This window comes from Somniosus microcephalus, chromosome 13 (genome assembly GCF_052327205.1).
Source record: "Somniosus microcephalus isolate GS21.2 chromosome 13, FLI_Smic_1.0, whole genome shotgun sequence".
Classification (NCBI taxonomy): Eukaryota; Metazoa; Chordata; class Chondrichthyes; order Squaliformes; family Somniosidae; genus Somniosus; species Somniosus microcephalus.
The window spans coordinates 37,060,380-37,188,241 of NC_140999.1; the positions used below are offsets into that span (position 1 = coordinate 37,060,380).

The following is a 127,862-nucleotide window of genomic DNA, read 5'->3' on the forward strand; positions in this document are numbered from 1 at the left end:
TGTTGATTGAGGGGGGATGTTGGCCTGTACTCTGGGAGAACTCCATGCCTCCTTCAAATTGTGTTATGGGATCTTTTATATCCACCCAAACAGGCAGACAAGGCCAGAGTTTATCAACAAAGCAGCACCCTCTCCATTCTGCACTGAGGTGTCGTCTAGATTATGTGCACTTGTGATATTATCATTGTGCACACCTGAACTGTTGTCTTGCTACTTGTAAGATTATGGAATGGTATATTTATAAAATATGTAAGGAATATCAGTCGAAGGATATCAGATGAGTCATTTCCCCTTTTCAGCATTTTCACACCAGAGCTTGCCTTTGAATTATCTTACACTATCCAATTCATATTCTATTAAGAGGCACACAAGCCCAAACCCATAACAACCAGAACACTGCACAAATTTCCCTACTTGCAAGACATCACACATAAAACAAAACACAGACATGGATCAAATAACACCACTTTAATTAATTAAACAATACATATTATAATACAACTAATGCCACTGTAAGGTTAAGCATGGAGAATTACAATAAGTACTTGATTCTTAAATGTATCTCAGCCTTAGCTGGGTTTTTACTTACTGACAGTATTACAGAGCTATCTTCAATATCCAGGATTGCAATACAGTTAGCAAGATTAAGCTTACAGTTCACATTCAACATGACACTGTCAAATCCAGGCTATTCCCAAAATGAAAGGATAAACATATGATGACCTCTTCCTTTAGTAGGCTGGCTCACGTAGCTTTGCCTTCCTCCTGACTGGTCCTGGCGAGCTGCTGTCCATGGTCATTGTCATCATCCGTGGTTGTTGTCAGCTGTGGGTCAGTGGGTAGCATCCTCACCTCTGAATCAGAAGGTTGTGGGTTTAAGTCCCACTCCAGAGACTTGAGCACAGAAATCTAGGCTGACACTCCAGTGCAGTGCTGAGGGAGTGCTGCACTGTCGGAGGTGCGGTCTTTCGGATGAGACGTTAAACCAAGGCCCCGTCTGCCCTCTCAGGTGGAAGTAAAAGATCCCATGGCACTATTTCAAAGAAGAGCAGGGGAGTTATCCCCGGTGTCCTGGCCAATATTTATCCCTCAATCAACATCACCAATAAACAGATTATCTGGTCATTAATACACTGCTGTTTGTGGGAGCTTGCTGTGCGCAAATTGGCTGCTGCATTTCCTACATTATAACAGTGACTACACTTCAAAGGTACTTAATTGGCAGTAAATCACTTTGGGACATCCTGAGGTCATGAAAGGCATTATATAAATGCGAGTCTTTCTTTGGTCATTGTGTTCATGATCCCACTTAAGTAACTTGGCATGTACTTTATACAAACATACGAATTAGGAGCAGGAGTAGGCCACTCGGCCCCTCGAGCCTGCTCCGCCATTCAATAAGATCACAGCTGATCTGATTACTCCACATTCCCACCTACCCCCGTTAACCTTTCACCCCCTTGCTTACCAAGAATCTATCTATCTCTGCCTTAAAAATATTCAAAGACTCTGCTTCCACTGCCCTCTGAGGAAGAGCGTTCCAAATACTCATGACCCTCTGTGAGAAGAAATTTCTCCTCATCTCTGTCTTAAACGGGCGACCCCTTAGATTTAAACAGTGACCCCTAGTTCTAGATTCTCCCAGAAGAGGAAACATCCTCTCAACATCAGGATCTTATATGTTTCAATCAAGTCACCTCTTACTCTTCTAAACTCCAGCAGATACAAGCCTAGTCTGTCCAGCCTTTCCTCATAAGACAACCTGCCCATTCCAGGTATTAGTCTAGTAAACCTTCTCTGAACTGCTTCCAATGCATTTACATCCTTCCTTAAATAAGGAGACCAATAATGTACACAGTACTCCAGATGTGGCCTCACCAATGCCCTGTACAACCGAAGCATAACCTCTCCATACTGAATACTATTGCTTTACTTTCTCTAGGTTTGGGGATGTAAGCCATTAACCATTAGCAATGATACATTTTAGAGTTTACTTCTGTTCAATTAAACTTATAACATTCTCTGCGTTTTTCAGAAATGCTTCAAAAATTCCTGAAATATCTCTTTCTCTACTCTCTAGTTCTACTCTAGACTCTTATGGGCTGAATCTTGACAGGCGGGCTGTGGAGGTGGTGTAGGGGTTTGGAGAAGAGTTTCTGTCGGGAAATCCAGAAGTTCGGTTTTCCCCGCATGTTGTGGAGTTTTGAGGGCATAGAGGACCCAGCATTGTGGGAAACAAGTAACTTGGAGTGAGCACAGCTACCTGGAAATGACTACAAATAGAATCTGATAAGGCTCAGGGTGAACAAAGAAGTTGTGCTGTGTGATGTAAAATGTTCTGCAATCAGCGAGAGTAGGACTGAGGTAGCTGAAGGTTCTCCCTCCTATGGTGGGGTCTAAAGGGCAGTTGGGGAATGAACAGAAATCCAAAGTCAAGTGATAATAATTGTCGGTCCTGTTGCAATTAGTTCAGAAGCCACATTGTGCCTTTGGAACTGATTTTCAAGCAGCAATTGAGAAGCACTCTTGAATATTTTCCTCGCTATCAAAATCAGCAAAGCTCCACAATAATTGCTGCAGTTGCTAATCTCTCCCTTCTGTTTATAGATAGCAAGAATTGCCATATCTGTTAAATCTTGAGAAACATAGAAACATAGAAGATAGGAGCAGGAGTAGGCCATTCGGCCCTTCGAGCCTGCTCCGCCATTCAATGAGATCATGGCTGATCATCCAAATTCAGTACCCTGTCCCTGCCTTCTCCCCATATCCCTTGATCCCTTTAGCCTTAAGAAGCAATGTCATTTCTCCAAATAGTTTTGAAGACTGCATGGCTGGTCAATGAGAGCCCTGCCACTCTGCAGACATCTAATTTGGAGCAGCCTTCAACCTTGCTGGTTTTGCTAACCTCTGTAATTATGTGGATCTTATCTTGTGTTGTAATGTTGTGGCTGTGGTGCGACTCTGTTGGAGGCTTTGTCCTTAATGAAAGGCTGTCTATTCAGTAGTTTGTTAAAAACTCATGCCTTGCCTATGATGAGGATAGAACCATCCACACCTTTCAGAGCTGCAGTATTGGTATACTTAGGGCTGTACACCTCATTTAATGCATCATAGTGATGCTTTGTGTAACCCTGGTCTACATAGGATTGGATTTCATCAGCTTTTTTATCCCTTCAATGATATTTAATTTGCCACAACTTAGCTTGAACCAGAGCCCTAATATTTTTATGATGTGCTTTCTTTGCAGTCGAGTTCATTATCTGCAGGTGCTACATTTCAGGCACGTTCTGCAGTGATAGTACTGGACAGCTCCTGTTTGGTGTTTGGGCCCATCAGTATCATCGCATCTAAGTGCCCAATGGACTTTGAGACAGTTCTGCGACAATATGGTTGGCAGTAGTTTGAAGCGTATCATGTGGTGGTCAGTCCAGCATTCTGCTCTATGGCTTTGGTCATTCTTACATGCTGCAAATTACATTGCCAGATGATGATGTAATCAATAAGAAGCCATTTCTCTGATAGAGGATGCATCCAGGATGTTTCGTGTCTGTCTGTCTGCAAGAAGATTACACTAAGGAAAGAAAGAACTTGCATTTATTAGTGATGACCAGTGCATGCTTAATACCCCAGCTATTCACAATATATATTAATGATCTAGGCAAGGGAACTAGATGTAATATCTCCAAATTTGCAGACGACACAAAGCTGGGTCGGCGTGTGTGCTGTGAGGAGGATGCCGAGAAACTACAGGATGATTTGGACAGGTTGGGTGATTGGGCAGAAGCATGGCAGATGCAATATAACGTGGATAAATGTGAGGTTATCCACTTTGCTGTCAAAATCAGGAAGGCAGATTATTATCTGAATGGCAATAGATTGGGAGAAGGGGAAGTGCAACGAGACCTGAGTGTCCTTGTGCACCAGTCGCTGAAGGTAAGCATGCAGGTGCAGCAGGCGGTTAAGAAGGCAAATGGTATGTTGGCCTTCATAGCGAGAGGGTTTGAGTACAAGAACAAGGATGTCTTGCTGCAGTTGTACAGGGCCTTGCTGAGACCACATCTTGAGTATTGTGTGCAGTTTTGGGCGCCTTATCTGAGGAAGGATATTCTTGCCATGGAAGGAGTTCAACGAAGATTCACCAGGCTGATACCTGGGATGGCAGTAATGACGTATGAGGAGAGATTGGGACGATTGGGCTTGTACTCGCTGGAGTTTAGAAGAATGAGAGGGGATCTCATTGAAACTTATAAAATTCTGGCAGGACTGGACAGACTAGATGCAGGGAGGATGTTCCCAATGGTCGGGGAATCCAGAACCAGGGGTCACAGTCTAAGGATAAGGGGTAGGCCTTTTAGGACAGAAATGAGGAGGAATTTCTTCACCCAGAGAGTGGTGAACCTGTGGAATTCTCTACCACAGAAGGCAGTAGAGGCCAATTCATTAAATATATTCAAGAAGGAGTTGGATATATTTCTTAAGGCTAAAGGGATCAAGGGGTATGGGGAGAAATCAGGGACCGGGTACTGAACTTGGATGATCAGCCATGATCGCATTGAATGGCGGAGCAGGCTAGAGGGGCCGAATGGCCTACTCCTGCTCCTATCTTCTATGTTTCTATGTCTTGTCATAAGAAATAGATTATTACTGTTGGCCCTCCTGATATCATTGGCCTTTTAGCAGATTATCTAACTTTGCAATGATATTGCAAATCCTGCACTGGCAAGTATGTGGCACCTCATCTCCCTGGTCATTTCAGAGAAGGTTGACCAGTACCATCTTCCACCAAATATCTCACTCCAGCCAGCCTGGTCCCGTCCAGTGCAACAATAGTGATGACCTAACAAGCCAGTTTTCAAGCTACCAAAGCAGTTCTCTGTTCTATTCTTTCAATGTCAAGAAAAGTTCTGATGTTGCACGAAGCCAATATAAAGTTCTGTTTTTTATTGTTAGTTTTATGACCGCAACGAAAAGGGTAGCCTACTAGCCATGGTGAACTGACCTGGCTGTTAAGAAGCTGGCAATATTTGGGGCACCTTTTCTACTCCTTTCCCCCATGTATATGAGCAGTATAAATCCTAAAAAGGGCTTCTCAGTTACCTAGGATGCTGCTAAATGTTGCTGCAGCCTTAAATATCCAACCCAAAGCAAGAAGAATCTCTACATGCAAGTCCACAGTTGAAGCTCCCTGCATCACCATGCTTTGCTGCTTTACTAGTCACCCATCGCAACTGGGATTCTATTTCCCCGTCTGCCCTACAAAAAAGGCTGAAACTTGTACAGGAATGAATAAATGAAAGTACTTTGTACCAAGCCATTCTCACCTTCTTGTCCCGTAGTTTGTGATCTAATGGCAAGCAAAAAAATGAAGTAGTTTGCAAGCCTTGGTCATTAACATCAACAGACAATCTTTGAGTACTTTCTACTTCCCTTTAAGGCACCGGACACTGCTGTAGCTACAGTCTGAGGATCCACTAATCTCATGGGAGTCATTTTTTTTATTCATTCCTGGGATGTGGGCGTCGCTGGCAAGGCCAGCATTTATTGTCCATCTCTAATTGCCCTTGAGAAGGTGGTGGTGAGCCGTCTTCTTGATTCGCTGTAGTCTGTGTGGTGAAGGTACTCCCACAGTGCTGTTAGGGAGGGAGTTCCAGGATTTTGACCCAGCGCGATGAAGGAACAGCAATATATTTCCAAATCAGGATGGTGTGTGACTTGGAGGGGAACTTGGAGGTAATGGTACTCCCATGCGCCTGCTGCCCTTGTTCTTCTAGGTGGTAGAGGTCGCGGGTTTGGGAGGTGCTGTTGAAGAAGCCTTGGCGAGTTGCTACAGTGCATCTTGTGGATGGTACACACTGCAGCCACTGTGCGCCGGTGGTGGAGGGAGTGAATGTTTAAGGTGGTGGATGGGGTGCCAATCAAGCGGGCTGCTTTGTCCTGGATGGTGTCGAGCTTCTTGAGTGTTATTGGAGCTGCACTCATCCAGGCAAGTGGTGAGTATTCCATCATACTCCTGACGTGTGCCTTGTAGATGGTGGAAAGGCTTTGGGGAGTCAGGAGGTGAGAGACTCATTGCAGAATACCCAGCCTCTGACCTGCTCTTGTAGCCACAGTATTTATGTGGCTGGTCCAGTTTAGTTTCTGGTCAATGGTGACCCCCTAGGATGTTGATGGTGTGGGATTCAGCGATGGTAATGCCATTGAATGTCAAGGAGCGGTGGTTAGACTCTCTCTTGTTAGAGATGGTCATTGCCTGGCACTTGTGTGGCGCGAATGTTACTTGCCATTTATCAGCCCAAGCCTGAATGTTATCCAGGTCTAGCTGCATGTTAGCACGGACTGCTTCATTATCTGAGGAGTTGCAAATGGTACTGAACACTGTGCAATCATCAACAAACATCCCTACTTCTGACCTTATGATGGGGGGAAGGTCATTGATGAAGCAACAGAAGATGGTTGGGCCTAGTACACTGCCCTGAGGAACTCCTGCAGCAATGTCCTGGGGTTGAGATGATTAGAGCCATCAGTAATGAAATGAACAGATTGTACTTGGGCAGTGACTAGGCTCTTAACAGCGTAACTGCTATTTTTCCAGTCTCTACACTTTAACCTTGTCAGCTTGAGTGGCCCTATCAATAGCAGAGTTACAGCTGGGGTATAGGTCTTCAGGTCATGAAGCCCCTTCACCGCCAATAGATAGAGTTGTATGATGGGTAGAAGAAAGAGAGGGCAGAGCAGAGGAGGAAAAGGGTGCTGAAGAGGCACCAGTAGATTAGGCAATGTAGACTGGAAGTCAGGAGTGAAAGGAAGCCTTGCCCACTTCTTTTTAGAATGCCTACAAATAATTCCCCACTTCATTCTCACATCTTTTGCTAAAATTCACAGAGGAAAATACAGCCTGACAGTACTTAAGCAAATGAAAACATGGGTTTTCACAATTGTCAACTTTCATAAAACTGTTATGCTAAGCAACCTTTTGGATTTAAATAACTGTGGCATTTGAATTCTATATATGTTCTAATATGCAGTACAAATGTATTCTCTAGTGTAGTACTGAGGGAGTCCTGCATTGTTGTAGGTGCTGCCTATCAATGAGATGTTACATCAAAGTCCCATCTGTCTACTCGGCTAGTTCAGGTGGGCGTTAACGACCCTGTAGCATTACCTAAAGAAGAGCAGGGAGTTCTCCTGGTGTCCTAATCAAGCATTCTTCCCTCAACCAAAGTTACTAAAGCTGGTCATTCATCTCATTCCACTTCAATGCACAATATTTGAAAGGCTTTAGGGTGTTTCTAAGAGATGTGTTAAGGTTTCAGATGAAAACTAGTCTTTCTTTAGGTGCTTTTGCACGGGTGTTTGTTTAATTTAGATTGTGGCAGACACTGCTTATGCACGACCATTTAAATCTGGCTCTCTTATCCCAGTGGTAGAATCATACACCAACTTTTTCTATTGCGTTATCTGTGAAGAGTAAAAAGTTTATTTACCTTTAAGAAAAATCTTAGTGTAAAAATGAGGATCCCCTTTCTTAATCATCTAGTTAATTTTAAATTGAGTTTATTTATCTAGAATGTAACCACCTGGTCATTTCTTGATATATCTACTGGAATTCTTCTGGCATCCGAGGCCTTGTGAGAAAAATCAACATTTCTTTAATTTTCATAGACCCATTATGCACAGCGCCTGCACAGGCCACAGCTGGAATGCCAAACTTTTTATGGCTGCTTACTGTGTGAGACGGGGAGAAGTATCTTCATACTCAGTGCCTCATTAGCTATCTCCATCTTTGGCAGTGGCAATTTCTAGCAGCAATTTTTCCTACCTTGCTGCAATGTCATTGGTGTGTGTGTTGAGTTTACAGAATCAGACACATCCTTGAATGCTGTCCATGTGCTCTGAAGCTCCTTCTCCTGCTGTCATTCAGCCTGGTCCTTGCAGAGCAGTTGCTCACCATTGCAAGACCTTCTGAATAGCGTCTCTTTTGGCTCTGGTGGAGCATAATGCGGTAAGTCCCAGTAATGGGACTGTGGGAGTCCCAACTATGGTTATTGCGGATGTGTTCATCTGTGATTCCCAGGCCCCTCAATGCTTTCTTCACCTCCCTTTCCTCTTCATTTAGAGGTACAGAGCTGGCTAGGTGGGCTGGATCCAAATGGAATGGTTGGTATGGCTCTGGACATTCCATTCCCCTCAGCCATGGACTGTCCAGGATGTTTGCCAGGGTGTAGCGGTTTGTCGGGATGGGTTGAAGAATTCCGTGGATCAGTTTCTGGCAGGGATCCGATATATAGGCTGGAATTGTGTATGATCCTACTAAAATGTACTTTTTCAGCATCCTCACAGTGTCTGCACGGAAAGGCAAGGTTGCTGTCACCATGAAGTACAGTAGGATGCCCAGAGCCCAAATGTCCACGTGGATTCCAAAGTAGCTCTTCACGCTAAATAACTCTGGGGCTGCATATGGAGGGGAGCCACAAGAAGTGTTTAAGGGTTCATTCACAGGACACAAAGCACTGAAGCCAAAGTCACCCACCTTCACGCAGTTAATAGTTGAGTAGAACACATTTTCTGCCTTGAGATCCCGATGGATCACATTGTTCTCATGCTGAAAAGGAAAATGGAAAGTTAAGCAGGCAAAATATGAAGCAACCGAGGAGGAAGAGATGGAAAAAATGAGGAATTAATAACCTGTCAGTTGTAATAAATGGACTAGGAGCACCAGGACCACCAAATATCGGGGCTACCACCAGCACCAGCACCATCACTCCATCCCAGTAATGGCTTCTCCCCAGAGCATAGCCAGGATTAACATTTGTAATATTATCCTCCCTTTCTTTTACTTCTCCGACACTATGTTCCCAGTCCTCTATCAATGCTGCACCTAAATCTCTACCAGTACTGCTCCCTGACCTCTGTCGCTACTGGTCCTTTGCTTCTATCAATGCTGCTCCAAGACCTCTGTCAACACTGTTCCCACTACCAGTTGGCTATTCAGAGATGGCAAGTAATAATCTGAAATAACATGTAATAATAATGACTTGTCTTTTTAGAGGCATTGGAGACTGCAAGAAATATTTACAAGGATGATACCAGAACTGAGAGGTTAAACCTATGAGGAAAGATTGAACAGGCTGGGGCCCTTTTCTCTAGAAAAGAGGAGGCTGAGTGGTGACCTGATAGAGGTCTTTAAGATTTTAAAAGGTTTTGATAGGATAGACGTAGAGAAGACTTTCCACTCATTGGGCGGGGGGTGGGGGAAACAAAATTAGGGGCTATAAATATAAGGTAGTCACTAATAAATCCAATAGGGAATTCAGGAGAAACTTCTTTACCCAGGGAGTGGTTAGAATGTGGAACTCGCTACCACAGGGAATGGTTGAGGGGAATAGCATAGATGCATTTAAGGAGAAACAAGATAAACACATGAGGGAGCAAGGAATAGAAGGTTATTCTCATAGGGTTAGATGAAGATGGATGGGAGGAGGCTTGTGTGGAGCATAAACTCCAACATAGACCAGTTGGGCCGAATGGCTTGTTTCTGTGCTGTACATTCTATGTCATTATTTTCCCTCATTCTGCAAATATCTGAATGTGATTGGAATATCATCAGGATTGGAGAATGATCCCATCCTCCACACTCAACCTCAATCTCTGGATTACAAATCCCTAGCTGTGGGTTAGGGGGTCTGAGAAAGTGGTCAGGTACAACAATGGGACTTTGACCAGGAGCAGATCAAGTTCCTCAACATGCAATCCACCACTGAAAACCACCCTGACAATAATGTATACAACAGCAACTTGCGTGGAATAGCACATTTAATGTAGTAGCATGTCCTAAGACCCTGAGTAATAGTGGAAGAGTGAAAGGAGGGGAACAATTGTGAAGAGTGGAGGGGCAGTGCCTGAGGAAACAAAACTACTAATGATATCAACAAACATTGGGCCAAGAAGAGATAGTTGTATCCTGGGGTTGGGTTGGCATCAAAGAAACAGGAAGTTCCTCACATGGGGGAAACAGGCCAGAGATGGTGGAGGTAGGGAAATGCAGGGAATCCTATAGTGATTGGTGTAGCCAAAGTGCGATGGGGTGGAGAGGATGGATGTTGAGACCAAAGACAATAACCCTAATAGAATAATCTGTGGTTCTACATTGGTTTTAAATTTGTTCTGGGAGTCTGCTCCTACCTCAAGGGTTTCCCTTTCAGAGTATGAAAGGGGATCTTGCTTAATTATGGAACCCTGCCCCCTCCCACTCACTCTGTGAAACTCCCAGGCAATGTTTGGCTCTGTAGGGCTTCCTTATCTGAATAAGGTACAGGTACCTCTTGTATACCTTCCTGAGAGCCAGAAACAAATAAGTCTAATTCAACAGCACACCAGCAGTTTGGCCATCTTCTCCCCAATTCCTGTTGCATATACCCAGCCCTTTCTGTTGGACCTGCGATGTAAGTTCCTTTACCTCAGGAGGACAGCTGGAAGTTATATTCTAACCATTAAGAAGAGGAGGAGGAAAACAAGCAACAGTGATACACTCCTCCCAATCAAGTTTTTGTAACATTTTAGGTTTTTTAAAGTACAGGATGGCCATGGTTTAAATATGATTATCCTGCTTTGAATCTCAAAAAGTCTGCCTTCATTTGCCTTTGGTTGTTCTTTCTTCCTTTCTCTGGTTCAGTGCTAAGGAAGTTTGAGGGAAGACCCGTAGAAGCAAGTCCTGGTCCCAGAGTAGACAAATCCTATGAGGTTACTTGGCCACGGTGTGATGAAATAACTGTGTTCTGATATTTGTACTTGTACTTGTAATGTCTGGAATGTTCCACCGGGGGGAACCACTAATGCTCCTCCCTGGCCCCGCCCCTCTTCTGGTATGTTTTACCAAGGGCTCGGTTCGATGATGAACTCTGTTAACTCTGCCATGATTCTTATTTAATAAAAGGCTTCAGTCTTAAGCTTTAACTTCGGATTCGGGCAGTTATTTGGCACATCAATTTTATTAAATAACAACTTTTGGAAGATGGATCGATTTTTGAAACCAGAGCGTCTGGATATCGATCCCCATTCGGCAGATGCGTCGAAGAAATTTACGCATTGGCTCCGATGTTTTGAACACTTCATCGCATCATCGACAGATCCGACGGTTAACAAGTTGGGTCTTCTAACCAACTTGGTAAGTCATCAAACTTACTCTATAATTGAAGATATTACTACATATGAAGAGGCCCTCGCAGCTCTTAAAGCCCAGTACCTTAAGTCGGTTAACGAAGTATACGCCAGGTATCTCCTGTCTACTCACAGGCAATTACCCGAGGAATCTCTGGACGATTTCCTGCAGGACCTTAAGGCTTTGGCTAAGGGTTGCAACTACAAGGCTGTCTCTGCCATAGTGTATCAGGAAGAAGCCATCCGCGATTCTTTCATATCTGGCCTCCGATCTAATTATATTAGACAGAGACTCCTCGAGAACGACTCGTTAGTTTTAAAAACGGTTGTCGCTGCTGCTCGATCATTAGATGTAGCCCAGAAGAATTCAGAAGTGTATGCATCAGCCCATGCATCTCTCTCAGCCTAGTGTGTTCCGAGTATGGAGGCATCCATAACACCAATGGAGCCCCCACTTAATCCTATTGTTGCGGCCGTGCCCCATGGGTCTAAGTTTTATTTTTGTGGCCAACCTAAACACCCCAGGCAAAGTTGCCCAGCCAGAGAGGCTACCTGTTTTAAATGTAAGAAACAGGGACATTTTAGTAAAGTGTGTAAGGGTAATCCTGTACCCGATGTCTTCTCTGCTGCCGCCTATCGTTTTACTCTAGCCTCGGCTACGGTTGACCAGACCATACCGTGTTCCTTGTCAAAATCTATGATGGACATTAAGATTAATGGTCATCCTACTGGGTGTTTGATAGACTGTGGCAGTACTGAAAGTTTTATACACCCCAACCTTGTTAACTCCTGTTCATTGAAGGTGTATCCTACTCGAAGTGAAATTGTGATGGCGTCCAAATCCCTTACTTCGGAGGTAACTGGATATTATAAAGTCACATTGACCGTTAAGGATACGGAGTATAAGGACTTTAAACTCCTCATATTACCTCAGTTGTGTGTGAACTTAATATTAGGCTTGGACTTCCAGTGTCAGCATGAGAGCGTTACCCTTAAGTATGGTGGATCTCAGCCTCTGCTCACAGTCTGCGGCCTTTCTACTTTAAACGTAAGTCCGCCTTCTTTGTTTGCGAAACTTGCTCCTAATTGTAGACCTATAGCAACTAAGAGTCGACGGTATAGTTCAGAAGATAAAACATTTATAAAAGAGGAAGTGGAAAGGCTTCAACGGGAGGGAATCATCGAACACAGTGGTAGCCCGTGGCGTGCCCAGGTGGTGGTGGTTAAAACTAATGAGAAGAAAAGACTTGTGGTCGATTATAGCCAGACTATAAACTTGTATACCCAATTAGACGCCTATCCTTTGCCTCATATTTCTGAGATGGTGAACCAGATAGCTCAGTACCGCGTGTTCTCCACCATTGATTTAAAGTCTGCCTACCATCAACTCCCCATCAAAATAGAAGACCGACCTTATACGGCCTTCGAAGCTAATGGGCGCCTGTTCCAATTCCTTCGGGTGCCCTTTGGAGTGACGAATGGGGTATCCGTCTTCCAACGGGAGATGGATCGTATGGTGGATGAATACGTGTTGGAAGTAACATTCCCGTACCTGGACAATGTTACCATCTGTGGGCGTGACCAACGGGAGCATGATCAAAATCTCGCGAAGTTCCTAGAGACTGCAAAGAGGTTAAACCTGACCTACAACGAAAACAAGTTTACCTTCAATACTACACGTTTGTGTATTCTTGGTTGTGTTGTGGAGAATGGGGTAATCGGGCCAGACCCTGAAAGATTACGCCCACTTAAGGAATTACCTTTACCTCACACTGTAAAAGCTTTAAGAAAGTGTCTGGGATTCTTCTCGTACTATGCCCAGTGGGTGGCTAGCTACTCAGATAAAGTCCGACCTCTTATTAAGTCGACGTCTTTTCCGCTATCGGCGGAAGCTCAGGAGGCTTTCCTTAATATCAAACGGGACATTGAGAAGGCAGTGGTATGTGCCGTGGATGAGAAGATCCCATTTCAAGTGGAAAGTGATGCATCTGATTTTGCGTTGGCAGCAACTCTTAACCAAGCTGGTAGACCAGTAGCCTTCTTCTCTCGTACATTGCAAGGACCAGGAGTTCGACATTCTTCAGTGGAAAAGGAGGCACAGGCAATTATTGAAGCAGTCAGGTATTGGAGACATTATCTCGCTGGCCAACGTTTTATGCTCATTACTGACCAGCGATCTGTGGCCTTTATGTTCAACACTAAGCAGAGAGGCAAGATCAAAAATGATAAGATTTTAAGATGGCGAATAGAACTGTCAACATATGACTATGATATTCAGTACAGGCCTGGAGTATTTAATGAGCCATCGGATGCTTTGTCACGAGGAGTATGTGCTAGTCTAGGTACAGATAAGCTTCAAAGTCTCCACGACGCACTCTGCCACCCTGGGGTTACCAGAATGAACCACTTCATTAAGTCCCACAATCTACCCTACTCTATTGAGGAGGTCCGGACAATGACCAGAACCTGTCATGTTTGTGCTGAATACAAACCCCGCTTCTATAAGCCATCCGAGCCAGCTCATCTTATTAAAGCAACTCGACCATTTGAGCGTTTGAGTCTCGATTTTAAAGGTCCCCTTCCATCAAGCGACCGTAATGTCTATTTTTCTTAATATTATAGACGAGTACTCTCGGTTCCCTTTTGTTATCCCCTGTCCGGATGTGACTAGTGCTGTTGTAATTAAATGCCTCTGCCAACTGTTTTCCTTGTTCGGCATGCCTAACTATATACATAGTGATAGGGGTTCTTCCTTTATGAGCGAAGAATTACGACAGTTTTTGCTATCGAAGGGGATTGCAACGAGTAGAACTACCAGCTATAACCCTCGTGGTAATGGGCAGGTCGAGAAAGAAAATGCGACAGTGTGGAAGGCTATCGTACTGTCTCTGAAGTCACGAGGCCTGCCGACCTCTCGCTGGCAGGATGTCCTGCCAGACGTGCTGCATTCCATAAGATCTCTTTTGTGTACAGCGACGAATGCCACCCCTCATGAAAGGATGTTTAGTTTTCCAAGAAAAGCTACTAATGGAGTATCGTTACCCACATGGTTGACGACCACGGGCCCTGTGTTGTTGCGCAGACATGTGAGAGGCCACAAGACTGATCCACTGGTGGAGGAAGTACAACTCCTCCATGCTAATCCCCAGTATGCGTATATTCAATATTCGGATGGGCGAGTGGATACGGTCTCTATTAAAGATCTTGCACCTGCTGGAGCTCGAAAAGAGTTCGACTCTGAGAGTAGAGTTTTCAATCGTGGTATTGGACCTTCAGAGACACAAACCCTCAGTGTGGAAAATACTGATGATTCTGGGAATTCGAATGAACCGGAGTTAGTACTCCGGGAGGAGCCTCAGCAAGAGTTATGTCGTTCCCAGAGGATTATCAGACCTCCTGACAGACTGAATCTATAGCAGGGGGTGAATGTGATGAAATAACTGTGTTCTGATATTTGTACTTGTACTTGTAATGTCTGGAATGTTCCACCGGGGGAACCACTAATGCTCCTCCCTGGCCCCGCCCCTCTTCTGGTATGTTCTACCAAGGGCTCAGTTCGATGATGAATTCTGTTAACTCTGCCATGATTCTTATTTAATAAAAGGCTTCAGTCTTAAGCTTTAACTTCGGATTCGGGCAGTTATTTGGCACATCACACGGCAGACCTCCTCTACATAGCTCCAGCTGTTGATTTTCCAGGTAGTCAACCATCACTGGAAGATCCCTGGTCCATTGTGAGTCCAAACAGCTACATCTTGGGCTGACAGTGTTTTGCAGGGTAGCTCAGATACAGGTCCTCTATCATCATTGAGCAGGTGTCTTACATTACATGCAGTGGCAATAGCCTTTCAGGACTTCCTTCAGACTAGCTCACTGCAGAGCAGGCTGCTTTGAATACCCTACAAGCAGGATCATGGCCCATTGCCCAGAGGACCTGCTTTGTCAATTAGCTTGGCTGCAAATTTCAGGATACCCCACAGGGATTGCAGCATAGACATGTTTGATGGGGAAAAAATAACTTAATAGGCGAGAAGGTGGAAGAACTGTTTGATGGCCATTCCAGTAATGGTACCAAAGAGTAGAGCTAACCACCGTGAATCGGGCTGATCAATTAACAAGCTGATGTAGGGACAACAACACCAGTCTTCTTGTTGCTCAGGCCAGGATAACAGAGCCCATGGCTGCTCTTGACCGCTACACTATGCTGCTACCTGGCCATTCCGTAAGGTCTTTGCAGTATATAAAATGGATACTGCTTTCTTCCTCTCACAATATCCTCTGGAAGTCAAAACAAAATGCATTCTTGTGGATCTGTCAGGATTTATTAATGTTGCAGGAATGGAACGATTATATGGGCAACCTAACCTTAAAGCATCTTGTCCTTAAAAGGAGATTGTCCTTCAGGTGAATGTATGAGATCAGTCCAATTCAGTGGTGTGTAGAGAAGGCCATGTCAGTTTAAAGATGACCCTACAAGGCAGACAATCTTTTTTTTAGCTAAGACTACATTTCTCACTTACCATATGTTTGACAGCCGATACAATCTGAACAAATATAAATTTACTCTCATATTCCAAGAGCCGTCCCTGCGTGCAGAGTTTGGTGAACAGATCCCCTCCCTTAGCATACTCCAAGACCAGGTGCAGCCGAGTTTGTGTCTCTAGCACCTCATACAGCCGGATGATGTTCGGATGATGAAGTTGTTCCATAATCAAAACTTCACTTGCGAACAGTTGCTGTGCCTTGTGGGTCAGACACTTTTTATCCATGATCTTAATCGCTACCTTTTCTACAAATTAAAAAAGAGAAAGACGCTGGTGAATTTTTATTATTAATGACAATGTACTGGGTGTAGTCTCTGCACTTCTATAATACAGTCAATGGAAGCAGTAGATTAGTTTATATCTGAGTGTATGTGTATGTGCTTCACCATTCAGGTGACTGTATGTGTGGTGTGCTTCGGAGCACTGTATGTATCAGGCAGGTGTGTATTGGGATACTATCAAAGTTCTATATTTACTGGATATACTGTGTGCCGACTGGTACCAGAGTAATCCCAGCATCTTATAGTCTTTGCATGTTTTTAAGCTGCTTTAATGTGGCTCCTCTCAGATTGATCACAGTTGATATCTTATGTCACTTCTGTGGATCTAATGTAATCTTGGGAAAATGAGCATTGACAGACCAACGTTTCTGATGATATGAATTCACAGCTAATGTTGCCATGTGGCCGAGAGAACAATTCAGAGTACAACGTATTCATAGGATTGACCTAATTGTACCTATTGTCAATTTCCATGGTAAAATGGTTACTCATGGATCCCATACTTTTCCTCATATTGGTATTACTCATTTGAACTCACTACCAGATACACTAGCAACTGAGTGTCCCACCCTTCACAGAGTGTATGTGGTCTTGGGATTAATAGGATGTGTACACCTATCCTGGATGTGAACAGTTTAGATGAAAATGCAAGTCAGCAAAAGCTCACGAAAAGTAGACTGTTTTCTTTGGTAGTGCATTCCATGAGTAAAATTGGGAAAATAGGGAGGGGCAAAAGCCCTTAATAAGCTGTTCAACAGGCCCATTGGAAAGAGTAGGTTCAATGGGCTGAGTGGCCCTTTCTCTTCCATACCTTCTTTTGTTCTTAATCCACATGACCTTCCCTTACCGCACCTGCCTCCTTCATACATCTGCTTCATTTTCCCCGGCAGAGCAAATATCAGTGCAAAGTTTTGTAATGACATTGTTAAGACTCATCTAGAAAAGATTGTGCTCACCTCCAGCCTTCAACTTTTCCAAACCTGGTCTAATTTTCTAGATTACTGGCAGCATCACCTTTGCCTAGGCATCTTGGGCTGAGCCAATGTTAGTGATGTATGTCTTAGCAACTGGGGTGGGGGGAGATTCTGTGCCTTGCTGAATATAAACCCTGAAGATCATTGTCCCAGTATCCCAACATGAGGTTTGGAATAAAATATGACCAATACTCATTTTTTATAATTCACTTAATTCTTGGATCTGGCCTGAATCATTAGATTTCTGTTCTGGTTCCAGGAACAGAGAGCTATATCTTGACCCAGCAGAGCCTTCTTCAATAACAACAGAAAATGCTGGAAACACTCAGCAGGTCAGACAGCATCCATGGAAAGAGAAACAGAGTTAGCCTTCTTCAATATGCCTTTCTTCATAAATTCTTGATGCGCTGGGATTTAAGAATCTTGCCTGTTTGAATGATTTTGTGTCTTATCAAGTTCCAGACCTCATTGTTATTACAGGTAATGAGTATTTTGTAATTGCAGCTGTCATCGTCACCTTTGAGAATTGCTAATGCACAAAGCTGCTGAGCATCGGGTACCAGGTCCCTGCATTGTGAGGAACTGAGGCCTACAGAGCACCCCATGCAGAAAGCACTTCATAACACAACCTGATTGTGCTTCAGGTAATTGGAGCCTGCATACCAGTTGGGTGACAGATTCATTGGTGGGGCCAAGGGAGGAGGAGATGCACAAGAGGCCAGAGTCAGAGGAGGGACAAAAACATGAAGGGAGTTAAACACAAGAATGAGCATTTTAAATTTAAGGCATTGTGGGTTGGGAGCCAATGTCAGTCGGTGAGGACAGGGGTGATGGGTCAGTGGGATTTGGTGTGGGATGGGATACAAACAGCAGAGTTTTTGATGAGCTGAAGTTATCGGAGGACAGAGGGTGAGGATGGGATACCGACCTGAAGAGCATTGGAGTAATTGGCCTCGATTTTCATTGAGCCGTGGAGTCGGGATTGGAGGTGTGCGGGAGGTTAAATTCCCGAAATCGGGGGTCCCGACCCCACCCCACCCCCAACCCGCCTTCATGCCAATTTCAAAGGAGGCGGGTACCCGCCCCGCACTGGGACCCGCCTACCCGAGGCGGGAAGGGATTAGTGCCAATTAACTACCTGTTAACAGGTAGTTAACAGGCAGTTTTTAGCCTAATCCCTATTTTTAAGCTTGAACTGTGGGAATCCCGAAGGCTCCAAACCATGCCAAGTTGGAGGAGTCGGGCTGTCGGGTTGAAGGGCTTGGAGGGGTCGAGATGTTGGTGTTCAGGTGAGTGATGTGTGCATGAGTGCAAAGGTAAGTGTGTTTGGTGTGTCTAAAGTGATTAACTAAGTTTTACATACATTTTCTTACCTTTTCAGCTTTCCTTCCTTTAGGTTCAGGGGGTCCCTCATCTCACCAGTACAGAAAGCAGAATGGCTGCGATTTGCCAAAAGTGACAGCCTGCAGCTTTCTGTGCAGGAGAGATTTCTAACTGAGTCTGTGGAGAAGGACTCATGCTAGAAGTAAGACTGTCAGTGTTTGACAGCTTCAAACAGCTGTGAAACACTGATATTTCATCTGTCAAAACGTCTTGACAGATGAAATTTCAGTCTGTGACGTCACCTGTTGCCGGGTGGCCCTTAATCGGCCTGCTGAGCCCGCTGGGTGGGCTCAACAAGGTCAATCAAGTTAAAATCGCGTGGATTGGCCGCATCTCGATGGAGGCGGGACTACAACCCCGAAAGTTGTAGTCCCGCCTCCTTCCCGACTTCTGAATGAAAATCACCCCCATTGAGTCTGAAGGTAACAGAGGCATGGATGAGAATTTTGGCAGCAGATGAGATGAGACAAGGGCAGAGATAAACAATGTTATGGAGATGGAAGTAGGTGGTCTATGTGATGGAGAAGATATGGGGTCAGAAGCTCAGTTCAGGGTTGAATAGGATACTGAGGTGGCAAACAGTCTGATTCAGCCTCAGACATTGACCAGACAGGGGAATGCAATCAATGACAAGGGTACAGAGTTTATGACAGAGGACAAAGACAATGGCTTTGCACTGTTTAACTAGAGGAAATTGCGTCTTAGTAAGAGTGGAATCGTGTGAGGGCAATTCCACTGAGCTGGACAATGGAGGAGAGGCACTGGAGGTCAACCATGTCAAAGGCTGTAGAGAGGTTGAGAAGGACAAGGAAGAATAATTGAATCATGGTCACATTCAGAGAGGATGTCACTTGTGACGTTGGTTAGGGACGTTTCAGTGCTTTCGCAGGGGTGGAAACCTAATTAGAGAGATTCAAACATGGAATTACAGGAAAGATGAGCATGGATTTGGAAGGTGGAAACACATTCAATTACTTTGGAGAGGAAAGAGAGATTGAAGATGAGACAGTAGTTTGTGACGACAAAGAGGTTGAGATTGTTTTTTTTCAGGAGGACCTGATGATGGCAGTTTAGAAAGAGAGAAGGCCAGTATCTCAGGACCGGGAACCATTTACAATGTCAGTTAGCATGGGGGCCAGGAAGGAAGTTGGGTTTCATGGTTGTTGAGTCAAGGAAGCAGAAGCTGGGTCTCCTGGACAAGAGGGAGGATAGGAGAGAAACTAGAGAAAGACATGAGTTCAGGGCTAGGGCAGGGGAGAACTTGGGGGACGGTTTGGCTTGGTGGCTAAGGGAAGTGGTAAAGCAGCAGAGGCAGCTGAATGGATGGTCTCGATCTTAGTGACAAAGAAGTCCATGAGCTCCTCACACTTGTTGTTGGAGGTGGGGCTGGGGGGCAGCGAAAATGGGTTTAAATAGATGGTTGCTCTTGGAGAAAAGAAGCCAAGGATTATATTTGCTTCCCTGGAGTAGTAGGCGGTTTTGGCAGTGGAGTGTGAGGCCAACAGCACTTGATGTGGTTCAGCCAGATCTGGTGATGTTTGGCTAAACCAGCTGTATGCTGGTTTATGCAGAGGCTACGGACCTGAGCGGGACCCGAGCTGGGAGCGAGAGAGAGATAAAGAGCGCGGCAGAGGAGACCCGAGAGCAGAGGCTGCGGACCTGAGTGGGACCCGAGCTACGAGCGAGAGATAAAGAGCGCGGCAGAGGAAACCCGAGAGCAGAGGCTGTGGACCTGAACGGGACCCGAGCTGGGAGCCGATACAACGGCATGTAAAGTGAGTGTAAAGAAGTAAAAAGTAATCGAAGTGTGACATCACCAGAAAGTAGATAAGTGAGTATTTCTCTATTTCTCGCTTTTTTCCAAACTTGGGCATCTAAATTTAAGTGCCTTGGTGTAGATTAAATGATATACGTGTTCCAAATTTTAAAACTAATTAATTAATGAATTGAGATGGGAGACCAGGCAATGTGTTGTTGTTGCATGTGGGAGCTGGTGGACACCATTGAGGTCCACGGTGACCATATCTGCAGCAAATGTTGGCTGCTCGAGGAACTTCAGCTCTGAGTTGATCAGCTGGAGTCCGAGCATCAAACACTGCGGCACATTAGGGAGGGGGAGCGTTACCTGGACACCAAGTTCCAGGAGGCAGTCACACCCACTAGAGTAATTACTTCCAATTTGGCCCATGGTCAGGGACAAGAGGGTATGACTTCAAGCAAGGCAGGTATTGGGATCCAGGAGGTAGCGATGGAGGAGCCTCAGCCCTTGGCCTTGTCCAACAGGTATGATATTCTTGCCCCCTGTGTGGACGAGGCCAGGGACTGCAGGGAGGATGAGCAATCTGACCACAGCACCATGGTACAGGAGCCATTCAAGTGGGGGGGAGTAAAAAGAAATGTTGTAGTGATAGGGGTCAGTATAGTTAGGGGGATAGATACTGTTCTCTGCAGCCGAGAGCGAGAGTCCCGAAGGCTGTGTTGCCTGCCCGGTGCCAGGGTTAAGGACATCACCTCTGGGCTGGAGAGGAACTTGGGGGTAGATTTTCATGGAGCCGTCAGGCGGGGTTTCAGGCATGTGGGGGGGGGGGAAATCCCGAATTCGGGGGTCCCGACACCATCCCGCCTAAAACCCGCCTTCACGTAAGTTTCACAGGAGGCGGGTACCCGCCCCGCACTGGGACCCGCCGACCTGAGGTGGGAAGGGATTAGTGCCAATTAACTGCCTGTTAACAGGTAGTTAACAGGCAGTTTTTAGCCTAATCCCTATTTTGAGGGGTGTCGTGTGGGATTCCCGACGGCTCCAAACCACGCCAGGTTAGAGCAGTCGGGCCGTCGAGTTGAAGGACTTGGAGGGGTCGCGATGTCAGTGTTCAGGTGAGTGATGGGTGCATAAGTACAAAGGTAAGTGTGTTTGGTGTGTCTAAAGTGTGTAAAGAAGTTTAAATTACCTGTACTTACCTTAACAGCCTTTCTTCCTCCAGGTTTCGGGAGTCCATCACTCAGCCGGCACTGAAAGCAAAATGGCTGCGATCTGTCAAAAGTGACAGCCTTCAGCTTTCATTGCCAGTGAGAGTTCTAACTGAGTCTGTGTAGAAGGACTCAGGTTAGAAGTCAGACTGTCAGTGTTTGACAGCTTCAAACAGCTGTGAAACATTGATATTTCATCTGTCAAGAACTCTTGACAGATGAAATTTCAGTCTGTGACGTTACCTGTTGCCGGGTGGCCCTTAATTGGCCTGCTGAGCCTGCTGGGCGGGCTCAACAAGGTCAATCAAGGGAAAATCGCGCAGATTGGCTGGACGTCGATGTAGGTGGGACTAAAACCCGAAAGTTGAAACCCCGCCTCCTTCCCGACAGCTTCAGGAAAATCTACCCCTTGGAGTGGGAGGGGGAAGATCCAGTTGTCATGGTCCACCTAGGTACATAGGTAAGACATAGGTAGGACAAAGAAAGAGGTTCTGCTGAAAGAGCATGAGCAGCTAGGGGCTAAATTAAAAAGCAGAACCACAAAGGTAATAATCTCTGGATTACTACCTGAGCCACGAGCGAATTTGCATAGGGTAAATAAGATCAGAGAAATGAACGAGTAGCTCAAAGATTGGTGTGGGAGAAATGGGTTTCGATTTGTGGGGCACTGGCACCAGTACTGGGATAAGAGGGAGCTGTTCCGTTTGGACGGGCTTCACTTGAACCACGCTGGGGCTGGAGCCCTGGCGAATCGAATAACTAGGGCTGTAGAGAGGGCTTTAAACTAAATAGTTGGGGGGAGGGTCCAGGTGAGCGGGAATTTAAAAAGTCAATGAGAAATGAGAAAAAAATAGAGCAGGATAGAGATGGGGGAAATAATAACCAGAGTGTGACAGGAAGGGACAGAATGTTTAAAAATAAGAGTGCAACAGAAAATGGGGCCAAAACAAGGAGAAATGGTAAAAAGACAAAGTTAAAAGCTCTATATCTGAATGGACGCAGCATTTGTAACAAGATGGATGAGTTGACGGCACAAATAGATACAAATGGGTATGATCTGATCGCCATTACAGAGACATGGTTGCAAGGTGACCAGGTCTGGGAACTGAATATTCCAGGGTATTTGACAATTCGGAAGGTTAGACAGAAAGGAAAGGGAGGTGGGGTGGCTTTGTTGGTAAAGGATGGGGTCAGTGCAGTGGTGAGAAATGATATTGGCTCAGAAGATCAAGATGTAGAATCGGTTTGGGGGGAGATAAAAAATAATAAGGGGAAAAAATCTCTGGTGGGTGTAGTCTACAGGCCCCCGAACAATAGCAATACTGTTGGACAGAGTATAAATCAACAAATAATGGAGGCCTGTAAAAAAGGTACGGTAATAGTCATGGGTGATTTTAATCTCCATATTGATTGGACAAATCAAATTAGCCATGGCAGCCTTGAGGAGGAGTTCATAGAATGTATCCGGGATGGTTTCCTAGAACAGTATGTAATGGAACCAACCATTTAAGAAAGGAGGGAGACAGAAAGCAGGAAACTATAGATTAGTTAGCCTAACATCTGTCGTTGAGAAAATGCTGGAGTCCTTCATTAAGGAAGCAGTAGCAGGGCATTTGGAAAATCATAATGCAGTCAAGCAGAGTCAGCATAGTTTTATGAAAGGGAAATCATGTTTAACAAATTTGCTGGAGTTCTTTGAGTATGTAACAAGCAGGGTGGACAAAGGTGAGCCAGTGGATGTGGTGTATTTGGATTTCCAGAAGACATTCGATAAGGTGCCACATAAAAGGTTACTGCATAAGATAACAGCTCACGAAGTTGGGGGTAATATATTAGCATGGATAGAGAATTGGCTAACTAACAGAAATCAGAGAGTCGGAATAAATGGATCATTTTCTGGTTGGCAAATGGTAACTAGTGGGGTCGGTGCTGGGGCCTCAACTATTTACAATCTACATTAATGACTTGGATGAAGGGACCGAGAGTAATGTAGCCAAGTTTGCGGATGACACAAAGATGGGTGGAAAAGCAAGTTGTGCAGAGGACTCAAAGAATCTGCAAAGGGATATAGACAGGCTAAGTGAGTGGGCAAACATTTGGCAGATGGAGTATAATGCGGGAAAGTGCGAGGTTATACACTTTGGTAGGAAAAATAAAAAAGCAAACTATTATTTAAATGGAGAGAGATTACAAAATGCTACAGTTCAGAGGGACCTGGGGATCCTTGTGCATGAAACACAAAAAGTTCGCATGCAGGTACAGCAAGTAATCAAAAAGGCAAATGGAATGTTGGCCTTTACTGCAAGGGGGTTGGAGTATAAAAGCAGTGAAGTCCTGCTACAACTGTACAGGGTATTGGTGAAACCACACCTTGAGTACTGCATACAGTTTTGGTCTCCTTATTTAAGGAAGGATATACTTGCATTGGAGGCAGTTCAGAGACGATTCACCAGGTTAATTCCAGAGTTGAGGGGTTGACTTATGAAGAAAGGTTGAGCAGGTTGGGCCTATACTCATTGGAATTTAAAAGAATGAGAGGTGATCTTATTGAAACATATAAGATACTAATGGGGCTCGACAAGGTAGATGCAGAGAGGATGTTTCCCCTCGTGGGGAAATCTAGATCTCGGAGGCATAGTTTCAGAATAAAGGGTCGCCCTTTTAGAACTGAGATGAGGAGGAATTTCTTCTCTCAGAGGGTTGTAAATCTGTGGAATTTTCTGCCCCAGAGAGCCATGGAAGCTGGGTCATTAAATACATTTAAGGTGGATATAGAAAGATCTTTGCAAGATAAGGGAGTGAAGGGTTATGGGGAGCGGGTAGGGAAGTGGCTTTGAGCCCAAGATCAGCCATAATCTTATTGAATGGCGGAGCAGGTTCAAGGGGCCAAGTGGCCTATTCCTGCTCCTATTTCTTATGTTCTTATGCAAGATATGTTCAAGTCTGCACCCCTTATGTAATGTATGTACCTTTAAGGGGGAGAACTACTTTTTACAGCTGCTGTATCCTGTAGTACCGGCAGTGACCACACCTGTATATAAGCCCTGAGTAGTGATCTGTACAGTCAGTTGCAGTTTGAACCCTCATTCAGTAAACAGCTGTTGATCGTTCCCTGCAGTCTGTTGTCTGATTATTGAAGGACACAACATTAAGATACACGGATATAACATTGGCGACGACGCAGATTCGAACCTACCTGCAACTCTGCATCACCTCCCAGGGATTCGCTCCTGGAGAACAGTGGAAGGAGGTCGAGTCCAGAAGCACGGGCGTCGACCATGGGCAACCGCGCAGTCATCCAGCGGAGATTTGAGCATCGCAGGGGAGGCTGTCGAGAGCCACGCTTGGCTTTCCAGTCACGGTGGTCCAGCGAAATGGGCTGGCAACAGGTACTGCGCAGACCCTTCCCGGACAGCGGCGGCTAGAGCCGACCGAGCGGCACAGAAAAAGGCCGAGCAGCGTCGATGGGGGAGAGAGAGAGGGCAGAGCGCACAGGGCGCAGCTGGTGTTCAGGACCGAGCAGCGTCAACGGGGAGAGAGACGAGAGAGAGCAGAGCGCAGCCGGTGTTCAAGGGCCGAGCAGCGTCAACGGGGGAGAGAGGTGCGCAGGAAAACACTAGGCACTGCCATTGCCACGAGGACCGCAGAGAGCGGCATTGGCAGCAGCGCAGGAGCAGCGCACAAAACCCACAGGGCGTCGCCATTTGCCACGAGGACCGCCGAGAGCGGCGTTGGCAGCAGCGCGGGAGACGCCATTTTAAGCCGCAGTGGGGAAAAAAGGAAAGCGCGGGAGACGCCATTTTAAGCCAGTCTAACCACACCCAAAAATGCCGAAGAGTGGCAGTATCACAGCGTTCGACAATGAAGTCGAAGACTGGATGACATATGTCGAATGCATAGAAGTATACTGCAAGGCGAATGAAGTGCATGATGACAAGAAAGCGCTGATATTGTTGAATTGAATGGGTGCAAAAACGTATGGCTTACTACGAAACCTAGTAACCCCAGAGAAGCCAGTAGAAAAGGATTTTGAAAACATAGTGTCAATCCTACAGGACCACTTAAACCCCACACCGCTGCTGATAGCAGAAAGATTTAAGTTTCACAAAAGGAACCAGCATAAAGATGAAAGTAATGCTGAGTATTTAACGGAACTGCGCAAGCTATCGAAACACTGCCAGTTTGGAACGGGACGAGCAGATACGTTAAGGGACAAGTTTGTGTGTGGGCTTCAAAGTGAAGGAACCCAGAAACGGCTTCTATCAGAAAAGGATCTTACGCTGGACAAGGCTTTCAGCATTGCAGTATCACACGAAGCAGCAGCACGGGGCGCTGCAGAGATACAACGGAGACCGCAAGAATATGGCACAAATGAAATGTCATACGGAACAGTGAAGTGCTATCGCTGCGGCAGAACAACACATGACCATAATGATTGCTGGTTCAAGGACAAAGTGTGCAGACAGTGTGGAAAAGTAGGACACATAACAAGAGTCTGCAGGTCGGGAAAGAAAACCAGCAGCAAGAAATCTCCACAGGAGAAGTACAAGAAGGTACATAAGGTGATGGACAGTAGTTCAGACGAACAGAAGAGTGATACAGACTCCGGAAGCAAGGAGCTGGGTTGTCTGAAACTACATAATGTGATCAAAACGGAGGATCACCAAACTATCTGGGTCACGCTCAAGATAGCAGGAGTCCAAGTGAAAATGGAATTGGACACAGGATCAGCCCTAACAGTCATAAACCGAAGGGACTACAAGCGGCTATTCTCACATATACCCTTGAGAGATACAAAGATTGTCTTGAAGACGTACACGGGGCAAAAAGTCTACCCCAAAGGAAAATAAGGGTGAAAATTATATATAACGGCAAGGAAACACCAAAAATGGACCTATATGTATTGCCAGATGGAGGACCACCACTACTAGGACGTGAATGGATCTGGAAGATACAGCTAGATTGGCATTCCATACAAGCACTTGTTGTGTATGTAATATGTGTGCTACTTTGAACCTATGGACAGGACTGCACTACTTGTTGGGCGTAGTGATACGCAGTACCACTCCTGGCCATAGGGGTATAAATAGTACTGTGGGTACTGATTCCCCTCAGTTCCCGCCTGTGGGCATGAAGTAAAGACCTATGTGCAGTCCCTACCTCCAACCAGTAAAGACCTGTTTGAGTTATACGTTTAAGTCTTTGTGTTAATTGTTCAATACAATACACATACTTAACACTGGCGACGAGTCAGGCTCTTACCCTGCGGCAGTTATTCCAGGCGGCTTCGTCCAAAGACAGGACGTTGAAGAGAGGTTTCAATCCTCAACACCCCAGTCAAAACTGAAGGGCAGCAGAAATCCTGACAGCTTCCAGCGACTGGATGAGACAAGCATTAGGACCCTGAAGCCTCCATCAGCTTGTGAACCGGAGTAAAGACAGGACTGGGGAAGAGAGAGAGGTAGCCTACGGCGATAGCGATCGGCAGATAAGGGCCGGGCCGCTTTGAAGTGAGGGGCGCAGCCGGGCCAGCGATCGGGACCAAAGATAAGAGCCGCACTCGGACTGAAAGGCGCGGCGGCTGCAGAAGCTCAAGGTGCGAGAGTCGCGGCTATCGATCGCGGCGAAGATAAGGGCCGCACTCGAGGGCTGAAGGGAGACGGCGTCGGGGGACGGGTGAAGACCGCCAAGCGCGGGAAAACCGCCATTTTGTGGGCGGAGGACGACGGCAAGAGCGGGAAGCCGCCATCTTTGATAACAAGTAAAGAAAATAAAATCTGAGAAATTGCAAATCTACAATGCCTAAACACGGGAATATTAGCACCTTTGATAGTGACCTCGAAGATTGGGCCATATATGTTGAAAGAGTAAAAAATTATTGTAAGGCCAATAAAATTCGTGACCAAGATAAAGCTCTAACATTATTAAATTTAATGGGTGCGAAGACGTACGGGCAATTGAAACACCTGTTATCACCAGATGAACCGGCGGATAAGACGTTCGATGAGATTGTTACTGTCCTGAAAGATCATCTAAACCCCACGCCGCTGATGCTAGCGGAACGATTTAAATTTTACGACAGAAGGCAGCTACAGCATGAAAGCAATGCTGAATATTTGCTGGAATTGCGTAAATTAGCGAAATATTGCCAGTTTGGAACGGGATTGACAGATGCACTACGAGACAAATTTGTGTGTGGTTTATTTAAACAGGATACACAAAAGCGACTGCTCGAGGAGAATGAGCTGACGCTTGAGAAGGCGGTCACTATGGCAGCAGCACACGAAGCCGCAGCGAGAGGCACGGCAGTAATGCAGCTACGGTCACCGGAGCTCAGTGCACACAAATTGGGTGTGAGTTCTGGCAAATGTTATCGTTGTGGAAAGACAACGCATGATCAGAACCAGTGTTGGTTTAAAAACCAAGAATGTAGAACTTGTGGTAGGCTTGGACATATAGCTAGAGTATGCAGGTCAGGGAAGAAGACCAGCAGCAAGAAGTCACCGCAAGGAAAATACGCAAAGGTACACAAGGTGACCGAACAGGAGTCCGATTCAGACGCTAGCAGTAATGAACTGGCTAGCTTAAGCTGTAATGAACTGGCTAGCTTAAGAGTACTCAACGCTGGTAAGGGTGCAGACCTCCAGACAATTTGGGTCACTCTTCAGATAGAAGGAGTCCAAGTAAAACTGGAATTGGACACTGGATCGGCATTGACGGTCATAAATAAGAAAGATTACGGAAAGTTATTCCAACATATTCCCCTACAGGATACGGGGATTATATTGAAAACATACACGGGGCAAAGAGTGTACCCCATCGGGAAAATAGAGGTTGCAGTGGCCCACAAGGGCGAAGACAGTCAAATAATGGACTTATATGTGATATCTGAAGGAGGTCCTCCACTACTAGGACGGGAGTGGATTAGGAAAATGAATATGGACTGGCATTTCCTACAAACAATAACGAGTGAGAACTCGGTGAAGATAGTCGGCCCAGACTCTGGAACGGATGATGGTAAGCCCAACTCAGGTGCAAAAGACAAAGTTTCAGCACAGAATTCCACTGAGCAACAACAACATAGTTTAACTGGATTCTGAGTCTGGCAAGTCTACTGATGTGCCCATTTCTGAGGGACACCGGGCTCGAACTCAACTCCATTTCAAACTACAACAGCAATTAGAACAAATGCTTCGCCGTTTTGAGCAAGAGTTGAATGCAACGAAAGAGTTCTTTGATATAGAGTTGGAGAATCTGGAAAGACAACAGAAGCAGCTGATGGAGAAAATGGAGCAGGAGCACACAAAACGTCTGATGTCAGAGGAGTTAACGGTCAGCCAACTCCTGCATATGCTGAAGGACAGGACTCTGAAATGGGAAAAACTTGAACATGAACTTCAATATTCAAATGAAAGGGGTTCGGAGCTCTCAAAGGTTATTGGAAGAGCTGAGGTGGCAACACAGACTGAGATGACTGCAACAGAGCAGCCCTTGGATGCCAAAAGTACGCTGACTCACGTCAACGTAGAACAACAGACCGCTGAAACAGCTGCTCCGGTAGAGGGATTGCATAGTCCGATCAATCAATCTCCAAAGGAAGTTGAAGTATTAAAATCACAAATGAGGTCACTAGTAAACGACTTGCTGAAAGCCCAGAAAAAGCTGGATGCAGAGGTACACATGAAGAAGTCTCTTCAGGAAAGATGTCTGGATTTGGAACAAGAGCTGGCTAACGTCCAGCTAGGTATGGAGGAAATAGACGACCCTCTCACTGGTCTAGCTCAGGACGACACCGAATATTACGATGTCCTGTCCTGCCCAGCTTGTAACTTCGACTCCCAAAGTGCAGAAATCATGGAGGAGCACCAAAAGTCTACGGAACATCGGGAGAAGCTGGCTCTACGACGGAAACAGGAGGAAGAGAAGGAGGAACTGCGCATGCAGCTGGCAGCTGTGGCAGCTGACAATGGAGCCCAGAGAGTCTCCAAGAAGCAGAAAAGGAAAAGTAAAAACAGAAGATGACCCATCTGAACCATTATCACCGCTACCAGATCACACACGTGGTCCCTCCGAACGGAGCCAATTCAGTTCGGAAGTTCAAACTGTTAAATCCATGGAAGGACTATTGAATGAGTCACTCTAGCAACGTGAACCGACTACACCACAGAGATTGAATCTGTGAACTGTTTTCCGCAGAGACTGAATCTGTGATCTGTTTTTGACATGAAGTTATCTATGTATCTATGTTATTCTGTTATGTAAACCTGAAGTTATATATGTATATATGTTATTACGTTATGTTAAATGGGGAGATGACTGTAAAGCTAGGAAGGGAGGAATGTTGTGTATGTAATATGTGTGCTACTTTGAACCTATGGACAGGACTGCACTACTTGTTGGGCGTAGTGATACGCAGTACCACTCCTGGCCATAGGGGTATAAATAGTACTGTGGGTACTGATTCCCCTCAGTTCCCGCCTGTGGGCATGAAGTAAAGACCTATGTGCAGTCCCTACCTCCAACCAGTAAAGACCTGTTTGAGTTATACGTTTAAGTCTTTGTGTTAATTGTTCAATACAATACACATACTTAACAGCACTGACTGTAGATGCCAAAAAGGATGACGACGTCACACCTGGACGACTGTCAAAAATGCTAACTGACGCACAAGAAGTGTTCCAGCAGGGACTCGGAACACTAAAAGGCATAACAGCGACGATCAAAATAGAGGAAAATGCAAGCCCAAAGTTTTTAAGGCCAGACTTTATGCGATCCGCCCAGCCGTCGAAGCAGAGCTGGAAGGTTTGGAATGTTCAGGAGTACTGTCCAAAGTGGACTGGAGCGAGTGGGCTACACCCATCGTTCCTGTAATGAAGAGGTCGTTGAGTAATATGCCTGGGGAACCAAAGAAGGTTCGCATCTGTGGGGACTTTAAGGTGACAGTGAACCCAGTCCTTCACGCTGTACAATATCCGCTTCTGCGGATTGAAGATATTTTCGCCTCGCTATCTGGAGGGAAACGCTTCACTAAGATTGATCTGGCCCAGGCGTACCTGCAAATGGAGGTAGAAGAAGCCTCGAAACAGTACCTCACGATCAACACTCATAAAGGTCTCTACCAATACAACTGGCTGGTGTTCGGGGTAGCATCAGCTCCGGCTATTTGGCAAAGGGCAATGGAACAAGTCCTGCAAGGGATTCCAGGGACCCAGTGTTATTTGGATGACATCCTGGTCACGGGCGAAAATGACAGTGATCACCTCGCCAACCTGGAGCAGGTGCTCACTAGATTGAAGGAATATGGGCTCCGAGCTAATCGCCACAAATGCGAGTTTTTCCAGAAGCAGATCTCATATTGTGGCCACGTTATTGATGAAGAGGGGTTACATAAGTCCCCTGAAAAGATTGAGGCAGTAGTCAAGGCTCCAGCACCGGAAAATGTGTCACAACTGAGGTCGTTCCTCGGGCTGGTGAACTACTACCATAAATTCTTGCCGAATTTGTCTACCGTACTACACCCACTGAACACCCTACTGCAAACGGGGGTACCATGGAAGTGGAGTGACGAATGTAAACGAGCTTTCCAGAAGAGCAAAGCATTGATCACATCAAAAGAGGTGTTGGCTCATTTCAACCCAGCACTACCAATTCGGTTGGCGTGTGATGCATCACCCTACGGCATTGGAGTGGTGCTGTCGCACAAATTCCCGGACGGCTCGGAGAGGCCAGTAGCCTTTGCGTCTCGGTCACTAACCTCAGCCGAGCGTAACTATGCCCAGATTGACAGGGAGGCCCTCAGCCTAGTGTGGGGAGTGAAAAAGTTCAATCACTATCTGCATGGGCAGAAGTTCACCTTGCTGACTGACCACCAACCACTTGTTTCCATCTTTAATCCAAAGAAGGGCGTTCCGGTGATGACTGCGCAACGGCTACAAAGATGGTCCCTTTTTCTAGGGGCGCACCAATATGAAATCGAGTACAAGGGCATGAAACAGCATGGAAACGCTGATGGGCTATCACGCCTGCCACTGCCTACTGCGGAGGAAGCACCAGCAGTGGATCCTGTCGAAATATTTCATTCGACTATAATTGAATGCTTGTCAGTAACTAATGCTGGTATAGAGAAGGAGACCCGAAATTACCCGACACTGTCTCGGGTATATGATTTGACGGTGAAGGGATGGCCAGCACATGGCGACTCACTGTTGCCAGCATTCTCATCCAGAAGAGAACAGCTGTCAGTATGCCAGGGCACCTTGATGTGTGGATCCCGAGTGGTAATTCCACCCAAGTTAAGGGAGAGAGTGCTCAATGAGCTTCACGAAGGTCATCTGGGAGGGGTGAAAATGAAAAGCCTTGCTAGGGCTTATGTGTGGTGGCCGGGGATCGATCAGCAAATCGAAGACCTGACAAAGAGCTGCTCAGGATGCCAGAAGGTCCAAAATGCACCACCACATGCCCCTCTACACCAATGGGAGTGGCCCTCATCTCCATGGCAATGGGTGCATATTGATTTTGCTGGTCCATTCATGGACTCAAAGGCCTAGAAATTCATTATAGCCATGTTTGGGGCGCTACAGCCGGGCGGCCGCTAAAGTTTGCGCCCGGCGCAACTTCGCGCCACCTTCACCGATATTCAGTGGCATCGCCCCAAGAGGTTGCTGCTGCGCTAAAACAGGCGATGCACGACTATCATTAGGCGCTAAGCCGGCGGCTCGGGGCGAAACCCCCGAGGGCGGGCGCAGCGCAGGTGCGGCGAGTTGCTGATTGACGGCAGACACTCTGGCGCCGGTGAGCTCTTAAAGGGGGAGGGTGGATTTGTTTTTTTGAAAGGCCGAGACTGGTGTATTTGTGTTTTTTGAAAGGCCGAGACTGCTCGATTTGTGTTTTTGGTGGGGGCTTCTCTCCATTAGTTTGTTATGTGGGAAGGGCACAGAGGTATCAAAGTAATAAATGTTCTTAAATCGCACTGTCCATGCTTTCTTTTGGAAGTCCTGGTTGCCCTGCTCGGCTGAGGGCTTGTGGAGCGGCTACATTCATCTTGTGCAAGCCATTCCCTGAGAGGGGGCCTAGAACCGACATTTATTAAGCCGCCGACGGGCGGCCCTTGCACTTTCTGCCTCCCTCCTGTGTTGGTCCTCCTCCTCCTCCTCCTCCTCCTCCTCCTCCTCCTCCTCCTCCTCCTCTGGTGGTCCTCCAATGTCTGGTGACAGTGGCTGAGTCCTGCGGATAGCCAGGTTGTGCAGCATGCAGCACACAACCACGAAATGGGAGACTCGCTCAGGCGAGTACTGTAGGGCTCCTCCGGAACGATCCAGACAGCGGAACCGTTGCTTCAGGACGCCGATTGTTTGCTCAATGAGGTTCCTGGTTGCTTGATGGCTGTCATTGTATCCCTCTTCAGCAGGGGTGCTGGGCGCACGGAGCGGGGTCATCAGCCAGGTGCAGAAAGGATAGCCTTTGTCCCCGAGAAGCCATCCTCGTGGGTGAGGCTGGGCCTGGAACATGTCTGCCACAGAAGTCTGGCGCAGGATGAAGGCATCGTGGCTGCTGCCTGGAAAGCGGGCATTGACAGCTAGGATGATCTGCCTGTGGTCACACACCAACTGCACGTTGAGCGAATGGTAGCCCTTCCGGTTGCAGTAATCCTCAGCATGCTCTAGAGGTGCCCGCAAAGCCACATGCGTGCAGTCAATGGCGCCCTGCACCATGGGGAAGCCTGCTAATGCTGCAAAGCCCATTGCACGCTGTTGCTGCTTGACAAGGGCCATGGAGAAGGAGATGAACTGACGTCTCCTTCTGAAAAGGGCATTGGTCACCTGGCGGATGCAGCAATGTACGGCAAACTGGGAGATGTTGGAAATGCCCCAGCAGCGGATTGGAAGGAGCCGGTGGCATAGAAGTTGAGAGACACCGTTACTTTCACTGCCACCGACAGAGACGTCCTGCTCCTCAGCTGTGGCTGCAGATCTCCGCGAAGCAGGTGGCAGATCTCGGTGACCACCGCCCTTTGGAATCGCAGCCTCCGAACACACTGCTCATCAGACATGTTCAGATATGAGAACTGCTGGCGGTATACCCTGGGTGGGTAAGGCCTCCTTAGCCGACGCCTGTTGCCCCTTCTCCCTCTGGCCATGACTGCCACTCTCTCACGGCGTCTCTGAGCCCTTTGAATGCAATGGAGAAGGCCAACGTTTGCACCCATTGCAGCCCCCATTATATGTTTCCAATCAATGCTATGGCTCTGAAGTTAAAGACAAGTGCAAAGCTGTGGCCTGAAGCCACAAGTACCTGTGCGAGTGTTGAGCCAAACAAGAAAGCTCTCTACCTTTGTCTCTCTGCAAAGATCCGTCTCTCACAAAGAAGGAGTGTTGCAAAATGGCTGCCATTTCTACTGCAGGAGGAGTGCCCTTTAATTCGCCCCCCGCGCCCCGCAGCGACTGGGAACCGTTCCCCTCTACCAGTCGCTAGGGGCGCCAGGCACGCAATAGGCCGGCGCCACTGAATTTCCGGTTTGGGGCGCACAAAGGGCGTTGCACGATGAAATGACGTCAGGATCTGCGCGTGCAGCTGAGCACGTGCAAAGGCTTTGCGCCGCCGCTAAATCTTTACTGAAGTTGGGGAGAGGCGCAGATCGCGCAGCGCCTGGCCGCTAGCCGCCTAGCGCCCCACATCTCCTCCTCCTAAGGCGCTAGCGGCTGGCGTAAACAACTGAATTTCTAGGCCAATGTTTTTAATAGCCGTGGATGCGCACTCGAAATGGCCTGAGGTGATCAAAATGTCCTCCACCACCACGGAGAAAACTATTGCAGTCCTACGGACAATTTTTGCCAGGAACGGCTTGCCAGAGCAGATTTGCTCTGATAACGGACTACAGTTTGTGTCCGAAGAGTTTCGAAGATTTATGAAAAGGAATGGGGTAATGCATTACACATCCGCCCCGTATCATCCAGCCACAAATGGATTGGCTGAGAGGTTCGTACAAACCTTTAAAAAAGTAGTAAAGGCCATGTGCGATGACGACATTCCACTGCAGCATAAGGTGGACAATTTCCTGTTAGCCTACAGAAATGCGACACATGCAGTCACCAACCAGGCCCCGGCCATGATGTTCTTTAACCGAAGGTTGAGATCTCGTCTGGATTTGCTCAGACCAAATATACGAAGAGATGTTGAGAGTAAGCAATTCCAGCACATCAATGAGAAGCCGACAAGGAGCTTCAATGTAGGGCAACCAGTCTTGGCCCGCGACTACCGAACAGAGAAATGGCAACCAGGAACGATATGCACATGGCAGGGGCCACTAATGTACACAGTGGATGTTGGGGAGAACATTGTGAGACGCCATGCTGACCAGATCCTAGAGTCACAGGAACGAGTCAACCCCATGTCTCGGCCATACGTACCTGGTGAGGAATCCGACGTACAGGTCGCATCTACCTCAGAAACAATAGCATTGGAAGCTGATGAATCAACTGACGACAGGGTGTTAGAATCGCCTCCGCACCAAGAACGAGACACTCGGGAAAGGCGTTATCCAGAAAGAATCAGGAAGCCTCCCCAAAGACTGAATTCTCAATAGACTATTTTCAGTTAATGTTGCATGTTAAAAGTGTTAATTGTAATTAGTTTGATATTTAATTGTTAAATGAGTGTTATGGTACTGTTAATCTAAAAGGGGAGGAATTGTAAGGGGGAGAACTACTTTTTACAGCTCCTGTATCCTGTAGTACCGGCAGTGACCACACCTGTATATAAACCCTGAGTAGTGATCTGTACAGTCAGGTGCAGTTTGAACCCTCATTCAGTAAACACCTGTTGATCGTTCCCTGCAGTCTGTTGTCTGATTATTGAAGGACACAACATTAAGATACATGGATATAACACCTTAGATGGAGGCAATGATCATGATGGGAGAGAGTGACGGTTTTGCTATGAGACATGGACACCAAAGGTGGAGACGGGTGCATGATTGAGCACACCGGCACTGCCTAAGTGATGAAGCGATGAAGGGCCATGATCTCGTTGAATGGCGGACAGGCTCGAGCAGCTGAATGGCCTACTGCTGTTCCTATGTTCAAAGGCTAGGCAGTTGGGATTTTGAAAGTGCAATTGTAAAGGACTTGGGGACTGAAGGGTTATAACTTGTGATGCTGCATTGGCCTGTCACTTAAAAGAATAAACATTTCATTTGTTATATGGAAAGAGGCTGTTGCCACTTCGATTCCAGATGGAATAAATACCTAAATAATAATATAACATTTTTTTTCCATCTCTCTTAAGTCTCAAAAGGACCGGAACCCAGTTACTTGGTTGGTTTAACAAGTCTGCAGCATAATAACATCACCTTGATTAACACCATCCCACCTTGGTAACACCAATAAAAGAACATGTGACTCTGAGTGCTCTAAATGCAAAGAATACGTTGAATCCGACTATTTGGAAATTTTAATTTTTATAAATAAAACAGTTCATTGCCCCAAATGTGACTAAAAAATGTGAAGTAGGTGCTCCTCCCATCCAGAATCTATGCAGTCATTGAGAAGAAGCTACAGTGAATGCAGTCAACTGATTATGAAGATGAAGCAGCAGTGTGGCAATCTCACTGACAGGCCCTCTTCTGTGGTAATCTGGGGGCTTTATTCCCAAAGCTGTTTTACTGGTGCCTTAAATGGACCATGTTTTCAAATTGTCAGTTTAACAATGTCAAAGATGGTCGGTAACTGCCCGATATTTTCCTCTGTTAGTTTTAACTAATCCCTAAATGTGTTGTTTATGGATGCATTTCTTGATGGATTAGGGTGTGTTCTATTTCATAATGTTTAGTTTAAAATACAATTTCACCATTACATCATTGTACAATATCAGAATCACAGTATGGCACCACCTTGGATATTGTAAGGCAGACAGACTGCTGTTTCTAATCTCGATAGCAGTGTGAAATGTCCCCAAAGCCCTGCCTCTTTGTTTACTTCCTCTTCTCCTGCAACAATAGATAACCTGCTTAAATAATCTCTCAACTGATATGTTTACAATATCTCTTAATCAGCCAGAATCCTCAATATTCTGGGTAGGATTGGGTAGGGTAGACATACCTTTCGTCAAGCAGTGTATTCCAAGCTTCACCTTTGAGAAGTTCCCAATCCCAATCTCTCCACGGAGCTGGTAAAATCCAATCCTTTTTCCAAGTATCAGTTCATTTTTCACTTTCTTGTTGTTCCTCATGTCATAAATAACTTTTTCAAAGGGTGTGAGTAATACGTTTTCCCTCTCCCCCTCCTCGTCAGCATACATCTTGTGTTGCACCAGCTGCTTAAGACCTTGTGTTGGGCTGGGGTAATCCCGCAAACCCTCACTGTGGACAGAAAGCTTTGCTACAGCCATCATTAAGGTTCACAGTTTGTATCCGAGACTGGAACTCCTTCACCATTCCTTTTAAAAAAAAACTCAGTCAGAGCCCACAAGGAGAAGCTCCCCTCTCAAAGAAGTGTCCTTTCATTGGATAAGCTGCTCCTAGTGGAGTCTCATCTCAGTGGAATCTCAGCTTCTAATAGTCTCCTTTCTCAAAGACGCTTCCCAGGCTTTGATACAAGTTACGTGCTTCAGTCTCTGTGCTTTAGAAAGCCCAGATCTAAAGACCCTGCCACAGAAGAGGGCCACTGTCAGTGAGATTGGCACACTGCTGCTTCATCTTCGTAATCAGTTGACTGCAGGCTGAACGACATTTGCTGCAGCTTCTACTCAATGACTGCACAGATTCTCGGGGATGACACTGGAAGAAAATAATACATTTAATTTCAGTAATGTGCAGTAAGCAGATCTGTGCAAAGAACCTTATGTGATAAGGAGCTGATGGGAATGGAGCCATAAAAAATCTACTCTACAGCTTATAAAATAGCAAGAGATTAGCCATAGGCAAAACTATTTTGTAATTTGTCTGTTTGTGGGTTACTGGCAAACTGAGGTCAGCATGTCTGTGTTCAACCACTTGTACTTATATAGAGTACTAAAGCACTCCACAGAGGAGAAAACAGATCTGAGCAGTGGCAGGAGAAGCAGTATCAAAGTCACAAATTACATCCTATGTGACTGTTACATTGGGCACTATCCCTCCTCATCCTTCTCGACCTGTCTGCAGCCTTTGATACGGTTAACCACACCATCCTCCTCCAATGTCTCTCCTCTGTTGTCCAGCTGGATGGGATTCTTTTCTATCCAGTCATAGCCAGAGAATCTCCTGCGATGACTTCTCTTCCCACTCCAACACCGTGACCTCTGGAGTCCTCCTAGGATTTATTCTTGGCCCCCTTCTATTTCTCATCTATATGCTGCTCCTCGGCGACATCATCCGAAAACACAATGTCAGATCCCACGTGTTCGTTGAAGAGACCCAGCTTTACCTCACCACCAGCTCTCCTGACCCCTCAGCTGCCCATGATTTGTCACGTTGCATGACCGACATCCAGTATTGGATGAGCAGAAATTTCCTCCAATTAAATATTAGGAAGATTAGCAATTGTCTTCAGTCCCTGCCATGAACTCAATTCCCTAGCCACCAATTCCATCCCCATCCCTGGCCACTGTCTGAGGCTGAACCAGACAGTACGCAACTTCGGCAGTCCCCATATCCTTTCCATCACCAAAACCCATCTGCTGCTGAAACCTTCATCCATATCTTTGTTACCTCCAGACTTGACTATTCCAACGCTCTCCTGGTCGACCTCACATCTTCCACCCTCTGGAAACTTGAGCTCATCCAAAACTCTGCTGTCTGTAAGCTAACTTGCACCAAGTCCTGTTTTCCTATCACCCTTCTGCTCGCTGATCTACATTGTTTTCCGGTCCAGCAATGCTTCAAATTTAAAATACTCATCCTTGTGTTCAAATCCCTCCATGGCTTCGCCCTTCTCTATCTCTGTAACCTCAGCCAGCCCTACAAGCCTTCAAGAACTCTGCATTCTGCCAATTCTGGCCTCTTGTGCATCTCTGATTTCCTTCACCCCATCATTGGCGGCTGTGCCTTCCCTTTAAGAAAGTAATTTCTGAAAGATCAGAATATAACTGGCTTTGAACATCATTGGTAAATGGGAGAGAGGGGTGCATTGTGCAAGTCAGATGCTCGCATCACAAAATTCTGTGTGCTGATTTGCATGCAATGGCATATGTAAATTAACTTCCAGCACCACTTATGCAAGAGCACTGTGTGCTCACATTAAATGCCTCCTGGTCTCGTGCAATGCAAGCATGGAATGGAGAGCTTGCAGAATGGCTCCCCATGTAATTTTCCAGCTCCTGCATGCCCAAAACCAATTAGCAGGAACAATGCTGGGCAGATAATCTATCCCTAAAGAGGAAAGGAATGTTAGAGTTGGGGCAATGGAAGAGAAAAATGAAGGGATTGAGAGTGAGCTTTTTGAGGGGGGTGGGCGATATTTTCAGTTTTGAAGGGCAGAGAAACAGAGCCTGAGGAAGGGGCGTCAGTGAAAATTGGGCCATGTACAGGTAGTTGTGTAGCCAGGAGTTGGATGGGGGAGGGTTGAGCACACAGATGTGTCTCATGCAGGAGCTGAGCCTAAAGTGTGCAAGGGAAAGAGATGGGGGAGCTAATGTGCTGATTTAAAGAGTCAGAGGGTGTCGAGAGCTGGAGGAGGTGGTGGGAAGAGGTCAGGTATGGGGAGGCCGAGACAATTGAATGGGAAGTCTCCATCTTCAGGGACTAGCTGAATGGTGACTGGTTTGGATCCAGTGCAGGCCAGTTGGGGTCCGGAGCTGGTCAACTGGCAGTGGGCCAGGGTTCAGGGCCAGTTGGCTGGCAATTGGGGAGTGGGCCTTCATCCTCCTGTGATATTCATAAGTATCCCCATGAAGGCTGATCTTAGAGAGAGGAGACCTTGCGAGGGAGTTTTCAGCAGAGTTTCTCTTTGCTCGCTGGGGTTAGAGCTTCATTGTATTGGTGTCTGTGCAAAGAGGAATATCTAGCATTGACAGACTTGATGCAATTCGCATGCTGTAAGTTTTCCAAAGGAGTCCTATTTTAGCCAATATAGTCTGTTCTGATCAAAACTCAAACTCTGCCTCCCTCCTGGACTTTAATGGGAGTTTTAAATGAGAGAAAATAATACAAGCTTGGAATTAATTAATCCTGAGCACATTTGCATGTTCCATGTTAACTGCTGTCAACAAGTAATAAACAAGGAAAAACATTGTTAACACAGGGTCAGTGTGGTACCATGCAGAAGAAATTTTTAAATAATGAAAGAACTTGCATTTATATGTCAGCACATCGCATCATCAGGACATCACAAAGCACTTTTACAAAAAATAAAAAATAAGACTTGCATTTATATAGCGCCTTTCACGACCATCTCAAAGCGCTTTACAGCCAATGAAGTACTTTTGAAGTGGAGTCACTGTTGAAATGTGGGAAACGCGGCAGCCAATTTGCGCACAGCAAAGTTCCACAAACAGCAATGTGATAATGACCAGATAATCTGTTTTGTTATGTTGGTTGAGGGATAAGTATTGGCCAGGACACCAGGGATAACACCCCTACTCTTCTTCGAAGTAGTGCCATGGGATCTTTTATGTCCACCTGAGAGAGCAGACGAGGCCTCGGTTTAATGTCTCATCCGAAAGACGGCACCTCCGACAGTGCAGCACTCCCTCAGCACTGCCATTTAATTACTTTTTGAAGTGTAGTTAGGCAAACGTGGTACCCACTTTGCACACAGTAAATGAATAAGCAACCAATTAACCTGTTTTGGTGGTGTTTCATGATGTAATGTTGGCCAGGATACTGGGAAAACTTTCTGTGTTCTTTTATGTCCACCTTAGCAGATGGACAGGGCCTCAGTTTAACGTCTCATTTGAAGGATGGCCCCTCCAACAATACAGCATTCCCTCAGTACTCCACTAAAGCGTCAAACTAGATTATGCCTGCAGCGGGATTCCCATAAAAATAATAACTTGCATTTATATAGCGCTGTTAATGTAGCAAAGCATCCCCTGGCTCTTAACCGAGGCATAATCAGACAAAGATGGACGCCAAGGCAAAGAAGGAGATATTAGGAAGTGCATCTAAAAGCTTGGTTAAAGAGGTGGATTTTAAGGAGGGTCTTAAAAGAGGAGAGGGAGTTGGAGATGCTGAGAGGTTTAGGAAGGGCATTCCAGAGCATGGGGCCTAGACAGCTGAAGGCACGGCTGTCAATGGTGGGGTGATGGGAATGGAGCATGTACAAGAGACCAGAGTTGGAGGAATGCAGAGTTCTCGGAGGGTTGTAGGGCTGGAGGCAGTTCGAGATACTGAGGGGTGAGTCCATGAGGCGATTTGAAAACAAAGGTGAAAATTTTACATTTGGAAGCAGTAGAGGACCAGGAACCAATGTAGGTCAGCAAGGACAGGGGTGACAAGTGAGCAAGACCAGGTGAGGGACAGGACCTAGGCTGAAGAGTTTTGGATGAGCTAAAGTTTATGGAGGATGGGAAGCTGGCCAGGGGAGCACAGGAATAGTTGAGTCTGGAGGTGACAAAGGCATCGATGAGGGTTTCAGCGGAAGGTGGGCTGAGGCAGGAGTGGAGGTGAGCAATGTTATGGAACTGGAAGTAGGCGGTCTTTATAATGGAATGGATATGGGGTTGGCTTGGCTTGGGGTCAAATATGATATCAAAATTGCGAGACAATGGCCGGACAGGGGAACGGAATCGGTGACGAGGGTACGGAGTTGTGGCAGGTTCGAGGATGATGACTGCAATCTTCCCGCTGTTTAACTAGAGAAAATTGCGGCTCATCCAGAACTGGATATTGGACAAGCAGTCAGACAACACAGAGGCAGTGGAGGAGTCTAGCGAAGTGGTGGATAGGTAGAGCTGGGTGTCATCAATGTACATGTGAAAGCTGACCCCATGTCTGCGGATAATATCATCACAAGGCAAGGCACAAGGTGTCTTTGCATCTGCAGATGTTGGCCAAGCATAAAATGGTCCTCCTCATTGAGAACATGCAATAGCACAGGAGCTGGCAGTGACAGTCCCACTCTCCCACACTTTTCCCAATGGCCCTTTGGCATTCCTTCTTTACGGATAGGTGCAGGCCAAATTCCCTGGAGTCCAAAAGGTCAACAATATGGAGCCCTAAAAATGTATGCAAAGAAGCTAATGCAAACATGAAGCAATACTTGCAAACAAAAAACAAGTTTGGCAAAAATGTTCCCTTTAAGATGGCCTACTAAGCTGATATTAGTAGCTGACCTGATGAGCCCAGATTATTAGGGTGAGGCCACCACTATGGACAGAGCCTTGCTTGATGTCACAAAATCCATTCAAAGTCCATGGGGACCTAATTTGCATATGTTTATTAGCCCCATGCATGACTCAAGCCTCAAAAAAGCCCCACACCCAGGATTCGGATGCACGGTGTCCTTGACCCAATTTTGTAACGTTGCTGACTGTGTGTGAGGCTATGCTGGTGATGGTGATGTGGGGCCTAGTAAAAGCAAGGCTTCAATGCTTAAACATAGGTGTGAAGAATGACTACTTGGGCAAAGTACCAGAGGACTGTCACTGCCTGTTGAACTGTACCACAACAAAAGTCAGTGTCTTCAGGACAGCAAATTATAAAGAAAAACATCTGGCAACTATACACACAGTATATAAAAAGTGTCTACAGGTGTAGTCCAACAGGCTAGACTGCCACTGATGCAAGCCAGCAGATCGGCATCCCCAATGCCCCAGATTAGAGTCCTAATGGGGCAGGGCAGCAGATTGGAGTGCCTACTAGTGATGGCTCGTCTGACCTACCATGACAGAAGTCTCTTCCTAGCTCTCTTACTCTGCCGGTGTTTGCTGTACTTCAATTATTGGACACCTTTCCCGTGACCAAGCTTAGTGCTCAAGAAGGGTTGCAAGATTTCTGCCCTTGTCCTAACCCCGTGATAACCAAAGCTGGATTGTGGCTACACTTGGAGCTGGCAATATAGTAACATACAACAGAATCACAAGTAATTGTTAGGTAAGAGCAGCACTAAGCTTCAGATTTGTAATGGTTCTTAGCATCAGTAAAGAAGCTCCTTGTGTTACATTGTTCTGTTAACAGTGTCCAGCAATTTAGTGCACGGATAATTTTAGAATAACCCACTATAATTAAAAATATAAAAAATGCCTAAATCAATCGGTGCGTGTGTGGGCGGGCCTTATCCTTCTGAACCGAGGTGAGTGGCCGTCATCTTGATTTTCCACGATTTTTTCCCCCACACTTTCTGTGTGTTAGGGAACGAAGGTAAATATTTCAATTATGTGTTAGGCAATTAATTAACAATTTATTTGAGTTTTATATTGTGTTTAGCAACCCCCCCCCCCCCCTCCTCCTCCTCACCCTCGCGCAGGGGGGACTCGGGGCCTGAAGCTGAAAAAATTTCTCTCTCTCTCTCTTTCTTCCCTCTCTCTCTCTCCTTCTCCTCTTCCCTCTCTCCTTCTCCTCTTCCCTCTCTCCTCTTCCCTCTCTCTCCTTCTCCTCTTCCCTCTCTGTCTCTTTCTACTTCCCCCTCTCAGGTGTCGCGGACGGAGCGCGGGCGCGCCGCCCGAAGTTTCCCGCTCGCTAACGGCCTTGCCGGCTCCCGCGGGCCGCCCGCACTGACCGCGCATGCGCCGCCCGCACTCACCGCGCATGCGCTGCCGGCCCGCAGCGGCCGTCCATCAGCCGCGCGATACGCGGGGGACCTCAGCAACGGCACCGGACCTCAGGCGCTAGGCAGGGGGAGGGGCCGGAGAGAGGGACAGAGGGGAGTGGGGGAGGGGAGGGATGGGGAGGGGAGTGGGGGAGGGGAGGGGAGAGGGAGGGAGGGATGGGGAGGGGAGTGGGGGAGGGGAGGGGTGGGGAGGGGAGAGGGAGACAGGGAGGGGAGGGGAGGGAGGGAGGGAGACGGGGAGGGAGGGAGAGAGAGAGGGGAGAGGGGAGGGAGGGAGGGGAGGGGAGGGAGGGGGGAGAGAGGGGGGGAGGGAGGGGGGAGAGAGGGGGGAGGGAGGGGGGGAGAGAGGGGGGGAGGGAGAGAGGGGGGGGAGGGGAGGGAGAGAGGGGAGGGAGGGAGAGAGGGGAGGGGAGGGATAGGACAGGGAGAGGACATGACAGGGAGAGGGGGGACACACAGGGGCAGGGAGACCAAACGCCCCAAAATTGCCCTCGCAACGCAGGCCTCCCCAGCTAGTCTATATATATAAAATAGCTCTTCTGTCCTTCCATCTGTCTGTGTGTCTGTCTGTCTGTATGTCCTCTATACACTCAAAAGTTATAGAGCGTACCTACACATGTGTTATATCAAAAGAAAGCTTATGATTCCGGAATGGTCATAAGCATATTTACTTTTTGGTCAGACAAAAATTGTTCAGACGGTATCCAAAAAACATTCAAAATTCCACTCATTATCCGCTCATTAGCATTGAGTGACGTGAAGGTTGACCAATCGTACAGTCGAGCAACCTGACGGTTGACCAATCGCTGCGTCACGGGGGCGGGTTCATTGCGTGTGCGGGCGGGCCATCCTAGAGTTGAGTGACGTGATGATTGACCAATCCTACAGTTCAGTGACCTGATGGTTGACCAATCGGTGCATGTGTGGGCGGGTTTAATCCTTCTGAGCTGAGGTGGGTGGCCGCCATCTTGATTCCTAACGATTTTTTTCCCACACTTTCTGTGTGTTTATTTTTCCCACTTTCTGTGTGTACCCTGTTAGGTTCCTTTGTGCAGTTGTCTTCTTAGCTATGGGGTGCTTCAAAACCTGAACTTTAATATTTAGGAATCTCTCTTTATTGTAGTGGATGCGTGGAGCCACGGCCTAGCAGCGCAGGAAGCCTGGGCCTCGAGTTCAGCGCTCCACTCTAACCGCCACCCTCCCCCTCCTCCTCATCCTCACGCAGGGGGGACTCGGGGCTGCTCTCCGCCCGCTGCAGTCAGGCCTGAAGCTCAAAAAATTTCTCTCTCTCTCTCTCTCTCCTCTTCCCTCTCTCTCTCTCTCCTTCACTCTCTCTCTCCTTCCCCCCCTCTCTCTTGCCATGAGTGCGGGACCGGCAAAACCGCGGCTTTCCAAACAGCCGTTCCTGACCGCAATCGGACACGGGAGTCCGCAGCGAAAGGTGTTCGTCTGCCGCCCGGCCAACCGGGTCCAAAGGCCCGCCGTGTTTACCATCAGGCCGGCCGGGCCTGCGGCGCTAGCGAGGGAGAGGGGAGGCAGGGAGAGGAAGGAAAGGAGGGAGAGGGAAAGAGGGGGAGGGAAGGAGAGGAGAGGGGGAGGGAGGGAGAGGGGGAGGGAGGGAGAGGGGGAGGGGAGGGAGGGAGAGGAGAGGGGAGGAGAGTCAGAGGGAGGGAGAGCAGAGGGGGAGGGAGAGCAGAGGGGGAGGGAGAGCAGAGGGGGAGGGAGGGAGAGAAGGGGGAGGGAGAGAGAGAGGGGGAGGGAGGGAGAGGAGAGGGGGAGGGAGGGAGGGGGGAGGAGAGTGACCAGCCCACCAGTCACAGAGCAGGGGGGCGGCAGCGGCCGGACATCAACTGCGCGGCCCTCTAAACTGCCCTGGCAACGCCGGGCCCCCCCTGCTTAATATAATAACACTTTGCTATCAGAGAGAAAATGCCATGTCACGAATTCACAGGATTAGTTACCTGTTCAATAGAATTTCTCTCTCTTCTCCATCTGTTGTAGCTTATTTTGATCTGTCTGTTTTGTCTTGTACTGTTGCATGAGGTGCGTACGTCCCTTGTTTCAGTATCTTCTGATTTCCTCTGTTCCTGTGTCAAATGCAGATGGCGGAGGGCTTCAATCACCGGCGAGTGCTGCGAAGGACAGGCAGCAGTGAGACTGAAGAGGGTTAATCTTACTCACTCACTGACAGTCATAAGAAGGAGGATTAATGGAGTTACTTTTCCTTTTTATATCTGGCCTGGTTACTCTTAACAGGATTTCAAGAATTACTGCCTGACCTGAAATAACCAGGCTCCATTTATTAAAATGTGCCATGAGCAGAATTATTTCCTTTAACAGAAGGTAGACAAACATTTTATAACAACCTGTCTTGTGTTGCTGGCCATACCCTTTTATGCAAAGCTCCTGAAACCACTTCTCACATTCTGGTGTGTGTGTGTCAGTGCTCCACTTCTCACACTACAACAACAGCTTACATTGATATAGTGCCTTTAACAGAGAAAAACCTCCCAAGGGGCTTCACAGGAACGTAATCAGACAAAAACTGACTCAGAGCAAAAGAAGGAGCTATTCGGAGGGGGTGACTAAAAGCTTGGTCAAAGAGGTGGGTATTAAGGACGGTGTTAAAAGGAGGAGGTGGAGAGGTTTAGCAAGGGAATTTCAAAGCCTAGGGTGTGGCTGGCTGAAGGTACATCCACCAATAGTGGGGCAAAGTGATTTGGAGATGCACAAAGGACCAGAGTTGGAGGAACACAGAGTTTTGTTTGTGTGTTAGTCCCCCACATCTCCCACTATGGTGTGTTTGTGGACCCAGATATGCTCGCTCTCAGCTTGTGCTTTAAATTTCTCTCCTGGCCTGTCTGGGGCAGACCCTTACATCGGACAGGCTGGGTCCACAATCTCGAATGCCATGTGACCTGGATGAGCCCAGTGTTCAGGCTCAACAGTATATGTGGAAACCCCCAAGGTCCTCAGAAACAGGATTTTTATCCAATCAGATTGTCATTACTATAAAAGATGATCCATCTGCGTGCCAGCACTTATTGAGAGCAGGTCATTAATGGCCTCCCTGGACCACTTTTCCCACATACCTACCACCCACGCCGCTTCCTCCCCCACCCCCCGCCGCCTCCCCTATGGGCACTGGTCACTGCCAGATTTTCACTTGACCCCGGATATTCTGGTGCAGCAGGCCCACGTATTTTTGGGCCATTCATTTATTTATTTATTACTTGTTGTGAGTAGCTACTCTGTAGGCCACGCTACAATCTGGGCACTTTCAGGATCATGTCGATTTCAAAGAGTATTGCTTCGGCTTCTCTGCAGCCAAAACCTCTCTCTACTCTAAATTCAACCCTGACGGTGAAGCTAATCCAAATCTCCGCTTTACCAACCCCACCCCCAGACTAGGGTTGCCAACCCTCCAGGATTGTTCTGGAGTCTCCAGGAATTGAAGATTCCAGGACACTTGCAAGCTACCTAGGGAGGAGGTCATGTGATGTGATGAAACCTCCAGCAATACATTCAGCCACAGTTGGCAACCCTAACCCACCCGCCTTTCCCACACTTAACCCATCCCACACCAAACACATTTGAACATCCCCACTTCCATCTCATCTCACTGCCCTCCGGCTCATTGCAGCCTGATTGGTGAAATGTCTATGCCACGAATAATGCTGCGCAATCTGATTGGACCAATGTCTATTGGGCGCCTCTGTTCTATTATTTACTTGATTGGTCAGTGACTTTCACATCCCCTGTTGTGATTGGCAGAGACCGTGTGCCAATTCTGTGCTCTGATTGGCGAAGGGAGTGATTGACGGACGGATGGCGCACTATGATTGGTTGTTCCGGGCTCGCCCCCTGAAAGGCGGGAAGGCCGGTGATGGAGGAGCGGGAGAGCGCGGCGGCCGAGCGGGATCAGGAGCAGGGCCAAAGCTCACAGCTGGACGCCGAGGCCGAAGTGGAACGGTTGAGCTCGGCCCCGATCGCTGGGTTGCAGCATAAGCTGCTCCGGCTGCCGCTGAGCCGTATCAAGGGGTTGATAAAGGCGGACCCCGAAGTGTCGCTGGCCAGTCAGGAGGCCGTGTTCGCCATCGGCAAAGCCACGGTGAGTGTGTGCCGGGCGACCCGCGGGGATCCCGGCCCAGAGCGCAGCAGCCGCCCGCGGGAGACTATGCCTGGCAGCGGGTGGAGGCCGCTGGTCCCACCTGGAGTGGGCAAGCCCGGGCAATGTTGCTGGGTCTTTGACTGAGTGTCCTCTTGGTCCTGGACCGCTGCCCTGCGCAGCTTCCACACTGTTTTAACTGGAGGGAATTCCAGAGTTTAGATCCTAGACAGCTGAGGGCACAGCTGTCAATGGTGGTACGAAGGAAGTGGGATCACACCCCAATTATTTTACAGAAGCATCTCTAATAGGATTATAGAAATGCTTCTCTAATATGACCGGATTCCTGTCACACTGACTGCATCCAGTTCCAGTTTTTACTAGAGGTGCATACGTGCGCTCTTTCCCCCCAATCCCTCAATGTTGCATTTGGGGCTGCAATCGCTCAAGCACACTGAACATGGGATGCACCACAGGTGGAAATAACCCTGTCAGCGAGTTGTACTTGAATTTGCCACGCATTGAAAATGGGATGTGACTGGAACCTGGCCATATTGGGGAAACGTTCTCTACATTACAATAGTGAGTCACTACTATTCAAAAGTATTAATTGGCTGTAAAGTGCTTTGGGATGTCCTGAGGTTGTGAAAGGTGCAATATAAATATGTCTTTTTCTTTTTCTTTTTTATAATCCCATTCTGTAAAATGGTTCTGTAAAATAGTTTGGGGTATGATCCCATTGGAAGGCTCATGGCTACTCTGCTCACCTCTCTCCAAATGTGACTTTGGGACGTTCCTGCTGTCGGGAGGCCAGAGATGCTGACAGTGTACTGGCCTGTATGTTTTGGAGCGGTGAAGGTAATTCATCCTGTTGGCAGATGTAAAGTAGCAGGCACCAACCTGGAGGCTGCCAGTAGCTGCTTCTCATCTTGCTGTTGCTGATGCAAATATATTTATTTTTATAGGGTTGTCTTCCTGGTTATCAACCGTTGTGGTGTAATCACAATGTGAGCTACAGTGCACCAACTTTGCCAGTCACTTTCCAACATCAAAAAGCCGGATCAGCATTCATGTAGTTTAGCCACAATGGACATAGTCACCATGATGGTTGGTAACCAATAGGATAACTGATTAAATGGGCACGGGGTAAGTGAGGGTGAATTCTCTGACTTTTAACCACAATTTGCTGAGTAACATAGTGATAGTTTGGGAGGCAAAGACTATTTGTCCATCTAGCCTACCATTTGAATAATGATTCTGGAACTAAAGACTGGGGGAGAATTGAGTCGTGCTCCCTTTGGCTATTTTTAGTGCCCCGGAAAAATGTGCGCCCCCACGGCCGAAATTGAGTGGTAGCACCCGAAGAGGGAAGTGGGGTGCTACTGAAGCGCCCCGCCTCCCTCTTGAGGCGCTGCAAGGGAGTATCGCGGCGCTATGTGCCGTGATATTGCAGGCCTTCCTCCCCTTAAAGGGAAGGGACCCAGCTGGGCCACCGGGGGTCAGAGTGCCGGCAAAAGAGCCCGGCATTCAAGAGAAGTGCCGGGCTCATGGAGCGCAGCCAGCACTCCACGGTGGGGGAGGCAGGTCAGGAAGCTGGTGACTGCAGCGGGGGCAGGTGCTGGTAGGTGACCAGCAACAAAAATGGCCGCCTGGCAGCTCGCCTTTAATTAGCGCCGCCCCGGCTGCAGGTAGGCCCCCCTGTCCAGCGGTAAGTCAGGGGGCGCAACTGAAGATCGCGGCCGGGGTGATGACATCATCGCTGGCGGCGGGGGCGCTAATGGTTACCGCCGCCGCTAACCTCCCTCACACTGAATTTCGTGGGAGGCGTTGGTGGCACCGCGCCCGGGCGCTAGTTGCTTTGCGCTCCGTTAGCTACCAGGAGGCGCAAAGCAAGTGAATTTTTCCCCAGTATCCCTTTCCTAATAGTTATTCATGCAGTCTATTGTAAAACCTACCATAGCGTTCTGTCCCAGCATTCTTGTTGGTAATCTGTTCCACAATTTTATTGAAAAAGTGTTGACTAAATTTACCACTTCTGATGCCCATAACTTTTAAATTGTGACCAGTGGTCCTCGATTATTATGCCCGACAGAAGAACCTTCTGGATTAAAAATCCCCACGTCTGTAAACAGTTTAATGACTTTTATCAAGTCTGTCTGTCGTCGTCATCCCGTCTCTCTTTTCCCCCCCCCGTCCCGAAGGTTATCCTCCAGAGAGTAAATTCCTTGGGTAGATTTTTTTTTTTCATCATTCACCCCTCTGAGTTCAAGAATCGGCTGTATGTGTGTTGAAGACCTCTGGTACCTGATAAATGGTGAATTATTTTTTTTGCAGCTTCATTTCATCTCTCATTGGGTCAGATCAGTTGTACAGACTGACCTGATGATTCTGCCTGAGATCATGTAATCTCTGGTATTAAACCGTGACATTGATCATGTTACATGGTAGAGTGGATTAATGAAGTTTTAGACTTAAGAAAAGCTTCCGTCTTGGCTCCTGTAGTTTACTAATGAGGCAAAGGAAACTGCTTCTCCTTGAGGGGCATATTCGGCTACCTGAAGGGAGGTGGTGCTGGGCCTGGTTGGGAAAGAAGTGAACTGGGCCTCCTGGAAGTATGGATCGGGCCTCCTGGCGAGAGGGTATACTGGGTGTCCCAGTGACTGAACACAATGTATTTATGTATTTGGTTTCTTCTGACAGGAGCTGTTTGTTGAGATGATTGCGAAGGATGCGTACACATACGCTCTGCAGGGAAAGCGGAAAACCATCCAACGGAAGGACTTGGGTGAGTCTGCCAGCAGCCTCTGTCGTGCCATACTCATAATGAGTTGTCAGCATTTGCGAGAGTCTTTGTAGGTGGGATTATGATGTGTGTGTGTGTGTGTGTGCGTGTGCGTGCGCGTGCGTGCGTGCGTGGCAGGTTGCTTCGGGGAGATACAGTCAGTTGTGGTTATAATCTGAAATTGCCCACATTGCTGAATGATGGCGTTTAAACTTCTCTTTCAGATAATGCAGTTGATGCTGCGGATGAATTTGCATTTTTAGACGGTGAGTGCCTCCTCCCTCTGTCTAGCAGCCAATAATCTTTGTTGTGGCAGGTGTTTTCTCCTGGCCCTGCTGCCGTTACTTCCTACTTGATTCCCTCGTAATTAATGGACATTGTCCTGCCCCGCTCAGGACAGGAGTGATTGGTTATGTAACACATGTATTGCTTTGTGCTCACCCAGTAGTAGGCATTGTTGCAGCAGACAGCGTTGCCTTGAGTTTTGGTACTGATGTGAAGGCTCAGACTTGTTGAATTGCACAAACTGGCTGTTCAGGCCAGCCAGTCTGTGCTGGTGTTAATCTTCTGCGTGAACAATAGTACTAATACCATGTGCCTACCCTGTTCCTTCAACCACCTATCCAACCTATTCTTAAATGTTGACATGGTCTCTGCTTCAATCAGACTCTGGTAGTAAATTCCATAGCCTCGCAAAGCTCTTTAAAGTCTGAAATCTCTTCCATTTAATCTTTTATCTAGGTCCCCTTGTTCTAGACCCCTCAATCACTGGAAATAGTTTCTATCTACTGTCTCATCCCTTCATAATTTTAAACACCTTTATCAAATCACTCAATAATCTCTCTCTTCTAATGAAAACCGCCACGATTTTTCAAGTCTTTGTATTTATATTTCCTCATACCAGGCAGCAGCCCAGTGAATCTACACTGTACCCTCTCAATTGCCTCAACATCCTTCCTATAGTGTGGAGACCAAAATTACACTGTACTCAACTGTGATCTTACTATGGTTTTATTCACCATTACAACTTTACTTTTACATTCTATATCTCTTGCCATAAAACCCAGGATTCCATTAGCTTTCTTTTTATGGCCTTATCTTTTTGCGATGCTGTTTTTATGTCTTGTGAGCCTGAACTCCATATCTCTCTGCTGTTCCATGTTGCCTAGCCTCCCCTCCCATTAATAATACAATTATTACACATCTTCGACACCCCCCCCCCCCCCCCCCCCCCAAAACCCCGGCTACGGTGTATCTTCCCGCATTTACTGTCAACTGAATTCCATCAGCTTTTTTTTTTTACCTATTCCACCATCCTCTCAGTATCCTCTTGCAATTTGCCACAGAACTATTTACTATGCCTCATATTTTAGTATTGACTGCAATTTCGGACAGCACTCCCTCTAGCCCTATGTCCAAATCATTGAACTACACAGTAAACAGAAGTGGTCCAAGAGCAGAAGCCTGCGGGGCACTGCTTTAGGTGTCGGTCTTGGCTCAGTGGTAGTGCTCTGCTCTGAGTCAGAAGGTTGTGGGTTCAATTCCCACTCCAAGTACTTGAGCAAACAGTCTAGGCTGACACTTCAGTGAAGTACTGAGGGAATGCCATATGGTCAGAGGTACCATCTTTTGGATGAGATGCTAAACTGAGGTCCTCTTGGGTGTACATAAAAGATCTCATGGCACTATTCAAAGAAGTGTAGGGATTTCTCCCAGTGTCAACGTTTATTCCTCGACCAATATCACTTTATAAAAAAAAAAAAAAAATCATCTGGTAGAATTTCTGTTTGTGGGGCCTTGCTGTGCGCCAATTAGTTGCTGCATTTCCCTACATTACAACAGTGACTACAACTCAAAAGTACTTAATTGACAGTGAAGTACTTTGGGGCGTTCAGAGATCGTCGACCTGAAACGTTAATCTGATGCTGCCTGACCTGTTGAGTATTTCCAGCATTTTCTGTTTTTTTTAAATTTGATTTCCAGCATCTGCAGTATTTTGCTTTTGATTTAACTTTGTCTGTCTCTGTGCAAGCCTCTTTCCCTTTTTATGTGGTGTGTATGTGTGTCTCTTTCTCCTGGCTATCTCCCTCCTGGCTATCTCCCTCTGGTACAAGATTGATTTGGTACTGAATGTGTGAAGCAGTAGTGAGAGAGACCATTGGTTTATACCCGGATTCTTGCACTGATGGTTTTGAATGATCTGCCTCTTCAAACTCATGAATCGAGTTTGTTGTAAGGGATGCCTTTGTCTTAACTTTCCCAGGTTCTGCTGATGATGCTGGTGAGGACAGCAATAGTCACTGCTTCTTGGGCTTGTATTATTGTTATAATGTCTGCTGCTTGTTTGTATGTTCCAGAGAGTTTTAATACTCTTTATTCTTCCAGGAACTCTGGAGTGAAATGGAGACATGCTTCACTAGAGGCCAAAGTGACTGCGTAGATGGAGAGCTGTGTTCAGAGAGTCTCACTATATACTTGTATGTATATTTTGTATAATTTGTAAAAAGGGAGTTGTACCTGTTGTGTGAGTAACTGTGTGATTCCAGGTGTGAATGTTTGCAGATTAAATTACTCTACATTACATTAAGAAGCTTCTGTCATTTTTGTTTTGAATATTCCCTTTAACCACAGGACCTTTCAATCATGCTGAGGGTGGGGTGTGCACGCGTAAAAGAAAATCCCACTCTATCATATCACTATACTATTAGGCAGGATCAGTGGTTTGCACAAAATAGATGATCTCTCTGACAATATAACTCTCCGGGACACAGCTAGCACCACCAGCCCATGATGTATATCATCTTAGTGGGTGTAACAACATGACATTACTATAGGTTTGTGCAAGGCTTCAGAGCACTGCAACATAAAAATCACTGGCTGTTGCCCCTATTACAAACAGACAGCTGGAGCTGATCTGAAACCTGCACTGCTGATAAGTTTCTGTTCTTCTCGTGTTTAACTGCCTGAACCCTCAGTTAATTCCAACCTGAAACGTACTCCCAGGGACCCACTATTCCGATCGTATTACAGTTTCTAATTCACTTCCAGATTATCTTTCTGTGCAATGTAGGAGGATTGGTACTTATTGAATAATATTTGAAATGTCTGACAATTACACCATGGTTATTTATGCTTCCTGAAGTCATCGTTGTGCCACACAAGTACCAGGTATCAGACACTACAACAGCCACACTGTTACCTGCTCTCTTGACCCTATTTTTCTTGAACCAAAATCACTTCACCCACCTCCCTCAGTTTTTCCTGCTTGTCAGCCTATTCACTAGCAAGGGACATCACTCTCGGATCCACATGGCAAATAATGCACTTGTGGCATTCAGTTTGGTGTCTGCTTGCAGGGGCCTTGGACAGTAATAATGCATCTCTCTGCTATTAGGTACATGAGGGATTTTGTGCAGTGCCACCAGGTACAGCAGTATGGGCTTGGTGGGGGGAGGATTTTATTTCTAAGTAAACTTGTGTAACATGCAAGATCCTGTTGACATGCATTCAAGTGATGATCCTCTTTGTGTAATCCCACATAACCGAACTTTACTAATTTAATGTGACCTGTGCTGTATCATGTGTTTTGTTTCTCTCCCCCCACCCCACCCCACCCCAACCCAACCCAGAAATATATCAGGAATAAAGAGAAACCTCCAATAAATTCAAAATTAAATGACGCTGTCCAGAAATTGTTAAACTGGAATTAAAGCTGATAGTATTCACAGGCATTGCAATCAGCCTGTAGGGGTCCAGTGTGAGAGAGTCTCTGGTTTTGAAGGATAGTTAGTGATTTAAGGACTACTTGGGTTTTCCCTTTGACTAAACTCAATTTTTACTGACCTTTTGATTTTTGGCTGGGTACTGCTCTATTCCCACCCTTCTATTTATTTGTTATCTGAACTGTTTCAATTGTCTCGACCTGACTGAATCTATAAGACCTATGTTTTGATTGTGCTGTACCTTTCGACATATATGTGTTGTTAGGATGACCCACTTTTTTCAAGCTGGGTGTCTGATCTCCGAGTTGAAGGTCTTTGTTTCCTTATTTATTTTTCTTTGCCTCTTGACTCAAGGCTGTGGGTTCAAGCCCCGTTGCATGACTTGAGCATGTAATCTAGACTGACACTTCAGAGCAATATTGAGAAAAAATGTTAATAGGTTGATCAGAGGCGCAAAGAAAGACCTGGGGGGTGGGGGGGAGCTGCAGGTGCTAAACATTGTGGGGTGGCTGCAGGTGCTAAACATAACAGTAAGAAGTTCCTTCAGTACTTCCAACGGTGAGAGGTTAGTCAGAGAGGAGCTGACAACCTTTAAAATGCAAATAGGCTCAAAACAGGACAAGCACGAGATAGTAAACATTCTGAATGATTAATCTTATAAAGACTTTATATTTTTTTAAAAAGACTCCAGGGGTAGATGGTACTTATCCCAGCATACTAAAGGGAGCAGATTTGTGCAGCATTGACGATCATTGAGGGAGTTGCTGGACAATAGGGAGGGACCAATAGATCACAAACAGGCCAACACGGTATCCATATATAAAAGGTAAGTTTTTTTTTCTCGCCTTCCATTTAAGGCAGCCAGAGTTTGAACAGCAGCCGGGAAGCTCCAAAAGCTACGGCTATTGCCGTTGCCGCAGGTTTTTCTCTCCTGCTTCCAAGCAGAAGGCCTGGCCAAGAGGTGGTCATGTGGTGGAGAAAGTTCGGTCCTGGGTAACGACCTAAACCCAAAAATCCAGGTGGGTGCAGGGCAAATCAGGTGGAGCACACTTTCCCTTATTTGTGGCCAGGTTTTTTTTTTGGGGGGGGGGGGGGGGGGGGGAGGAAAATCAGTGCTTAAATTGCATGATGGTAGTATATGTAAAAGTGGGTGAGACCAAGAATAATCTGGTCATTTATAATGGGGTGGGGGGGGGGGAAAGAGACGGTGACGGGAGACAGACCGTGAGAACAGGAGTGGGCAGCACAATGACGAGAGAAAATAACAGGAGGTTTGAGATTTTGAAAATCATGGAGAGGAAAACCAGTGAAGGAACGAGTGAGAATAGCAATGAGGATGGGAATGTGAGAGAAAATAAGTGACTGGGTTTGAAGTGAGTGACTCGGAGAGCAACAGTCTGAGTGAGGAGAAAACAGTTAGCGGTAGAGAATGAGAATAACTGAGGGGAGACCAAAACAATGGAGGCTTGGAGAATAATAGCAAGGAGAGAATAACAGAAAGCAAGAATAACTGAGGAGCGAATAGGATTGAGGGGTGGAAGGAATGCGAATCAGTGAGGAGAGTGACCGTGTGAGACAATAACCGTGAAGGAGAGTGAGATGATGGGAGAATGATTGAAAATAACTGAAGCGAGAATAACAGTGAGGGAGAGTGACCGAGAATAGTGGAAAGGTGACATGGGGAGAGTGACCGAGAATAGTGGAAAGGTGACATGGGGAGAGTGACCGAGAATAGTGGAAAGGTGACACGGGGAGAGTGACCGAGAATAGTGGAAAGGTGACATGGGGAGAGTGACCGAGAATAGTGGAAAGGTGACACGGGGAGAGTGACCGAGAATAGTGGAAAGGTGACACGGGGAGAGTGACCAAGAATAGTGGAAAGGTGACACGGGGAGATAACCTGTGATGAGATGGGAATAAGTCTGGCGGAGAATGCCTGTGTCTGTGAGAGGTAGATCATTCTTGTGTTTATTCATCCTTCATTGTTATTTGGAAGTTTACAAATGTGTTGAAATCACCCAGGCTTACAATGCTGTATTTATTTATTCTGTATAATACATCCATTTACATTTTTGATTTTTAAACATTTAATTAGATATTCTGAGCTCTGGCAATAGTTTTCATGATCCTGCATATATTAATACATCTATATAAATTATATATACACATATGCATATAATACAACTGACTGACTGACTGTGCTGTGGCATCACCACTCCTTGCTTTGTGGAGGGGCTGTTAAAGTCAGTTTCTTGGACAGGCAGCTTACTTTCATGATTATGGTTTTGAAGAGCTTCCTATTGATCCCACTGCTTCCAGGTCTCGTGATGATGCCTGTTTCTCACCTGAAGAGCTAGTCATTGTGAATAACTGGCATGGTTATGGTTTCCTGGCTGGTGCACTGAAGGTGTCAGTGATGGATTAATGGCACCCACAACTGCCAGCAACCATGTCGTCATATTGTTTCAGGACTACATTCTCATCGTCGTCAAAATAGAGAAGATTGATGGAGAAGAGCTTGTCTGGGATGCAGCAAGGTGATGCCACGCCACTAGTTAGCTTAAGAGCGTTAATGATGGACTGGACAGTGGCGTGGTTGGTGGGTCTCATGTTTTGGCCCAGTGGGAAGACGCATGCTCCTTTACAGTGGTAGGCATTGTAACCGCGAGGGGAGATGATCCAACCAGACCAGCCAATCTCTTCAAAGTCTACATATAGAGGATACCTCTGACATGCTAGGAAATCCAAGGACCTTGTGTTCCGGCTCTGGCTTACTTTGTTCTGGAGCGTCGCTTCTGGGAGAAATGGAGTCTCTGTGGCAACATCTGAAAGTGGAATATAATTAATAATGGTGAAATTATCCAACATGTATTACAGGTGTCAAATATTTAAAAACAAATGTTCTCTTGTCCTTTCTGAAGATGCTGATGTTGGTTGAGGTTTCACAGGTACCACCATCTTCTGCTATCTTATGCAAGTAGCCCTTCATGTGGGAGTGTGCACAGCGCGTGTCAGCAAGGATTCAACTTTCTCATTTAATTCTGAAATCATTTAATAAAAAAAAGTTGGATCCTGTTTTGATGGATTACCTCAAATGAATAGTCTTTAAATTTGTTTGCTTGGTGCCTTTAAAGAAGCCCCAGCCTCAGGCGGCAGTGAGCTACAGGCACAGAATAGCTTTTGACAATTTCAGCTACTGCAGCCGTACTGAGTTTTTCCACTCCTGGCGGTGAGCTGCCTATAGTGGGTGTTGATAACACCTGGAGCCCACCATGAGTTTGTCATGAAGATATACTGGCTCTTGGCAGTATAACACCAGCGGGTTGAAGAAAAGTTCTAGTGCACCTCTGGCAGTAAATCTGCCGCTGAGGAAAATCCAGGCCACTGTGTCTGATTCATGAATGAGGCATTGGAGTCATGCTGTCAAACTCCTCCCAGCCAACATCCTATTAATGAACCTCAACCAGCTCCCTCTCACTTTCTGGCTTGGTAATCTCTCCCAGTCAGCACCCTATATTAATGATGGTTGCTACTGATGTTACTCCCGTTCCTGCATTGCTGAGCTCAGTAAATCTTTGAAGTGAGAAAGATGCCTGATAATATCATTACCATTCACTATTTAAACCCACACAGGGGTTCGCTCCTTTTCCCCCCTCCTTGTTGGGTGCAGTTCCACAGACTGCACCAGCTCCCCAGTACCGTCCCCAACTGGCCTGAAGTATGAGCCTAAATAATGAGCATTAGTTGCCTATTCACAGCCAAATCCTGTCATTAACCAACACCCTCTCACATGCACTTTAGTCATTTGGTTAGACACAGAAATAATTTAGATGTTTGAAAAGGCAATAGATACGTGGGAAGTAAGTGATTTGTAAATGGAGAGGAATTGGGATTGAAAAGATAAACAGCTACCACATAAGGAAACTGAACGAGCCATCCTGTCTTATAATAGCAGTCAGGAGTGGGTACACTGCTGATTTTTCTCCCCTCTCAGCCTGGCAGCATTGAGGCTAATTGTCATGCCTGTAATTCTGTCCGTGTTAACATCACAGATTATGAATTGAACCTATAACCTGTCCTGTAGGACTGAGCAGCACACAGGACCGTGCATGAACATTTTGAGCCATCAGGAATTGAAAGCTAATCATAATTTTATGTAACTGAATGGAAATACAGTTCTGACTCTCCATTTTTTAAATGGATCGAGAGGGAGACACTCTACAGAGAACCTGAGTGAGATTAAACCAACTCGTTCAGGCACATGGCCAATGACAGCTTTTTGAAAGTGTGTTTAAACACAGTGCAGCAGTGAGGTGGATCCTACTCTTTTGTGCCCATCACGAAAACTTTACCTGTTAAGGAACTGGAGGTCGCAATCCTTCTCCTCTCGTCGTCTGTGAAGAGGACCAGCATTGGCTGTTTGCTGCTGTGATGGTCTCGCCCTGTGGCGAAGCGGACAATGTGATTGTTGAGCTGCTGTCCAGCCAGAGTTTGCACAATGACCAGCAAGCCTTTGTTACTCTCTTTATTCTGTACCCAGGTATATACCTGCACAAATAAACAAATCTTTCATCAGTCAAGTACAGCAAGTGTTTCACGCAGAGCAAGACTCCCTCTGTTGTGCCTCATGAAGCGCTGCCAGATCAGGTATAGCAGATGTCAGATGCAGAGTAAACCTCCCTCTACTCTGCCTGAACAATGTGCCTTAACCCCAACCTCAGAACAGCACCTCCTTTTGCACTAGTGTGATCTTTCCATTTTCCACTCACAATATGGACGCATCTGAGAGGCCAGTCGGCCCATCTGCACTCACCATCCAGAATAAGGAAAACCGCCAGCAAGTTATCTGTCTTTTGAAAGACTAAGGTTTTCGCCTCCACTTCCTTACCTGGAAGCCCATTTACTTTTTGTGTGAAGAAGTTCTTCTCAACATCTGTCCTAAATTTTCCTTGCACCATTTTTCCTTGCACCATTTTTAACCTATGTCCCGCTTGTTCTTGTATCCTAGCATATCTTGAAGCATTGGATTATCTATGCCACTTAATTTATACAAGGCCCATCTCAGTCTTCTGTGGTTATAAAGCCCCAGAATCTCTAGTCATTCCTGGGAAACTCAATCCTTTGACGATCGGGATCAGCCTAATGACTTTTCTTTGTACCCTCTCCATGGATTGAATATTGCCTTTATGCCTTGGTAACCAAAACTGAACACCGTGCTTAAGCTGCAGTCAGGTCAGGCCACTGTACAATTATAGCATGCTACCTTCTGACATACTCAACCGATTGTGGAATATAATTAAGCATTCTGTTCTTGTTTATTGCGACTCCACATTGATTTAACATATTATGAACTGAATCTGCTATTGCTTCAAGCTCTCTTTCCACTTTGCCTTTATCTAATCCTACACCATTTTCTGTATACTTATGAAATTTATTTTCGATCCACCCTTGTGGCCTTTAAGTTAGACCACCAATTTGGTACCAAATCATGAGCAGATTTCTGCTGTGGAGCCATGCATGTTAATTGCATGTGATAATCCACTGTGGCTTTCAGTCTGCTTAGCCTGGTTATTTTCATATAGCATTCAGTGGCACAAGGCCTTTATCCTCTCATGGACCTAGAAATTTGTTAACGCCGCGGCCATTCTACAGGCGTACAACGGGTGCCTAAGCGTTCAATATGGTGGTCGGCGTGCACATTCCACCTTTAATTGGTAAAGGCTGAAGTATTGGTGTAGTTACTCCTGCAGTTATAATAAGGACCTGTGCAGTTACTCCCACAGGTATAACGGGTCTGTATGGTTACTCCCACAGCTATAACGAGCTGGTCCCGTTACTGCCGCAGGTATAGCAATGGTTGATGTACTTACTCTCTCAGGTATAACAGTCAGTGTGATTACTCCTGCAGGTTTAACAAGGGTCTTTCAAAGAGCTGACATAGGCACTATGGGCCAAGTGGCCTCTTTCTGTGCTCTATGATTCTATGAATGCAGTTACTCCTAACGATGTAGCAGTGGTTTGTGTGGATGCCACCAAAGATAATGTTACAACAGAGGCCAGCATAGTTACTTATGCAACATACTAGAGGAGAGTGTGATTACTCATGCAGGTATGACAGGGATCAGAATAGTTATTCTGTAGCTATTACTGAATAACTTACAGCCTGAGTGATTGTGAAGACCTCCCATGTGCTGTCATGGACTGCGAGTACTCTGGATGACAGCAATCTTCTCCCCTCTGCTGTAGATGTATTATTGTCCAATATCTGGTAGACACTGACCTAAAACAGAGTATACAGCTCAGACAAGTTGTAATAGCCAGTTATATTGTAAACAAAGCCAGAAAACAATCAAATTGGAATGAGTGCACTGCCTCCTGGCTCTTCCTTTAGTGATTTCCCCAGACCTGAATGCAAAAAAGCTATTTGGCTTACTTCCAACTGCGGCTCAGCAGTGCATCCTACTTACAAACCATTATGTACCAATTGATGAAAACTGCAGTCACAAGGATTTATACTCACTGAGACTGAACTAAGAGAGATTCTTCAAAACTTGGTTCTTGTTTCCGGCCTCTTACACAGACACCATGAGGTGAAATTTCCTGTGGGGGCGTAATTGGGAAGTTACACCCGGTATTACGCCCATTCGTGCGCTCAGTTTTCCGATGTCTATTTACACCCAAATTTCCAGCCAATCTCATTGGTATACATCAGAACATAAAAATGGCGGAAATCAGCGTAAGTAATCGGGACCCAACGAAAGCACCAAATTCACACCATATATTCCTTCTTTAAGTATGATAATTAAAGTTTCAAGCCAGCTATCTCTCATGCACATTAGGCACAGCATGTTTAAGAATGTGCACGCGACACTTTAGGGATAATTTTGACTTTGCAGTAGTGTAAAATGGGTGATAGCGAGTGGGCAGCCTGTTTTACATCTCCCGATTTCTACTGGAAATAATAATCGAGAAAGATGTAAAATGGCCTGCCAATTCGCTTTCATTCGTTTTACATTATCACACTAAGTCACAATTACCCCATTCTGATGCCATAAAAATGCATTCAAAGAAACAGAAAATACAGTGCAGGTCTCATTAAACACAGTGCAGGTCTCAGTGTGGATAAGTAAAACAAAAATCACCTGCTGCACCTAAGTCTGGCTTTAATTTTACACCCATTTTAAACCAGTGTAATTGCAGGAAAAGACTGAGGAAATTTGGCTGCAGTGTAATTACATAAGGAATAGGAGCCAATGTAGGCCATTTGGCCCTTTGAGTTGAATTACATGTGTTTCACTATCGCTGGGGTTTCCTCGATCTCTTAAGTAAGGTAAATACTTTATGTCCCGATTACATATATCTCTGGGTGCAAATACACAGGAAATTCCTCCCATGTTGGGAGGACGTGTAAAACCACACAACCAAAGAAATGCACCATCTCAATTTATCTCTTGGTTTCTCTCAATTTCTCCGAGTTTTCTCTCTGAATTTCTTTCTGTCTCTCTCACTTCCTTGAGTTTCTTTCTGTCTGTTTTACTCTGAACTTCTTGCTGTCTCTGTCCCTCACTTTCTGAGTTTCTTTATTATCCTTTCAGTTTCTCTGAGTGTCTTTTAAGTCTCTGTTTCTGTCTCAGAGTCTCTCTCCCCCTGAGTTTATCTCTCTCACTCACCCTGTGTCAGTGCAGGTTTGAGGTACCTGTTTTTCTCCGGCTTGGCTGCATTACTGGGTGGATGGATGGATGCACTGGGCCGGCAGACCAGGCCCTGCCCTCCCCCTGCCGGCTCTCTTACCTGGCAGAAGTGGTGCCTGTGGTACAGGGTGTCCTGTGAGGGTCGGGCTCGCAGTTTGAAGAGGTGCAGCTCAGCGGTCAGAATCGTCTCGCTCTTGGCCACACTTGACAGGTTGAAGAAGAACTGGAACTGCTGACTGCGGGCTGGGAAAGACAAAAGGTGCAAAGGTGAGTGGGGCTGAGCGGGGGAGGGTTACCAGTAACACTCAACACTACACGGGACGGGACAGGCTCTCACTTCTATCCAGGAAGCTGCGCACCGTGTTCCCCACCAGCAGGTCGGGCTCCTTGGTCACTCCGTCCACATCTGCCACCGTGTTGTAGAGGTCCAGCATGTACTGAGGGGGCTGGCGGACCGTGTGAGGGGACTGCGGGGCGTCTTCCATCCCGAACACCTCCAGCAGCCGCTTGAGTGCCTCGGACCGTACCTGCTGGCTGTGCCCGGACAGGCTGGCGGCGCAACTCGGCCCCAGGGACACGAGCAGGAGGAGCAGCGAGGCACCGACTCCAGGGCACATGGCACTCACTCTCAGGCGGGGATGTGCAATGGGATCGAGGCCACGGAGGGAGCCGCAATATATCCGCACCCTCCACCCCCCTCTGTGCAGGCCACCAGAGCGGAGTATGCAAGCGCCCAATTAGTGGGTGTGAGGGGCTCGGACCCTCCTGCTAACGAGGTGTGACCCCAAACCCAGGAAGGACCGCGCTCTTCACTCTCTAATACACAAGCATCGACTGATCCCCGGCCCCATGTGGAGATCCCCCACTGCTTCCCTCCCTCCCGATTGTACTCGCACAGTCGGGGCAGCTTGCTGAGCCCTTGAGTGAATAATTTCCACTAATGGAACCATTAACTGTACAAACAGGGAGCTGGCATCCCAGAGAGGGACTGGGGCAGAGAAATAGAAAGATTGGGTCAGAGAAAAGGGGAGCCTGGTTTAGAGAGAGAATTTGAGTCAGAATGAGATTAAATGCTCATATAGAGACTGGGCGGGAGAGAGAGAGAAAGACTAGAAGAGTCAGACGGTTAAAGAGAGAGAGACGAGGTTAGAGAGAAAAAAGATAAAATGCCCAGATAGCGAAAGACTGGGTCAGAGACTAGATGATTAAAGAGAGTTTGGGTCAGGGAGAGAGGTATAAAATGCTCAGATAGCTAGAGACTGGGTGGGAGAGGGAGAAAGACTGAGTCTAACTCTGTGTCTTTTCTTGTAGTAGATATTCCCGGGCTGATGCTTGCTGCAGCTGGATGCTGTGTTACTAAGGGAATGAGCCCTCTACCTCCAGGCCTGCAAGCAGCTGCTCTTCGGGTGACCCTACAGAAACACAATGGGCAAAGCATGTTGGAATCTGTAGGGCACTCCTTGTAACATGCTTCAGTTGCATTTCACATACAATGAAATGATGTAGTGACACTAGGTGCATTGCCTTTTGTAACAATGAGTGAAGGACTAACTTCTTAAGGGAAGAGAAAGATGGAAGGATGGGTACTAGCCTGCAGATGCAGGCTCACCACCTGCATGCTCCTCTGCAATAGGGAGATTGGAGTGTCAGCTCACTAAGTCCAGGGTAAGCTCTTTGAGCTTGAAATTTGCAGTGTGCCCCCTCCAGTTTGCCATCTCTCCCTTCTGTTATGGACATTCTTTAGCTGCAATGATCAAGTGTTTGATGAATTGCTGACTGTTTCCTGAGCCCAGATACAACTATGCAATTGGGCACTGTACTTCGCAAAACAAAGGGGAGGGGCGTTGGATGGGGGTATTGGAGAGTCTGTCAGGGTTCTGCCAACAATCGGTGAGAAGTTTGCAGGAAGATGAAAGGTGTATCATGCATTCAAGTGGATTGCCTTGTGCTAATGTTAGAGAAAAAGAAACATAGAAACATAGAAGATAGGAGCAGGAGTAGGCCATTCGGCCCCTCGAGCCTGCTCCGCCATTCAATGACATCATGGCTGATCATCCAAACTCAGTACCCTGTCCCTGCCTTCTCCCCATATCCCTTGATCCCTTTAGCCTTAAGAAATATATCTAACTCCTTCTTGAATATATTTAAAGAATTGGCCTCAACTGCCTTGTGTGGTAGAGAATTCCACAGGTTCACCACTCTCTGGGTGAAGAAATTACTCCTCATCTCTGTCCTAAATGGCTTACCCCTTATCCTTAGACTGTGACCCCTGGTTCTGGACTCCCCGCCATCGGGAACATCCTTCCTGCATCTAGTCTGTCTAGTCCTGTTAGAATTTTATAAGTTTCAACGAGATCCCCTCTCATTCTTCTAAACTCCAGTGAGTATAAGCCCAGTTGACCCAATCTCTCCTCATACGTCATTCCTGCCATCCCAGGTATCAGCCTGGTGAATCTTCGCTGCACTCCTTCCATGGCAAGAACATCCTTCCTCAGATAAGGCAACCAAAACTGCACACAATACTCACGGTGTGGTCTCACCAAGGCCCTGTACAACTGCAGCAAGACATCCTTGCTCCTGTACTCGAATCCTCTTGCTACGAAGGCCAACATACAAGAAAGACTTGGATTTATATAATGCTGTTCACAACCTCAGGCTGTCCCAAAGTACTTTAGAGCTAAGAAAGTATTTTTGAAGTGTAGTTGATGTTATAATGTACAAAACACAGCACAGCAAGATCTCACAAACAGATAATCTGTTTTAATTATGCTGTTTGAGGGATAAATATTGGCCAGGACACCAGGAGAATTCCCCTGCTCTTCTACAAAATAGTGCAACGGGATCTTTTATGTCCACCTGAGATGTGTTTAATATCTCATGCGAAAGACAGCATCTGCAACAGTGCAGCACTGGATTGTCCGCCTAAATTAAGTCAGAAGCAAGAGTGCTACCACTGAGCCACGGCTGACACCATAAGAGAACAATGTGGCCTGTAAAGACGAAGCATCCCATGTGAGTATGCAGCTGGTTGCGGAGATGGCCTGTTGCAGGCATGCCATCGCAGAACACTGTTATTCGACAACAACTGGATCAACATGTACACCAGTGTAAAAAGGCCTGGGCACTGTGGCAAGCCGCTGAAACCTGTGGAACTGTTTACCACAGGGAAGGAAGGCAAGAATAGGGAAAATTGGGAAACAAAAGAGATGGTGCTAGAGGAATAAAAATGCATAGCTGGATAGAAAGGGCTTACAAGAGGCTAAAAATAGGTCTTGATGATGAAAATGGACTGTGGGGAATGACTAGCTTATCTGTTTAAGGATCGGGATTTTGATATCTGATCTTGTATATTAGATAAGCTTAAAATTTAGTCTTGGTACAGATTTTGTATTTTCTCATCTCCTAGTTCTGAGAAGGGCAGAGGACTCATTCCCGTTCCAGGACTAAAGTTCATCACAAAAGCAGATTAATGCCAAATCCTATTGACCATAAAAATTGAACATTTTAATACATTTCAACGATTTAATACAGATACCTTTCACTTTCTCTTCCCTGCCTCCTGAAACAACAACTATTTATTACCATATATTAAATATATAAATTTTCTAATTAACTTGTTATTTGCAATTCTGACAGCAGCATTAGCTGCTGGTGTGGGGTTTAGTGTGCTATAAGACATTATCCTAAGTTCAGCAATACAAAAGCCAAGAAATGGCAACAGGAAAAAGAAGCAAAATGATCAACACTGCAAATTAATGTAAAATACTGCTGCTGAGTAGCAGAACAGTTTCAGTAAACTAAGATTGGCAGTAAACATTAATGCTTTTAAGTTCTTGCTACTTTGTTTTAAAAAGCAATGCTCAGTTTTCCCAGCTACAGTTCGGAAGTCTTCATCTGCAAGAGCTTGAAGTGCTTCTTCAAACATATCCGTGGTAATAGTGAGAGGGTGAGGTAACAGGGCTCCAGGAGCCTTAACATAACCACCAGGAATGGTGCAAAGTGAGATGGAGCAGCAACTAGGTCAATGAGACAAACAGGAACCTGATAAAAGGCTAAAAGGTAAAAACGTACCTGAAGTAGAAAGGGGTTGGTCTGGGAGAGTAGGGTTGTAGTAAGTCTGAATGAACATGAATGAAACAGGCTTGAAAAAAAAAATGTCTTAATCTCACCAGATCGCACACCCAACAGGAATCAACAACTTTGGATATCCCTTGAAAAAAGTACCTCCTATGTGACAAGAACAGTGGTGTTCTGGGCAATCTCGGCCTCTGAGCCCTGGTTAGCCAACCCTTGAAGACCAGGACCAGGTAGCTCAATCTGATTTGTCCTTGTATTTCTTATTCACCAGTTTGCTTTCTTTGAATTTGTGGGCCTGGAGGTTTGGAAAGGGCTATTTTTTGCACTGTTGTCTCATTGTTTATAGGAACAGGAGTAGGCTATTAAGCACCTCGAGCATGTTTGCCATTCAATTAGATCAAGGCTGATCTGTATATCAACTTCAATCACATGGGTTTGGGTGGGATGTAGAGTGATAGTAGATTTGAGGTTAGGATCAGATCAGCCATGATCTTATTGAATGGTGGAGTAGGCTCGAGGGGCCGATTGGCCTACTCCTGCTCCTATTTCTTATGTTCTACCCACATTTGCTCCATATCCCTTGATACTCTTACCTAATAAAACTCTGTCGAACTCTGTCTTGAAAATTTGAATTGACCTAGCATCCATACCCTTTTGGGGGAGAAAATTCTATATTTCCAATAATCATTGTGTGAAAAAGTACTTCTTGATCTCACTCCTGAATGGCCTAGCTTTAATTTTAAGATTGTGCTGCCTTGTGTTGGATTCACCTACCAGAGGAAATAGCTTCTCTGTATCTACCCTATCAAATCCTTTTATCATTTTAAACACCTCAATTAAATCAGCCCTCAACCTTCTAAACTCAAGGGAATACAAACCAACTTTATGCAACCTGCCCTCATAACTTAACCCCTTGAACCCTGGTATAATTTTGGTGAATCTGCTGTAATCCCTACAAGGCCAATATATCCTCCTCTTGAGATGTGCCCAAAACTGAATGCAGTAGCGAGATGGGGACTGACCAAGTCTCTGTACAGCTGAAGCATAACTTCCTCCCCTTTGTATTCCAGCCAACATTCCATTAGCCCTTTGATTACTTTTTGTACCTAGCGTTTCGTGATTTGTGGTTGTTAAATCCTAAATCATAACTCTGAGATCTGCTTGTGTCAAATGCCTAAAACATATGAAAATTAATGGGGATTTAATTGGATTTAAACTTTATATGTAACGGTACAGAAAGCCCATGGTACACACAAAGACCAAAGCCTGGACACCCATACAATGGGCCATTTGCTCCTTTATAAGTTTGGTGCCATGCAGACATGGTCTCATGTACAAAGTCTTCTCTTATCACAGCTCAATTCTTTTGAAAGAGATGGCAGTTTCTGGGGTTCCTTTATTCAGTAAGTTCAGAGAATAGACTGGCAGCTGACATAAAAGGGAATCCAAAAGTTTTCTATAGGCATATAAATAATAAACAGGTAGTAAGAGGAGGGGTGGGGCCGATTAGGGACCAAAAAGGAGACCTACGCCTGGAGGCAGAGAGCATGGCTGAGGTACTAAATGAGTACTTTGCATCTGTCTTCACCAAGGAAGAAGATGCTGCCAAAGTCATAACGGCACAGAAGGAGGCCATTCGGCCCATTGTGTCCGTGCCGACTCTCTGTAGAGCAATCCAGTCAGTCCCATTCCCCTGTTCTATCCCCGTAGCCCTGCAAGTTTATTTCCCTCAAGTGCCTATCCAGTTTCCCCTTGAAAACATTGAGTGTCTCCGCTTCCACCACTTCCGTTGGCAGCGAGTTCCAGGTCCTCACCACTCGCTGCGTAAAAATGTTTTTCCTCATATCCCCCCTGTATCTCTTGCCCAAAATCTTAAATCTGTGTCCCCTAGTCCTTGTGCCATCAGCTAGTGGGAACAGCCTTTCCCCGTCTAGCCTATCCAAACCCGTCATAATCTTGTACACCTCTATCAAATCACCCCTCAACCTCCTTTGCTCTAATGAAAACAAATCCAGCTTCTCCAACTTATCCTTTTAGCTAAGATCCCCCATCCCTGGAACCATTCTGGTAAATCTCCTCTGCACACTCTCAAGGGCCTTCACATCCTTCCTAAAGTGTGGTGACGCAATACTCCAGTTGTGACCTAACCAGCGCTTTATAAAGATTCAGCATAACTTCTCTACTTTTGTACTCAATACCTCTATTTATGAAGCCCAAGATACCATATGCTTTGTTAACCACTTTCTCAATATGTCCTGTCACCTTCAGAGACCTACGCACATTAACTCCCAGGTCCCTCTGTCCCTGCACACTCTTTAAAACTGTGCCATTAAGTGTATATTGCCTCTCCATGTTCTTTCTGCCAAAATGTATCACCTCACACTTCTCTGTATTAAATTCCATCTGCCACTTGTCTGCCCATTCTACTAGCCTTTCTATGTCCTGTTGCAGTCGATTGATATCATCCTCACTGTTTGCCACACCCCCAAGTTTGGTGTCATCGGCAAATTTAGAAATTCTACTCTGTATTCCAATATCCAGGTCATTTATATATATCAAAAAAAGCAGTGGCCCCAGCACTGACCCTTGAGGAACACCACTGTCTACCATCCTCCAGTCTGAAAAACAGCCATTTACCACAACTCGCTGTTTTCTGTCCTTAAGCCAATTCCTTATCCAAGCTGTCACTGACCCAGCTATTCCATGAGCCTCAATTTTGATAACCAACCTTCTATGTGGTACTTTGTCAAATGCCTTCCAAAAATCCATGTAGACAACATCCATTGCATTCCCTTCATCAATTCTCTCTGTTACTTCATCAAAAAATTCAATTAGGTTGGTCAAACACAATCTTCCTTTTACAAATCCGTGTTGGTTTTCCTTAATTACCTTAAATCTCTCCAATTGCCCGTTCATTTTTTCCTTGATTATGGTTTCTAAAACTTGACCCACCACTGATGTTAAACTGACTGACCTGTAGTTACTAGGATTGTCCTTACACCCTTTCTTGAACAATGGTGTCACATTTGCCACTTTCCAATCCTCAGGCACCTCCCCCGCAACTAGGGAAGATTGGAAAATTATGGCAAGCCCTTCCGCTATCTCCTCCCCCAATTCCCTTAGCAACCTGGGATGAAAGCCATCTGGACCAGGTGACTTGTCCACTGTGTATCAATTTTCACCCCTTCCATTCCTTCTAGCGCTATTTTGTCAGCATCCACCTCCTTAGTAAACACCGATACAAACTACTCATTGAGTATTCTAGCCTTGCCCTGCGCATCTCAGCTTGTATCACCTTCTTTGTCTCTTAATAGGCCCCACCCTGCCTCTTACTACCCGCTTATTGTTTACATGCTGGTAGAAGATTTTTGGGTTCCCTTTTAGGTTAACCGCCATTCTACTCTCATATTCTCTCTTTGCCAATCTAATTTTCATCTTCACATCCCCTCTCAACTTACTGTATTTGGTCTGGTTCTTCCTTGAAGAAGTCATAGTGAAAGAGGAGGTAGTTGAGATACTGGATGGGATACAAATTGATAAAGAGGAGATGCTAGAAAGGTTGTCTGTACTTAAAGTAGATAAGACACCAGAACTGGATGGGATGCATCCTCGGATGCTGAGGAAGGTAAGGGTGGAAATTGCGAAGGTACTGGCCATAACCTTGCAATCCTCCTTAGATACAGGGTTGGTTCCAGAGGACTGGAGAATTGCAAATGTTACACCCTTGTTCAAAAATGAGTGTAAGGATAAACCCAGCAACTACAGACCAGTCAGTTTAACCTCAGTCATGGGGAAGCTTTTAGAAACGATAATCAGGGACAAAATTAACAGTCACTTGGACAAGTGTGGATTAATTAAGGAAAGCCAGCACAGATTTGTTAAAGACAAATCGTGTTTAACCTACTTGATTGGAGTTTTTTGACAAGGTATCAGAGAGAGCTGATGAGGGCAATACGGTTGATGTGGTGTACATGGACTTCCAAAAGGCGGTTGATAAAGTGCTACATAATGGGCTTACCAGCAAAGTTGAAGCCCATGGAATAAAAGGGACAGTGGCAGCATGGATATGAAATTGGCTAAGTTACAGGAAACAGAGAGTAGTGGTGAACGGTTGTTTTTGAGACTGGAGGAAGGTACACAGTGGGGTTCCCCAGGGGTCAGTACTAGGACCACTACTTTTCTTGATATATATTAATGACTTGGACTTGGGTGTAAAGGGCACAATTTCAAAATTTGCAGATGACACAAAACTTGGAAGTATAGTGAACAGTGAGGAGGATAGTGATAGACTTCAAGAGGACATAGACAAACTGGTGGATGGGCGGACATGTGGCAGATGAAATTTAACGCAGAAAAGTATGAAGTGATACATTTTGATAGGAAGAATGAGGAGAGGCAATATAAACTAAAAGGTACAATTCTAAAGGGAGTGCAAGAACAGAGAGACATGGGAGCATATGTGCACAAATCGTTGAAGGTGGCAGGGCAGGTTGAGAAAGCATACGGGATCCTTGGCTTCATAAATAGAGGCATAGGGCTGGATTTTGTTAATGGGGAGCTTTTGGAGGCGGGACTCCCACTTGTTGGGTTGTAGTCCCGCCTCCATCGACTTCTGGCCAACCCACGCTATTTTCCCTTGATTGACCTTGTTAAGCCCGCCCAGCGGGCTTAACAGGCCAATTAAGGGAAAGCCCGTTACAGGTGACGTCAGCAAGTGCCGTTTCATCTGTCAAGAGCTTTTGACAGATGAATTGTCAGTGTTTGACAGCTCTGTGAAGCTGTCAAACACTGACAATCTGTCTTCTAAGTTGAGTCTTTACTTAAGACTCAATTAGAAAGCCTTCCTGACCAGAAAGCAGAAGGCTGCAGCTTTTGACAGTTCAGTAGCCATTCTGCTTTCTGTGCCGGTGAGCTGAGGGACTCCCGAGACCTGAAGGGAGGAAGCCTGCAGGAGGAAGTAAAGGTAAGTAAAACTTATTAAAACACTTTACATAAACCTCACACTTACCTTTGCACTAATTGGATAGCTCTTTCAAAGCCAGCAGACACAATGGGCTGAATGGCCTCCTTCTGTGCTGCATCATTCTAGGATTCCATAATAATCATGAGGCACAATATACGCCAAACATTTCTTGGTGATCGAGAGCATTTAATGTGCCTTTTTCTGGGAACAGAACCTTTAAGCACTTCTCTCGTCAGTTAATTATTTTACTTCAGACCGTGACAAGTTAGGACACTGTCCTTTCACTACTGGTGCCCACGTTAAAACCCAGCCTAGGCTGATGGGTTGGAAGTTTCCCACTCTGCCAGTTGTACGATTCCTATGGGAAATGTGTATGGAGCAGTTCCACTCCAATCCCTACAATTTGCCTCAATTTGGTAATCTCATTCAGACAGATCATTAAATACATAGGGAGCACAGTAGAGGGAGCTCTTCTGAGGTTGAGGTTAAGGCATTGGTGAAAATAAATTAAGAACTTGCATTTATACAGCGCCTTTCATGACCTTAGGACATCCCAAAGTGCTTTACAGCCAATGTAATTTTTAAGTTTAGTCACTGTTGAAATGTAGGAAGATTCCCACTGTGCACTAGGTACAGCAATGTCATAAATACATCTTTTGGAAATGGGTTTACAGTTTTGCTTCCTCTAGTGCACAAATAATATCTTCCCCCCGGGCACTTATCAACTTGTGTTGTACCTGACCTGGGAGTGATTACTGCTGACAACGGGTGATAAAAGTGGAAAATAGTCCATTCCTTAACAGCAATGTTCCTCAACTTGGGCACAAAAGAAGAACCAACATTTTTTTTAAAAAGGTATGGGGAATAATCTGCTAAATCTTATGGATCAGAAGGGAGTTCAGTGAAAGACAGTGGGAACACTGTGCTGAGGGCACTCTCCACTTCCACACACAAAATCAACAGAAAAGCTTAATTCCAAAAGATTACACTGGTGCAGATATAAATACTATACATAGAGCATGGTTGTCATAGCGCTCCGACGAGTTGTGCTCATTTGAATTACCTCATTGTTTAAGTGTTGCATTAAGAGACACTTCAGGACCATCTCATCAGCCTGCTGTTTGCGGACAGGTTTAAAGGACCATCCTGCTGTGTGCTAGCTGTCAGCATCCAACACCAATTTGGCCAGCAGCAGGAGCAATTGGTGAGGCTTCATTTCACCACCTCGCTCAATTAGTTATATCCTTTTATATCCTTTAATTAATCTTGGGCACAGAATAATGTTTCATTGAGCAATTTTTTTTTTATTATAAATGACTTTGGTTAAGTATCATTTACCTGAAACCTTGAGTCATCGATCACAGGTACCTTACTTATCAGAATGTCAGAAAGGTTCTGCAGCATGACAAGCACAGTAACAAAGTTATCATCTGTAAAGTCGCATTATTTATTTACACAAAAGGAATTATTTAACATCTGGTACAGTGTATCCATACTGAACGAATGTATTAACATAATGAATACAGAACTATTGCAGCTCAATCAACAGTATAGCAGTCATTGGGAACAATCCTGGGATGCCTGTTGTCTTTCCTCAGATTGATTTGTATAATGTCTCTCTACTAAAATGGGATCAATCCAATGCAATAGGTTCAGCCTAGTTTAACCATCAATCAGTTCCCAGTGGCTACACGCAGGGCTCAAAGTATCGGTGCATAAAGACGAAGGGTCTGACATTCCGACTGGGCCCTGGGCAGAAGTGCAGCAAGTCACCGTTCAGGGGACCAGGAAATGGGTCAGAATCTGGTTCGGCTGCAAAACTGCCCTTATACACTCTTAAGCGATTTTCCAAGGGAGGAAAGGTAAATCTTACACCTGCTCGCCACCTTCCCGCCCGCGCCCCCCCCGCCCCCCCCACCGCCCGCCACACATCAAGGGGACGCCTCTGGGCAAACCTGGGAATTCTGTTCAATATGCCTTGACGAGGCCTTAGGGAAACCAATGCTAGCTGAAAGCTGGCATGAGCCTCGCTGAAGGCCCTGGAACTTGTGCAGCCATTAGTAGATCCCAGAGGGGATCAATTAGCTCCCGAGAGCTCCCTGTGGAGCTGAAGGTTTAACCAACGTGCAATTCAATGTGTCCTTGCCTGACCTTGTCTCCTCTATCAGAGCGTCATGGCATCACTCCAACTTTGTTGCTGGTGGCTTTGGGTGATCGCTGCTGAGACGCCCTTACAGGCACGGGCCTCCCTCTCCGAGTTTGCAGATTACCCCGTTCGTGTAATTTGCGATTGGGTCCCGGGCTGAATACCTAGTCTGTGCTGAATTGCCGATATTTATTAATTGAGCCCAGGACCCTGACTAGGGAGGTGAGAACTTAGCCAGGGATTACTGTTCCTGAACCACGTCTAGTAGCTCCTGCTGGAAAGTATAGGCAGCAGGTGGGGACTGGCACACACAAATCAAGAATGGGCACACGGGAGAGGTACTGGTGCCTGTGTAACTGTATCCCAGTGTCTTTGGGAAAGGAGGAGCGCATAACTGAGGTTAAAATAAAACATTACGCAAGCCAGCAAAGTGATGTTCAGGAGTGTGGTAGTGTCTACCTTTACTGGCTCTGCACTGTGGCTATAAATCTAGACATTTGACAGAAGTGGTGCTCACAGCATTTGTTGGTGTAATTCTGCATCCTCTCTGTTCATTATGAGCTGGTCCCATGGCATTTACAGGATTTAATGGCATAGACTATCCTGATCTTTCCACGTCTGCTCCTGAATGTGTGAGTTTCATATTCCCAAGGGGAGCAACTATTGGACGAGCGGTCTTCCCAAACCACACATTGCTCCTTACTCCGAGTATCCCTGAAAAAAAAGTGGGATAACCGTCAACATTTCTGATAACAGGAGGACAGACCCTGCCTGAGAAATTTTGGTCAAATATAATGCAGTGAGAAGTTAAATACGTGATGGAGCTGACTAACTTGATTGAATTTTTTGAGGAGCTTCAATGAGGGTAGTGCATTTGATGTAGTCTACATGGATTTTATCAAGGCCTTTGACAAGGTCCCACATGGCAGGTTGGTCAAAAAAGTAAAAGCCCATGGGATCCAAGGGAAAGTGGCAAGTTGGATCCAAAATTGACTCAGTGGTAGGAAGCAAAAGGTAATGGTCAGCGCGTATTTTTGTGACTGGAAACCTGTTTCCAGTGGGGTTCGCAGGGCTCAGTACCAGGTCCCCTGCTTTTTGTGATATATATCAATGATTTATACTTCAATTTAGGGAGCGTGATTAAGAAGTTTGCAGATGATATAAAAATGGGCCGTGTGGTTGATAGCGAAGAAGAAAGCTGTAGCTTGCAGGAAGATATCAATGGACTGGTCAGGTGGACAGAAAAGTGGCAAATGGAATTCAGTCTGGAAAAGTGTGAGGTAATGCATTTGGGGAGGGCTAACAAGGCAAGGGCATATACAATAAATGGTAGGATACTGAGAAGTGTAGAGGAACACAGGGACCTTGGAGTACATGTCCACAGATCCCTGAAGGTAGCAGGACAGGTAGATAAGGTGGTTAAGAAGACATACGAGATAAATTCTATGCCGCAGCAAATAATGTAAGAGCAGAGAGGTTATGCTAGAACTGTATGAAACACTAGTTAGGCCACAGCTACAGTACTGCGTGCAGTTCTGGTCACCACATTACAGGAAAGATGTGATTGCACTAGAGAGGGTACAGAGGAGATTTACAAGGATTTGCCAGGACTGGAGAATTTTATCTCGGAGGAAAGATTGGATAGGCTGGGGTTGTTTTCTTTGGAACAGAAGAGGCTGAGGGGAGACTTGATTGAGGTGTATAAAATTATGGAGGGGCCTAGATAGGAGTGGATAGGAAGGACCTATTTCCCCAGCAGAGAGGTCAATAACCAGGGGCATAGATTTAAACTAATTGGTAGAAGGATTAGAGGGGAGTTGAGGAGAACTTTTTCACCCAAAGGGTGGTGGGGGTCTAAAACTCACTGCCTGAAAGGGTGGTAGAGGCAGAAACCCTCATCACATTTAAAAAGTACTTGGATATGCACTTGAAGTGCTGTAACCGGCAAGGCTACAGACCGAGAGCTGGGATTAGGCTGGATAGCTCTTTTTCATCCGGCAGACTCGATGGGCTGAATGGCCTCCTACTGTGCCGTAAATTTCTATGATTCTATGAATCCAGACTGACGCTGCCTTTAAAATGCAGATGTATCCAATATTTCAACACATCCTGATCCTGTCAAAAATCTACCTGTCTTTTAAATACAGTCAAAAAGGGGCTGAACATTGAGTTACTGCATCCCTGCTTTTTCATTAAATGTTTTCCTTTCAAATTGTTCAATTAAACTGACTGCCTGTAACAGCCAGATTTAAACAGAATGAGTGGCCAAGCCCCAAGTAAAAGCAAACAGAACTCAGAGGCACACAGGTAACCGTACAGAATATACATGGGAATGCAAGTTTCCTGCAATTCATGCTCTGAAACAAAGTGGTAAAATTAAACTGAACTGTGCTCCTGTAAGTGTATATCACGAGGAAATGACAACATCAAAGAAATCTTCTGCCAATAAATAATACTTTCTGCACTGAAGAACAACTACAGAATAAATCCCCTCAGTAGAAAATATTAAAAAAGACATGTCTATAATAATGTTACAAACAATATAGCTATATCGAAGAGTCACACAAAACATGGCGAGTTCTTAGTCACTTACACAGAGATCGAATACCTCTTAGTGGGTCACAAAGATTCTGTGTAACTCTTAATGAGTCACATTGAGTTACAGAGACAGAGTCCCTCTCAGTGAATTACACAGAGACTGGGTCCCTCATTGAGTTACAGAGACTGGGTACCTCCCAGTGAGTTATGCATAAACCCGGTACCTTTCTTTTATCCTGCCTGTAATATTGTGTTAACCTGTATGTGTCTTATTAAAGAATATTGTATTGTTTGTACTGTGTAAGCATGTTCATTTTCATTTTTGGGCCATTTTAAGATCGCAAAACCTAAGGTGAAGGGCCAAGCCCTATAGTGCTGGATACCAAGGTTGAAAAGAGTCATAGAAGAGATGAGGTAAAGCAATATATTTTGTGATTAAGTGAGGCCTATCTTGCATATTAAAAGCCTGAAGATTTTATTAAAAGCCTGAAGATTTTATGAAAAAAAACTGTTGAAAGTAAGGAACCTGTACATTCAACATGTTAAAGGTCTCACTTTTAAATTAAAGATCTAAGGGTGTGTGAGCCTAGAAATGACTGTTGGTTTTATCAGTGGATCATCACTTAACATGTTCACATGCCATGTCTCTGTTCACTAACACGGCACTAATTTAAATGAGCTGACACCGCCACTGAAATAGTGATCAAAGGAACACTAAAGGAATACACTAAGCATTCATCCGCTAATGATGTTATGGTCTCTTAAAGCACAGTTTGGCAGAAAGGGTTAAAGAATAAATCAAATTCTAATCAAAAAGGTGCTGAAAGTATGCAGACCCTTTCAATAGATCGGAATGAAAGAGCCCTGATGTTTAATATCATAGTAAAAAAACAATGGATTATCTCTGGCTTTTTTTGCTTTGTTGATGGTGTTTCCCTGTTCATCTCTATTCCTGTGCTGCAGCATCTTCTGAAGGTAACTCCAGCTTACTGAACTGCTTCATTAGTATTAAAGCAAATTCGCTCAATCCCATGTGCCTGCCTTGTTCCCATATCCCTTTATCTCCCTTTCCTTTAACCATCTATCTAACCTATTCTTAAATGTTGATGTGGCGGTAGAATTTCCGCAGGGATTCTCCCGCTCACCCTCCGTAACTTTGGCAAAAACCCGGAGAAACAGCATAAACAGTTGCTTGCGCCATTGCTCCGGGATTTCTGCCGATGTTACTGCGAGAGGTCGGCAGAACCCAGTGGTTATTCTACCCCGTGGTCTCTGCTTCAATCACTGATTCCAGTAGTACATTCCACAACCTCACACAACCCTCTGTGTAAAATGTTGCTCCTGTTCTCCATTCTAAATCTCTTGCATTTAATCTTATATCCATATCCCCTCAATCACTGGAAAGAGTCTGTTTCTATCAATTCTGTCCCATCCTCTCACAATTTCAAGCATCTTTTATTAAATCGCCCTGTAACCTCTTTTCGAATAAAAACAGCCCCAATTTTTCAAGTCAAGTCTTCATATTTGTATTTCCTCAAAGCAGGCAGCATCCTGTTGAATAGTACGATAGCAAAATACTGCAGATGCTGGAAATCCGAAATAACAACAGAAAATGCTGGAAAAACTCAGCAGGCCAGGCAACATCCGTGGAGAGAAATTAAAAGTCGACGTTTTGAAACCCGAAACGTCGACTTTTAATTTCTCTCCACAGATGTTGCCTGGCCTGCTGAGTTTTTCCAGCATTTTCTGTTGTTATTTAGCATCCTGTTGAATCTGCACTGTGCCCTCGCTATTGTCTTAACATCCTTCCTATAGTGTGGAGCCTAAAACTGCACAGAGTACTTTAACTGTGATCTTACTATGGTTTATATAAATTCGCCATTACATCTTGACTTTTATATTCTATACATCTTGCCATAAAACACAGTATGTCATTAACTTTTTTTTTGGCCTTATCCATTGTTTGAGGTGCTGCTTTTACTATCTTGTAAACTTGAACCCCTAAATCCGTTTACTCTTCATCATCACCCAGCCTTACCCCATTCAAAATATAATAATTATTTTTAACCATTTCTGCTACTTGCAGCAGTGCAGGGGAAAACTACCTCTCGAGTTTGGCCTCCAAGCCTTTGAAGGCAGCAATACCAACTCATTTACCTTCCAGATCTGCCACAGAAGTCATGGCTGCCGCTGGCACAGCACTGTAAGTGAAACTCAGCATCGAACTGTGTCTTTTGGAAAACAGATACTCGTGGGGGTGGGGAGGAGACCCTGGACCAGCTGTGCTTACCTCAGGAGACAGCCACTTCCTGCAGTACACACTCCCAAACATCTGCCAACATCGATTTCCTGCAACATTACCACAACAAAGAGGCACAGTCACTTCAGGAACCTGTGCATGAGCAACAGCCAAACACTGAGCAAACTGCAGCTGCTGAGTAATTAACACCTCCAGTACCTTGAGCCCCTCTTCCTTCTCACCGCTGGAGTTAATGGTGATCACATAGTAATGCTCCACATGGGGCAGTCTGTAGCAGTTCTCTCTCACCTCACACAGTTCCACAGTTTGAATAAGCTCCAATCCATTTGGGCTCTCCAGCACAACTGGTTCAAATTTGGTGGGTACACATCCCAAGCCACCTACAGGGAGTGAAACAAAACGTGGGCATTATACTTCAGGAAAAAATGGCTTTTCTTAACGATGGCATTTCCCAAACTGCTTGTGGATTTACTCAGGGAGAATTACATAAGCAGCCATCACCTCAGAAGGAGCTACATGGTTCTGGCTCTCAAGCAATGAGCACTTGTTACTAATATTGTCATGACACTGCACTTTTAGGGTTAGTGATGCCGTGCAATTGCCAACCACTTAAGTGCTAAGCAATTTTGCTGGTGATGACCCTACCGCCACCTGCAAGAAGTGGACCACCATTCAGGCCTTTTTATTTCTGCCAAGAACAATGTTTACCATCATTTTCAAGCTTTCTTAGAAGTTAGATGACCCTGGGCACCACCAAATAACCTTCCTGTCACAGTCATTCACTGCCAGATTACCCCTCACTCTCTTTTCCCCCACCCCCAGCTATCTCCTGCCCCAATATTTTCTCCTTCATCTCCTGATTTCAGCTGGGACGCAGTTCCACGTGTGCTGGAAGCCCTCTGGTATGTTTGCTCAGCTTTGACCACGCTCGATCAGTTCCGATGGACGGGCCACATCGTCCGCATGCCCAATACGAGACTCCCAAAACAAGCGCTCTACTTGGAGCTCCGGCACGGCAAGAGAGCCCCAGGTGGGCAGAGGAAACACTTCAAGGACACCCTCAAGGCCTCCTTGAAAAAGTGTAACATCCCCATCGACACCTGGGAATCCCTGGCCCAAGACCGCACAAAGTGGAGGAGAAGCATCCGGGAAGGCGCCGAACACCACGAGTCTCTTCGTCGGGAGCAAGCGGAAGCCAAGCGCAGGCAGCGCAAGGAGCGCACGTCAACCCAAGCACCCCACCCACCCGTCCCTTCAAACACCGTCTGCCCCATCTGTGACAGAGACTGTAGGTCCCGCATTGGACTCATCAGTCACCTGCGAACTCATTTTTAATGTGGAAGCAAGTCATCCTCGGTTCCGAGGGACTGCCTAAGAGAGAGAGGTACGTTACTGATGTTACATTACATACATTATTGAAGTCAATGGAAATAAAAATCGGGGGAGATGTAAAATGGGCTGCGATTCGCTATCACAAGCCAAGACTACAATGTCCGACTGGCCAATACTTATCCCTCAACCAACATAACAAAAACAGATTATCTGGTCATTATCATATTGCTGTTTGTTGGACCTTGCTGTGCGCAAATTGGCTGCCACGTTTCCCACATTACAACAGTGACTACACTTCAAAATTACTTCATTGGCTGTAAAGCGCTTTGAGACGTCCGGTGGTCGTGAAAGGCGCTATATAAGTGCAAGTCTTTCTTTTTACTTTTTCACACATTTTACACTATCACACAAAGTCAAAATTACCCCCCAGAGACTACACATTGAGATTACACACCCAAGTTACACATTGGGCAGGATTTTCATTGGGCCGTGGAGGCGGGATTGGAGGCATGTGGGGGTTAAAATCTCGAAATCGGGGGGGGGGGGGGCACGAACCCATCCCACCTCCATGCCAGTTTCAAAGGAGGCGGATACCCGACCTGTGCTGGGAGCCGCCTCCCCGAGGCGGGAAGGGGATTAGTGCCAATTAACTGCCTGTTAACAGATAGTTAACAGGCAGTTTTTAGCCTAATCCCTATTTTTATTCCTGAAGTATGGGATTCCCAACAGCTCCAAACCACGCCAAGTTAGCGAGGCGGACTGTCGGGCTGAAGGGCTTGGAGGGTTTCAGATGTCCGTTGTTCAGGTGAGTGATGGGTGCATGAGTGCAGAGGTAAGTGTGTTTGGTGTGTGTAAAGTGTTTAAAGAAGTTTTACTTACCTTTTCTTACCTTTACAGCCTTCCTTCCTTCAGGTCTCGGGAGTCCCTCATCTCACCGGCACAGAAAGCAGAATGGCCGTGAGCTGTCAAAAGTTGCAGGATTCAGCTTTCTGTTCTGGAGAGATCTCTAAATCAGCCTGAGAGGAAGGAATTAACTTGGGAGTACAGATTGTCGGTGTTTGACAACTTCAAAGAGCTGTCAAACGCTGATATTTCATCTGTCAAAAGCTCTTGACAGATGAAATGTCAATCTGTGAAGTCACCTGTTGCTGGATGGCCCTTAATTGGCCTGCTGGGCGGGCTCAACAAGGTCAATCAAGTGAAAATTGCATGGGTTGGCCACAACTCGATGGAGGCGGGACTACAACCCCAAAAGTTGTAGTCCCGCCTCCTACACGCCTCCAGTATTAAAATCCAGCCCATTGAGTCTACACACTCAGACTATAGACTGAGGTTACATACTGAGATTACACACTCTGGACCCCACAAATCTGGGCCGCTGCTGATCCGGGACCCTTACCCTTCACGATCGCGATTTATCTTCCTGGCGGCAGCTCCAGCCCGCTTTCCATTGCGGAATCTGGCGATCTGTATTAGGGCACCTGTTTGGCGCCCTGCAGCTCGCCTCGAACCTCAAAATCACAGGGGCCGGAATGGGCGACCAACCAAAAGTCAAAATCTACCCCACTGAGTCTATACACAGATTACACATCGAGATTACAGACAGAGGCTACACAGCAGTGTGGTGTCTCCCTGTGGTGTCTCCATTTGGTGTCTTGGGGTGTTTTGGCGTGGTATTATCATGTGCTGTCTTGGTGTGGTGTTTCAATGTATTCAGTGTGTAGCTGATGTTTCGGCGTGGTATCTCAGTATGTGGACTGGGAGGCATTGGATGGGGAGAGTTACAGTGCTAATGGGGAGAGTGAGTATCTAGGTTGCTTTCAGGTCAGGTTTGTCTGTTGAATATGGATAAACTTAAATGTCACATATTGTCCTTTCTTTTAGCAGTAGAGTCATTATTAAATAGCTGTTAATTGTGAAGCATAAAAGTGTTTGAAACTAACCAGGATGCATCATTTTTAACAAAAAAAGCAAAACATTTTGAGAAGAGCAGGCCCCCAATCGCCCAAGAAATGCTTAGGCTGTGCCACTAGGAGGGAGCTGGAGGGAGTGGATTGAGAGGGAGTGTATATAATTCTATATTTGCTGACTACAGCCCAGGGTAAAAGGCAGCACCGTTCGGAGACATTGGGAGAAAATCGAAAAAAAAGGAAGAGGTTGGTACGGTAGTCTGTGATTAATAAAAATATATGGAGAATGGAAGGCAAATGGGTTAATATTAGTGGGGGTGGTGGGGCTGTCTCTGTCTCTGATGGGTGGACAGGGCTGTATAGGACTGATTCCCCAATGTAGCACAAGAGCGGTACAGAAACAGACAGAGCCCAGGCAGCACTGCACTGCTGACCCTGCAGGTGAAGAAGAAAAAATGTTTTTAAAAAGTCAGGCTGCAGGTGTGTGCAACCTCCATTCCAGCCCCCATAATTATTTTAATGACTGGGAATTGGTCCCATAATGAATTCCCCTCGGTCCACTGCCTGACAGCTCCTTACACGATGTCTGACTGTTTAAAATGGTGCTGGGTGATGAAGCTGTTTACTTCCTTTCCTCACAAACAGGGCACTGGCAGTGAGATTTTCCTTCATTAAAGCCTCTTACAGTTACAGTCCCAGAGAACCAATAGTCTCTCAATCAGCGAAACCCTGCGTAATCAACACAGTTTTATCGGGTAGACGTAGAGAAAATGTTTCCGCTTGTGGGGGAATCCAAAACTAGGGGTCATAAGTATAAGATAGTCACTAATAAAACCAGTAAGGAATTCAGGAACAACTTCTTTACCCAGAGCATGGTTAGAATGTGGAACTTGCTACCACAAGGAGTAGTCAAGGCGAATAGCATAGATGCATTTAAGGGGAAGCTAGATAAGTTTCCTTGTTTTACCCAAGGATTCAAATAAATAGGGCACAAGCCTACATGAGAGACAGTAAATGGTGCAGAATGTTATACTTGACTGTTGTTGCTTTTATTCCCTTTATTCTCACCTAAGCATCAACATGGATCTGACTGCACAGATTAACACATAACTTAGATTCCTGAGTAGCCAATCACCATTCATTCCCAACCTTGCAATTTCATTTTCTTATTTATCCCTAATGAGGACTGCAGCCCTTTAACAGTTGCTGCAGTCCATATGCCCAGCCCACCAGTTGTCACAGCGTCCCCTCCACACTGAGAATAATGTATGTTGAAAAGATTTAAATGATGTGGACCGGCTGGATCAGGAGACCACTTCAGTTGCGTGGAAGCTCGGCTGATTTCCACCCCCACCCCACCCCACATCAGTTCTTTCGGATAAGGTTTTAAACCAAGGCCCCATCTGCCCTCTCAAGTGGTACTATTTTGAAGAATAGCTGAGGAATTATCACCGGTGTCCTGGTGAACATTTATCCCTCAACCAATATCACTAAAAACAGATTATCTGATCATTCTCACATTGCTGCTTGTGGGAGCTTGCTATGTGCAAATTGGCTGCTACGTTTCCTACATTACAACAGTCATTACACTTCAAAAAGTACTTCATTGGCTGTAAAACGCTTTGGGACATCCTGAGGTCATTAAAGCCGCTACGTAAATGTAAGTCTTTCTTTTACTAATAGCTAACCGTCGGCTGGAAGTACCTGGAGCTGTTGGGTTGGAGCACCTGCCCACATCCACAGTAACCTCCAATGGACTATCAGGCGAGTATGTTTTCAGTAGGAGTGATCGAACACACCCTGTAGGGCTCGCGTTGCACTGACACTCCTCAATCACTTCCAGCTCTTGGACTCCGTCAAACAGCAAAAATCGCTCAACCCTTATCCGCACCGGCTCGCACAGAAAATCGCGTGGGCATGATGACCCCATTGGCGTCCCAGCAAGTTCCAATGTGCGCGCCAACACCTGCTTCTGGACAAAGGGGAACAAGCAATGTGAAACAACAAGTGAGACAAGGCTCTAACTAAATCTCATCACTGCCCTACTGATGCTCTTCAAACTGAATAACATATAACCAATTCCTAATATTAATCAGGTCCAGTGCATTTGATACAGAAATCCCATTTCCATGGGAATCACCTTCCTATTTCTGCAGCAATCCCAATCCCATTCATACTTTAGACAAATAAACTTTTAGAGGAGCAGATGCGAAATACTGCAGATGCTGGAAATCTGAAATAAAAACAGAAAATGCTGGAAACACTCAGAAGGTCAGACAGCATCTGTGGAGAGAGAAACAGAGTTAATGTTTCAGGTCGATGATCTTTCACAGGAGAACCGAGTTCAAACAGTGGAAAAAATGCCTGTCCCACTTGCAGTGATATCGCTGGTGATTCTCTCGGTTTCACAGTAAGACTTTATATACACTTTCTCTTATTTTTACTATGACACATGGAGAAAGAAAAAAAATCTGAACAGCCGGCAGAGAGAGGTGAAAAATGTTTTAAAAAAATCAAGAAGGAACATCCGCCCTGTTGAAGGGATGTGATTTTGGCTCCTACTTCACAGAAAGGCACAGAGGCAGCCTTGTTCCCACTCTGCTCAGGGTGTTTGGAAGGCGGGAAGGCCGGGTTTCATACATATTCAGACTCATGCACTGAGTGTTGCCCGCCACCAGTCTCTAACCAGCTACTTCGTAATTGAAAAGAACTGGGAAGATGGTCAGCTTCTATGAATGGGTACAACAGAAACAAGAGTTTTTCTTTAACTTTATAAGTTTTCTTCTCTTGGGGTTCTGCATAATCTCTTTTTATACCACTGCCAATGTCCATCCTTACAATGCAAGGCCACTTCTTTCAACTGGCTTAATCAATAGTGTAGGATCTGAATCAGATCCCTTTAGGAGCTAGATGTTTATAACTGATCTGTGCTGCGCAAAGATGCACAAGCTGAGACTCAAAACTGGTCTGAAGTGGGATACACAGTGAAAAACAATCTTCGTCATTTGTCCCTGATACTGTTTGTCATCTATGAATTTTATTCTCGTTCAGGGATTGAGATATACGGGAAACCCATTCTCAGTGATGGGAGTCACAACAACATAAGGATTTCTTGGTGGAGCTGATAACATTGTGCCAATCCCAGCAGTGAGATTTTCAGCATACACAGCTGTGTCTTCTGGTAAATACAGAAAGAAGCACCTTCAGTCAGTTGCCTATTAGAAGTTGTCTGGAAGAGGCAGTCTCACACCAGGAAGGATAGGCTTTGGTTGTAGTGTAAAATCAGCTGATAAAAAGCCCCAAACTTTTTGAAGTTGAAATGTACCATTCCACCATTCATATTTTAGTGCTAAAGAGAGCTGACTGGAGACCTCTATCTCAGGCGCTGATCAGATCACCACTATCTCAGGTGCTGATCAGATCACCACTATCTCAGGCAATGACCAGATGGCCCATATCTCAGGCACTGTTCTGGCCACCCCATCTCAGGCACTGACAGGCGGCCCCTATCTCAGGCACTGACCAGATGGCCCCTGTCTCAGACACTGACCATACCACCCCTATTTCAGGCACTGACCTGACCGCCCCTATCTCAGGCACTGTCCTGGCCACCCCATCTCAGGCACTGACTGACCATCCCTATCTCAGCCACTGACCCGACCGCCCCTATCTTAGGTGCTGACCCGACCGCCCCTATCTCAGGCACTGACTGACCATCCCTATCTCAGCCACTGACCAGACCGCCCCTATCTTAGGTGCTGACCCGACCGCCCCTATCTCAGGCACTAACCAGACCACCCCTATCTCAGGCAATGACCTGATGGTGGCCCCTATCTCAGGCTGCTGGCTACTGCTCCTTCCTCTCCTTATGTTATTGCCTGTCAATTTTCTTCAGGTTTTTTTTGGTCCCACAGGTATAAAAACCACCAATCTGCCCAAAACATTAATTCTCTTATGTTGAACAGATTCTGATGAAAGGTCAACGACCTGAGATGTTAACCCTGTTCCTCTCTCCACAGATGCTGCCTGATCTGCTGAGTGTTTCCAGCATTTTCTATTTTTATTCCAAAAAAGAACTCTATGGGGGTGAGTTTCCGCGGGTTTCTCATGATCATCCGCCCTAACCTTGGCGCGGAAGAACTACAGAGACCTGGAGTGGAAATCTGGAACTCTCTCCCCAAAAAGCTGTTGAGGCTAGGAGTCAATTAAAAATTTCAAAACTGAGATTGATAGATTTTTGCAAGGGTATTAAGGGTTACAGAACCAAGGCGGGTAGGTGGAGTTAAGATACAAATCAGCCATGATCTCATTGAATGGCAGAACATGCTCGAGGGGCTGAATGGCCTCCTCCTTTTCCTATGAAACTCCAGAGATGTTTCCTTGGTTTCTCCAGGGTTTCAGTGTCCCTTCCATCAAAGTTACAGAGAATGAGCGGGAGACACCCTCCCACCCCCACCCCCACCACGGAAATTAACTCCCGTAGTTTCCTTACAAATTACCATGTTAGTTTGAATTTTAAACTTTTCTGTGAGTTAAAATGAGGAGTGTTCTTATAACTAGAATCACCTTGTTAGTTCGGAGTTGTTCCAGCATTGAGAGATGTTTAGGGACTCCCAGGAATGCAGAGCTGTAGTGTGCCGGTCTCTGGGGGCTGCCACAGTGAGAATTACACTTCCCAATGTCCACACTGACAGGGCTGCCAGAGATATCTGCCAGGAAAAAATGGTATCATCACAAAGGAGCAGGATGGCCTATACTTACACTATATTTGAAATAGAAATCACATAATTTAAAGAAAACCTTTTCAACTGTGCATATTAAAAGCACCACAGCAAAGCAACCTGAAGAATTTCAAAAACAAAGGAGCAATCAAAGAAGAAACATAGTGAAAAATGAAATGAGGTAGAAGTGTAGGTCTGTCTGAGAGAGAGGGAGAGAGAGAGACTGGGTTAGACAGAGAGAGACTGGGTCAGAGAGCGAGAGAGACTGGGTCAGAGAGCGAGAGAGAGACTGGATCAGACAGAGAGAGAGAGACTGGGTCAGACAGAGCGAGAGAGAGAGACTGGGTCAGACAGAGAGAGAGAGACTGGGTCAGAGAGAGACAGACTGGGTCAGAGAGAGACAGACTGGGGACTGGGTCAGAGAGAGACAGACTGGGTCAGACAGAGAGATGGTCAGAGAGAGAGAGAGACTGGGTCAGAGAGAGAGAGACTGGGTCAGAGAGAGAGAGAGAGACTGGGTCAGACAGAGAGAGACTGGGTCAGACAGAGAGAGAGCCTTGGTCAGACAGAGAGAGCGCCTTGGTCAGACAGAGAGAGACTAAATTGGAGAGAGAATGAGCAAGACTGAGTTAGAGTGAGATAGAAAGAGAGAGAGACTGAATTGGAGAGGGAGACTGAGTCAGAGTGAGAGAGAGAGAGACTGTTAGAGAGTGAGACTAGGTCAGAGAGAGATATTGGGTAAGGGAAGTAGAGAGAGAGTCAGAGCGAGATTAGTTCAGAGACAGAGGGGCTATTTTTGTGCCTGAGCAGTAAACGGGTGGGCAATGGGCAAGGCGAGAGTGGTGGCTGCCTTGAGGAGTCCGAGTTGCCGCTCAGAGAGAAGTAGCACTGGGCAGCAGTAGGGAACATGAATTCAGAACCTACAGCAGCAACTACAAGGACTTTCAAATCCTTTAAGATGAAAAGAACCTACATAGAACATTGTCTCCATAAGCACTAGACAGCTGTACCTGAGGGGAGTTGGGAATCTCTTTAAGCATTGCTCCAAATGGCCACCTCCTGACTTGTACTGCCCATGGTTGATAGGTGGAGGTTTCATTGAAATATTTAAATGATGTGGGGCACACATTCTGAGCCCCCCCGTCTCATTCCAAAATAAAAATCGGGAGAGATATGAAATGGGCAGCCAATTCGCTATCACCCGTTTTACACTGTTGGACAAAGACAAAATTATACCCTTTATAATTCACTTACTCACAATTTTCTACTCCCACCACTGGAGTGCTTCTTACAGTTGAGCTGATTGGCACTTGGATCTGTGATTATTGATGCAAATGAACTGACCTAGAAAATGTGATTGTGATTAACAGATTACCTCAGGCAGATACAGCACCATTTCTTAGCCTTTTAAAGATGACTTGCACCCGATAAGGAAAATCAGCACCCAGGTCTCTTGCTCCCAAACAGCTTATGATTTTGGCCCATTTCAGTACAGTTAACTGATCATTTAGGGGCTGTTATTTCTCACGTGCTGCTTACTAACCACCTCCAACCCCCCTGATTATTTCCAACTGGCCTACAGGGAGCAGCAACAGCCAGGTCATATAAACACGGGAGAGCACCACACAAAAGTGGCTCTCCAGACACCAGATAAAATTGAAGCCCTAAAGTAAAAGTACGTGAAGGAAAGTGTGTGAGAAACAGAGCGAACCTGCAGACAGGGAAAAGAGGATGTGAGAGACAGGCTGAAGACAGAGAGAGAGATACAGAATACGGAATTAATCAAAACGAAGAAATATATGAGGAAGAAGTGAAAGACCTGCATAGAATGAGACCATTCCCACCCAACTAGAAATTAAAAGAGAGGAGGAGGGGGGGGGGGGGTGGTAGTGGAGAGAGAGTCTGCGGGAGAGAGCGAGACTATAGATAGAAAAAATTAATGTAAATTAGGTGCGGTTAAGGGTCTGAGACAGGTAGCGAGAGTTTGGATTCCACTACCTGGCTCCTGCCGGTCCTGCCCAGAAAGGCCCACCCCTGAAATATTGACTCCTCTGTTCTCCCTACAGAAGGCTGGCTGACCTGCTGAGTATTTCAAGCATTTCATGTTCTGGTTTCAGACTTCCAGCATCTGCAGTTTTTTGCTTTCTGTGCCCAGAAGGGAGCTGTGCATTGCCTGGATACCTTACCAGTTAAACATTTAAGTATTTGGGGAAAAGTCACAACCATCTAAACAGTTAAACTGAGTTTAGGTGGGTTCACAAAATGTTACAGGGTGTCCCAACACACAGTGAGCGTTTTGTAAATCAGGTTTGAGAACTCACTGGATTTACACTCCATGGTGTCCCCTCCAGAGAGTCTCATTCCAGGCTCTGGTCGGACTCCAGATTTATACTGTCTGTTTGGCATTGTTGAAAAGCGAAAATTGTTTAATACCGACTCTCAACTTGCATGTATAGATTTACCCTAGAGATCTATAGGCAGAGGGAATCTGGAGACACGGGACGGAAAGATTGAGCAGAACCAGTGTACGTATAGAAACAGATTATAAAAGGAAGAGGGACAGAGACTACGGAAGGACTTGGGATCTTCTCTAACCTTTTCCTATGAAGATATAATGAGGTTGTCTCCTGCAGCAGTGCCTCTCTTTGAACACGATGCTCCGGGGATCAGTCAGAACTCCAGCAGCTACACAACGGGAACAATAATCATAAAATAATTATTAGCATCAAAAATGTAAAAAAAAACTCAAAAAATGTTAGCTTTTAAACCTGTAAGACAGACAGCTGAAGAAACATCCTTTATATTCTAATATAAAGGCACTGAGCTTCATCCAAGGACTGTTCCAAGTCTCTTAACTGCAACTCTAAGCACCAGTAGGTGCAACCAACTGCCAGACAAACATGCATCAGCTCCAACTGACTTACATCATGTAACCCCACCCATTGCCGGTTCATTTCTGTGTATTTCTTAACCGAACTACTTTTCCTTTTAACCCTGAACTTTACAGGCATCTGATGTCAGCAGCGAAGGCAGAGCTGGAAGCTGCGGTAACGTCATTACCTGTCGGGCCACTGGAGTGGAGGAAAAGGGCAGCAAACAGACACAGGGCTCTCTCAGCCAGTCGAGGCATCTTCCTACTGGGACCTCTCAGCTCCGGCACTGGCCGGCGAGATTCGCAAGTGCTATTTATGTTCGGGGACACGGCGGGGGTGGGGTGTATACTGCTGGCTCCGTCCGCAGCCCCCATTCTTCATAAGGCACCAAACTGGCGTCGAAACAGCACGAGTAGCTGTTCCAGACAGCCACTTCAAAGGGACTCTGCAAATAAGTGGAAGTGTGGGTCTGCTCAGCCCCATGGCTGGTCGAATTGGCTCTCAGAGTGTTTATTGGTTGTTTGGGCTGAGATTACTCTTTAAACACACTCTTTAATTAAGTCAAAAGCTTGCAGTGGCCACTTTGAAACCGGGGAACTTGAAAGAATTCCCCCAGCAGCTTAGCAAAGATCAGACTAGAGGGTGAGAGAGTAGGTGACAAACACAGCAGGAGGACAGGGACACAAAATCCACCGACAAAAATCAAAGACTTGCTCTTATCAGTTAGAGTCTGCTGCACATGCACCGGCAATCCAGAGCCAGTGTGCAGACTGATACTCCATTTGATTGTTCCTCTCCAGACCAGTAGACATTGTTGTGCTGTTTTCCTGATTAACCCAAATTGTCCTTCCAAAAGGATTTAATAACCACGCAATAACCTAAAGCAGGATCAGACCACGTCTGATGCACGGAAGCCCTTCACAATTTTAATCGCTCCAGCATCGGTGGCCCTGCCTTCAGCTGCCTAGGCCCTAAGCTCTGGAATTCCCTCCCTAAACCTCTCTCTCTTTTAAGACACTCCTTAAAACCTACCTCTTTGACCAAGCTTTTGGTCATCTGCCCTAATATCTCCTTATGTGGCTCAGTGTCAAATTTTGTTTTATAACACTCCTTGGGATGTTTTACTACGTTAAAGACACTATATAAATACAAGTTGTTGTTGTTAAAGTGTCTTCAAACTAAGCTACTGGGATCACAAGATAATTACAGATGAAGGCGGCCATTTGGCCCATCTAAATTCATCCATCCAGAGAGATCCTCCTATTGCAGCATCCAATTATTACTTAAATTATTCCAGGGTTTTTGCCTCCACTAGTCCATCTGGAAGTTTATTCCACACATGATCACTCTTTTGTGTGAAGGAGAATTTCCTGATATGAATCCTAAAATTACCTTTTACTAGTTTGAACCTACGTCCCCTTCTTCTACTCCACAATGTGATCTAGTGCAATAGGTTTCTAGGTTTATTTATTCCATTCCTTTAACATAAAATCTCCTCTCAGATGCCTCCTTCCTAGGCTGAAAAATCCAAATTTCTCCAATCTTCCCTCATAACTCAGACCCCTGCCACTAGGGGTCAACCCCTTAGCCTAGAAATTCAACTCCACAGCACACATTTTTCAGGTGCTAAACGGCCTCCTAAGCCTCCAATATGGTGGGCAGGAAGCGCACACTCATTATGAGCCAGTGGTGCATCACCTGCCATATTGGTAAAGGTCAAAAAATGGGTGCCTGGTACCCATGCCTGAAATGGGCATTAGGCCCTTGCATCTGCAGCTAAAGGGTCTAAAGCCTGTTTGAGGCCCCCACTGCAAGATTCTAACTACCCCTTCATAGAGTCTCCCATTGTAACTACCTATCTATTGACACACAAGGGTAGATTTTGGGTACGTCTGATAACGGGTGAAAGATGGGCGTAACTAATCGCAGAGATTGGTTACCACTATCTCTACCCATTTACTGCCCCATTTTATGTCCCAGTCAGGTTTTTAAGTGGTACTGGAAGTGCTTGCTGCCAGTTTCATCAGCTGCAGTATTTAAATGAGGATCCACTTGTGCCATTTAGACGTCCAGTTAATTTCCTGGAGTTTGTGCTGAAGTAGCCCTGACTCATAAACTAAACCATGTGAAATAAGTATCCAGGTTTCCTAGAGGCTGTGCTGTGTGCAGAAATGCATTCAAAGAGGTGCATAAAAGAGACTTGCATTTATACAGCACCTTTCATGACCTCAGGACGCCCCAAAGCACTTTACAGCCAATGAAGTACTTTTGAAGTGGAGTCATTGTTGTAATGTAGGAAACGTGGCAGCCAATTTGCGCACAGCAAGCTCCCACAAACAGCAGTGTGATAATGACCAGATAATCTGTTTTAGTAATGTTGGTTGAAAAGAAAGACTTACATATATATAGCACCTTTCACGACCACCGGATGTCACAAAGCGCTTTACAGAAGTACTTTTGGAGTGTAGTTACTGTTGCAATGTAGGAAACGCGGCAGCCAATTTGTGCACAGCAAACTCCCACAAACAGCAATGTGATAATGACCAGATATTCTGTTTAGTGATGTTGAATGAGGGATAAATATTGGCCGGAACACCGGGGATAACTCCCCTGCTCTTTTTCGAAATAGTGCCATGGGATCTTTTACGTCCGCCTGAGAGAGCAGACAGGGCCTCGGTTTAACACCTCATCTGAAAGACGGCACCCCTGACAGTGCAGCACTCCCTCAGTACTGCACTGGAGTGTCAGCTTGGATTACATGCTCAAGTCTCGTGGAGTGGGACTTGAACCCACAACCTTCCGACTCTGAAGCAAGAGTACTACCCACTGAGCCACGGCTGACACACTCAGAGGGCCTATTTCTGTATTGTGAGGTTTTTTGTTCCGCTTTCCCCCATCAGCACTTAAATGACTCAGGGGGGCTTTGTCCCAAGTGTTTTTGGCACTCCCATTCTTTTGGAATGCCCACATTATTGGCACAATGGTTTGCCCCACGGGAATCCCCTCTAATTATGTTTTTTTTGAGGAAAACGCAGAGGAGATACAAAAAGATGCCCCCTAGGGGTCCTAGGCCCAAGATCGACCAGGAAGGGGTGGGAATTTGGAAAAACACTATCACTTGCCTGTGTTTTGACTTCATGCTGTCCCTGGGACTCCCCATAGACCCTCTGGTTTCTTTGGCTGGCCATTTTGGTAAAGGGAGACAGCTTGTCGGATCTTCGCCCTTTTGCCTCATTACAATGCTTAAGCTGATCCTGCGCCTACCCCGGGTGCAGGCCCATTTATGTGCATTTGGGAAAGCCCAGGAAATCCTAGGGCAGCATTGTGGGGTGCGGAGACTTTGATGCGATGGGTCTCCGCCCCATTTTTCTTCACCTGGCAACTGAGCTACCCCCAGGCACAATGAAGGCGGAAATCCCATCTCACTTTTCCTGCCCACAATAATCTCTCCCAGACCCATGTTGGCATCTGAGATTCTGACTCTGGTACAGCGAAGTGTTTCTTAACATTACAATTGTTATTCAGATGTACCATGTCATCACACATCGGGCAGGAATTTCCTTGGAGCTACTCCCGCTCCACCACTATAACGTTGCCGGATTTACACGGGTAAGCGGGGTTTCCGCCACACTTCTGGTGAAGTTACAGTGACAGAGCGGGAACAGGTCCAAGAAAATTCCCAGCCATTGTGTCGTCCCATGCCCTTGGTAGTGTACGCCAGGTAGTGTACATTTAACAATAGCTTGTGAATGGTCGTGTCAGGTAGCTCCAGTAATTGAAGCTGAGCATATTACTGTGATTGCCTAGGGTATTAATGTTTGGTGTGAATGGAAATTTAAACATGGTTAACTACTATTGATCTGGAGCACAGTGACCTTTTCCAGTAATACCTCAGTGTAATTTCCCCAAAGGTGCTTTTCTGTTACTAAAATGGAGCCAATAGCAAAAATGCAGCTCACAAGATAAATATAGGTGAGGAAGGCCATTCAGCCCATCTTAATTCACCCATCCGGAAACACCCCAATTGCAATTGTTTCTTAAATGATTCCAGGGTTTTTGCCCCTTCCATTCCATCTGTTGGTGACTCTTAGGGCTGGATTTTCATTGAGAAGTCGGGTAGGAGGCGGGACTACAACTTTCGGGGTTGTAGTCCCGCCTCCATCGACTTCTAGCCAACCCACGCGATTTTGACTTCATTGATCTTGTTGAGTCCGCCCAGCAGGCTCAGCAGGCCAATTAGGGGCCACCCGGCAACAGGTGACATCACAGATTGATATTTCATCTGTCAAGACCTTTTGACAGATGAAATATCAGCGTTTCAAAGCTGTTTGAAGCTGTCAAACACTGACAATCTGTATTCTAAGTTAATTCCTTGCTCTCAGGATAATTTAGAGATCTCCCCGGAATAGAAAGCTGAATGTTGCAATTTTTGACAGCTCGCAGCCATTCTGCTTTCTGTGCCGGTGAGATGAGGGACTCCCGAGACCGGAAGGAAGGAAGGCTGTAAAGGTAAGTACATGTAAGTAAAACTTATTTAAACACTTTACACACACCAAACACACTTACCTTTGCACTCATGCACCCATCACTCACCTGAACACCGGACATCTCGACCCCTCCAAGCCCTTCAGCCCGACGGTCCGCTTCTTCTAACGTGCCGTGGTTTGGAGCCGTCAGGAATCCCACACTTCAACATTAAAAATAGGGATTAGGCTAAAAACTGCCTGTTAACTACCTGTTAACAGGCAGTTAATTGGCACTAATCCCCTTCCCGCCTCGGGGAGGCAGGTCCCAGTGCGGGGCGGGTACCCGCCTCCTTTGAAACTTACATGGAGGCGGATTGGGGCGGGATGGGTTCGGGACCCCCGATTTCGGGATTTTAACTCCCCGCACACCTCCAATCCCGCCTCCACGGCCCAATGAAAATCCTGCCCTTAGTGTGAAGAAGAATTTCTGGATATCAGTCCTAAATTTGCTTTTTACCAGTTTGAACCCATGTCTCTTTGACCTGCTCTCATTGATCTATGCCATTGGCTGCACTTAGGAATATAAATAGCTTGACCTGTCTTGTTCCAATGACAGCAGAGACACATTGGGGGTGAAATTGGTCTTTTGTCAGTGGTGCGAAACGGGCTCATAACCAATCAGTTCACAGCGCGGCCGGTTTTCCTTTCCGTTGAAGGTCGGGCACTGGGTAAAACGGGCGGCTGATTTGTGCTGCTGGTGTAGACCATTGGCTCGTGTTATGCTGAACCTGTTTCCGATTGACCCACATTACCTCAAGGAGCAGAACATGTATAAATAAACATGGGAGAACAGCAGATGGAGGCCCCACTCCTTGGACCACAACAAAAAACAAGCAGATATGAAGAAAGGGCTCAATGTCAACTTGTCCGTCCTCCCAATATTTTGAGACATCGGTCCTGTCCTCATGGCAGTTTCTCTGACTGCAGAATGTTGCACCCCTCCCTCTCTCTATATATAGCTATATATGTAAAGAATCCACATCATACGGGATCAGCAGAGGGGGCTGCAGGGCAGTACTGGCATTACAATATAATGAGTTATTGCCTCAGAACAGCAGAGGGGGCTGCAGGGCAGTACTGACATTACAATATAATGAGTTACTGCCTCAAAACAGCAGAGGGGCTGCAGGGCAGCGATGCTGGGTTGGCCCAACAGTCCAGAGGGCACCATTCTCTCACCCGAGAGAGTCGCAGGTGCATTCCTCGGAGGGCTGTGTTTTGGTGAGGCACCTGACCTGTCCGGACAAAACAACCACAGCTTGAGAAAGACGAGCGTACACTCCCCCCGCCCCGAGACTGTTCAAGGCACAGGGTCACCTGCAGGACTGGGTGGAGACAGGCCGGGTACTCCTCCGACATCTGCTGCCTGTTTCACAGCACTCTCTGCCGACCTGTAGGCCGGGGGTGATCTCCCAGTAACCGAAACTTCACCGCAAAGCCCGTTCACACGGGCGGACGGGATCGCCGCTGCGGTCCCGGCGAAGTTACGGCGGGCGGGAGGGAGGAGAGATTGGGAGCAGGTCCCAGAAAGTTCCCAGCCATAATCTCTCAAACATCTCCAGAGCTAGATGGTGTTAAAACACAACAGGAAACAAATAACAAAATAAAGATAAATAAGAACGCAAAACAACTGCTGATGCTGGAAACTCGAATCATGACCAGAAAATGCGGGGAACAATCAGCAGGGCAGTCAGCCATGAGAGAACATTGTGAAGAGGTTCTGATAAGGGTACACACACACAAAACGTAAACCAGTCTGCCTTCTCCCCAGATGCTGACTAACTGGCTGAGTGCAGCATTTTCGGTTTAAAAATAAATTCAAGTCTGATAGAAAAGACAGGGCAATGGATAGAAGAAGCACAGAAGGAGGCCATTTGACGTGCCGGCTCCTTGCCAGATTTTAGACATTTTCCAGTTTTCTCCCCTACCCTCCTGAGGCAGTGGTCCATGCAACAGCTCTGATTTCACGGGTGCTGACAGAGAGCCCTGGTATCTCCTGTTATGCTCAGAGATCTGCATGGTTCACAGGTTTTAACTAGCAGTCAACAGAGAAAGACCCTGGTTTAATTACAAGGGGAATTTATGGCTCACAGAGACACCGATTCAAACAGAAAGATCCATCGCACCTCCCTCCTTAACTTGAGTTTGAATAGACTGATATCAATCGCTTAACTGTGTCTGCATTTCTTGCAGCGCTCTTCCTGTTAAACATGGAACTTGTTGAAAGACTTTAACTGTAAACAACTCCAGTAGCACCTCCAAAATATATTGTTCTAAGTATATAAAATGATCGTTGTAAGATGGTAAAAAGACTCCACAATCTACACCAAAATATGCAATATCAAAATACTGTGGATGTTGGAAATCTAAAATAACAACAGAAAATGCTGGAAGCACTCAGCAAGCCAGGCAGCATCCGTGGAGAGAGAAACAGAGTTAACGTAGGCACTTTACAACCTTCTGGACTCAACATTGAGTTTGTAGGAACGGAGGTTCCTATCAAAAAGACTGAGTTCGACTCAGGCAATTAAAATAATGAACTTTAATTAAACCAAACGAGTTTAAACTGGAAACTGCTAGAACACATCAATAACAGGTCTACTCTCCTTGAGGGCTCCACGAGGACTGATCCTCTGGTCCGAAGACTGACATCATCACGTCATCACGTTCTTCCCGCCATTGGAGCATCACGTGACTAACGGCATGACGTCATCACGTTGAAACCGTGCTGTAAAGGTAACTAGACATTGTACAGTCAAACAGTGTAATTAAAGGTACAGGCACAGACAGAAACTACATTGCTGTTAAAGGAATTATGTACAACCGCTCTGAGTCCTTTGGTGGCTCCGCCACATGCGCCCCCCCAGAATTGTCTTTAACAGAAAAGGTGAGGCGAGGAGGAGGCCTGATGAGCCTGTCCGATCGACTTCGATACCCTGGTAGAGGAAGTTGACGACCGGTGGTCGAGTTGGCAGTCGGTTGCGGCTGAGCAGGCGCGGCGAGCGCGGTTGAGTTGGCAGGCGGCTTTGGTTGATCTGGTGTGGTGGCAACGGGCGGTCGGCCACGTTTGGGTGGTTGAGCGACTACGACAGGGTGGTCCAGGTCCAGGTGAGCCAGCTTCAAGCGGTCCACCGAGATGTGATCCGGCTTCCCTCTGACGTCGACCGAAAAGGATTTGTCTCCTGGTTCGATGACGCGGAAAGGACCAGTGTAAGGGGGCTTGAGCGGATCCCGGTGAGCGTCGTGGCGGATGAAGACATACTCCGCATTCTTCAGTCCCGGTGGCACGTAGGAGTTCTGCAAACCATGATTGGACGTAGGTATCGGAGCAAAGCATCTGGCCGCTTCTTGGTGGCGAACGAGTTGCCGGGAGGTGGACCATGGCTCTGTGGGAGAAGGGAGGAAATCTCCTGGTACACGGAGCGGCTGGCCATAGACGAGTTCAGCCGAAGACGATTGTAGGTCGTCTTTGGGCGCCGTACGAAGATCCAACAGGACCCATGGGAGTCTGCCCACCCATCCTGCGCCTTGAAGACTGGCCTGAAGAGAGGCTTTAAGCGGCTTGTGGAATCGCTCACAAAGGCCATTTGCCTGCGGATGATAGGCGGTGGTGTGATGAAGTTTGGTACCGAGCCCCTGAGCCACAGCATTCCAAAGATCCGAGGAAAATTGTGGCCCGCGGTCAGAAGAGATGTCCGCCGGTACCCCGAAACGGGCAACCCAACAGGAGATGAAAGCTCTAGCGACGTCCGACGTGGTGGAAACCAAAGGAATTGCCTCTGGCCACCTAGTGGTGCGGTCCACTATGGTGAGGAGATGAGTATAACCCTGAGAAGGCAGAAGCGGCCCCACGAGGTCCACATGCACGTGGTCGAAACGACGCTCCGGAACAGTGAACGCAGCCACTGGAGCCTTGACATGACGCTGGACTTTGGCCTTCTGGCATACAACGCAGGTATTAGCCCAGTCACGGACATCGATGTGCATACCTTTCCAGACGAACTTGGCCGACATAAGCTGTTGCGAAGCCTTCATCCCCGGGTGCGACAACCTGTGTATGGCATCAAAAACCTTCCGGCGCCATGCAACTGGCACGATAGGTCGAGGAACTCCCATGGAAACGTCGCAAAGGAGCGTGGCACCTGCGGCCTGGAAGATGACGTCGGTCGCTTGGAAGCTAGAAGGAATGGTTCTATATGATTGGACCTCCGAGTCCGAAGCCTGATCTGCCGCAATGAGGGCGTAGTCGATCCCCAGGTGCACCGCGTGGACCATCGCACGGGAGAGGCAATCTGCCACCAAGTTGTCCTTACCAGACACGTGTTGAATGTCCGTGGTAAATTCGGAAATGAACGTCAAGTGACGTTGTTGACGAGCAGACCACGGTTCGGCGGTCTTGGCCATGGCGAACGTAAGGGGTTTGTGGTCGACAAAAGCCGTGAAGGGGCGCCCCTCCAATAAAAACCGGAAATGGCAAATGGCGAGGAAAAGGGTCAGTAGCTCCCTATCGAAGGTGCTGTACTTTTTTTCATTCTTTCGTAATTGACGGCTGAAAAACGCCAGCGGTTGCCACGTGCCGTTGACCCACTGTTCTTGCACTGCACCGATGGCGTAGTCTGACGCGTCGGTGGTAAGGGCGATGGTAGCACCTGGAAGTGAGTGCGCCAGCATGGTTGCGTTGGCCAAAGTGTTCTTGGTGTTGCCGAATGCCTGAACCATTTCAGCTGTCCAGCTGATTGGATCTTTACCGGACTTGCCCTTGAGGGCCCCGAACAAGGGTTGCATGAGTTGAGCCGCCTTGGGGACGAAACGGTGGTAGAAGTTGACCATCCCCAGGAACTCCTGCAAGGCCTTGACTGTCGACGGCCGCGGGAAAGAAGTAACCGCCTCAACCTTCGTCAACAAAGGGACGGCGCTGTCCGATGTTATGCAATGTCCCAGGAAGTCGATTTGTTGCAGGCCGAACTGGCACTTGGCCGGGTTGATGATTAAACCATGTTGGCTGAGGCGCGTAAAGAGGGAACGCAAATGGGAGATGTGCTCCTCCTTGCTGGCACTGGTGATGAGTATGTCATCAAGGTAGACGAAAATGAAATGCAGGTCTCGGAGAACGGAGTCCATTAAACGCTGGAATGCCTGTGCTGCGTTCTTTAAGCCAAACGGCATCCGCAGGAACTCAAAGAGGCCAAAAGGGGTGATGACTGCGGTTTTCGGGACGTCTTGTGGGTGCACTGGAATGTGGTGATATCCACGGACGAGGTCGACTTTAGAGAAGATAGAATTTCCCGCCAAGTGGGCCGAGAAGTCCTGGATATGCGGGATCGGGTACCGATCCGGAGTGGTGGCGTCATTGAGGCGTCGGTAGTCACCGCATGGCCGCCAGCCGCCGCCTGGTTTCGGCACAATGTGGAGAGGCGAGGACCAGGGACTCTTCGATCGCCTTATGATCCCGAGCCGCTCCATCATGGCGAACTCCGCCTTCGCAGCTGCGAGCTTGCCAGGTTCGAGCCTTCTAGCCCGCGCATAAACCAGGGAGCCAGTAGTGGTGATGTGATGTTCAACACCATGTTTCGTCACTGAAGAGGAGAAGTTGGGCCTTGTCAGCTGCGGAAACTCCCCGAGGAGCCCCATGAAGTCATCTGGAGGAGGGACAGCACAGGCGATGGAGCGCGCCACGGAGGTACCGTGGAAGCACGGAATTGAGTGGAAGGTGGCCGCGTTGATCAGCCGGCGGTGCCGGACATCGACTAGTAGGCTGTTGGCACACAGAAAATCTGCCCCTAGGATAGCCTGTGAGACTGCGGCCGTGACGAATTCCCAAAAGAAGCGCTGACCGCCGAAACAGACTTCGACCCGCCGCTTTCGGAACGTTTGAATAGCTGCGCCATTAGCCGCTACGAGGGAAAAACCGAGGTTCCCAGTCTGCATGTCGAGCTTCGACGCAGGTAGAATGCTACACTGCGCCCCGGTGTCACAAAGAAAACGGCGGCCCGAGAGGGAATCGGTGATATAGAGGAGTTTCCCCGTAGAACCGACGGCCATCGCCACCGTGGAACGCCCGTTAGACTTGGTCATCTGTCACCAGGGACGCTGCCTGCGCTTTCTTGGGTTTTTTGGAGGGCGAAAAACTGCAGGGGGAATGGCAGCATCGTGCTTTCGCGCCAAAACGGGTGTGGTAGGAGCACCAGCCCGCTGTCGGAGAAGCCGGGACCGCGTCTGTGGGGGTGGGCGCCTCGTGGCCACGCAGCACTGCTGGGCAACCATGAAAATCTTATCGGCTTCGGCCGCAAGCTTGGCGCAGTCTGTAATGTTGGATCTGGCTAGGGCAGCCTGAACCTGTTCAGGCAGTTGATAGAGGAAAAGCTCCTGGAAGAGGAAACATTCCGGTTCAGCACCCAAGAGCGTGAGCATTTGGCTCATGAGCTCGGACAGTTTGGAGTCCCCGAGGCCGGGCAGCGTGATGAGCCGGCGAGCACACTCCGACTTTGATAGCCTGAAAACCTGAAGCAACCGCGCCTTAATTGCATCATACTTGCTGTCAGTAGGAGGACTACCGATGAGGCTGATGATCCGTGATGCAGTTGCGCTGTCGAGGGCGGAGACCACGTAATAATAACGGGTCTGATCTGCGATGATGTTCCGAATGGCGAACTGGGCTTCAGCCTGGATGAACCAGGTGTCTGGTTGTTGCTCCCAGAACTGTGGCAGTTTCAGCGTGACGGCGTTCGTGTCCATGTCGAATCTTCCACGAAAATCGTCCGTAGAAGTTGGGGTCACCAATGTAGGAACGGAGGTTCCCATCAAAAAGACTGAGTTCGACTCAGGCAATTAAAATAATGAACTTTAATGAAACCAAACAAGTTTAAACTGGAAACTGCTAGAACACATCAATAACAGGTCTACTCTCCTTGTGGGCTCCACGAGGACTGATCCTCTGGTCCGAAGACTGACGTCATGATGTCATCACATTCTTCCCGCCATTGGGGCATCACGTGACTAACGGCATGACGTCATCACGTTGAAACCGTGCTGTAAAGGTAACTAGACATTGTACAGTCAAACAGTGTAATTAAAGGTACAGGCACAGACAGTAACTACATTGCTGTTAAAGGAATTATGTTCAACCGCTCTGAGTCCTTTGGTGGCTCCGCCACAAGTTCAACAATTTCAGACTATAACCCATGCCCCCATTTTTCAGGCTGTTTGTGATTCTGCCATCCCCATTTGCAACATTTAATCTCTCCTGCCTCCTACCCTAGCACAGACTGCACCTGCTTAATATCTGTTACATCTCGAGCCTTTTCCAGTTCTGATGAAGGGTCCCAGACCTGAAACGTTAACTCTGTTTCTCTCTCCACAGATGCTGCCTGGCCTGCTGAGTGCTTCCAGCATTTTCTGTTGTCATTCCAAAATATGCGAGTTGGCTATTCTTGGCTTCAGGTGTAAGCATACTAATCCGTTTGTAACAGAAACATCCAACCATTTTGGTTTAGAATGATTCCATATTCAAAATATCTTGCTCTGTCCAATCTTTCTCAATCCAGGCTTAACATTTTGCTTGTTTGGGGCATCACTGTTGCTGGAGTATCATCTCCACAGTCTGGTGCTGTGACAGCTCTCGTTTGTGGGGTTTTGTGTTTCACCTGCTGGCAGCCTTGGTGTAGGAATCCCATTAGGCAACCTCCGATCTGGAGGTAGATTTGCAGAAAAACTTTTACAAGTTTACAACAGTGACTGCACTTCAAATGTGCAGTGAGTGCAGTGCCTGTGAAGTGCCTTGGGACATTCCGAGGTCATGAGAGGTGCTATATCAATACATTTTTCTTTTACCAGCCTACAAATTACCAGGGTTATTGAATTCAGTTTCATAACTTAACATGTTGGATTATGAACTCACTACATCAGGGTTAGTAGTCTTAATACCATAAAAACAGAAAGAGTTGCATTTATATAGCCCTTTCATTACCTCAGGACTTCCCAAAGCGCTTTACAGCCAATGAAGTACTTTTGAAGTGTAGTCACTGTGCTTAGTATCTCAGTTTAGTTTGGACAAGGTGGACCACTTTCCATACCTCGGGAGCCTACTGTCCACGAAGTCCAACACCGCCTTCAGTGTGCCAGTGCAGCCTTTGGTCGCCTGAGGAAGAGTGTGTTTGAAGACCAGGACTTCAAACCCAGTACCAAGCTCATGGTCTACAGAGCAGTAGTGATACCCGCCCTCCTGTATGCTTCAGAGACATGGACCATGTACAGCAGGCACCTCAATGCACCGGAGAGGTACAACCAACGCTGCCTCTGCAAGATCCTACAAATCCATTGGCAGGATAGGTGCACCAACGTCAGTGTTCTCGCTCAAGCCAACATCCCTAGCATCAAAGCTTTGATCACGCTCGATCAGCTCCGATGGACGGGCCACATCGTCCGCATGCCCGATACGAGACTCCCAAAACAAGCACTCGGAGCTCCAACATGGCAAGAGAGCCCCAGGTGGGCAGAGGAAACGCTTCAAGGACACCCTCAAAGCCTCCTTGAAAAAGTGCAACATCCCCATCGACACCTGGGAATCCCTGGCCCAAGACCACACAAAGTGGAGGAGAAGTATCCGGGAAGGCGCCGAACATCTCGAGCCTCTTCGCCGGGAGCAAGCGGAAGCCAAGCACAAACATCAGAAGGAGCGCACGTCAACCCAAGCACCCCACCCACCCACCCCTTCAACCACCGTCTGCCCCACCTGTGACAGAGACTGTAGGTCCCGCATTGGACTCATCAGTCACCTGAGAATTAATTTTTAGTGTAGAAGCAAGTCATCCTCGGTTCCGAGGGACTGCCTAAGAGAAGAAGGTTCCTGTTAAACTTGAGTAACTAATTTTATCTTCTCTCTAAGTTAGGGCAGTGGGGTAAACTAAGAAGTTTAGTTAGTAGTCTAATGAATAGAGGCATGGCAGGGCACCTCAGTCCTGTCAAATGCACTTCCTGTGCCATGCGGGATGTCCAGGATACTTCTCGTGTCCCGAACAACCACATGCGCAGGAAGTGTCATCAGCTGGTGGAGTTCGAGCTACGTGGATAGCAGGTTTCAGGAGGTGGTCACCACCCCTCCGCCCGCGCCCCCCCCCCCCAGCTTAAGAGTTTACAGGCAGAAAGGGAATGGGTAACCACCAGACAGACAAGGAGGACCAGGTAGGTAGTGCAGGAGTCCCCTGAGTGCATCTCGCTATTCAGTTTGGTGAGGGCAATGCTTCCTCTGGGGAGTACAGCCAGAGTCAAGTCCACGGCACCATGGGCGGCTCAGCTGTACAAGGGGGGAGGAGGAAGGTCTGAAGAGCAATAGTGATAGGGGATTCGATAGTTAGGGGAACAGACAGGCGTTTCTGCGGCCGTAGATGTGACTCCAGAAAAGTATGTTGCCTCCCTGGCGCCAGGGTCAAGGATGTCACTGAGCGGCTGCAGGACATTCTGAGGGGGGAGGGTGAACAGCCAGAGGTCGTGGTCCATATCAGTACCAATGACATAGGTAGAAAGAGGGATGAGGTCCTGCAGGCAGATTTTAGGGAGCTAGGAAAGAGATTAATAAGCAGGACTACAAAGGTAATAATCTCCGCATTACTTCCGGTGCCATGGGCTAAGGGGTACAGAAGAGAAGGATAGAGCAGATGAATGCGTGGCTGGAGAGGTGGTGCAGGAGGGAGGGCTTTAGATTCCTGAGGCATTGGGACCGGTTCTGGGGGAGGTGGGACCTGTACAGGCCGGATGGGTTGCACCTCAACAGGGCCAGGACCAATATCCCCACGGGGAAGATTGCTAGTGCTGTTGGGGAGGGTTTAAACTAGCTTGGCGGGGGATGGGAACCTGAGAGTGGAGTCAGAAGGGAGAGAAGCAAAGCTGGAAATGGAAGGCAGTATATTAGTAAGTGAGTTTGAAAGGCAGAGGAAACAATGGCTAGAAAATAGACAACAAAGGGATTTGGCAGCACTTAATAGTATATACTTCACTGCAAGGAGTATAGTAAATAAGGCAGATGAGCTGAGGGCACAGATAGACATGTAGGAGTATGATATCATAGCTATTACTGAAACATAGCTGAAAGAAAGGCAGGAATGGCAGCTCAACATTCCTGGTTACAGTATTTTCAGACGAGATAGAGAGGGGCATAAAAAAGGAGGGGGGGTGCCGCAATATTGGTTAAAGAAACAGTTACAGCTGTGAGGAGGGATGATATGTTAGAAGGATCATCAAATGAGGCCATATGGGTTGAACTGAAGAACAAAAAAGGGGCAATCATACTGCTGGAAGTGTACTATAGACCTCCGAACAGTCAGAGGGAGATAGAAGAGCAAATATGTAGGCAAATTTCTGAGAAATGCAAAAACAATAGGGCAGTAATAGTAGGGGATTTCAACTTCTCTAACATTAACTGGGATAGAATCAGTGTAAAATGTATAGAAGGTGCAGAATTCTTAAAATGCATTCAGGAGAACTTTTTTAGCCAGTACATAGCCAGCCCAACAGGAGAGGGGGCAGTTCTGGACTTGTTCTTAGGGAATGAAGCTGGGCAGGTGGATGGGGTATCAGTGGGAGAGCATTTTGGTGGTAGTGATTATAATTCAGTTAGATTTAGAGTAGTTATGGAAAATGTTGTGTTTGTACCGCTGTATACAACTACATAAAATAATAAAGTAGCAGAGACTGAGAGTAACTTCAAGTGATCTTTACTGGGTAACTGGAACTTCAGCACTGACTGTACAAATCGACATGCTTCTGTTATATACGCTCGCAACTAAGGATGTACATCCGCAAAACAAAGTAGTCCCTTCAATGTTGTATACATTACACTTCCTCCCCCTTTAGTTTAGTAGTGTATTAATGCAAAATTTCTATAATTAACATACAGAGCCTGTCTTTACAGTAACAAAATTCAAATTCCAACATAACATTTTATTTTGTCAACAGCCCTTTTACAAGTCAAGTCTCTGGGGAGACCTCCTCTGCCTCTCTGGGTAACGTCTCTCCAGACTCTTTTGCTTTGGGGAATGAGACTGTACAGGTACAGGTGCATTAGGTGAGCTATCAGCACAGGTAGAGCTCTCAGCTGTGGATGAGGCTGGTGCTGATGCTGATGAATCAGGAGTGTCTGTTTCCATGTCAGGTGAGTCTGGGCGAGGTATAGGGGTGTTTTCCACCTGAACATCCAGAATTTGGTCTACACGACATCTCAAAACGTTCTCTCCCACATCCACTGTATACATCAGTGGTCCCTCTCTTGTGGATATTGTCCCTGGTTGCCACTTTTCCGTCCGGAAATCACGAGCAGGAACTGACTGTCCCACACTGAAGCTTCTTGTTGGCTTAGCATTCAAATGTTTGAACTGTTTGTTCTCTACATCATGACGTACATTTGTTTTAAGAAGGTCCATGCGAGATCTCAGGTTCCCGTTCAGAAACATCATTGCTGGAGTCTGATTAGTGGCTGAGTGTACTGCGTTCCGATAAGCAAAGAGGAAATTGTCTATCTTGTGTTGCAGTGGTAGATTCTCGCTGTACATTGCTTTGATGACCTTCTTGAAAGTCTGTATGAATCTTTCTGCCAAGCCATTTGTAGCTGGATGGTACGGGGCAGATGTGTAGTGCTTGATTCCATTTTTCCTCATGAAACCTTGGAATTCGTCAGAGACAAATTGTCGTCCATTGTCTGTGCAGATTTGTTCTGGTAGGCCATTTCTAGCGAACATGGTCCTCAGAACTGAAATGGTCTTTTCAGATGTGGTTAATTTAATTTTAATGACCTCGAGCCATTTGGAATGTGCATCGACTGCAATCAAGAACATGGAGTCCATGAACGGTCCAGCAAAGTTGATGTGCACACGTTGCCATGGTGATGAGGGCCATTCCCATGGATGGAGAGGGGCTTGTGGTGGTGCGTTCTGGACCTTTTGACATCCTGAGCAGCTCTTTGTCAGGTCCTCAATCTGTTTGTCAATTCCCGGCCACCACATGTATCCACGGGCAAGGCTTTTCATCTTTACCGTACCTAAGTGGCCTTCATGCAGTTCATCAAGCACTCGGTTACGAAGCTTGGGAGGAATCATAACTCGTGAGCCGCACATCAGTGTCCCCCGACACACTGATAACTGCTCCCTCCTAGCTGAGAATGCTGGAAACAATAAGTCACCATGCGCTGGCCATCCCTTCACAGTGATGTCATAAACTTTTGACAATGTAGGGTCATTGCGTGTTTCTCTTTCAATGAGGGAGTTTGTCACTGGTAGCTGCTCAACTATTGTTGTGTGAAATACCTCTGCTGAGTCAACTGTTGTAGTTCTCTCTGAGGTCGGCAGTGGTAAACGTGACAAACCATCGGCGTTGCCATGTTGCTTGGTCCCCTTGTATTCAATGTCATACAGTTGAGCCTCTAGGAAGAGTGACCATCGCTGTAGCCATTGTGCCGTCATCACTAGAACGCCCTTCCTTGGGTTGAAGATTGAAATGAGAGGCTGGTGGTCAGTTAACAGTGTAAACTGTTGACCATACAAGCAGTGGTTGAATTTCTTGACTCCCCACACAAGGCTGAGGGCTTCTCGGTTAATCTGTGCATAATTGCATTCAGCTGTAGTCAATGATCTTGAGGCAAAGGCTATTGGTCTTTCTGAGCCGTCTGGGAACTTATGTGACAACACGGCACCAATGCCATGGGGTGAAGCATCACATGTCAGTCGAATAGGTAAGGATGGATCAAAGTGAGCTAGCACCTCTTCTGAAGTAATGAGTCTTTTACTCTCTTGAAAAGCTTGTTCACAGCTGTCACTCCACTTCCATTGTGACCCTGTCTGTAGCAGTGCATTTAGTGGATGTAACACTGTGGATAGGTTGGGCAAGAACTTGTGATAGTAGTTCACCAGTCCAAGATATGATCTCAACTGAGACACATTTTCAGGTGTTGGTGCATTAATCACAGCTTCAATCTTGTCTGGAGACTTGTGTAAACCGTCCTTGTCAATCACATGTCCACAGTATGAGATTTTCTTCTTGAAAAACTCGGTTCGCTCGGAGCCCATACTCCCGTAACCTGATGAGCACCTGTTCGAGGTTGGAAAGGTGGTCGTTGTCATTCTTGCCAGTAATGATGATGTCATCAAGATAACACTGAGTACCTGGGATCCCCTGCAGGACTTGGTCCATTGCCCTTTACCAGATTGCAGGAGCTGATGCTATTCCGAATACCAGCCGATTGTACTGGTAAAGGCCTTTGTGCGTATTTATTGTCAGGTACTTCTTTGATGCATCATCAATTTCCATTTGGAGATAGGCCTGGGCCAAGTCAATCTTTGTGAAGCGTTCCCCTCTTGACAGGGAAGCAAAGATGTCCTCAATGCGAGGCAATCGGTACTGTACTGTGTGGAGGACTGGGTTAACAGTCACTTTAAAGTCTCCGCAGATGCGCACTTTTCTTGGCTTTCCTGGTTTTGTGCTGGAGGTTTTCTTCATCACTGGAACTATAGGTGTGGCCCATTTTCTCCAATCCACCTTGGACAGGACCCGTAACTGCTCCAAGTTCTCCAGCTCTGCTTCTACTGAAGGGCAAATTGCATAAGGCACTGGTCTGGCCTTGTGGAACTTTGGATTTGCATTCTCCTCAATCTTAATTTTTGCTTTCATGCCCTTAAGTGTTCCTATTCCCTTCTTGAACATTTCCTGAGTGTCAGAGAGTATTTGTGACAGTCTCTCAGGAGTGGCGTTGCTGTCCTCCTTTGCTGACACAAACAGTGCTTGGATGGTGTGCCAATCCAACTGTATTTTCCTGAGCCATTCGCGTCCCAGTAATGGTGGTCCTCCATTTTCCACTACATAGAGGTTCAATTGCGGTATTTTTTTTTCTTTGTATGTCACTGTCACTTTTATTTTACCTTTGGGGCACACCCTTTGTCCTGTGTATGTCTTTAACAGTACTTTAGTTGGCCTTAGCGGTATGTGTGAAAACAGTCGTTTGTAGTCATGTACAGAGATCACTGTTAAAGCTGAGCCTGTGTCCAACTCCATTTTCAGCCTAACTCCTGCCACTTCTGGAGTAACCCATATTATTCTGTGATCCCCTGTCTCTTTCACACTGTGTAGTTTTAGACAAGCCAACTCCTCTTCCTCTGAGTCTGTGTCACTTTTTTCTTTATCTGAACTGTCTCCAGTCACGTGGTGTACCTTCTTGTATCTATCTTTGAAAGGTTTCTTGTTTTCACTCACTTGATGTACATTTTTGTTACTCTGTATTGTATCAGTTTTCGGCTTCTTATTTGCTTTGCAGACTCTTTCAATGTGCCCTCGTCTGCCACATTGTCTGCAGTCTTTGGCCTAGAAATTCAGTTGCGTTCGCCAGCCGTTAACGCCATAAGAGGGGTAGATTTCCAGCGCTAGGCACTTAGCGCCCGGGCGCAGGCCGGTCTGCGCCAACGCCCAACTTCAGTTGACATTTAGCGCCGGCGCAAAGTGTTTGCGCCCGCTCAGCTGCGCGCGCAGCTTATGACGTCATTTCGTCGTGCAACGCTGTTTGTGCGCCCCAAACCGGAAATTCAGTGGCGCCCGCCCAATGTGGGCGTGGCGCTGTTAAGAACTGTGAAGTGGAACGCAGCAGAGACCCTGCGGGCCTCGGGGAGCGCTAATTAAAGGGCACTTACACTGAACTATAAAGGCCAGCCATTTTGCTGCAATGACTTTAGTGCTTTGGATTTCTGGACAGAGACCAAGGAACAGACCTTACTGATTTGGGACAACATAGGAGAGGTATTTTTGGCTTCTGGCCAGAGCTTGGAAATTTGACTCTTTGTGATTTCACTGTTTGCAAGTTTATTATGGGGGCTGCATGGGGTTCCAACCCTCAGTTCCAGCATTATGTGGGAAGGGCTCGCAGACGCTGTGTGAGAGGGGCAGCCATGCCTAGATGCAGAGGGGCCATCAGGCGTCGGCAACGTAGGCCTTACCCACTCAGGGAATACCGGCAGCAGGTGTCCTATCTCACCATGACTGCCGCGCATTGTGTTAAGAGGCTGCGCTTCAGAAGGGAGGTGGTTGCAGAGATCTGCCAGCTGCTTCACAGAGATCTGCGTCCACAGCTGATGTGCAGGACCTCTCTGTCGGTGGAAGTGAAGGTCACGGTGGCTCTGAACTTTTATGCAAGCGGCTCCTTCCAAGCCGCTGCTGGGGACATAGCGAACATCTCCCAGTTCGCCGTGCATCGCTGCATCCGGCAGGTCACCGATGCCCTTTTCGCAAGGAGACACCAATTCATCTCCTTCCCCATGACCCTAGAGAGGCAGGAGCAGCGTGCAGTCGGATTTGCCAGGATCGCCGACTTCCCCATGGTGCAGGGCGCCATTGACTGCACGCATGTGGCTATGCGGGCACCTATCGACAATGCCGAGGATTACCGCAACCGGAAGGGCTACCATTCCCTCGATGTACAGCTGGTGTGTGACCACAGGCAGCGCATCCTAGCTGTCAATGCCCGCTTTCCAGGAAGCAGCCACGATGCATTTATCCTGCGCCAGACTACTGTGGCTGACATGTTCGAGGCACAGCCTCCACCAAGGGGATGGCTTATTGGGGACAAGGGCTACCCTTTGTGCACATGGCTCATGACCCCGCTCCACGCGCCCAGGACCCCTGCGGAGGAGGCATACAACGAAAGCCATCAAGCCACAAGGAACATCATAGAGCAAACGATTGGCGTCCTGAAGCAACGGTTCCGCTGCCTGGATTGATCCGGCGGATCTCTACAGTATTCGCCGGATAGAGTCTCCCAGTTCGTCGTCGTTTGCTGCATGCTGCACAACCTGGCTATCCGCAGGACTCAGGCACTGCCACCTCACGTTGGGCCACCACCTCAGGAGGACGAGCAGGAGGACCATGAGGAGGAGGAGGAGGAGGAGGAGGAGTACCAGCCCAGAAGGGAGCCACAAGGTCCAAGGGCCGTCCGCCGGCGGCTTATTGAACGACACTTCTAGGCCCTCTGTCAGGGAATGGCTTGTGGCAATGAACGCACCTGAATGCAGCCGCTCCGCAAGCCCTCAGCCGGTTAACGCAACAACCACTTGAAACATGACACCTGGACAAGCTGAATAAATAAAAAGCTTTATTTAACAAACTCAGGGCCCTTCCCACATGAAACAGAAAAACAGACAAGACCCCCAAAAAACAGTGAAAAACATATCTCACTCCCACAACCTGGGGAGGAATAACAAAACTTGTCAATCCAATTGGCCTTCATCTTCGGCCTTTCCAAAATAAGCCCCCCCCCTCCAGAACACAAACACCCCCATATAAAAAAAACAGTTGCCGACACCCTCTACTTGGTGTGCCGAGAGGGCGAGTCCTTGTGCAGGCTTCTCCGGCCCCTGCCCGACCTGTTGCTCCGCCTCAACCTGGGCCCTGTAGGTGTTGGAAGGCTGGGGAAAGGCTCCTGAGGGCCGCAATGCGTAACGGCAGATGCCCTTGGGGGTCGGCCTAGACGAGGTCCGGCCCTGGAGGGTCCGGCTGCTGACTGCTGCAGCTGTGGCTGGGCAGCATCAGTCTCTGCAGCAGCTCGTCGCACCTTGGCTGGGGGAGTGGCAGTGGCGGCTGCAGCAATGGGGGCAAGCTGGCTGATGCCAGGCGCTCGCTGGTCGCCAGAGACATTGGCACTCGGCCGGGCTGGCACTGCAGCAAGCGCAGCAATCTGGTGGAGGCCAGACCGCTGTGCTGCAGCAGGGCGGCGGGTGCCCTGTCGATGCTTCCGTGACACAGCGAGTGTGGCAGAAGTGAGTGCCCGAACTGCCCTGTTCTGTGCCCGCATCAGATCAGCCAGTGTCTGCACGGCACCACGCATGAACTCGCGACTCGCGTCCTGTGCTGCCGCGAGTTGGTCGACACCCCTGGCCTGTGCTGCCGCGAGTTGCTCGACACCCCTGGCCTGTGAGTCTCCGAAAGCGGCCACACTATGAGCCAGGGACTCAATGGCCTGAGGCAACTGTCCCACAACCCCCATGAACTCGTTGTGGCGCCGCTCGGAGGCCGCGGACATTTCATCAAGGAGGCGCACCTCCTGGGCGAGGACCGTCTCCGGACTGGAGGGCGGACTCTCCATCTGGGGAGAAGGCCGCCGAGCTGCCCGACCCTTCCCGCGTGCCTGGACGCCACTGGGCCCAGCAACTGCCCTTCCCTGCAACACTTCCCCCCTCTGGGGAGAAGGCAGCCGTGCTGCCCGACCCTTCCCGCCTGCCTGGACGCCACTGGGCCCAGGAGCTGCACCCCCCTGCAACACTTCCCCCTGGCTCTCCTCCAGGCAAGACGTGTCCCCTCCATTGCCATCCCCTGGCGCGGATGAGGGTTCCCCCGATGTGCCGCCTTCCTCTTGGTCCTCGTCGTCCTCCTCTTCCGAGGGACTGGCACTCTCAGCTTCATGGACCTCCTCCTCACCAGCTGAAAGCAGGAAGGCACAAGAGTAGCTTTAGAGTGAGGACAGGGCGTCAGCGAGGGAGGCATGAGTGGTGGCATTATGCGCATTGGTCGGACAGTGGCAAAGGATGTAGATCTGAAGCGCAAGGGGAACGAGAGAGGTCCAAACGGTCATGTCCTTACCATTGGGGCCCAGCACAGGGTCGGCATCTTCAATAGCAACGGGGCCAACCACCCGGCCACGCATGAGTCGAGCCACGCGCTCCTCCAGGTCACTGAGCCCCTGGAACTGGCCACGGCCTCCCCCGGTGACATTCCGGCTCTTCATATTCTTGGCCAGCTTGGCCTGCAAGAGAAAGGGCGGCCTCTAAGTACAGTGTGTTGCCCTGTTGTTGTCTGCACTGCCTCCCATGGTCGATTAGCATGGCCAGTGTGGTGCCCTGTTGTTGTGTGCACTGCCACCCATGGTCGAATAGCTTGGCCAGTGTGTAAAGTGCAGAAAGTGCTATTGATGATCATGCCAGTGCCATAGCTGCGGGAGGAGGGATGGCCATTAGGCCTTTGAGGTCCCTTTGCCCATAATGTGAGGTGCACATGCAAGGATGAGGAGGACACTGGAAAGGGTACTCACCCTGACCATCCGAGTGAGGTCGTTGTACTTCTTGCGGCATTGGTCCGCACTCCTGGGGACATCGCTGGTGGATGACACCCTGTGGGCGATTTCCCTCCAGGCTCTCCTGTACTGCCTCCTGGGAGCCTTCTTGCCACTGTCCGGGCACAAGATCTCTCTTCTCTTTTCAAAAGCCTTAAGCAGCACCCTCAAAGCATGCTCTGAGAAGCGCTGCGCTCGTTCACGGGCCTTCTGCATGGCTTCAGGCGCTATTTGGGTCCACCAACAGTGTTCAGGCCTAGCTGCAGGGCTCCACTATCCAGGGCGTGGCAGCAGACAAAGTCGACCCTTCCCCCTTTAAGAGCTGGCCGGCGTCAGGGTGTCTGCTGTCAATCAAAACATGACCGCACCTGCGCTGCGCCCGGCCTCGGCGTTATCAGTCCGCACCGCTGGCTTAGCGCCTAAAGATAGGAGTGCAATGCCAGTTTCAGCGCTCGCCCAAACTCCTTGGCCAAATCTACTGAATTTCGGCGAAGTGGCCTACACTTTCCGGCGTGCGCTAACTTTAGCGCCCGCCCGACTTTAGCACCCCAGAAGTGGCGCGACTGTATTTCTAGGCCTTTGTCTTTAAACCAACAGTTATTGTGGTCATGTGACATTTTGCCACAGCGATAGCACTTCTTTTCTTGTTTCAGTGACATTTTATTAGTTGAATATTCCAGGGATTTTTGTTGAATTTCTAAAGCGCCACGTGCTGCTGCTTCCATTGATATTGCAATACTTAGAGCCTTCTCCAATGTGAGGTCTTTTTCAGACAGGAGCTTCTTTTGTGTGCTTTCACTTTGCATGCCACACACAAATCTGTCCCTCAATGCGTCTGATAAGCCCACTCCAAATTGGCAATGTTCTGATAATTTGCACAACTTTGCCAAATATTCAGAAATGCTTTCATTTTTGCTCTGGTTCCGTTTATGGAATTTAAATCTTTCGGCTATGAGCAGTGGTTTGGGGCTTAAATGGTCTTGGAGTGTGTCCACTATTTGTTTGAATGTTTTGTTTGCTGGCTTTTCAGGGGTTAATAAACTACGCAGCAGCCCGTATGTCTTTGCGCCCATAACACTCAGCAAAACAGTGGCTTTCTTTTCTACCTCCACTCCGTTAGCCTCACAGTACAACTCCACTCTTTCAATGTAAGTTGCCCAGTCTTCAATGCTGCTATCAAATGCTGCAATCGTGCCAATCATCGCCATTTTTTTTTTTCCAAACCCGTTTTTCTTTCTTTACTAGTTAGCTAGCGTCATGCGAGTCCTGTGCACTTTTCACTTGACTTACGTATCCCCTGCCTAGCTTAGCAAGCGTGCTCCGTTTTCTCTACCTTCTCGCTCCTTTCTTCCAAATTTCGGTGTCCTCTGGATGCGATGCCAGCATAGGAAGACGTAGGTTCATAATTCTCATCGCCAATTTGTTGTGTTTGTACCGCTATACACAACTACATAAAATAATAAAGTAGCAGAGACTGAGAGTAACTTCAAGTGATCTTTACTGGGTAACTGGAACTTCGGTACTGACTGTACAAATTGATACGCTTCTATTATATACGCTCGCAACTAAGGATGTACATCCGCAAAACAAAGTAGTCCCTTCAATGTTGTATACATTACAGAAAAGGACAAGGATAGACCAGGAGTAAAAGTTCTCAATTGGGGAAAGGCCAATTTTACTAAGCTGAGATGTGATTTAGCAAAGGTGAACTGTAAACACCTACTAGAAGGTAAATCAGTGTCAGAGCAGTGGGAGGCATTCAAGGAGGAGATAGTGAGGGTGCAGTGCAAAAACGTTCCCACAAAGAAAAAGGGTGGGACTCCCAAATCTAGAGGCCCCTGGATGCAAGGGGCATACAGGGTAGGATAAGGCAAAAAAAGGAAGCTTATGTCAGATACCGAGAGCTAAATACTGCAGAAAGCCGAGAGGAGTATAGAAAGTGCAGGGGTGAAATTAAAAAGGAAATTAGGAAAGCAAAGAGAGGGCATGAGAAAATATTGGCAAGTAAAATCAAGGAAATGTTTTATAAATACATAAAGAGCAAGAGGATAATTGAGGAAAGAGACCAAAAAGGAAACCTGTGTGTTGAGGCAGAAGGTGTGGGCATGGTTCTTAATGAATACTTTGAGTCTGTCTTCACAGAAGAGAGGGACGATGCAAACATTGTAGTTGAGGAGGAGTGTGAAATATTAAATGAGATAAATACAGTGAGAGAGGAAATATTAAGGGGTTTAGCATCTTCGAAAGTAGATAAATCACCAGGTCCGGATGAAATGTATCTCAGGCTGTTAAGAGAAGCAAGGGAGGAAATAGCGCAGGGTCTGACCATCATTTTCCAATCCTCCATGTTAAACGGAGGTGACATGTGGCCACCTTCTGAGGGAGGGAAGCTGGCAGACATAGCAATGTATTGCATATCCTCCTGGATTGATGGAGACTGGAGAATTTCCACAGCTGAGTGCCCCATTCCCGATCTTGGAATCTGATTTCTGAATCCCAAAGACTGTGCACTGGGGATCACAAGGCGTTCCAGGTGAAAACCACCAAAATGTGGATCGGGGCGGTTTGCCTGCTATGAGCACTGGAAATATGAAGAAGCAGATGGATATTGAGGATCTCCATGGAAGGGGGAAGACTAAAGAACTTCCACAATCGGACACTCCAAGGAGGATCTCTGTCTCCTGAAGGACAGGGCTTGGCCACAGGAGAACATAGACTCTTGCTCAGAGCTGATAAAATGGGGCTTCATCAGGGCAGGTGTTAATCCATGAGTCGGGGAAAGGGTCGATGATGAAAAAAGGGTGTAAAGATAGACCCAGTCAGTTTAACTGTAAGGATTCCGGGGGCTTCGTTTGAACTGGTTTAAGGTAATCTACCTGGCCAGCAGTCTTTTTGCTGCTGCACTCTAAACCAATTTACAAACAGCGGTTTCGAATCGCTACCCCTCCTTTAGTTCTGAGTTGAGGAACTTATAATTAATGATATTAAAACGGAACACGTGGTTTGGATGAGAGAAAATTATCAAGCTTTATTAACTAAAAGAAACTACAATCACAATATCAAACTATCCCACACGAACACAGTAAAATTGTAAAACTATATATCAAGGGGGTACACACGGCAAAAGCGAGGGGTACAATGGCTACAATGCTATTTAAACAATCTTAGCAATTCCCTTAAATCACCACCCCCCCTTAACTCCTGCTAGGTTGCCTTGTTGAGAGTCAGAAAATCTCTGCTCACATGGTCCAGCGAAGAGAGAGAGAGAGAGAGAGAGCTCACCTTATCGTCCCAGGAAGTCAAGAGCAAGAGCTGGCTTCAGCATCTATCTTTATACCTGGTGAGCCCCCCTGCCGTTCTGCCTTGCAAGGGCTGTGTGCAAAATTAACCCCAAAGCTGTGATAGGCTAACTCAAAGTGGTTAGATTGAGTTAATGTGATTTTCAGAGCTCCCTTTGCTGAAACAAAAGGGAGATACATCTGCTCCATTGTCCAGTACTGGGTGTCTTAAAAATCCTTTCAAATGTTAACGCTTCCCATTTAAGATACAAAAAGTCACTTCTGCAGTTTAGATGTCCTTTGGATCCACTCGACATACAAACAAATGCTAATAGCATTCAATTGCTTTGTAAACAAAGCATTGTCCTTTGTCTTCATTGAACCTTACTTCCAGACACAGAAAGCTGCATTCCAAACCTCTTTTGTCCTTCGGCCATGTGGTGTGACAGCCATTTTATCTTTGGAAACTTAAAAGCACCTCGCTCAGGGATCCTTTAATCAAAAAAATGAATCTTCATAACTGTAAATTATTGCGAATTCTTACATAACCTCGGTAGTGGGGAGTAATCGGGGACAAAATTAACAGTCACTTGGATAGGTGTGGATTAATTGTTAAAGGCAAATTGTGTTTAACCAACTTGATCGAGTTTTTTGATGAGGTAACAGAGAGGGTTGATGAGGGCAATGTGGTTGACGTGGTGTACATGGATTTCCAAAAGGCGTTTGACAAAGTGCCACATAATAGGCTTGCCAGCAAAGGTGAAGCCCATGGAATAAAAGGGACAGTGGCAGCATGGATACAAAATTGGTTAAGTGACAGGAAACAGAGAGTAGTGGTGAACAGTTGTTTTTCGGACTGGAGGAAGGTATGCAGTGGTGTTCCCCTGAGGTCGGTTCTAGGACCACTACTTTTCTTGATATATATTAATGACTTGGATGTGGGTGTACAGGGCACAATTTCAAAATTTGCAGATGACACAAAACTTGGAAGTATAGCGAACAGTGAGGAGGAGAGTGATAGACTTCAGGAAGACATAAACAGGCTGGTGAAATGGGCAGACACGTGGCAGATGAAATCTAATGCAGAAAAGTGTGAAGTGATACATTTTGGTAGAAAGAATAGGGAGAGGACATATAAACTAAATGGTACAATCCTAAAGGGGGTGCACGAACAGAGACCCGGGGGTATGTGTGCACAAATCATTAAAGATGGCAGGGCAGGTTGAGAAAGCGGTTAAAAAGGCTTATGGGACCCTGGCTTCATAAATAGAGGTATAGAGTACAAAAGTGTGGAAATTATGATGAACCTGTATAAAACACTGGTTCGGCCTCAACTGGAGTAGTGTGTCTAATTCTGGGCACCGCACTTTAGGAAGGATGTGAAGGCCTTAGAGAAGGTGCAGAAAAGATTTACAAGAATGATTCCAATATTGAGAGACTTCAGTTATGTGGATAGACTGGAGAAGCTGGGGTTGTTTTCCTTGGAGCAGAGGAGATTTGATAGAGCTGTTCAAAATCATGAGGGGCCTGGACAGAGCAGATAGAGAGAAACTATTTCCATTGGCAGAAGGATCGAGAACCAGAGAACACAGATTTAAGATGATTGGCAAAAGAACCAAAGGCGACACAAGAAAAAACTTTTTTATGCAGCGAGTGGTTAAGATCTGGAATGCACTTCCTGAAAGGGTGGTGGAGGCAGACTCAATCTTATCTTTCGAAAGGGAATTGGATAAGTATCTGAAGGAAAGAAATTTGCAGGGCGGGGGAGTGGGATTAGCTGAGAGTCGGCACGGGCTCGATGGGCTGAATGGCCTTCTTCTGTGCTGTAACCATTCTATGATTCTATGAATTCTCTCTGGCTACAGGTGAGGTGCCAGATACTGGAGGACTGCTAACGTTGTATCATTGTTTAAAAAAGGAGAAAGGATAGAGTGAGTAATTATAGGCCAGTCAGCCTAACCTCGGTGGTTGGCAAATTATTGGAAAAAATTCTGAGGGACAGTAATAATTGTCATTCAGAAAGGCACAGATTAATCAAGGACAATCAGCATGGATTTGTCAAGGGATGGTCGTGTCTAACTAACTTGATTGAATTTTTTGAGGAGGTAACAAGGAGCATTGATGAGGATAGTGTGTTTGATGTAGTCTCTATGGATTTTAGCAAGGCTTTTAACAAGGTCCCACATGGCAGATTGGTCAGAAAAGTAAAGCCCATGGGATCCAAGGGAAAGTGGCAAGTTGGATCCAAAATTGGCTCGGTGGCAGGAACCAAAGGGTAAAGATCGACAGGTGTTTGTGTGACTGGAAGGCTGTTTCCAGTGGGGTTCCACAGGGCTCAGCGCTAGGTTCTTTGTTTTTTGTGGTATATATCAATGATTTAAACTTCAATGTAGGGGGCATGATTAAGAAGTTTGCAGATGGTATAAAAATGGGCCGTGTGGTTGTTAGTGAGGAGGAATGCTGTAGACTACAGGAAGATATCAATGGACTGGGCAGATGGGCAGAAAAGTGGCAAATGGAATTCAATCCAGAGAAGTGTGAGGTAATGCATTTGGGGAGGGCTAACAAGGCAAGGGAATACACAATAAATGGTAGGATACTGAGAAGTGTAGAGCAACAGAGGGACCTTGGAGTTCATGTTCACAGATCCCTGACGGTAGCAGGACAGGTAGATAAGGTGGTTAAGAAGGCATGCAAGATACTTTCCTTCATTAGTCGAGGCACAGAATATAAGAGCAGGGAGGTTATGCTTGAACTGTATAAAACACTAGTTAGGCCACAGTTAGAGTATTGCGTGCAGTTCTGGTCACCACATTACAGGAAAGATGTGATTGCACTAGAGCGAGTACAAAGGAGATTTACGAGGATGTTGCCAGGACTGGAGAATTTTAGCTATGAGGAAAGATTGGATAGGCTGGGGTTCTTTTCTTTGGAGCAGAGGACGCCGAGGGGAGACTTAATTGAGGTGTATAAAATTATGAGAGGCCTAGATAGAGTGGATAGGAAGGACCTATTTCCCTTAGTAGAGAGGTCAATAACCAGGGGGCATAGATTTAAAGTAATTGGTAAAAGGATTAGAGGGGAGTTGAGGAGAACTTTTTTCACCCAGAGGGTGGTGGGGGTCTGGAGCTCACTTCCTGAAAGGGTGGTAGAGGCAGAAACCCTCATCACATTTAAAAAGTACTTGGATGTGCACGTGAAGTGCCGTAACCTACAAGGCTACGGACGAACTGCTGGAAAGTGGGATTAGGCTGAGACACACTGGGCTAAATGACCTCCTTCTGTGGCATAAATTTCTATGATTAACGGCGGCGATCATCAAGGGGGGGAGCAGAAGCGATCTATGTAGGTTTGGATATCCCTTTAAGGATCGCTTGTTAGGCCATGTGTAGGCCTGGTTTTCCTGAGCTGGCTGCCTCAGGGGCAAACCAATCTTGCAGTGGGGGCCTCAAACATAATCTAGACTAAACTTCAGTGCAGTACTGAGGGAGTGCTCCATTGCAAAAGCACTGTCCTTTTGGATAAGATGTTAAACCAAGGTCCAGTCTGCCTGTTCAGGTGGATGTAAAAAAAATCCTGGGGCAATATTTGAAGAAGAGTGTCCTGGCTAACATTTATTCCTCACCAACAATAAAGAAAAAGATAGCGGGTCATTACCTCATTGCTATTTGTGGGATCGGGCTGTGTGCAAATTGGCTGCTGTGTTAACCCAGAAAACATAGGGGTAGATTTTCCTGGAGCCGTCAGGCGGGGTTTCAGGCGTGTGGGGGGGGGGGATATCCCGAATTCGGGGGTCCCGACACCATCCCGCCCAAAACCCGCCTCCATGCAAGTTTCACAGGAGGCGGGTACCCGCCCCGCACTGGGACCCGCCGACCTGAGGCGGGAAGGGATTAGTGCCAATTAACTGCCTGTTAACAGGTAGTTAACAGGCAGTTTTTAGCCTAATCCCTATTTTGAGGGGTGTCGTGTGGGATTCCCGATGGCTCCAAACCACGCCAGGTTAGAGCAGTCGGGCCGTCGGGTTGAAGGACTTGGAGGGGTCGCGATGTCGGTGTTCAGGTGAGTGATGGGTGAGTGAGTGCAAAGGTAAGTGTGTTTGGTGTGTCTAAAGTGTGTAAAGAAGTTTAAATTACCTGTACTTATTTTAACAGCCTTTCTTCATCTAGGTTTCGGGAGTCCATCACTCAGCCGGCACTGAAAGCAAAATGGCTGCGATCTGTCAAAAGTGACAGCCTTCAGCTTTCATTGCCGGTGAGAGTTCTAACTGAGTCTGTGTAGAAGGACTCAGGCTAGAAGTCAGACTGTCAGTGTTTGACAGCTTCAAACAGCTGTGCAACACTGATATTTCATCTGTCAAGACCTCTTGACAGATGAAATTTCAGTCTGTGACGCCACCTGTTGCCGAGTGGCCCTTAATTGGCCTGCTGAGCCCGCCCAGCGGGCTCAACAAGGTCAATCAAGGGAAAATCGCGCGGATTGGCCGGACGTCGATGTAGGCGGGACTAAAACCCGAAAGTTGTAGTCCTGCCTCCTTCCCGACAGCTTAAGGAAAATCGACCCCATAGTGTTAGAAAAGCACTTCAGAAAAGTGCTCTCTGTGTCCTATTTTTATCCAAGTTCTTATCCCTTCCCGTGTTCTACCTTGGACTACGGTGACATTTAGTTTAATTGGAAATCGTTCACATGAAACCTTGTCACATTCTTTCTGAAAGTCGAAATAAACTGTCTCACACGGAGATTCATTATCTATTTCATCTGCAATGTTCTCGAAGAAGAACCATGAAAGAGCGGTATGGTGGGCTGAAGTCAAGACTGGAACAGGAGAGGGCAGTGAGCCCAGCACAGAGTAACTGCAGCCAGCCAGATGAATTTAGATGGGGCAGGACCCAACACATCAAGGGAACAGCAGGACTAAGTATGATAAAAGTGGAAGATAACATAACGCTGTTCAGGACACACCAAGAGAACTATTTAAAGATACACATTAACTTAACACGGTTGGGTCTGAAAGCTCGAGACACAATAAATTATCAGCACCTATTGCTCAGAGTGCCTGTCAATTTCTTAATTGATTTAGGCATTTCATTCAAATACTGAAGTAAATCGTTTAAATCAAATCTTGGCAATAATTGTGACAATTCAGTTAACAATTTAAATTCAACTAACCTGAACTTATTAACTTTTCAAAAGATTAGTTAATTATTAAGTGTTCATTACCACTTATTTATTCATTCATTTCTAGATATATCTATTGATTAATAATCAGTATTTATTTTTCAACACCCATTAGTAGTTATTTACTTATTTATATTCACACATAGCAAGCTATTAAATTCATAACCTTATCAATTAAGACTTCCAAGGCAAGAAGGCATGTGAACTTCAGGCAATATTACCAGGCAGCACAGTTGTGGCTTATTTGTGTTTTTATGATTAATTTTTTTTAAGAGAATTGTTTGTGAATTCACTCAGGTGGAGCAGGTCTGGTAGTCGCAGATCTTTAATCCCTCAGCCAGGAAGCAGGCTGTCATTTCTGATGGATCCTGGACTTCTTGCCCAATTCCGTCAAATGCTCAGTGAGCTTCAATGACCCATTTGCCCATGTTGTGAAATAGCGCCTCAGGTGAGTATGGGACCGGGTGATCAGGTGCTGCAGAGTCGAGAGAGTGATAGAGAGAGAGAGCGAGAACAGAACTTAACCCTTTCCTACACCTCTTCCTAACAGTGACATGTTGTTTGAACTACAATTTTCATACCGGAGAAAGAAAGTCTTGCATTTATATAGCGCCTTTCACAACAACTGGACGCCCCAAAGTGCTTTACAGCCAATGAAGTACTTTTTGAAGTGTAGTTACTGTTGTAGGAAATGCAGCAGCCAATTTGCACACAGCAAGCTCCCACAAACAGCAATGTGATAATCTGTTTTAGTGATGTTGATTGAAGGATAAATATTGGCCAGGACACCGGGGATAACTCCCCTGCTCGTCTTCGAAATAGTGCCATAGGATCTTTTACGTCCACCTGAGAGAGCAGACGGGGCTTTGGCTTAACGTCTCATCCGAAAGACGGAATCTCTGACAGGTTTAGCGATAGCATTCCCTGACCACGTATGCGCACATTTACCTCTGGGAGTGGGAAATACGGCTTTGTGTCCACTCGACCCCAACATCGTTCAACCCCACAGCATCACTCGACCTCCCAGCATCGCTCAACCCCCCAGCATCGCTCAACCCTCCAGCATTGCTCAACCCCCCAGCATCACTCAAACCCCCCAGCATTACACGCTCGTCCCCCCAGCATCACACGCTCGACCCCAGCATCACACGCTCGACCCCAGCATCACACGCTCGACCCCCCAGCATCACACGCTCGACCCCAGCATCACACACTCGACCCCAGCATCACACGCTCGACCCCAGCATCACTCGCCACCCCAGCATCACTCGACCCCCCAGTATCACTCGACCCCCCCAGTATCACTCGACCCCCCAGCATCACTCAAACCCCCAGCATTACACGCTCGACCCCCGCATCACACGCTCGACCCCAGCATCACTCGACCCCCCAGTATCACTCGACCCCCCAGTATCACTCGACCCCCCCAGCATCACTCGAACCCCCCAGTATCACTCGACCCCCCCAGTATCACTCAACCCCCCAGTATCACTCGAACCCTCCCAGTATCACTCAACTCCCCCAGTATCACTCGACCGCCCCAGTATCACTCGACCCCCCCAGTATCACTCAACCCCCCCAGTATCACTCAACCCCCCCAATATCACTCAACCTCCCCAGTATCACTCAACCCCCCCAGTACCACTCGAACCCCCCCAGTATCACTCAACCCACCCAGCATCACTCAACCCCCCCAGTATCACTCGAACCCCCCCAGTATCACTCGACCCCCCAGTATCACTTGACCCCCCGAGTATCACTCGACCCCCCCAGCATCACTCGACCCCCCAGTATCACTCGACCCCCCAGTATCACTCAACCCCCCCAGTATCACTCGAACCCCCCCAGTATCACTCGACACCCCAGTATCACTCAACCCCCCCAGTATCACTCGAACCCCCCCAGTATCACTCGACCCCCCCAGTATCACTCAACCCCCCCCAGTATCACTCGAACCCCCCCAGTATCACTCAACCCCCCCAGTATCACTCGACCCCCCCGTATCACTCGACCCCCCCCAGTATCACTCAACCCCCCCAGTATCACTCGACCCCCCCCAGTATCACTCGACCCCCCCAGTATCACTCGACCCCCCCAGTATCACTCAACCCCCCCAGTATCACTCGAACCCCCCCAGTATCACTCAACCCCCCCAGTATCACTCGACCCCCCCGTATCACTCGACCCCCCCAGTATCACTCAACCCCTCCAGTATCACTCGACCCCCCCAGTATCACTCGACCCCCCCAGTATCACTCAACCCCCCCAGTATCACTCGAACCCCCCCAGTATCACTCAACCCCCCCAGCATCACTCAACCCCCCCAGTATCACTCGACCCCCCAGTATCACTCGACCCCCCAGCATCACTCGACCCCCCCAGTATCACTGGACCCCCCAGTATCACTCGGCCCCCAGTATCACTCGACACCCCAGCATCACTCGCCCCCCCAGTATCACTGGACCCCCCCAGTATCACTGGACCCCCCCAGTATCACTCGACCCCCCCAGTATCACTCGACCCCCCAGTATCACTCGACCCCCCAGTATCACTCGACCCCCCCGTATCACTCGAACCCCCCAATATCACTCGACCCCCCAGTATCACTCGACCCCCCAGTATCACTCGACCCCCCAGTATCACTCGACCCCCCCAGTATCACTCGGCACCTCCAGTATCACTCGACCCCCCCAGTATCACTCGACCCCCCCAGCATCACTCGACCCCCCCAGTATCACTCGACCCCCCCAGTATCACTCGACCCCCCAGTATCACTCGACCCCCCCAGCATCACTCGGCACCTCCAGTATCACTCGATCCCCCCCAGTATCACTCGACCCCCCCAGTATCACTCGACCCCCCCAGCATCACTCGACCCCCCCAGTGTCACTCGACCCCCCCCAGTATCACTCGACCCCCCCCAGCATCACTCAACCCCCCAGCATCACTCAACCCCCCAATATCACTCGACTCCCCCAGTATCACTCGACCCCCCCAGTATCACTCGACCCCCCCCAGTATCACTCGACCCCCCGAGTATCACTCGACCCCCCCAGTATCACTCGGCACCTCCAGTATCACTCGACCCCCCCAGTATCACTCGACCCCCCCAGCATCACTCTACCCCCCAGTATCACTCAACCCCCCCAGTATCACTCAACCCCCCAGTATCACTCGACCCCCCCAGTATCACTCGACCCCCCCAGTATCACTTGACCCCCCAGAATCACTCAACCCCCCGCAGCATAGGCATAGGTCTTAGTGATGGGGCCGCACCGCTGCTGCTCAAGGCTCCTGTTGCAAATTCACTGACGTAAGAAAACTACTAGGCACTTGGTCTAAGCGTTAAACAAAGCTTTAATCAACTGTTTTACAACATGGAGGTCTAGTTGTGTCCTTCACTAGTTCCTGTTAAGAATGTCCCACGCAAGCTGGGCCCGTGCCCGAGTATTTATACTCTCCCTGGACAGCGCCACCCGCAGGCCACTCAGTTGATTCATGTCATTCACTATTATCGCGAACAATATGTAAATGAGGGTGGGGCTTCCCTCACCCTAACCTCATGTAGTTTACCCCAAAGAAACAATCTCATTGCTTTTTCATCCTTGTGTTCAAACCCCTCCCTATCTCCTCCCTATCTCTGTAACCTCCTCCAGCCCTACAATTCTCCAAGATCTCTGCGCTCCTCTAATTCTGGCCTCTTGTGCATCCTCAATTTCATTCCCTCACCATTGGTGGCCGTGCCTTCAGCCGTCTAAGCCCTAAGCTCTGGAATTCCCTCCCTAAATCTCTCCACCTCTCTCCCTCTCTCCCCTTCTTCAAGACGCTCCTTAAGCCTACCTCTTTGATCAAGCTTTTGGTCACCTGTCCTAATATCTACTTATAGCTCGGTATCAAATTTTGTTATATAACGCTCCTGTGAAGCGCCTTGGGACGTTTTACTACATTAAAGATGCTATATAAATGCAAGCTGTTGTTGTTTACGCAGGTAAAAAGCAGGCATATTTCAAACTTCACTTTCTGGACTTTTATAGCGAGTTTTCTGAGGCTTCATGAATTTTTGGGCCGCCTCCCTCTCCCAACTCCCTTTAATTGCCCCCATCCCTTTAAATGTCACTGACATGCAATTTTCCTCTCTTGCCAGAAATGTCATCCCTAGACCCATTTGTTCCTGGAATTGTGAAGAATGAGCAAATGAGCTTAGACCAGAGGGTTGAATGCTATTTGAATGTAAAATTTGGGCAGGTGTTAAAGCAATGCTCAACAAATTAGAAGTCAAAATGCAACTCTCACAAATATGGCAGCCTAGCTTTAAGTGGAAGAGTTCCTCATAGAACCGCTTGCAGGTCTCCCTGTGCTTAATTTATTCAGGCGCTTAATGAATTGAGACTTGTGTTGTAGAACAGCACAGGGAATTTGTCATAAGAGCAATTATCATGTATTTACATAATTTCTGAGCTTATAATAAGGCAAGTGCAGGTGGATAGGTTGCTGCTGAGAAACAAGGAAGACTGTTGTTCATGTGGAATCAGGAGTGTGTTGAACCGTACCCCTACCCATTCGATTCCGCAGGCCTCTTGCAATGCCATCAAGGAGCCACTCCCTGAACGCTGTATTTGGGAATCAGCTCTTGGGTGATTGTTGTAATGTTTTATTTATTTGTCCCATGCACTATTGTTGGTACCAATGGGTTTTCCAATGGGAATACTCCTATCTATGTTTTTTTTGGAAGAAGAGGAAGGTCAACAAAGCAATGCCAGGTAGGTGATGTTGATAAGGAGGTGCCTTACCCCCCTTCCACAACCCTCTTCCTCCAACTGCTACCCGCCTCTGAAGACAGAGGTGAACGTGGCTTGCTTTGGCAGACCGTTAGTGCATCCTATTCCCCAAGGAACCTGGAATACCAGACCTGATTGCATTGCTAAGATATAGGAATGTCTGATTAACCGTAGTGTTTGATGCTTCCTCAGAAACAGCTCGATCGCAGTATGTCAGGCTTTCAGTGGCACTGTTTGAAAGAAGGCATATCGGGGTTATCAGCATCCTGCATAGCCTGATTGGCTGCACCTGCCAAGGTGCTACTAACCTTATCTGCCGGCCCTGGAGCACCTTCCTGACAACGAGTGTGGGGATCTGTTTTCTAATGGGTCCAGTTCAACAGAGAGGCAGATTCAGAGCTGTAAGAACTGTGCCATCTGCTGTAAGAACTGTGCCATCTGCTGTAAGGACACTTGCAGCTTCCATATGGCTTGGGCTGCCACATCCAGTGATAGCAATGGGCAGCTGCACCTAGAAACCTGGTTCCACCTTCTTGCAGGCATGGTGCAGTGCTGACCTATGGAGATGGTGGCATGGAGTGGCACAGAGGTTAACGCTTCTTGCAATCACCTCTCGTGCAACACCACCACGACTTCAGCAGCGACCAAGCATGGGGTTGGGCGCTGGGCCTCATCTTCAACACTTGGCCTGCAGACCCGTGCCTCATCTTTATCATTTGCCTGCCGCCTCTTAATCCCCTGCTCCTTCAGCCTTGGCCAAGGCTGCTAATGGGTTGACAAGCCCTTTCGACCTCTTCAAAAGCTTTCAGAATTTTTGTCACCCTATTTTGAATCTCTACTTTAATTGTCTCCATCCCTTTAAATTTCACTTATACACCATTTTCTACCCCACTGGCCAAGTCTGGCTTGGTGCTGGGAGTAATTATGCAAATGAGCTTTCTCCAGCGAATTAAGTGAGCTTCACCAGTACAGAAAAAATAAGCCACATTGTCTTTATGAGGAGGCGACGAACAGGGAAAAAATGGAGTGAAAAGTATCACATGAACATGTAACACTGATAGCGAACAGTGTCACCAGCACCCACTGCTATTCTGTGAGTGTGTTATTTCCATTCTCCTTTGGACGAGATGATTAATGAGAGTTAGGGACTAATTCCACAGTGGAACACCCCCCCCCCCCTCTTCTGCCCCCCTCCCCACAACGGAATTTCAGCCACTTAATGTTCTGCTCTCAGGTGTAAAGTTTCACCCAGAGCCTGGTATTTTTTATAAGAAACAGAGGCTCTCACCTGAACCAAACAGTCAGGCCTTTGTTCACAAACAACCTCTTTTAGAATCTTAATTGCTGGTCTTATCTTCATGGTGCTGAGCTTTACATTCTGGCAAACAGCCATTACCAGCAGCAATCCTTAACTCCGTTGTGTGTTATTATTCAATCTGGGTAAGTGGGCGTCGCTGACAAGGCCGACTTTTATTTCCCTGAGAAGCCGGCTTCTTAAACCGCTGCAGTGTAGTGGTTTGATATGACTGAGTGATGTCGCTGAGGGGCAGCATGTAGATGAGAAACAGAAGGGTCCTTGGGGGCTGAACTCCACCCTCACCTCCAACAACAAGTGCAAGGAGCTCATGGACTTCTTTGTCACTAAGATCGCGACGATCCGTTCAGCTGCCTCTGCGGCTACCCTCCCTTACCCCAGCCAAACTTCCTCTAAGAATTCCCGCCTGCCCTAGCCCTGAACTCACACCTTTCTCTAGTTTCTCTCCTATCTCCCCTCATGCCCTCTCCGAGCTCATCTTGTCCATGAGACCCACCTCCTGCTCCCTCAACCGTATTCCCACTAAACTGCTGACCACCCAACTTCCCTTCCTGGCCTCCATGTTAGCTGATATTAATGGTTCCCTCTCCTCAGGTACTGTCCCCCTCTCCTTCAAATCTGCCATCATCACCCTTCTCCTCAAAAAAAACCCTTGACCCCTTCCCAAATCCGTGCACACCTTTCCTGGAACTGTTTGAATCCCTCCAATCAGGTTTACGCCCTGCCACAGTACCGAAATGGCTCTTATCAAAGTCACAAATAATACCCTTTGTGACTGTGACTGTGGCAAACTATCCCCCCTTGTCCTCTTGACCTGTCTGCAACCTTTGACACTGTTGACCACAACATCCTCCTGCAATGCCTTTCCTCCGTCGTCCAGCTGGGTGGGACTGCGCTCGCCTGGTTCTATTCTTATCTATCCAGTTATAGCCAGAGAATCACCTGCAATGGCTTCTCTTCCCACTCCCACATCGTTACCTCTGTTGTCCCCCAAGGATCTATCTTTGGCCCCCTCCTATTTCTCATCTACATGCTGCCCCTCGGTGACATCATCCGAAAACATAACGTCAGGTTCCGCACATATGCTGACGACACCTAGCTCTATCTCACCACCAAGTCTCTCCACTGTCTCTAAATTGTCAGACTGCTTGTCTAACATCTAGTACTGGATGAGAAGACATTTCCTCCAACTAGATATTGGGAAGACCAAAGCCATTGTCTTCAGTCCCCAATTCCCACTACAATCTCCGTTCCCTAGCCACCAACTCTATCCCTCTCCCTGGGGCTGAGGCCGAACCAGACTGTTCGCAACCTTTGTGTCATATTTGACCCCGAGTTACGCTTCCGTCCACATATCCACACCATCACTAAGAGCACCTATTTCCACCTCTGTAACATCGCCCGACTCCGCCTGAAACCCTCATCCACTTGACTATTCCAACGCACTCCTGGTCGGCCTCTCATCTTCCACCCTCCATTATCTTAAACTCATTCAAGACTACCTGTATCCAAACTCACACCAAGTCCTGTTCACCCATCACCCACTGTGCTCACTGACCTACATTGGCTCCCAGTTAAGCAATTTTTAAAATTCTCATCCTTGTTTTCAAAGCCCTGCACGAACTCTCCCCTCCCAGGAAAAGGCCACAGATAACCGATGCCAGCCATTGCAGAGGGATGGGGTGTTGTCACCTAGGCTACAATCCTTGACTCTTTAAAAGAATTTCTGGGCCAGTGAAGACCATGGAGGCAATGGGGTTGGAGGCCTCCTCCCAGCTCAGGGCTAGTGTAATACGCTTTGTTAATTATTCTTTCTCTTTCTACTTACTCATTCACCCACATTGAAGCCCAGACATGTGTGTCACATAATATATAGTGGCCAAGAAATTACAACAGGATTGTACCAACTAGTGACAATTTGTTTTTTTGACCAGGGTGTGCTGGGTGGTATCCAGTGTAATGCATTATGCAGTAATATAAAATGAGCTCTCTTGTCTTCCCGCTACATAAAAAGCAGATCGTGGAAAGCCAATGGACGGATATAAAAGAAAAGAAAGACTTGCATTTATATAGCACCTTTCACGACCACCAGATGTCCCAACGCACTTTACAGACAATTAAGGATATAGGAATGAACCTGATTTTTTTTAAATTTAAGACATTACTCCTTTATTTGCATTAATTAAGGAATGTGAGACTGGGGAGAATTCAGATTCTAGACAGAGGCAGCAGTAATGCCGAGCTAATGGGAACAAAAGAGTAATCTAGGACTGGGGAGAGGCAGCGGTAATGTACAAAGTGGCAAGTTGCAGCAGTAAAGCAGGGCTAGTGAGGGGAAACAGTAATGTAGGGCTGGGCAGAACCAGCAGTAATTAAGGTTGGAGAGAGCCAGCAGTGATGGAATGTCAGCTAAAACTACAGCTGATATTAAAATAGCCCCTTTCCTACTTCACTTTCAATGTAATGATTTGTTTTGGCATGTTAAAAGCTTTATATTCAGGCCCATTTTTGATTGCACCATCATCCCTTTTGTCTTTTAATCTCTCCTGCCTTCCATCCTATCACAGACCTTCCCTTTTGTTCTTTCCTCCCCTCCCCCCCTTTC

General features: G+C 46.9%; 4 protein-coding genes across 4 annotated transcripts; 1 reads left to right on the forward strand and 3 right to left on the reverse strand.

Moving 5' to 3' along the window:
• Positions 1-4,550: 4,550 nt before the first annotated feature.
• LOC147108225 (serine/threonine-protein kinase NIM1-like) lies at positions 4,551-46,030 on the reverse strand. The gene is made up of 4 exons (XM_086004759.1): positions 44,951-46,030; positions 36,402-37,078; positions 15,678-15,946; positions 4,551-8,602 (listed from the first exon to the last, which is right to left on the reverse strand). Exons 2-4 carry the CDS (start codon positions 36,691-36,693, stop codon positions 7,853-7,855), a joined length of 1,311 nt encoding a protein of 436 aa, XP_085860885.1. The 5' UTR covers positions 36,694-37,078; positions 44,951-46,030; the 3' UTR covers positions 4,551-7,852.
• An 809-nt stretch (positions 46,031-46,839) lies between these two features.
• Positions 46,840-52,462, forward strand: pole4 (polymerase (DNA-directed), epsilon 4, accessory subunit). Its single transcript, XM_086004760.1, has 4 exons — positions 46,840-47,100; positions 49,798-49,882; positions 50,104-50,145; positions 52,265-52,462. The coding sequence occupies exons 1-4, from the start codon at positions 46,876-46,878 to the stop codon at positions 52,276-52,278; spliced, it is 366 nt and encodes a 121-aa protein (XP_085860886.1). The 5' UTR covers positions 46,840-46,875; the 3' UTR covers positions 52,279-52,462.
• Positions 52,463-54,803: 2,341 nt separating this feature from the next.
• admp (anti-dorsalizing morphogenic protein) lies at positions 54,804-62,726 on the reverse strand. Its single transcript, XM_086004761.1, has 5 exons — positions 61,630-62,726; positions 61,393-61,535; positions 59,762-59,881; positions 57,954-58,149; positions 54,804-56,426 (listed from the first exon to the last, which is right to left on the reverse strand). Exons 1-5 carry the CDS (start codon positions 61,907-61,909, stop codon positions 56,023-56,025), a joined length of 1,143 nt encoding a protein of 380 aa, XP_085860887.1. The 5' UTR covers positions 61,910-62,726; the 3' UTR covers positions 54,804-56,022.
• A 9,511-nt stretch (positions 62,727-72,237) lies between these two features.
• On the reverse strand, positions 72,238-91,572 carry pnhd (pinhead). Its single transcript, XM_086005997.1, has 9 exons — positions 91,539-91,572; positions 87,835-87,924; positions 85,085-85,227; positions 84,669-84,703; positions 84,358-84,371; positions 82,223-82,441; positions 77,475-77,656; positions 77,307-77,365; positions 72,238-73,192 (listed from the first exon to the last, which is right to left on the reverse strand). The coding sequence occupies exons 1-9, from the start codon at positions 91,570-91,572 to the stop codon at positions 73,033-73,035; spliced, it is 936 nt and encodes a 311-aa protein (XP_085862123.1). The 3' UTR covers positions 72,238-73,032.
• Positions 91,573-127,862: the final 36,290 nt, after the last annotated feature.

Excerpts from the sequence above, each read along its gene's own strand:
- pole4 (XM_086004760.1), top strand. The coding sequence starts at position 46,876 with ATGGAGGAGCGGGAGAGCGCGGCGGCCGAGCGGGATCAGGAGCAGGGC. Across the intron at positions 47,101-49,797 it reads TCGCCATCGGCAAAGCCACG|GAGCTGTTTGTTGAGATGAT; the intron begins GTGAGTGTGTGC and ends TTCTTCTGACAG. Across the intron at positions 49,883-50,103 it reads CATCCAACGGAAGGACTTGG|ATAATGCAGTTGATGCTGCG; the intron begins GTGAGTCTGCCA and ends CTTCTCTTTCAG.
- admp (XM_086004761.1), bottom strand. The coding sequence starts at position 61,909 with ATGTGCCCTGGAGTCGGTGCCTCGCTGCTCCTCCTGCTCGTGTCCCTG. Across the intron at positions 61,536-61,629 it reads GCGCAGCTTCCTGGATAGAA|CCCGCAGTCAGCAGTTCCAG; the intron begins GTGAGAGCCTGT and ends TGTCTTTCCCAG. Across the intron at positions 56,427-57,953 it reads GACCTCCAGTTCCTTAACAG|ATGTTGCCACAGAGACTCCA; the intron begins GTAAAGTTTTCG and ends TTCCACTTTCAG.
- LOC147108225 (XM_086004759.1), bottom strand. The coding sequence starts at position 36,693 with ATGATGGCTGTAGCAAAGCTTTCTGTCCACAGTGAGGGTTTGCGGGAT. Across the intron at positions 15,947-36,401 it reads AATACACTGCTTGACGAAAG|AAAAGGTAGCGATTAAGATC; the intron begins GTATGTCTACCC and ends TTTAATTTGTAG. Across the intron at positions 8,603-15,677 it reads TATCGGCTGTCAAACATATG|CATGAGAACAATGTGATCCA; the intron begins GTAAGTGAGAAA and ends TTTCCTTTTCAG.
- pnhd (XM_086005997.1), bottom strand. The coding sequence starts at position 91,572 with ATGGGTCTGGGAGAGATTATTGTGGGCAGGAAAA. Across the intron at positions 87,925-91,538 it reads GATTATTGTGGGCAGGAAAA|CTGCTGGAGTTCTGACTGAT; the intron begins GTGAGATGGGAT and ends CCCGTTGTGTAG. Across the intron at positions 77,366-77,474 it reads AGAAGGAAGAGGGGCTCAAG|GAAATCGATGTTGGCAGATG; the intron begins GTACTGGAGGTG and ends GTAATGTTGCAG.